Source organism: Microplitis mediator, chromosome 8 (assembly GCF_029852145.1).
Source record: "Microplitis mediator isolate UGA2020A chromosome 8, iyMicMedi2.1, whole genome shotgun sequence".
NCBI lineage: Eukaryota > Metazoa > Arthropoda > Insecta > Hymenoptera > Braconidae > Microplitis > Microplitis mediator.
In genome coordinates this window covers 23982982-24104877 of record NC_079976.1, presented here as the reverse complement: position 1 = coordinate 24104877, position 121896 = coordinate 23982982, and the positions used below count along the sequence as shown (strand labels likewise).

The 121896-nt window shown below is 31.6% G+C and overlaps 3 protein-coding genes across 5 annotated transcripts; all 3 read right to left on the bottom strand.

Moving 5' to 3' along the window:
* Nucleotides 1-11187: 11187 nt before the first annotated feature.
* Nucleotides 11188-12901, bottom strand: LOC130673957 (prion-like-(Q/N-rich) domain-bearing protein 25). The gene is made up of 6 exons (XM_057479168.1): nt 12812-12901; nt 12676-12685; nt 12355-12603; nt 12034-12282; nt 11556-11966; nt 11188-11444 (listed from the first exon to the last, which is right to left on the bottom strand). Exons 1-6 carry the CDS (start codon nt 12899-12901, stop codon nt 11188-11190), a joined length of 1266 nt encoding a protein of 421 aa, XP_057335151.1.
* An 8196-nt stretch (nt 12902-21097) lies between these two features.
* On the bottom strand, nt 21098-41267 carry LOC130673426 (juvenile hormone esterase-like). 3 transcript variants are annotated; one of them, XM_057478417.1, is made up of 10 exons: nt 40958-41267; nt 40054-40224; nt 31673-31926; nt 31316-31604; nt 31050-31235; nt 29869-30071; nt 29622-29778; nt 24370-24690; nt 21391-21535; nt 21098-21303 (listed from the first exon to the last, which is right to left on the bottom strand). In XM_057478417.1, exons 3-10 carry the CDS (start codon nt 31892-31894, stop codon nt 21144-21146), a joined length of 1683 nt encoding a protein of 560 aa, XP_057334400.1. In that variant the 5' UTR covers nt 31895-31926; nt 40054-40224; nt 40958-41267; the 3' UTR covers nt 21098-21143. The 3 variants fall into 3 exon arrangements, with proteins under 3 accessions (XP_057334400.1, XP_057334402.1, XP_057334401.1); XM_057478419.1 differs by having other exon boundaries at nt 31673-31923; XM_057478418.1 differs by having other exon boundaries at nt 40054-40178.
* A 13997-nt stretch (nt 41268-55264) lies between these two features.
* Nucleotides 55265-116358, bottom strand: LOC130673217 (diacylglycerol kinase 1). Its single transcript, XM_057478171.1, has 14 exons — nt 116067-116358; nt 94638-94769; nt 89652-89737; nt 85229-85363; nt 83260-83473; nt 83007-83168; nt 74171-74293; nt 74046-74095; nt 71408-71482; nt 67941-68178; nt 63873-64078; nt 57762-58842; nt 56672-56853; nt 55265-56591 (listed from the first exon to the last, which is right to left on the bottom strand). The coding sequence occupies exons 2-14, from the start codon at nt 94699-94701 to the stop codon at nt 56502-56504; spliced, it is 2706 nt and encodes a 901-aa protein (XP_057334154.1). The 5' UTR covers nt 94702-94769; nt 116067-116358; the 3' UTR covers nt 55265-56501.
* Nucleotides 116359-121896: the final 5538 nt, after the last annotated feature.

The following is a 121896-nucleotide window of genomic DNA, read 5'->3' as shown; positions in this document are numbered from 1 at the left end:
ATTTATAATAAAAGGCCTATTCGTGTCACTGCTTTTGCCACAGAAACTCACAAAGTAGGCATAAATTCATATCTTTACCACGTGTCAATTTTAATTAGTTAAAAATAAATTGAATTAACAATTTTATTTATAAAACAATTGATCCATCTTATCTTTAAAGGTATAAGTTATTAGTAATAATTTATTTAAGCTTCAAGAACTAATATATCATTTATTTATTATCAAATTAAAAATATCCGCAGTATTACCCACAACCGCAGTAATACCCACATTTACCCTAACGTGAGTGCTGACGGGTTAAATCTGAAGTTGTGATGGCAATAAGAATTAAATTGATAACTATGGAGATTGATAAAATTGATGGAATTCGTACTTTACAAATTATTTTGTGAATTTTAATATTTTTGTAAATTTATCAACTTCTTCAATAATCCAGGGATTGCACGCATGTATTTCTCGAAACTCTAACATAACCATCCTTACAAGTGCAACTACTATCTATGCATTCAGAATTTTCCGTGATGCATTGACCTTCTAACCAACAAAATCCATCTAAAAACGGTCTACAAGATTGGTTGATATATGCAATGTGATTCGGTTTGCAGACACATTTATTATTAATTGAGCAACCCATGTGTAATGCATCTCGACAATCTGAACGTTCAGAGCAATCAGTTAACAAAGATGCTAAAATAAATATAAGTAAACAGAAAAATAACATAATAAACAATGAGTAAATTTATTAATTTTTTTTCTCAGTAAATTTACGTACTTTTTACACACTGGCCATCAGATGCTGATGTATATTCAGACTTGCATCGACATCTATTATTGACACATCTCGAATGTTCAATGTAGCAATGATCATCGTTTGAACAAGATCCTCCGATAATTACCGTGCACGTAAATTGATTTAGTGAAATACTATTTCCAATGCATGTACATATTTTACCATTCGAACATTTTGCGTTTTTTATCAAATTACAGTCTCCATTTGATTCACATGACATTCCCAATGAAACTTTAATGACAAATAATGTATAAATTCGAGGACTCTATGAATTACTTGAATTTTTTCAGTACGTAGAATGAAAATTTACTTATCTCGGTTTCATAATTAAAAAGGGTAGAAAATGTATGCCTACCTGGTATACATTTATCATTAGATCGAGCTACATAGCTATATTTGCATAGACATATGTTCAGAATACAAAAAGTATTATCTGGAATACAATCTTCATTTTTTGAACAGTAACCACCTATAATTGGTTGGCAGATTTCGCTTAACTCTATGTAATTTGGTTTACAGATACACTTTTGGTTTTCTGAACAATATTTTCGCTCTAAGTCGTCACAATCGTTGTTTTGACGGCAAAAATTTGTAGTTGCATAGCATTGTTCGTTCACAGGACAGAAATCGTATTTTATTGGTTCACAAGTTGTTTCATTAATTGAAACATAGTTTTCTTTGCAAACACATCTTTTATCTATCGAACATTTTGCATGTATTATAGCATTGCAATCTAAGTCACAGTCACAGGCTTCTTTCAAACGATCTAGGGAAAAAAGTAAGTAAACTATGATGAACTTTGTTACAATGTGTTCAATTGTGTAATTATACTAACCAGGTATGCAATAATTATTGGACTGAGGTAAATGATTACGTTTACATTGACATTTATTGTCAATGCAAACAGCATTTAATGTTGCACATTCTCCGTCGTCCGAACATGGTTCATTTAACAAAGGTGCACACATTGTTTTATTTAATGCAATATAATTTGCAATACAAACACATTGTTTTTTTTTTGAGCATACTGAATGCAATATATTACTACAGTCGTCGTTATTCTCACAGAATTTTTGTAGATAACCTTGTTATGAAGAAAAATACATAACTTTATGTCACGGATTTTGAGCACTATATTTGTAAATTAATATACTTACTTGACAAACATTGGTTATTAGATTGGCGAACAAAGCCATCGGTGCATTGGCATATTCTACGAAAACAACGAGAGTACATGGGATGACACTCACTACTTTCCATACAATTCTCTCCTATCAGCGGTGCACAAGTTTTCACGTTTATCTCGAGGTAATTTGATTTACAAACACATCTGTGATCATCTGAACATTTTGCATATCTGATTTTTCTACAGTCATTATCGACTTTACATATGAGCCCTAGCAAGACTTATTAAAAAAAAAACAATAATATAACAATATTTTGGATTTGTGTTCGTCACGATGTATACATACGTGGTGAGCATTTATCATCAGAGACTCGAACATAGTTAGGTTTGCACAAACATTGATTATTAATACAGATTGAATTACTTGCGCCACAATCTTTATGATAACGACATAATGCACCTAATAACGGTGCACAAACTATTTTATTAATTTTTACATGACTACTGTGACAAACACATTTTTTTTTCTTTTCTGAGCATTTGGAATTCGATATCATTCTACAATTCGAATCTCTTTCACAGAATACATCTAAAAACTCTAAGAAGGGATTATAATTATTTAATTTATTTGAAATAGCTCCGAAGTATAGGCACTTTTTCCGTAAGTGTCCATCCGGTAAATAAATGAAGGTAATTTGAAAGCCGCTATTACCATTAATACATTTATTATTTGACCGTTCTATATAATCGTGATTGCATTGACATGCATGGTTGATACAAACAGAATTATCCGTTGCACATTGTTCATCATTCCAACAATATTCACCTAATAGCGGAGCACACGACGTATTATTCAAAGGAACGTGATTCGATCGACAAATACATTTTTTATTTTCCGAACACTTTGCATTGTATAAATTTCTACAGTCGTCATCGTATTGGCAATTCAATCCTAACAAAGCTGTAGTTAAATGAGAACAGTAATTTATTTTAAATACAATCTGATATGATAAATAAAGTTTTTCTTATGAAGTCATCGCTTATAATATACGTACTTGGTAAACATTGCTTATTGTATAAAGGTAAATAATAATCTCTACACTCGCATCGATTGATAATACATTGTGCGTTTGAAATTAGACATTCGTTATCCTTTAAACAAAACTCACCTATCACAGGCACACACAATGTTTCATTAAATTGCGTAAATTTTTTATCACAGACGCATTTTTTATCTTTTGAACAAATTCCATACTTCATTTTATGACAATCTTCATGAACAACGCATGGCGCTTCTAAATATGCTATTAAATATGAAATAGAACTACGTATACTTTTGTTTCACAATTGTCAATTAACTACATTATATATTATAAAATCGATTTACTTGGATAGCATTTAAATTCTTGGTAAACATAATTATGTTTACATCGACACTTGTTATCAATGCAAAGAGAATTAGCAATTGCACATAGTTCATGGTCCTGACATATTTGATTATACGTTGGTGCACATACTGTCCTATTGATCGGATAATAATTTGTAATACACTCGCATCTTTTTTTTTCATTACAGCTCGAATGATTAATGAATTCATTACAATCATAATCACGATCGCAAGGCATTCGCATATAAACTGAATCATTCAAAATTAGTAATAATTAATAAATATCAAATCTAAGATTTGAAATGCTTAACAAATAGTAAATTTACCTTCTTTACAACGTATATTAGATTGAGGAAGTAAGTTGAGTTTGCATTTGCATTTATTATCAACACAGATAGAACCCTCTACTATACATTCATTATTTTCCTCACAAAATCCATCTATAAGTGGTGCACATATGGTTAAATTTAATGCAACAGTATTAGCTGTACATTCACATTTATTATCATATGCTGTACACTTTGCAAATTTTACAACTTTGCATTTACTATCGTCAGAGCAAGGTTCTCCTAGTATCTCTAGAACGTAAAGAAAAGTCTATGATAATCTATAAAGAACTTAGTTGGATTTAATTACTCGATTAATTATGTAATGTGAGCTAACTGAATTTGCATTGATTATTAGACACAGGTAAAGTCTTTGCGTTGCACTGACATTCGTTATGAATGCAAATAGAATTATCAGGCGCACACTTTTCATTATTCACACAATATTCGCCCAATAATGGTGCACATATGGTTGAGTTTATTTCAATAGTATTGAACCTGCAAATGCACATACTATCTTTCGAACACTTCGAATGCAATATTCCATCACAATCCTCATTCCGTGCGCAAAATATCCCTAAATACGCTGTGATCAAAATAAAAATTACAATTAAAAACGCTGTTATCTATGCAAGCACGTTATATTTATTCATTTATAAAAGTACCTTGTTTTTTACATGTATACAAATTATTGAGTTTGTTCATTTCACACGTACTCCTTGACTTACAGCATGGTTGTTGGTAGGTAGGATCACACTAGTACGATATTTAGTTAAAATGAAATTTATAAAAAATTACGTTAGTATCACGGAAAAAAAATTCTTGTTATTTGCAGTATCTATTGGATCGTTACAGAGATAATGCTATATCAACGATTCGGATTGAGACCGACTGAGAAGTATTTTGTACTTTTAACCAAACGAACATGATCACAAAATCAACTTTGAATTCTTACGCTCACTATCTTAAAATGAACCCGTGAAATTCCAGTGATTGACCAGTTAATTTTTCATGATACCAGCATCGAATCTTGAAGTTTTAGTGTCTCTACAGCCCGTCAAAACAAGCTAATTTCAAGACGATACTGCAAACAACTGCTAGCGAATTCGTTGTTCAAAAAAACGCGAAACGAAATCCCATCCCCCCCAATTCCGACAACAACAGAAAGAGAAGGAAGAGGAAGAGGTTTTAACGCGGGTGGTCGTCGAGTCTTGCAGGTGAAACTGCGAAACGATATGGCAGGAACACTGTAGACAGGCGCCTTGTGGGAGGAGGAATGTATTGATGTCCTTTTCCTACAAGAGCCATACGCAGCAGCGAGAAACAAATGTCTTGATATACCTGGTTTTGGTAGCAATGGACGAATTGCTGCCACAACTAGGGAGAGGCCATTTGTTTAACTATTCTAAAATATAAAATGATACATGTTTTTCAACTAAGCACCGCACACTGCGTGGTATCGTCATACTTCTAGTGTCGTGACGAAATAGAAATTCACATCACGCAATTAGAAAAGGTAGCTCAGGCACTAAGGGGAAATAGGGTTTTATTTAGGATGGACGCGAAAGCTAGGTCTATTAGATGAGACCCGGAAACAAACGAGAAGGGAGAGAAATTGAAAGATTTTATAGATGATTATGGGTCGGAGATTTTAAAAATAAAAGGGGAGGGCCCAACTTATGAATCGACATCAGGGTAATCATACATAGATGTCACCTTAGCCACCCCAAAACTTGCACGGTACGTACGAGACTGGTTCATCAAACGCGAGTGGGTGCAGAGTACCGACCACTATGCGATTGATGTCAGCCTAGGAATTCCAAGAGATCGGGAGGGTCTTGACCGGGCGGATCCCAAGCGGTTCAACCTTGCGTTAGCCGACTGGAAGAAGTTCTGCGAGAAACTACCAGAACTCGCAAAAGTAAATTTTGAGGGCCTAGCGCTGGAAACGGTCGAGGACGTGGAAAAGTATACCGATGCACTTACTAAAACCACAATAGAGTCATGCGAATTTGCTGTCCCGCGGGAAAAGGTGCACATAAAATCATATCCGTGGTGAACCTGAGAACTAACCAAAGAAAAGAGAGTAGTCTACAAAGCTCGAAGGGAATATCAGAGAGAGGCGGATGAAGGGAAAAAGACAGAACTTAAAAAGACGTACTTAGAAATTTGTAAGGAATATTCAAAACACGTTCAATATTCAACTCACGATTTGTGAGGACTCTGTGCATCCCGGGTGTCAGTCCAAAGTTAGGTGTGTGTGAGAATGTGTTGATGTACGGACAAATGAATGTTAACAAAACTGGTTGTCTTCTCAGGGAGGCAGGGAAAAGAGACCACGTCCCCTCTCGACCAATTTTGGTGTGTCGACCAATACATAGAATTGGTACTATGGGGGCCCATTCCAAGCCCCACTTCGACCAGAGTCTCTTTATTTCTTAAGATGGGACGCGTGGTGGGCCCGAGTGAGGTTGGACTCGTAGTTGTCAAGTCTTTTTTGTTGACAATTTTATTTCCTACAAATTATTTTAGATAAATTTTTTTCGGATTCCGCATATTTTCTAGTTATTTCCATTTTAATGTCAAGATCTTAAAAAAATTGTGTTCTGATCGATTTTAAGCGTTTGACATTAAAATGGAAATAACTAGAAAACAATGCCGAGATTGAAAAAACTTTACTGAAAATAATTTGTAGAAAATAAAATTGTCTACAAAAAAGGCCTGATGTCATTTTATGACAAAATAAGATTATTTTTTGTTTTTTGACCCGCTGAAACCGAATATAATACAGCGTCTAGACTAGTAGGAGTTAGCCGCCAATTTTCCTAATTTGTCGGCTGATAGCGGGTCTTTCAGGCCGGCTTGACACAGCCTTGAGAAGGATATTGTATGTGCCGGGCTCAAATAGCGAGTAACTCGGTACTATTCTAACCTTGAAGTCAGTAGCGAGTTTGGCAGCTCTCGGACATTGCAAAAGTACACGAAGCTTTTCAAAATTATTAAGCTCGTGACTGAACACTGATAGTTTCAAGAAAAATTAAAAAGATGTCGAAATTTTCTATAACTCGAATTCGAGCTCTAATATAAAGAGTTATCTTGGGCTTATCTCTACAATAAGCCGTTGTCAAGGTAAACAATTTTAAACAAAAAAGAAATTTTTTTTCCCTTGTTATTTAAATGGGAAATCAAAAATCGCAATGAGCTATCTCTACACTGTAAAAAATTCGCGGAGTAAATGCGGATTAAATCCGGAGTGAATGCGGAGTGAATGAATTTTTAATAATTACTCCCCTTGGAGTGAAATTCACTCCGCAGGGGAGTTTTCGCGGAGTAGATAATTTTTTATTAATTTAATTCCTCCGGAGTGAAATTCACTCCGGAGCGGAGTTTTGTAAATATTATTAATTAAAAATAACTCCACTCAATAGAATCGAAGTAAAAACTCGCGTATTACATAATTGATCAGCTGATACGCACACACATTTAGACACACACGTGCACTCGCACACACACTCATTTGTACATACATGCACACATTTACACACACACGCATACACGCACACATTTGCACACACACACATTTGCACACATGCACACACGCACACATTTGCACACACACACATTTGCACACATCCGTACATGCACACATTTGCACACACACATTTGCACACACGCACACACACACATTTGCACACGTGTACACTTACACACATGCACACATTTGCACACACACACATTTGCACACATGCACACACGCACACATGCACACACACACACATTTGCACACACACACATTTGCACACATGCGCACATTTGCACACACGCACACACACACATTTGCACACACGCACACACACACACATTTGCACACATGTACACTTACACACATGTACACATTTGCATACACGCGGACACACACGCAGATATTTGCACACATCCGAACACACACAAGCACACACACACACACACACACACACACACACACACACACACACACACACACACACACACACAAATTGTTTAGCAGTTTAACATAAATTAGTATAAATTTATTTAAGTTTTAAAACTCCGGACCGGAGTGAATTGGGAGTGAAATAATATCCGCGTCACTCCGCAATCGGTCCGTTAAAAAAAACTCCCAATTCACTTCGCATGCGGAGTGATTTTTTTTAAAACTCCGGAACTCCGAGTGGCGGAGTGAATGCGGAGTGAATTCGGATTTAATTTCACTCCGAATTCACTCCGGATTTTTTACAGTGTAAAACTCGAATTTAAGAGATGATCTTTGACAAAATTTTTATTTTGTCATATACTATCGATTTCTGGTGGCGCAAAATAAAATCTTGTTTTTCGACCCATTCTAATATACACACATGCCAAGTATACTTACGTGATCATTGTCCTGCACACATTGATAATTGTAGTTATTTTTTTTTCCGAAAATTATATTTGCATGTAGCAAAATCAGAACTAAGAATCGAAACATTTCTAACTTGACTCCAATTTGCATTCTCGAAATTAAATTGTTTTTTATCGTGTTTAATTTCGGATACTTTATTTTTAATTGGATGTGTAAAGAATAGTTCCTTTATGCATTAAAAAAATAAGTATTCTACCTGACTGATTGAGAAATACTGTTATAAATATATTGTTATCTCTATAAAACAATAGTTTTATTCTTTTTTATTGTTTTTCAATTATTTGTCAAACTGTTATTTCAATCAATGAGTAATAGACTTGATATCACTTTGTTTATTTATATTTTTTTTTTTGCTGATCAAATTATGTCTTTTTTAATAGAAACTATTTGTATTTCTGAGGTCATGGATCAATTAAATTTTCTAATTATTCGGATATATTTTCGTATAAACAAAAATACTTTCCTACCGAAATTATATTATAAATCTCAAATGAAAATCTAAGATCTATACAGAGGATTTTGCGACGAAGTGGTCTGTTGATAAATATTGAAAAAATCAAAAAATATTCTTCATAATCTAAATTTTGTTAGTTTTACATTCCGGGGTATTACCCCAGATTAATTAAAAATATAAATGAATTTATCTTATTAATTTTAATGTTCAAGTTTGACATCACTAGGGTGTCTATTGACCCCTCGCGTGTCTTACGGGCCACGACGGTGTTCGCGGAAATCGCTTATCTGCTGTAGTCACTCTGTTGAAGAATTTTTCTTCATCAGAGTAACCAAAGTTCTATTATAAATTACCAAAATAAATTTAAAAATTTTTATTTAAATATAATTAACGCCAGAACGTAACAGTTAGTTTCAATAAATTTCTCATATATCAGTTTATTTGAAAAAAAAAAAAAAAAATTAATATCTGTAGATTTTGTAAGTATCCAATTTTATCTTACTTATGGTTACATACTGAACATTCTCCAGTTTAATTTAATTACTTAAAAATTATTTTTATTGTCTATAAACAATGATCGCTGATCTTGGTCACAGCACCACTGTTACGTTTTGGGAAATTATCCATAATTAATTAAAAATAAAAATCATTTATCATTATTAAATTTAGTCTAAGTTTGGCCTCATTGGAGTGTCTAAAGACCCCCGGTGAGCCCGGAATGAATTCTACTACACGGAAAGAAAATTATGGGAAGTTTTGCTATGCATTATGGGAATGGTTCCCATAATGGTATGGGAATAGTACCGATACTACTACAGGGATGGTTCCCATAATATATGGGAACCATCCCCATAAAAGTATGAAAATAGTTCCCATACCATTATGGGAATGGTTCCCATACCATTATGGGAATGGTTCCCATAATAGTATGGAAATGATTCCCATACCATTATGGGAATGGTTCCCATACCATTATGGGAATGGTTCCCATAATGATATGGGAATGGTTCCCATATTGGTATAGGAACTATTCCTATAATATTATGGGAACTATTCCCATAATGTTATGGGAACCATCCCTATAATATCATAAAATTTTTTTTTGCACAATAGTGTAGAAATTTCCCAAAATTTGAATTTTCTTGAATGTTTTGTGCTGACAGAAAATTCTTGTTAAAAACTTTAATGTTTTTTTGCTAAATACGATTTTTTTTTTCAATGTTTGAATTTTTGTTTTTATGTTTAATAATATTTCTGTGTATTGTAGAAGTGATTATCACACTTCTTTAAATAAATTTTTTCATGATAATATGGGAACCATTCCCATAACATTATAGGAATGGTTCCTATAATAGTATAGGAACTATTCCAATTTCATTATGGGAATCATTCCCATAATATTATGGGAATAGTTCCCATACTATTATAGGAACCATTCCCATAAATTATAGGAATGATTCCCATAATATTATAGAAAGTATTCCTATAAATTATGGGAACCATTCCTATAATTATAAGAACCATTCCTATAGTGTTATGGGTATCATTCCCATAATTATAGGAACTATTCCTATAATTATGGGAAACATTCCTATAATTATAGGAACCGCTCCCATAATTTATGGTCGTAATTCCTATGATGGTATAGGAAAAAATTTCACAAAATTATGGAAACCGCTGCCATAATTTTCTTTCCGTGTAGGATAATGATAATACAAAATTTTTTTAATTCAATTTATTTGCTTGCTAGGCTGATTGCTGGCTACCATTAATCGGCCGATAGTCGAGCGCCATTAATGGCCCGAGCTTATCATCCCGACTATAAGCCGTTCATCGGCAAATAAAAATTGCCATTGCTGAGCCATTAATTGACATTCTTGGCCCGATCTAGGGCCGATTTTCAAACGTTGTATAAGATATTCAAGTGCACAAAAAATCGATCATTTCGTGAGCGGCTTCGTTTTGCCCATCTATATCTTCTACACGGAAAGAAAATTATGGGAAGTTTTGCTATGCATTATGGGAATGGTTCCCATAATGGTATGGGAACAGTACCTATACTACTATAGGGATGGTTCCCAAATATTATGGGAACCATCCCCATAATAGTATGAGAATCATTCCCATACTATTATGGGAATGGTTCCCATATTGGTATAGGAACTATTCCTATAATATTATGGGAATTATGAATAACATTATCGATAGTTTTTTCTCCTAGTTGACAAACTATCTTTTGATAAGGACTGATATACGACTACGGAGATTGATAAAAGAAACAAAATAGTCTTTTTATGATCTATGCATTGTTTTTTCGATATTTAATAAATTTAACATCATCTTTAATAATTCGGGGATTACACACATAAACTATTGGATACTTTTACATAACCAGGCTTACATTCACAAATATTATCTATACAATCAGAATTTTTTGTGACGCATTGACCTTCTAGCCAACAAAATCCACCTAAAGGCAGCCCGCATGATTGGTCGGCTAATAAGATATGATATGGCTTGCAAACACATTTTTTATTTATTGAACAATCCATATGTAATGCGTCTCTACATTCTGAACGTTCAGAACAATCAGCTAGCGATGATGCTGAAAAATTAGGAGTGAACACAGAAATAACAACAAAAAACTATGGGTAAATTCACAAAATTTTTTTTTTTTCATCATCTTACTTACTTTCTGCACAATGTAAATCAGACGCACGTGAATATGGGGATATGCATTGACATATATTATTTACACATTCAGAATTTTCAATAGAACAATGATTGCCGCTTGAACAAGATCCTCCGATAATTACCGTGCACGTTGATTTATTTACTGGTAAATGATTTTCATTGCAAACACACGTTTTACCATTCGAACATATTGCGTTTATTATAAAATTACAATCTACATCCGATTCACATGGCATTCCCAATGAAACTTAAACGACAAATCATGTATATATTCAATAAGTATATCAATAACTTATGAAGAATTAAGAATATATTATGTGAGTTTTCGAATATAAAAAAGTAGAATATTGATACTTACTTGCCTTACATCGATTATTAGATATTGATACAAAGTTATTTTTACATCGACATGTGTAAAGATTACAAAAAGAATTATCTGGAATGCAATCTTCATTTCTATTACAATCACCACCTATAATTGGTTGACAGGAACCGTTCAATTCGATGTAATTTGGTTTACAGATACACGTTTGATTTTCTGAACAATATTTACGCACTAAATCGCCGCATTCATTATTTTTACGGCAAAAATCTCTTGTTGCATCGCTTTGTGCGATCGCGTGACAGACAAAGTCTTTCATTGGTTCACAAGTTGTTTCATTGATTGAAACATAATTCTCTTTGCAAGCACATTTTTTACCCATTGAACATTTTGCATGTTTTATAGCGTTACAATCTAAATCACAATTACAATCTCCTTTCAAGCGTTCTGGAAACAAATAAGTTAACGACAATAAACTTGTTGATAATATGTTCATTTATCTGATTATATTAACCTGGTACGCAATTTTTATCAGACTGAAGTAAATAATTATGTTTACATCGACATTTATTGTCAATGCATACAGCATTTGATGTTGCACATACTCCGTCGTTCAAACATGGTTCATTTAACAACGGTGCACAAATTGTCTCATTTAATGCAACGTAATTTGCATTACAAACACATTCGTGATTCTTCGAGCATACTGAATGCATTACACCACCACAGTCGTCATTACTCTCACACAATATTCCTAGATAACCTTGTGAAAGGGGAAAGTAAATTATTGTATATCGCGAATTCTGAGTGCTACGTTTGTAATTGATACACTTACTTGACAAACATTCGTTATTAGATTGACGTACAAAGCCGTCGGCGCATTGGCATATTTCATGGTCACAGGCACTGTGGATTGGATAACAATCTCTATTTTCCATACAACGTTCGCCTAGAAGTGGTGCACATGTTGTTCTGTTGCGCTCAAAATAATTTGATTTGCAAACGCATTTATTATTTTTAGAACATTTCGCATGTCGTATTTTCTCACAGTCATTATCTCCGCCGCACGCAACTCCTAACAAGACTTATTAAAGGAAAAAAAAAGATTAAATAATATGAAAATATTTTTTATTTATGCCTAGCGGATCGGAATTACGATAAATTACCTATTTCACCGCAAAATGCGATATTTTACCTAAATTACCGCAATTTGCAGTATTTAAACGTTACGTGCCGTAGTTTGAGGTAAAATACAGTATTTTATGATAATTTGCGGTAATTATTATGAATACCGTAAATGACGGTGTTTTACGGTGAAATACTGCGATAGTACCGCAAATTTTACGATGAATTGCCACAATTTTACTGCAAATTTGCCACATAATGCGGCGTTTCTCCTAATTTGCCGTATTCCGGATCTACTAGGGATGTTTTTCACGATATATACTTACGAGGTATGCATCGACCACGAAAGTCTTGATCATAGTAAAGTTGGCATGAACATTGGTTATCAATGCAGATTGAATTACTCAAGCCACATTTTTCATTGTAACGACAAAATTCACCGAGTAATGGGGCACAAGCTGTTCTATCAATCTTCACATAATTATGCTTACAATGACATTTTTTGTGCACCCTTGAGCATCTGCTATTTATAAATACTTTGCAATCGTTGTCTTCCTCACAATATTTAGTGAATAAACCTGGAAAATAATTATGATCATTTAATAATTCCGAAAGTGGACACTATTTCCGGAAATCTCGATTTGTTATTTAGTGATGGTCATTTGTGAGCGGTTATTACCATCAATACATTTATTATTTGACCGTTCTATAAAATCATGATTGCATCGACATGTATGGCCAATACAAACAGAATTATTAGTTATACATTGTTCATCATTCCGACAGTATTCACCCAGTAATGGAGCACACGTCGTACTATTTAAGGGAATGTGGTTCGATTGACAAATACATTGCTTAAACTCCGAACACATTGCATTGCATAAATTTCTACAATCGTCGTCATATTCACAATTCGATCCTAATATAGCTGCAATTGAATGAAAACAATCAATTACTTTGAATTCAATCTGATAGAATGAATGAATTTTTCTCTTATAAGTCACCGTTCTTAAAATCCATACCTGGTAAACATTGCGCATCATATAAAGATGAATAATAAGCTCTACATTCGCATCGATTATTAATACATTGTGAGTTTGAAATTTTACATTCGTCATTCTTTGAACAAAATCCACCTATAATCGGCACACACGATGTTTTATTAAACTGAGTGAATTTTTCATTACAAACGCATTTTTTATCTTTTGAACAAATTCCAAATTTTATTTTACGACAATCTTCATGAACAACGCATGGCTCTTCCAAATATGCTATTGAATATGAAATACAACAACGTATACTTTTTTTTTACGATTGTTAATTAATTTCATTATATGTTATAAAATCAATTTACTTGGATAGCATTTGAATTCTTGATAAACATAATTATGTTTACATTGACACTTGTTATCAATGCAAAGAGAATTATCATTTGCACATAGTTCATTGTCCTGACATATTTGATTATACGTTGGTGCACATACTGTCAGATTGATCGGATGATACTCGATCATACACTCGCATCTTTTCCTTTCACTACAGCGTGAATGATTAATGAATTCATTACAATCAGAATCACGATCGCAAGGCATTCGCATAAAAACTAAATTATTTAAAATTTGTAATAAATATTAAATCTGAAATGTGAAATGCTTAACAACTGGAAATTTACCTTCTTTACAACGTATATTAGATTGAGGAACTAAGTTAGGTTTGCATTTGCATTTATTATCAACACAGATAGAACCCTTTACTATACATTCATTATTTTTCTCACAAAATCCATCTATAACTGGTGCGCATATGGTTGAGTTTAATGCAACAGTATTAGCTATACAATCACATTTATTAGCTGTACACTTTGCAAATTTCACATCTTTGCATTTGCTATCGTCAGAGCAAGGTTCTCCTAGTATCTCTAGAACGTAAAGAAAAGTCTATGATAATCTATGAAGAACTTAGTTGGATTTAATTACTCGATTAATTATGTAATGTGAGCTCACTTAATTTGCATTGATTATTAGACACAGGTGAAGTATTTGCCTTGCATCGACATTCGTTATGAATGCAAATAGAATTATCAGGCGCACACTTTTCATTGTTCACACAATATTCACCCAATAGCGGTGCACATATGGTTGAGTTTATTACAATAGTATTGAACCTGCAAATGCACATATTATCTTTCGAACACTTCGAACGCAATATTCCATCACAATCCTCATTCCGTGCGCAAAATATCCCTAAATACACTGTGATCAAAATAAAAATGACAATTAAAAATGCTGTTATCAATGCAAACACGTTTTATTTATTCATCTATAAAAGTACCTTGTTTTTTACATGTATACAAATTATCGAGTTTGTTCATTTCACACGTACTCCTTAACTTACAGCATGGTTGTTGGTGGGTAGGATCACACTAGTACGATATTTAGTTAAAATGGAAAATTTATAACAAATTACGTTGGTAGTGAATACTCTAATTTCTGCCTACATATACCTGAGTCGAAAAATTTAATCTGATTTTCGTCTAATTGAACGATTTGAGCAGTTTCTGATCTTTTATAAAAATTTTAAACGTTTTTATAAAATAATTGCGTTAACGGCAGACAACTAGATTAATTCTTGAACTTTAAAAAATATTAGTTCTGAAAATTTGCAAGGATAAGACTAGATTGAATCATGGACTTGTAGTATTTTCATTTATGGGCAATATTTATAAAAAATATATTAAGTTACAGAATCGATTATATTTTGTTTATTATAAATTCAGTGTCTTTTGTTAAAACATGTAGGCAGTTAATGAAAGTTTGATAGGTTTATTTTTTAGATGTCTTGACTGAATATTTTTAGTATTGAATAAAAGTAACAAAACAACTCTTCAAATGTCAAGAAATTTTTCTTATTTACTGGATAAAATCAAAAATATTTGTGACATCTTTTTACGGAAGCGCATTAGCATGTTTCAAATATCAAGAAAATTAAAATAAATTTATATATCTAGATTATTATTATTATTCATATTCGTAAAATGTTATGTTTTTAATTTGAAAGCGATTGAAAACAGACTAAAAATTCTAGGAAATAAAGTCTGTCTTTGTTCTTACCCGATGAAAAAAGATTTTATACAATTGTATAGAATTATATATCAATTATATATGGACTATATATAATTGGTGTCACGCTTAAATAACCGCAGACAAAATAACCACGACAAAATAACCGTGACAAAATAACCGACGACATAACACACAAAAACCGTGATAAAAGGGCGGTTATTTTGTCGCTCGGTTATTTTGTCATTCGGTTATTTTATCGTCGGTTATTTTGTCGCGGTTATTTTGTCGCGGTTATTTTGTCTTTGGTTGAACTGTTACGCAACCATATAATTATATATAGACTATATATAATTGGATAGAAAAAATGGCCCGATCCAATTGTATACAATTTGTATAGAAAATTGTATACAATTCTATACAAATTGTCTACAATTCTATAAAATTATATACAATTCTATACAATTCTATATATTGCAATTATATAGAAATGTATAGAAATATATAGAATTGTATATAATTTGTATAAAATTGTATATAATTATATAGACTTGTATACAATTTGTGTAGAATCGTATACAATTTCTATACAGTTATATACAATTGGATCGGACCATTTTTTGTATATAATTTTATACAATTGTATAAAATCTTTTTTCATCGGGTATAGAAACAATTAAACACAGACCAATAATTATAATAAAAAAGTCTGTTTTTAGTCTAAACACGATTTAATACAGACTAAATATCATACGAAAATAAGTCTGATGTTTGCCTGGATAAGGAACAGTGAGGGCAAAAACAAAATAAATTCCTATATAAAACAAATACGATTTATAAACTTGAATTGAAGAGAAGTTATTTGAATTTATCATTTATTTCAAAACTGATCTAATTTTTTGACCCGGGTATTTGTATACAATTTATAATTTATATTTTATATGATTTAAATATATGCATTCCAAATTAACAATAACAATCAATATATCTTACCAAGTATACTTACGTTATCATTGTCCTGCGCACATTGATAATTATCATTATTTTCTTTTCCGAAAATTGGATACGCTATTATCAGAATAAAAGCTAAGACTTGAAATAGCTTTCGCTTTACCACAGTTTTAATTTTCATAATAATTATTGTATTTGTGATTGTAAAATTGTGAACTTGTTACATTTATAATCTAACAATGATTTTTTTAGTTTTTAAAAAACAAAAAATGTTCTAAATTTGTCGAAAGTAGTCTAACACAATAAGTCCGGCAAATCTGTAATAAAATATATTTTTATCTTATCGCTAAAACACTTTACAGATAATTGATTTCTACTTGGGTTTCTCATTTTGGAGCTCTAACTAAATAATAACCTTGATAACATTTGTACATGTTATTGTTTTTAACTTGATAATCAATTTATTTATTTTTCTAAAACTTTTTGTTCGAATTGAGGTCCTGCATAAATTTATTCTTTTGATTATTATAATACATTAACGTTAGACTTTATCCATAAAAAAAAACATCATTTTATGAAATGTTTTGAAATACTGCGTACTAAATACATTGAAAATACTACTAAAAAAATCTGAAAACCGTCTGACCCCGCAGGCCAGCCCCAAGACTCCCCGCTATTTTCGTGCTCAAGAGCTAGAAAATACTATTGAATACATTCTTGAGCTCTTTGAGCTCGAAAGTAGTGATGTCGTACTTTCTATTTCGAAAGTTCAACACGGAAAGAAAATTATGGCAGCGGTTCCCAAAATTTTGTGAAATTTTTTCCTATACCATCATTGGAATTACGACCATAAATTATGGGAGCGGTTCCTATAATTATAAGAATGTTTCCCATAATTATAGGAATAGTTCCTATAATTACGGGAATGATACCCATAACACTATAGAAATGATTCCTATAATTATAGGAAAACGTTCTATAATAGTATGGGAATCATTCCTATAATTTATGGGAATGGTTCCTATAATTGTATGGGAACTATTCCCATAATATTATGGGAATGATTCCCATAATGCAATTGGAATGGTTCGTATACCATTATGGGAATCATTCCCATAATGTTATGGGAATAGTTCCCATACTATTATAGGAACCATTCCTATAATATTATGGGAATGGTTCCGATAATGATATGGGAATGGTTCCCATACCATTATGAGAATAGTTCCCATAATATTATGGGAATAGTTCCCATACCATTATGGGAATGGTTCCGATAATGATATGGGAATGGTTCCCATACCATTATGAGAATAGTTCCCATAATATTATGGGAACCATTCTTATATCATTATGGGAACCATTCCCATAATGGTATGGGAATCATTCCCATACTATTATAGAAATGGTTCCCATATTGGTATAGGAACTATTCCTATAATATTATGGGAATGGTTCCCATATTATCATGAAAAAATCATTTTAAAGAAGTGTGGTAATCACTTTTACAATACACAGAAATATTATTAAACATAAAAACAAAAATTCAAACATTGAAAAAAAAAATCGTATTTGGCAAAAAAACATTAAAATTTTTGACAAGGATTTTTTGTCAGTACAAAACATTCAAGAAAATTCAAATTTCGGGAAATTTCTACACTATTGTGCAAAAAAAAAATTTTATGATATTATAGGGATGGTTCCCATAACATTATGGGAATATTTCCCATAATATTATAGGAATAGTTCCTATACCAATATGGGAACCATTTCTATAATAGTATGGGAATGGTTCCCATAATGATATAAGAATGGTTCCCATAATATTATGGGAACTATTCTCATAATGGTATGGGAACCATTCTCATACTATTATGGGAATGGTTCCCATAATATATGGGAACCATCCCTATAGTAGTATAGGTACTATTCCCATACCATTATGGGAACCATTCCCATAATGCATAGCAAAACTTCCCATAATTTTCTTTCCGTGAATAAATCGTTGTTTTTTTTAACTTTAAATCAGCCCAATTTCTTTGGGAGTAATGAACCGATTTAGACGTTCAAAAAGCCATTTGACTCAGTTTGTTGACTTCTAACATTGAAAATTTTTTGAAACACTTGATAAATAATATTATGAGTTATTCGGAAAAAATCAAGTAAATCGTTATTTTTAACTCGCCACTTAAAAGATCAACGACTTTCGAAAAATTCAGGCAAGCATTGGATTCATCCCGATTTTCGAAAATCGAAATTTTATCAGATGTCGACGTTTTGAGGACTAAGGAAGCTATTCTGACTATTTTCATAATAACGTCCGAGTGTCTGTATAAATTTATGTTTGTGTGTAGTTCTTGTGGCAATCCAAAGAGCAAACTAGTCCTCAACTTTCTTGAGAAATTTAGATCATTCGATCAACTAGACTGAGAAAATTAAAAAACACGAAAAAAAAAACTTTTTCTTTTAAATTATTTAAAATTTTTCATAAATAACTGGCGAAATCGAGGCAACAGTACGGTATTTTTACCTCTAATTTTGCGTTAAAGACCGGCAATTTACCGTAAAATTGTGGAAAGTCTGCAGTATTTTACCATAAAGTATTGCAATGTGAAACTGTAAAAATCAAAAGCATATTCGCTTACAGTAAATTGCCGTATTTTACCAAAATTTACCACAATATACCGTAATTTCTCTTAAATTACCACACTCTCTAAATATGAATTAGTGATTTTTCACTAATTTCAAGTGAATATTCACTAATTGTCAATGCAACAATTGTACCACGCAGAATTAGTGAATATTCACTAAATGAATATGTGAATATTGGAATTCACTGATTTGATAAGTGAATATCAGAATCCACTAAATTGAAAAGTGAATATGGGAAATCACTGATTTCATCGGTGTAAAAAAATATTATATTGCGAAAAAAAATATAAGACACTTGTAATTAGATCCGAAATGTGATTAATGTATTAGAATCATTACTTAGAGGAAGTATACATGATTTTGATTAATAAAAAAATCCCGGTGACTGCTGGGCTCGAACCTGCATCCTTCCGATTCAAAGTCTTTGATGCTATTCACTGCGCTGGCCTACGCATGTGATCGCGTGAGTGTAAATAGTATATTCGTTATGATACCAAACATCAACTGATGAAGAAATAAAAAATCCGTGATGTTACGATTGACGTACTCTTCATATAAATATATTATTGTTCTGTACTTCTATTTATTTTTATTTTGAAAATTTTTTATTAAAATTTTTAAAAATAGTACCATAATTATTAATTACATTTATATCTAGTAAGATGTTTAATTATTTGCTACACTGTAAAAAATCACCGAGGTAAGTCCAAACGGTGTAGGTGTTAAAATTTTCGGTGTTAAATTTACCCCCGAAAGCGGTGTAAAAATAACGCCGCCGCCGGTGTAAATATTCTGCACCGGTGTTAAATGAAATTTTCCGGTGTTAAAAGATTTCACTTTGGGAATGTGTGCATATATGTGTGCGTTTGTGTGTGTGCATGTATGTGCGCTCGTGTATGTAAGCTCATGTGTGTGAGCTCACGTGCGTGTGCGTGAGCGCACTCGTATGTAATTGCGTGAGCTCACGTGTATGTGAGCTGTGCGTGAGCTCGCGCGTGTACACGTGTGAGCTCATTCGTGTGAGCTCATGAACGCGAGCTCGCATGTGTGAGCTCATGTGTGTAAGCTCACGTGTGTGCGTATGCATGTGTGAGCTCACGTGTGTACGTGTGTGCGCCCTTGTGTGTGAGTGTGTGCGCTTGCATGTTTGAGTGTGTGTGCGTGCAAGCGTTCGTGCGCTCGTGAGTTTGTGTGTATGTGTGTGCGTGTGTCAAGATATTTTTTGCGTTTTGTAAGCTTCGTAAAGTTAATTCTCTGAGCGGACACAGTTTACCCCGCTTTAACACCGGTATTTTTAACACCGGTGAATTACTCCTCCTACACCGGTGTAATTTTATTTTAACACCGGCCGGAGTTAAAATGAGTCCATTTTTAACACCGCTCTTTTTACAGTGTAGTTAAAGTTACTAGTGAAATTGTGAAATTCATAAATTAAGAAGTGAATAACAGTTTGACTTGTAGAAATTATAAAAATATCGGTAGTTCAGTAGTAAAAATCACTAATTTGCTCGTGAAAATTATAGTACTAAATTTATTAGCGAGAATTCACCAATTTTTTATTTAAATACACTGATTATGAAGTGAATACTGTTCCACTAACGTAATTAACGAATTTTCCACTAATTCATGTTTAGAGAGCGCATTGCTGTAAATTGCCGTAAGTAACCGAAAATGCCGTATATTACCAAAAAATGCGATAAATTACGATAATTACCATAATTTACCGTCATTTGGATCCGACAGGGTTGCACGGTACGCCAATAAGAAACTACAGCAGGTTATTTTGACGATGTCTTTATTAAGCGATAAAGTATTTCATATATTCTTATAACATAAGTTAATTGTTATTTTGTGCAAACTTTTCTATCTGATGCAAGATGTTTGGTTGTTTAATGAGACGAAGGTTTTCAGATATTTCCAAACAGTTGTAATTATCAGAACTATCAACAGGCAGCCATTCAATAGGGATCAATTCTGATGCTCCACAATTTGGATTTCTGTAACAAAGTCAGTTTCATTAGATATTAAATGGTTTTATAAAGTCACTTTGTGATTGAAAATAAAAATTGTAATTAAATTAATACCCAGTCTTAGCAAAATTAGTCCATAATTCTAAGAATCTCCTTTGAATGATGCGCTCGATTGGATAACATGCCGGTCGTTTGATGCCGCGGTTGTCCAAAATTTTTGCATTAAAAAAATAATATAAATCTTCAGTGAGTGACGTACCTAATTATTAATTTATACAATCCCATTATTATTATCGATAAGTCCCGTGCAAAAAAAAATTTGCTTCATTATGAATTTCATTATGAATTTGATAATCAAATTCAGATTTTGAAACAAATATGACTTTGAAAATGAATTAGCTACAAAAATCCTCTAATTTTCTACTACAGCTGAATCTAACAGGTAACTAACAGCTTAAATCTAATAATTTAATGGGTAATTTTTAAAAACTTACCTTTCGATTTAAACAAGTGATAAGTAGGGAAGGGTGGGGCAGAGCGGCCCCACTGAAATTTTGACCAAAAAAAAAATTTTTTTTTTTTCGACTAATTACTATAAATCCGATGTGTTTGCGCATTTTTACCCCTACGCATGACATTTGGGGCAAAATGGACAAGCCCAAAATTTTGAAAAAGTGATTTTTTCATATTTTTATCGTCAAATTAAAAAAAAATTATTATAATTCCACATTTCTAGCCCTACGCATAACACCTGGGGCAAAATGGACCAGCCGAAACTTCCGAAAAAATTATTTTTTCATATTTTTCGGCCGTTTCTTTATGTAAAAGGCAAATTTGGTCACTAAAAATTTATAAAAATTAAATTTTTTTTTTAGTTGATAAATTTTTGAAATAAAGTAAAATTATAGAATTGATTTTTTTCTTATTAAATAACAATTAGTAATTGAGGTAATCGAGAGTAAACGATTTTTTACGCTTTAAAAAATGTTTTTCGAGTAATATAAAACCAAAAATAGTTGTCAAGAGAAAGAAATACATTCTTAATGATGAAAACAATTTAAAAAAAAAAAAAACGAAAAAAAAAATTTTTTTTATCACTTTTTGAAGGGGGGCCGCTCTGCCCCACAAAAAAAAAAAAGTTTTTCAGAATTTTGGCAAAATGTCCATAAATTTGTTCGAAATAGGACAAAAGTAAAGTGATCATATGGTTGAAAGCCACAAAAAATAATAATTGGCTTAGGGGGGCTGCTCTGCCCCACCCTCCCCTACATTATAAAAATGGTATATTCCTAGCTTTGAAGAAGATTCCAAATTTTTTAATCGAAAAAAATTAAGACAACGAAGAGGAGTAATTCATGATGAATTTGATAATAATTATTATCAATTCAGTACTAGAGTCATATTGAATTAATTATAAGATAAATGTTTTTTATTTCATAACTGTATTTTTTGTTCTTACACCTGAAATCTTAAAAAAAATTAAGAACTATTTTCTTTAACTTAAATGACATTTATTACTAATTTGATTAAATTTAACAGTATAAAATTAAAATTTACTCTAAAAAATCTATATTTATTGTTAACAGTTTGTTGTTTGTGCTATTACAAAAAAATTTTTGTTTATTGAATGAGTTGAAAAATAAATAAAGTAAAAAATATATTTTACACTGCATTATTAAATTGAATTTATTAAACAAATCTACATTTATAATATATTTTTCTAATTTTATAGCTATATTTGTTAGAAACTATAACTTGACAGTTATTGTTATATAAAATTTGTTCATTTGTTCATCAACTTTATAACATTTTTATAATCAACTTATTATGAATCAAAAGTATTAATTTAATATTCTTAAATTTAATCAAATTAGTAATAAATGTCATTTAAGCTAAATAAAATAGTTCTTAATTTTTTTTAAGATTTCAGGTGTAAGAACAAAAAATACAATTATGAAATAAAACACATTTATCTTATAATTAATTCAATATGAATCTAGTACTGAATTGATAATAATTATTATCGAATTCATCATGAATTACTCCTCTTCGTTGTCTTAATTTTTTCGATTAAAAAATTTGGAATCTTCTTCAACGCTACACGGAAAAAAAATTCTAGTTAAATTTACAATGCTAACATCGTAATTTGTCCTATTAATTATTGTATTGGTGGACTAGACTTTTCACATCGTAATTTTTACGATGTAGGGTTGGAAATTTCATTTAAGAAATAATACTTCAGACAAACAATACGAAGTCTTAAGCTCTTTAATATAAATTACGATGTAACATCGTAAAATTTGAAGAGAAATTTTAAATAAAAGATTAAAATAATAATCGTTCGGCAGTTGGATTCGAACCCGAGTCCTTTCGAGTGCGAAGTGTCCGACGCCTTGGACCACTCGGCCACTGAAGGGCCTACATTATATGTTGTTTTTAAGATCCATATAAACGACTTGCGGAGGACCCAGTTTCTATTTAAAAAGTACGATGTAACATCGTACTTTTTATAGCTTCCATCGTATTATAACAGAGGCAGCACTGTAATATTTATTTTGTTAAAAAATAAATAGAAATATTAAATGTACGAATGAATATAGTTTTTAAAGTGTAATTTTTATTTATTTTTTTTTACGATGTTAAATCGTAATTTTTGCAGTAATTTTTAATCCTAAAAGTCTTTGTTAAAATTACGATGTTAAATGGTAAAAAATATAACCCACATAATAAATTTTGAAATAAAACATTTAAAAATTGACATTAATAAAAGTCTAGTCCGAGATTACGATGTTAACATCGTAAATTTTGGTAGAATTTTTTTTCCGTGTAGGAATATACCATTTTTATAATGTACTTATCACTTGTTTAAAGCGAAAGGTAAGTTTTTAAAAATTACCCATTAAATTATTAGATTTAAGCTGTTGGTTACCTGTTAGATTCAGCCGTAGTAGAAAATTAGAGGATTTTTATAGCTAATTCATTTTCAAAGTCATATTTGTTTCAAAATCTGAATTTGATTATCAAATTCATAATGAAATTCATAATGAAGCAAATTTTTTTTTGCACGTACACTCTAAAAATTATAAGTTATACCTTCTAAATCTGTGTTGAATAACTTTTGCACTACTGCAGTTTCTTTGGAGTAGTGATCGAACTTATAGAAGTATGTCGGTATATCGGGTATTGAAGATTGAATATCTATTATATCATAGATATTAAACGTAAAAGATGTAGCACTTACTAATTCTACAAATTGTTGAGCATTTTCCCGACTAATTTCGTTATCTCCCATGAAAAATTCCTTAATATCAGCCACTGATATATTTCGCTCCTGTAAAAATTGTATTTCATTTGCTTCTAGTAGTAGTGTGTCTTCGTTAGCTTCTATATCGGCATAGTCTTCATCTTTCAATCCTGAAATATTCGTTATTGTGAAGGTATTGAAAAAAGTATGTGACGTTTATATTAAATTATGCATTGACATGTCGAAATCTAAGGCATACTTCCAACCTAAATGAGCATTGTAAACTTACAGTAGACTTTTCAGAACATAATCATCGTAAAAGCTTGAAATGGACCTTCTTCTCATACAGCAGTTTTTTCAAGGCTTGCACAAGCCTGCTCTCAAATCATTATTCAATTAAAGGGGGAAATCGGCGCCAAAAGCATTTTGAATCTACCTGACGCATGACTTGCTCAAGATCTGCTCAAGTTAAAACTGACGGGAGAAGGAATTGTATGTAGAGAGTATCGCGCGTCTTCAGCAAATCTCGAACAAGCCATGCACAAGCATCTGCTGCTTTGGGCAAGAAATGCATCAGAAACTTTTGGCTGCACCATATTGGAAATATCTTCAATATTTTTGCCTACCCGGGTCGAAAAGTTTGATCTGATTTTAGTCTAACTGGACTGTATTTGGACTACTTGGTCTGTTATTGAACTTCGATAAAAATTTTAATCTGTTTTTGATCTACTCGGACCGAAAAATTTAATCTGATTTTAGTCAAATTGGACTATTTGATCTGTTTTTGATCTTTTATGAAAATTTTAAGCTGTTTTCGACCTGCTGCTTTAAAAAACAATTGCGATACGAGCAGACTGAATTAGATTAATTCGTGAACTTAAAAAACTTTAGTTCTGAAAATTTACAAGGACAAAAATAGATTAAATCATGGACTTATAAAATTTTTATTTATGGGCAATATTTATGAAAAAATATTAAGTTGCAGAATTGATTATGTTTTATTTACGATTTATTTACTATCTTTTGTTTAAAAATGTCGGCAGTTAATGAAAATTTGACAGCTTAATTTTTTAGTTGTCTTCATTGAATATTTATATCATTGAATAAAAGTGATAAAACAACTCTTAAAATGTCAAGAATTTTCCCTTATTTACTGGATAAAATTGAAAATATTTTGGCATAAGAAAACATCAAAATTCTTGTGCTACGGAGAAAAATGTTGGCTCGAAATCTACCAATTGTTATTATGCTGTCGACCAAACTTGAAACAGAAAGTAAAGTATCTAAAAAATTGCTATGCTCTTATAAAAAACTATTATGCTGCATCAAAATTATTATAATGAATGAAAGTAATTGATATTGAAGCTTATCGATAAGTTTCTCGCGCGTAATAAGCAATGTGATACAGTATAATCATTTTTTGTAAGAGCACAATAATTTTTTGGATGCTTTACTTCCTGTTTCAAGTTTAGTCGACAGCATTGTAAAAATTGGTAGGTTTCGAGCCAACATTTTCTCTGTGTGACATCTTATTATGGAAGCGCATTAGCATGGTGACACGACCGATGATCCAAGGACAATTGATCCCCGACAATTGATCCCCGACAATTGATCCTCGCGACGATTGATCCGCCGATAATTGATATGTCGATAACTGATCGACGCGACAATTAATAGTAATGACAATTTATCCATACACAATTGATCGAGCGTAATTAATTCAACTATCGAACAGTTAGAGGGCATTACAACTAATTGTAACAACATGATAGATATATATATATATATATATATATATATATATATATATATATATTTATTTGTAAGCACATGTCTTCCATATCTGGTGAAGTAAATTAAACAGTTATATTGATTATTGAATTTTAAATATTGATTTAAATATTGAGAGAAATGGTCCTTAAGTTTATTAAATCTGAGCGTGGTGGTATAATCTTAGTCCACGAGGGCTATGCTTACTATAAAAAAAAAGTCAATGCAACAAATATTACTTGGCGTTGTAGAGAAAATCGAAATAGGTTATGTAGCGCTACAATTCATACAACTAGCGATAAAAGAACTGGTAAGTATTGATATTGCTAACAAGTTTTAAATTCAAATCATTCATTAGTTGCCAATTCAAATTATCATAAATATTTGTGAATAATTTAGGCCAAATTGTCGATGATGAAATACCAGTGCACAACCATCCCGCTGATATCATTAATATTGAAGTAAAAAAAGTAAAGGAAAAAATAAAAAAAAAAGCAAAAAAGGGTTGTGATAACAATAGCGTGTTGATTTCTAATGTTTTGAGTAACGTTCCATCGCCAGTTCGTGCTCAATTACCTAAAATCAAATCACTAACACGAGCAGTTCAAAGAGCAAAGAAGTCAGATGATCAAGTTGTAAATCCCAAGACATTAGAAGAATTAGTTATTCCTGATCTATATAAGATGACTAACAATAATGAACTATTTTTACTTCATGATAGTGGAAGTGCTGCTGATCGATTTCTAATATATGCGACTAGTAAAAATTTAGAATTATTATGTGAATGTAAATCATGGTTCTGTGATGGAACTTTTAATTCAGTTCCTCTCATTTTCAAACAATTATACACTATACACGGTATGTATGGTGACAAAGTATTACCATTGGTGTATATACTTGCTCCAAATAAATCTGAAAAAATATATTCGCGTGCGTTATCAGTCATCAAGAATCGTCAAAAAAATTTAAAGCCTCAGAGAGTTATGGTCGACTTCGAACGTGCGTTTATCAATGCATTTAAAAGTAAATTTCCTGAATGCATTATTACTGGATGTCATTTTCATTATTGCAAGTGTATTTGGAGCCACATCCAATCTTGCGGGCTTCAGCAGCAATACAATACAGATATAAAGTTTTGTATTAATCTTAAAATGCTCATGGCTCTAGCATTTGTTCCTGTTGATCACGTGATTGATGCATTTGAAGAAATTATAAAATCGCCATTTTATGAAGATAATAGCGATACATTAAATGAATTTATCCATTATTTCGAACGTACGTGGATTGGGGAAAGATCTCGTATCGGTTCTAAGCGCAAGAAACCATTGTTTGATATTTCTTTGTGGAACTGTTATCAAGCAGTTATTGAAGACCTTATGTGCACTAACAACAGCGTCGAGGGTTGGCATCACTCATTTAATAACAAAGTTCGAGTTATCCATGCTATTTTCAGTTGTTTTATTTCTATTATTAAAGCCGAACAGGTTATAACCGAAACCACAATAATCCAAATTGATTCAGGTGTAATCAATCCTGCTAAAAAACGTAAAAAATATATAGAAAAAGATGAACGTTTAAAAAATTTAGTTACAAAATATGATCCGTCGAAGAAATTGAAATATTTAAAAAATATTGCCTCATCACTGTCTATTTACATATAAATTAATTAAATATATTAATATTAATATATTTTAATTGATTAAATAATTAACAATAATATTATAAAGGCAAAATAGATATTATTCTCAGTTTGAAGTGTTTTCGTTCCATAATTTTTGTATTTTAATAAATGACATAATAATATGCAATTATATAACAAATGATTTATTTATATTTTTTTTCAGTTTTTATTTTTCTGTTAGTTTTTATTTTTTTTTTAAGTTACACGCACATAAAATTAGTGAAAAAAGGGCGTAATAATAAAATAAGCAATAAATTGTCGGCATATAAATTGTCGGTATATGTATTGTCGCGAGGATTAATTATCTGAGGATCAATCGTCGCGAGGATCAATTGTCGGGGATTAATTGTCGGGGATCAAATGTCTTTGGATCAACGGTCAGGTAACCCATTAGCATGTTTTAAATACCAAGAAAATTAAAATAAATTAATAAATCTAGATTATTATTATTATTATTATTATTTATATTTATAAAAAGTCCTGTTTTTGTCCTTAAAAACAATTGAACACAGACCAATAATTATAATAAAAAAGTCTGTTTTTAGTCTAAACACGATTTAAAACAGACTAAATATCATACGAAAATAAGTCTGATATTAGCCTGGATAAGGAATAGTACGGGCAAAAACAGATTAAATTCTTATATAAAATAAATACGATTTATAAACTTGAATTAAAGGAAAAATATTTGAATTTATCATTTATTTTAAAACAGATCTAATTTTTTGACCCGGGTACAATACCATGAGCAAATCATGCACAATTTTTAAGTTTGTTCCTTGCTACACAATCTTGCGCAAGGTACATACGTAGATGGAGACTCTAGTAAGTATGGGCTTGGCACAAGACTCATACACAAGAGCACTTGCTCAAGTATATATTACTTAGGTTAGACTTACAAAGGCTTGAATTGAACCAACTTAGACTTATGGAGGCATACATTAGACCTACATAGACATAGATCGTAAAACGAACGTAACTACACTTAACACAAGGAAGGATTTGGAAGGAATACTACAAAATTAACGCAAGTGATCCAGTCATCTCTGCAGTGGGCTAATGACACCCATACGTGAACTGAGCCCCATGGACAGCCTGGGGCTAACAAAGGGTCGATTTAAAAAATTCTGAAGCTAGTAAAAAAATGCTGCAAGTGATCCAGCGATTTCATCAGTAGATTAATGACACCTATGAGTGGAATAAGACCTAGAAGCATTCTGAGACGAACAAAGAGTCGATTTAACAAATTCTGAGTTCATTCGTATCACGATGTATGTTTTTGAAGGTCTAACTCATGCCTTTGTAAGTCTGAGTACGTTCAATTCAAGCCTTTGTAAGTCTAAGTTGGTTAATTTCAAGTTTTTACGATGATTATGTCCTAAAAAGTCTAATGTAGGTTTTCAATGCTCATTTGGGTTAAAAGTATGCCTTAGATTTCGACTCGGGAAAATTCTTTATTTCAAAAATCTCATAGAATTCAAGAGATTCTCATAAAGTCTTATAAAGGTTTTACGAGAATGAATGAGTTCTATGAGAAAGTGCTATAGTCAAGTATGGATCTTATACATTCAGAGCAATGAGAATCTATAGCTTTACTAAGCAGAGTAATGAATTGTTCATAGTGATACCGGAAAGTTGTTTAATTTGTACCTGCAAGAATAATAATAGCCTCGTTTCCATTGTAACCAATAATATGGGGTACCTTGATTCCAGACTTAGCGGCTTCTATGATCGAAATATTCAAGAAGGGATTTTCTGATTTTAAATCAACTGATGGTACAAACTCATTTGTATAAGAGAAGCTATTCTATAAAGTAGAAAAAATATATAATAGCTGTATGAGTTTTCTTTTATCATTAGATGAAAAATTTCTTCTGTTTTGTTATCTCGTGTTTACCTGACCATTGCTTAGTGACTGTATTGCCTGGATTACACTGTGAGGGTCGACGCTTCTAAAAAACTCAATAAGTTTTTTTGAAACAGTGGTTGTTTCGCCTAAATTCTTTGCAACTTGTTCAGCTGGTACTTTCATGGAATGTGATTGCCTTGCCCATGGATTCGTCGCCACCCCACTTTGTAGAATGGCTTTATCAAATAATCCTAATGAATCGCATTAATTAAGATCCCGGGAAAAAATGATCAGATCTGATCAGACATGAACAGGCATGAGTCTTCAGGCCTGATCAGACATGAAAAATGACCATGCCTGACCAGGCCTGATCAGGCATGTTCAGGTCTGCTCAGGTATGTTCATGTCTGTTTATGCCCATCCGGGTAAAAAAATTATATATAAAAAATGGCCCTATATAATTATATATAATTATGTATAACTATATTCAATTATACATGTATATAATTATTGCTATAAAAATAAAAAAAATAAAAAATTCGGGCATGTGCAGGATTTGAACCGTGGACCTTGCGCTCGAAAGTGTAACTCGCTACCCACTGACCTAAGAGATTTAGTTGAAAAGTAAGTTTCGTATGAACTTCAAGTAATAAAAATCTTATACGTGATAGATTCTTGGTCAACAAAATTTTAGATCTATGAGCAGACATGAACAGCCATGAACAGACATGAACATATATGACCAGGCATGAACAGGCATGGACAGGTATGATCAGGCCTGAGCGTATTTAACGCTTCAGACATGAACAGACATGACCAGGCATGGACAGGTATGATCAGGCCTGAGCGTATTTAACGCTTCAGACATGAACAGGCATGAACAGACATGACCAGACATGGACAGGTATGATCAGGCATGAGCGTATTTAACGCTTCAGACATGAACAGGCATGGACAGGTATGATCATGTCTAATTTCAGGCCTAATCATACATGAACAGACATGATCAGGCCTGAGTGTATTCAACGCTTCAGACATGAACAGACATGAATATGCATGGACAGGTATGATCAGGCCTGATCATCTCTAATTTCAGGCCTAATCATACATGAACAGGCATGATCAGGTCTAATTTCAGGCCTGATCATACATGAACAGGCATGGTCAGGTCTGATCATTTTTTCCCGGGTATGTTTTCAGTGTTAAAAGAAATTAAGTTTATTTACAACCTTGAGCTAGAGGAGATAGAGTCAAATAATGTACCGAAGAAGCTCCAGCACTTTCACCAAAAATTGTAACACGATTAGGATCACCACCAAATTTATCAATATTTTGCCGCACCCATTTTAAAGCCATTACTTGATCTTTTAATCCCTGGTTACCAGCCGCCTCTTCATCGTCCAAATTAAGAAAACCTATGATTCATTGATCATTTGTTTTAATTATTCTCCCATACGGTTAAAAGTAAACATACAAAGTAATATATCAAGCTTACCAAATATATTGAGACGATAATTTATCGTTACTAGAACAATATTTTTCTGCACAAGATAATCAGGTCCTGACCGGTCATCATTCCCGGAACCATAAGAAAAACCACCACCGTGTATCCAGAACATAACAGCTCGTAATTCACAAGGATTCAAATCATTTGTATAGACATTCAAATATAGACAATCATCACTTCCTACTATTTCGTGCGTGGAAGAGTTCGTTTGTGCACAGACATTACCGAAATTCTTAGCATCTCTTACACCAGACCAAACTTCGGCTGGTTCCGGTTCCTTAAATACATAATGTTTATTATTTATCCCACCACATAAACTTCTTAATAAATTAAAACATAAAAAACCTTGAATCTCAATTCCTTAACGGGCGGTCTAGCATACGGAATTCCACGAAAAGCGTAAAAATAAGTCCTTCCATTGATATTTTTTTCTTTAACTCCTAATAGTTTACCTTGTTGCACTCTTACGATAGGTCTATTTACATCATATTTATCATCTGACTTTACTGTATATATGATAAAACTGATCAATATTATGTAATACAATATCGTTAATTCTGGCTTCATTTTCTCGTTTACGAATGACTGTCTTCAATCTGCTAAATTAATTATTTTTGCTTCGATTTAAATTGATAATAAAGAGATTAGTTAAATAATGTTAACCACTTGCACAAACATATTGTGTAATTTGTAAACGAAGCGCGTTTTTGTTTTAAAAAGAAGTATCTTCACGTCCGAACGATCAGGTTGCTCATTTGTAAAATCTTTCGCATTTACCTTATCAACTTTGTTTATACAACTGAATACGGTGTACTTAAGCATCATTTCTTAAGAATATATAGGGGAGGGTGGGGCAGAGCGGCCCCCCTAAGCCAATTATTATTTTTTGTGGCTTTCAACCATAAGATCACTTTACTTTTGTCCTATTTCGAACAAATTTATGGACATTTTGCCAAAATTCTGAAAAATTTTTTTTTTTTTGTTTTGGGCAGAGCGGCCCCCCTTCAAAAAGTGATAAAAAAATTTTTTTTTTCGTTTTTTTTTTTTTAAATTGTTTTCATCATTAAGAATGTATTTCCTTCTCTTGACAACTATTTTTGGTTTTATATTACTCGAAAAAAATTTTTTAAAGCGTAAAAAATCGTTCATTCTCGATTACCTTAATTACTAATTGTTATTTAATAAAAAAAAAAATCAATTCTATAATTTTACTTTATTTCAAAAATTTATCAACTAAAAAAAAAAATTTAATTTTTATAAATTTTTAGTGACCAAATTTGCCTCTTACATAGAGAAGCGGCCGAAAAATATGAAAAAATAATTTTTTCGGAAGTTTCGGCTGGTCCATTTTGCCCCAGGTGTTATGCGTAGGGCTAGAAATGTGGAATTATAATAATTTTTTTTTAATTTGACGATAAAAATATGAAAAAATCACTTTTTCAAAATTTTGGGCTTGTCCATTTTGCCCCAAATGTCATACGTAGGGGTAAAAATGCGCAAACATATCGGATTTATAGTAATTAATCGAAAAAAAAAAAATTTTTTCTTTGGTCAAAATTTCAGGGGGGCCGCTCTGCCCCACCCTCCCCTATATATGTCGTAGACAGATCGTGAAATTAGACAGTTCGTGAACTGTCTAGTCATTTCATGAACTGCAGCCAGATCGTGTAATGGTCGATCAGTTACACGAAGTGTCTAAAATTCTTAGACAGTTCATGAAATGCAATTAGGCCTTAGACAGATCGTGTAATGTTCCAGAATTACATGAAATGTCTAATAGCTGTTTTGCCGATCGTGTAATATCTAGGAATAACGGATTCCTGAAAGGGAGACGACTAAAAAAATTAAGATATTAGTTGAAGCAGCCAATGTTATTTATAGATTAAATTTCATTTTTTATTTAGTTGCAAAACTTAAAATATAAAATCATTCGACTATTTTTATTTATTTACACATGGTAAACTCTGTTGAAAGCATCAACGTTTGTACTATACATCTATACATTCTTATTATATTATACATATTATTCTAATCTACTTACTTTATACTATATAATCTTTATAATGATTTCAAATAGTTTAGTATGAATAAATATCTCATAAGTGTTATATCGAATACTGCTCGTTTCTATTTACTACGTATTAACATTCATTTCCTTACTTCTAACAATGGTTATGGGCCCAGGAGGATGTTAAGGTGTTAGTAGTAAAAAGGCTTGTCAGAGTGTCAAAGTTTTATAAAGTTTTGTGTTAAAGGGTAGTTAAGAAAATTAAGAAATTATAAAAATGGCAGAAAGTAACTCTATTGTAAAATTAAATGATGATAATTACGCAACCTGGAAGTTCAAAATCAGTATGCTTTTGATGAAGGACGATTTATGGACAGTTATTGAAGATACTGCACCCACGGAGGCAAAGGAACTCGTTATTTGGAACAAAAAGGATACCAAAGCACGTGCTATCATCGGCCTGTCTGTCGAAGACAGTCAAGTTAATCTTATCAAAGATGCAAAAAGTGCATTGGAAGCATGGAATTCTTTAAAAGCATACCATGAGAAGGCCACACTAACGACGGTGGTTATGGTCTTAAAACAATTATGTCAAATAAAATTCACAGAAGAAAAGAATATGGAATGCCACCTGAGTGAGATGGAAAATTTGATGGAACGTCTGGTAGGACTGGGTCAAGAAATACCAGAAAAAATGAAATTTGCTTTGATGCTATGTAGTCTGCCTGAACAATATAGTGCATTAATAACAGCATTGGAAGTTCGTCCAATAGGAGACTTAACGTACAGCATAGTGAAAAACGCAATTATTGGGGAGTATAAAAGACGTGAATCCCAATTAAAAACTGGAGACAATAGCGAAGTCGCATTGAAGGTCAACAAACATAACAACGCAGACACTATTTGTTATTTCTGTCATCGCCCAGGGCATATTAAGCCTAATTGCCCGAGATACTTAAAATACAAAAGCAAGGTAAGCCGATTAAAAGCTCACGCAGTCCAGGAAGCTATCGATGAGTCAGATAATAGTGACTCAGATTCGACATTAGATTTTGCTTTTATTGCTCATAATTTGAAAAAACAAAATACCTGGTATTTTGATTCGGGAGCAAGTAAACATATGACTAACGATGTTAGTTTCTATACCACTCTAGACTCAAGTTATAGATCCTCTGTTCGCGTAGCAAATAAACAGGTTAGCAAGGTTTACGGAGTAGGCAGCGGAAAAATAAAATGCATAAACAGCCAAGGTGTAGAACAAGATCTATTATTAAAACACGTTTTGTTTGTACCCGATTTTGATAGTTGTTTGATCTCCATCAACATGCTGGATAAAAGCGGGTATAACGTTTCCATAAACGATGGAAAGATGAAAATTTATAATCAGGATTCCGAAATTGCAATTGGCGACGCGCACGAAGGGATGTATGAACTAAGGTCCATGCAAAATGCCATGACAGTTGCTAGTATACACAAAGAGAACTGCATTCATCAATGGCACAAACGATTGGCACACAGACATCCAGATGCCATCAAACGCCTGGAAAAAGAAGAGCTGGCCATAGGAATACACATTGAGGAATGCGGAATAAAATCCCACTGCGAGAGCTGTATCAAGGGGAAGATGTCCCGTACACCATTTTCAAAACACTCGAATTTCTCAACAAGTGGACCTAGGCAACTCGTACACACCGACATCTGTGGACCAATGCCTGTCAGGACACCAGGAGGGAAACGGTATATTTTAACTTTTGTTGATGATTACAGTAAACATTGCCAAGCTTTTCTAATCTCCAAGAAATCTGAAACTAGCAATTTCATTAAAAACTACGTAATTAATTGCAAAACACAGTTTGGACAAATACCGAAAACTCTTAGATCTGATAGAGGGGGTGAGTACATGTCACATGAAGTTAAAAAATTCCTCGAAGGCCATGGAATAGAACACCAATTGACGGCTCCGTATTCTCCTCAACAGAATGGAGTCGCAGAAAGAAAGAACAGGTATCTCATAGAGGCAACTCGAGCAATGTTAATCGAGGCGAATCTCCCAAAAACATACTGGGGAGAAACGGTGTTAACAGCATGTTACCTACAAAACCGCTTACCGGTAAAAGATAAAAATAAAACACCTTTTGAGCTCTGGCATGGAACAAAACCCAACTTAGGACACATAAAAGTTTTTGGATGTAAAGTTTATGCGCATGTACCTAGAGAAAAGAGAAATAAGCTCGAGGAAAAGGCTAAAGTCTACACCTTTATAGGATACTCGCAAGAATCGAAAGCATATAGACTCTTAGATAGACATTCGGGGCGGATACTAGTTAGCAGGGATGTACAGTTCGTGGAAAATGAAAAAGATGACAGTGAAGTAACTGATGGGGAAAACAAACATCAAAACATCACATTTGAAGACGAAACTGACACAATTTATACTCCATCCCTTAAACCTGAACCTGGAACAGTACCTCCAGTTGTACAACCACCATTGAATGATGGGAAGACATCGATGGGAAGGAGCCCTCAGGCATCATTACTAGATATGTCAAAAGATGATATCCCTCTAGCCGTCAGAATGGAAAATCTACTCACACTGAATCAAGAAAACGATGGATCAATGATGGAAATCTCCTATCAAGACACCCATCAATCACATAAAGTTAAAGAAAATCCATTAGAAGAACCGAAAACACCCCAGGAAGCGCTATCAAGTCCGTACTCAAAAGAATGGAAGCAAGCCATGTTAGAAGAGCTTCAATCTCTGAAAAATAACAATACCTGGACCCTAGAACGACCCCCAAAAGAAAAAACCCTAATAGGGTGTAAATGGGTTTATAAGATCAAGAAAAATCAAAACAATGAACCAGTAAGATTTAAAGCCAGACTAGTCGCCCAGGGTTTCAGTCAAAAATACGGCCAAGACTACGACCAAGTCTTTGCCCCAGTAGTGAGACACACTACCTTGAGAGCGTTCTTAGCGATAACCGGGAATAGACAATATCATGTCAGGCATTACGACGCAAAAACTGCTTATCTCAACGGGGAATTAAAAGAAGATATATACATGAAACAGCCTCCATTGTTTCAGGCACCAGGAAAAGAAGACTGGGCATGCAAACTCAGAAAAAGCTTGTATGGCCTAAAACAATCGGCGAAAAATTGGTACAATTATGCAAAACAGGCCTTACAAAAATTAGGTTTCGAACCATGTACAGTCGACCCCTGCTTATTCAAGAGAAAAGAGCTGGATGGATATACGTACTTAGTAATGCACATTGATGATTTCCTCGCCGCATCCAAAACGATAAGTATACTAAAAAAGCTATTCGAAGATCTAAATAAGCTTTTTCCAATTACCGACCTAGGTGAAATAAAATGCTACCTCGGGATCAACGTCAGACGTAATAAAGCCGGAGAGTATTCATTGAACCAGTCCAATTATATCCAGGAAATCTTGAAAGAAACAGGAATGGTAAATGCAAAAGGTTCAAGTATTCCAATGGACCCTGGATACCTCAAGGCAAGAGACAATACTCCAACAGTAACAGAAGCGACTTATCAAAAAATCATCGGATCACTATTGTATCTCAGTGTCAACACTAGACCTGACATTTCCGCCCCTGTTGCAATATTAAGCCAACACATCGTAGATACACGCAAGCAAGACTGGATTGAACTTAAAAGAATTCTCCGCTATTTGAAGGCCACCCAAAACTACGAATTACAACTAAGTAACAGATCTTCACCGATCAGAGAGCTCTACGGGTACGCAGATGCTAATTGGGCCGGATCAACGAAAGACAGAAAGTCGAATAGCGGATACATTTTTATATTCTTGGGCGGAACTATCAGCTGGAGCTGCAAAAAGCAAGAATGCGTTTCGGTTTCTTCGACAGAGGCGGAAATAGTAGCTCTGGCAGAAGCGTCGAGAGAAGCTGTTTGGTTAAGAAAAGTACTGGAATTCATGGGCGAAGAACAGCGGTCACCAACAGTAATTAATGAAGATAATCAAAGTTGTATCAATAGTCACCGATCAGACGGTTTCAATAACCGAACCAAACACATTGACACCCGACACTACTTTGCTAGAGATCTGGAAGATAAAGATATTATCAAATTGCAGTATTGTCCTACTGAATACAACCTGGCTGATATTTTGACCAAACCACTTGGACCAAACAAGCTAAAAACGATAGTTGAAAAAATTAATCTAAAGAACGCTGTATCAATGGAACCGAATCAACGTTGAGGGGAAGTGTTGAAAGCATCAACGTTTGTACTATACATCTATACATTCTTATTATATTATACATATTATTCTAATCTACTTACTTTATACTATATAATCTTTATAATGATTTCAAATAGTTTAGTATGAATAAATATCTCATAAGTGTTATATCGAATACTGCTCGTTTCTATTTACTACGTATTAACATTCATTTCCTTACTTCTAACAAACTCGAGTCACAGATTCATTTCACAGATTCTCTCAGAGAAAGAAGTTTTTCCAAGTCTATGTCATCACGTTTAAAGAACTGAGAGCCAGCTCAGAAGAAGAAGTAAATCAGGCGGGGGTTCAAAATGGGATCATAAAAAGGTGGATATTGCACGATCGGCAAAACAGCTATTAGACATTTCATGTAATTCTGGAACATTACACGATCTGTCTAAGGCCTAATTGCATTTCATGAACTGTCTAAAAATTTTAGACACTTCGTGTAACTGATCGACCATTACACGATCTCGCTGCAGTTCATGAAATGACTAGACAGTTCACGAACTATCTAATTTCACGATCCGTCTACGACATTATTTTTACACAGAAAAAAAAAAATTCTCGACTGAAGGTAAATATTCTTGATTCAAGATAATTTTTTTGGAGACCTAAATTTTCTGAGATAAAGTAGAAATCTTCTCCGACCAAGACGAATTTTTTTTAACCAAGACAAATTCTCTTGGCTCAAGAAAATCTTGACTTGGTTCTCGAAAAAATTTGTCTTCAAAAATATTTTCTTGACTCAAGATAACGTTTTTTTCTGTGTATAAAAACAAAAAAATTAATTCTATCAATTGAATAATCTTCGATTAATATTGGAATAGTATATTGTGTGACATGGGATGAAACAAGACGATTTCAGACTAGGCTGACATCTCCCGCAGTCTGAAATCGTGTTTTATCCTGAGTCACACACTATATTTTTCATGATTACCTGCATCGGAACTTCAAGATTCAGTGTCAGCAGCCAGTAAGAAACAAGTTAATTTTAAGCCGATGATAAGGAGAACTGTAAGAGAATGAAAAATCTGTGATTTTACAGTCACTTATTGAATAGTAAATGAGACAAAAATATTATTTTCACTCATTTTTTAGTAATTTCATTTTGTTAACTAAAACTGTCACTTAAAAAATGAAATGATAAAACTGAAGTGACAAGTAAACAAATGAGAGTAATAAGGCTGCAAATGAACATTAAATATAACTGACACCGGGGAAGAAACACGCATATTTCTGCCCGCTGTAAGAAGGTATTTTAGAACTACGAATTCGCTAGCAGTTGTTTGCAGTATCGGCTTGAAATTAGCTTGTTTCGACGGGCTGTAGAGACACTAAAACTTCGAGTTTCGATGTTGGTATCATGAAAAACTAATTATACAAACAAAAAAAAAAAAATGATAAAATTTAATCAGACAACTTTTGGTATAAATCTTAGAATAATTTTACAAACACTATTTATTTTTGAAAAAAACATTAAAATGCAAAAAAAATAGAACTTTAATCGATCTTATAAATACACGGAAAGAAAATTATGGAAACTGTTCCTATAATTTTGTGAAATTCTTTCCTGTACCATCATAGGAATTACGACCATAAATTATGGGAGCGGTTCCTATAATTATAGGAATGATTCCCATAATTATAGGAATAGTTCCAATAATTATAAAAATGATACCCATAACGTTATAGGAATAGTTCCTATAACTACAGGAATGGTTCCTATAATTTATAAAAATACTTTCTATAATATTATGGGAATCATTCCCATAATATATAGGAACTACTCCTATAAGTTATAGGATCCATTCCCATAAATTATAGGAACCATTCCCATAACATTATAGGAATGGTTGCTATAATAGTATGGGAACTATTCCTATAATATTATAGGAATGGTTCCCATAATGCTATTGGAATAGTTCCTATACCATTATAGGAACCATTCCCATAATATTATGAGAATGGATCCCATATTGGTATAGGATCTATTCCCATAACACTATGGGAATGGTTCCCATAATGGTATGGGAACTATTCCCATATTATTATGGAAACCATTCCCATAACATTATAGGAATGGTTGCTATAATAGTATGGGTACAATTCCTATACCATTATAGGAACTACTCTCATAATGCAGAGCAAAACTTCCCATAATTTTCTTTCCGTGTAGAAGCATTCTACTTGGACAGATCAATCGATGACTTTTAATGATTAAAACATCTAAGCGACCGCTGAGCTCGATCCTGGATCCTTTTGTTTCTATGTCCTTGCTGCTATTCACTGTGTAGATTTATGTACGTGATCGCACAAGAATAAACCATATATTTATTAAGATACCAAAGAATAACTGATGAAACTGATTTTATTCAGTCAATTAGAATTAATTATTTTCCATTTGGAAAAACAATCCTTTAACTTCTAAATATTTCAACTTACGATTGTTTAAAGCTCCATAAATTTTTGCTGTTGGATTTGCGAAGAAAACACTCAAGATTTCTTAGAGAATCAACTTTTTTTGCGAGATTTATATACTTTGATTTTAGAAAAAACTTTTTTCAATACTTTTATATTTCAAAAACAACAACAAAAAATTTTTGACAGGTTACACTGTAAAAAATTCGCGGAGTGAATGCGGATTAAATCTGAAGTGAATGCGGAGTGAATGCGGAGTGAATGAATTTTTAATTATTCACTCCGGAGCGGAGTTTTGGAAATATTATTAATAAAATATAACTCCACTCAATAAAATCGAAGTAAAAATTCGCGTATTACAATATTGATCAGCTGATATGCACACACATACGCACATACATATTTAGGCACACACGCGCACTCGCACACACACGCACGCACACATTTGCACACAAGCACACAATCGAACACGCACATGCACACGCACACATTTGTACACACACGCACACATTTGCACACACGCACACATTTTCACACACGCACAAATTTGCACATACGCACACATTTGCACACACGCACAAATTTGCACACACGCACGAATTTCCACAAATGCACACATTTGCACACATGCACAGACGCACACAAACACCTGCACACACCCAAACACACACTCGCACACACACACACATTGTTTATCAGTTTAATATAAATTAGTATAAATTTATTTAAGTATTAAAACTCCGGACCGGAGTGAATTGGGAGTGAAATAAAATCCGCGTCACTCCAAGATCACTCCGCTAAAAAAAAACTCCCAATTCACTCCGCATGCGGAGTGATTTTTTTCAAAACTCCGGAACTCCGAGTGGCGAAGTGAATGCGGAGTGAATTTCACTCCGAATTCACTCCGGATTTTTTACAGTGTATTTACATGGAAAAATGAATATTTGTTGAGCTTTCAGCAGGATTGAGATTTTGAGCTGATGTTTCGCGAGAATGTTTTTTATACGTAGAACAAACTTTTTACACTATTGAAGAAAACTTCCTACAAAAAAAAAAAATGAAACGCTCTTTTTGAAGCACCCTTATATGTTATATATTTATCTAGTGGCTAGATTCCTATAAAAATAAATTAATTAAACCAACTATTAATATAGAACAGTATTTTTCTTAACAAAGAACGTAACACAGTAGAGTTGAGTAAATGAAATAATATCGAGTAATGCGTAGCTAGAGGACGTTTATTCTGTCCCGTGGGTAAACTTTGAATAATCAGCATATATTTTGAAATAATATAAGAATAGAAAGGGAAAGAGAACAAAATTCGATAATGATCATTTCAGCTACGAAAATTGACGAATAAATTATCGATCACTCTCTGTGGCAATGTCGAATATGTATATAGCAATGGGAACCCGTTCGTTGATATGCTGGTGTTTGTGAGACCATTTCTGACTAATAAGGCCAGGCTTCATAAGTTTTTGACACCAAACCGGTTTTCTATGGCCGGGCCTCCCGAAATTTTTACTACAGTATATAGACACTTGTGAGGCCAGTTCTTATGCAGTTACTTTTTATGTTTAGAGTATTTATTAGTATATAGTTGATAGTATGTGACATCATGACTAACATATAGGGGAGAGTGGGGCAGAGCGGCCCCCCTAAGCCAATTATTATTTTTTGTGGCTTTCAACCATAAGATCACTTTACTTTTGTCCTATTTCGAACAAATTTATGGACATTTTGCCAAAATTCTGAAAAAAATTTTTTTTTTTGTGGGGCAGAGCGGCCCCCCTTCAAAAAGTGATAAAAAAATTTTTTTTTTCGTTTTTTTTTTTTTTAAATTGTTTTCATCATTAAGAATGTATTTCTTTCTTTTGACAACTATTTTTGGTTTTATATTATTCGAAAAAAATTTTTTAAAGCGTAAAAAATCGTTTACTCTCGATTACCTTAATTACTAATTGTTATTTAATAAAAAAAAAAAACAATTCTATAGTTTTACTTTATTTCAAAAATTTATCAACTAAAAAAAAAAATTCAATTTTTATAAATTTTTAGTGACCAAATTTGCCTCTTACATAGAGAAACGGCCGAAAAATATGAAAAAATAATTTTTTCGGAAGTTTCGGCTGGTCCATTTTGCCCCAGGTGTTATGCGTAGGGCTAGAAATGTGGAATTATAATCATTTTTTTTTAATTTGACGATAAAAATATGAAAAAATCACTTTTTCAAAATTTTGGGCTTGTCCATTTTGCCCCAAATGTCATGCGTAGGGGTAAAAATGCGCAAACATATCGGATTTATAGTAATTAGTCGAAAAAAAAAAAATTTTTTTTTTGGTCAAAATTTCAGGGGGGCCGCTCTGCCCCACCCTCCCCTAATAAAATTTCTAAAAATTTGGCATTAATCACTTGCAATTCAGTCCCAATTTTAAAACTACTTATCATGAGGATTGATAACTACGCCAATAGCTAGTACGGTATATTAGCACTTATGGGGACGGGCCGTCAAGGTAACACTGCGTGTCAAAAAAAAATTGTTTTTTATTAAGATTCTTAAGTAGTTATAGAGACCATTGTCTAATAGAAGCTAAGCGTGTGAAGGAGAATGAAGTTGGCTCACTAAATACCATTTTAAAAAGTTTACAAAGATATCAAACGTGCTTGCTCAGACCTGATCATGTTTGAATATTTACGTCATAAGCATGTTTGGTCAAAAATGATTATCCCATATAGGAAGAAACAATAGGCCCAAGCTTGGCCGAGACTTGGCGCAAGACTTATTAACTCTGGGGAAAGCTTGAAATCCAAGCTTGGCCCAAGTCTGTCTAAGCATCGAAATGATAACACCCAGCCAAGCTTGAGTGACAGTGTTGTGCCAAGACTGCATCTAAGTATTGGCCCAATATCGAGAGCCAGTGTTGTGCCAAGACTGTTGCTAAATAAGCACCTATGCTTATTAAAAATAAATTAAAAAAAAAAAAAATATTAGTAGACATGTGCGGGATGGTAAGATATGGAAATAAATTTGTACACAGAGAAATCAGGTGGATCGATAAAACTAATTTTTTTTTGCATTTGCTGGGTCTCGAACCTGGTCCTTCATGGCTGCTAGGCAAGCGTCTTATCCACTAGGCTGTTACGCTATTCACAGAAGCCAGGGGTTTTTAGGTACTATTTGTTATTTAGACTGGTAAACTAAGGCTTGTCACTTGCATAATGGCTGAACCTTGTCCCAAGACTGGCAAACCAAGGCTTGTCACTTGAGCATTGGCTGAATCTTGTCCCAAGACTGGCAAACCAAGGCTTGTCACTTGAGTACTGGCTGAACCTTGTCCCAAGACTGGCAAACCAAGGCTTGTCACTTGAGTATTGGCTGAACCTTGTCCCAAGACTGGCAAACCAAAACTTGTCACTTGAGTGTTGGCTGAATCTTGGCCCAAGACTGGCAAACCAAGACTCGTCACTTGAACGTTGGTCGGATCTCGGACCAACCTTGGGAGGCCGAGCCTCGGTAGCCCAGTATTGTGCCAAGACTGGCCCCGTTGTCAATATTTTTTTTCCTACAAGGGATGCTTACTCATGGATGATCATTCTCGTTCATAGCTGGCAAATGTTCATGCATGATCATAAGATTAACGCATGATCAGGTCTGATTTTTAACTTCTCGCTAAGAAAATTGCAAATTTTCAACAAAAGGGAAGTTATTGGTTTCGGTCCAATTTTCGAAAATCGAGTTTTCATCAGATGTCGACGTTTTGAGGTCCTAGGAAGCTATTCTGACTATTCCCGGATGGGCGTCCGTGTGTATGTATGTATGTGTGTGTGTGTGTGTGTGTGTGTGTGTGTGTGTGTGTGTGTGTGTGTGTGTGTGTGTGTGTGTGTGTGTGTGTGTGTGTGTGTGTGTGAACTTTTTTTCGTCCGACGATATCTTTGGAACGAATGAACCGATTTGAACGTACTTGGTGGCAATCGAAAGAGCTCACCAAAACTTAGAATTGATTATATTTTGGGGTAGATCGGTCATGTAGTTTACAAGTTTTACGAAGAATAAAAATTAAAAATTTTTTTTATTTTTTGTTTTTTGCGTATAACTTATAAACCACCTGTACGATTCACCTCAAAATGTAATCAATTTTAAGTCTTGTTGAGCCCTTTAGATTGCCACCACGAACGTTCAAATCGGTTCATTCGTTCCAAAGATATCGTCGGACAAAAATTATAATTTGTCAGTGAAGGTATGTTTTACCAGCCTAACAAATTTTTGAGCTCGAAAATTTACAAGTAATAATGTTTACGAGCTCCCTGAGCTCGAAAACAGCGGGAAGTTTTGGGGCAAGCTCGCAGGGTCAGGCGGTTTTCAGGTTTTTTTTTCCGGATTTCTAAATTGTTAAGACTTATAGAGTTTTAATCCAAAAATAACTGAAAAATAAAATTGCAAAGCTTATGCTATATTGTGAATAGGTAATATTTAACAAGAAATAATGACTAATTTTTTTCTGAAATTAAATTTTTATTTTTCTTTGATTAATTTACACTAAAGATATTAATTAAAATATACATAATTGTTTAATTACTTAAAAATGGCAGTTGTGCTTACAAATGCATATAAACTCAAAAATATGTGGCAGTTAATTTAGCTAAATATTAGATCCATGATAGTTAATTATGAAAAGACACCTAGTGATTTTCCTGGTTTATAAATTTTTAACAAACTACCAAATTTGAAAAAGCAATCTGACTAATGTCCTAATAAAATTTTAAGAAAAAATTGTTTCTAAATCATTTGTTGGCTACTTGACAATGAAATAACATTCAAAAGTTTATAGACATACTGAAAGTTATTAAAAACAAAATAACGAAATTAATTGATTGATATTGTCATCCCAAAAAGAGAGATTGGACTTCGGGTGTCATCAGTTTTTACTCCCACTTCTGGATGTTTTATGTACTAAATGTTTTCCCACTTTTCTGTACGCATGCGCAGGTTGTAAGTGTTCGGTAGTGAGCGATTTCCGAGATCCATTCTCTTACTGGGACCACAATATACTTTTATAACCTACAATTCTATTTATATCTGACTTTTTAATTATATGTACAGATTTTAAATAAAGAAGCACAATGAAATATTTTACACCAGTTAAAAATAAACTTCGTTTCTCTACGAGTATTAACTTGTGATATCGATCGTGATGATATAATAACCTCTAATGTAAATTAGAAAAATTAGAGATAAGAAGTTTGAATATAATTTTTACTTTTAAAAAATATATTATATCTCACACAGAAATTAACTACTGAAAACTGTTTATATAAGTAATTATTAATTATTCCATGCATTGAACAATGACCACTAATAATGATTAAAGTTAACGAATTCATGATTCAAAGGCTATCTTATCAAACGAATCCCTATCGGAATCAAGCATAGGTTCCTATGCGGGTTCCCTCATGGCGTTTTTGGATGGATTCCCGTATGATTTTCTATACGAATAATAATCTGTTCTTTTATGTACACGGAAAGAATTTTCGTATGAATATTGCCATGTTATTTATTCTAAAAATTACTTTAAATCGAGTAATCTTGGGCCATTACGACTTTTTACTTTCGAATTGCGAAATTTTACTCTGTCAGTTAGTAAAAATCAATCAGATTAATTTTTACTCACAATTACGAGTAAAAATTACTCCTAGCGGCTGTCTAAATAAATTCTCTCTGATTCAATTTTTACTCGTAGGTTATGATAAAAAGTTGATGATTCAATTTATAAAATTTATATTGAATTACAATAAAAATTACAATTAATAGGCTGAAATTTTCATAAAAAATCTAAAAATCATCTAATTGCTTTAGAATATGACTTAAAATAAATATTTTGAAAAATAATAAAAAAAAATTACTCTTATTGTGTTGAAAAAGAAAAGATACAATTTTTTTTTTAATTTTAAAATAAATATTAAGTTATAGAGAGATACAGAGATCGTCTTTTTTCAAGCCTACGTTTGTGTGCGTAACATGTAAGTTGTCGCGAGCAAAATAAAAGACATTCAATTGAAGCCGATATTAACCGAAGATTAACGGAGACTACTGAAATATTACTCTGCAGTTTAGAGTAAAAATTACTTCTATAGATAAGAAAATTTATTTGAGTTATAAGCAGTTTTTCATCAAAAAGTTAATGTGTTTAAAAGAATGGTATATTGGGGAGTAAAGATTAATCGCATAGAGTAAAAATGAATAGATTAAGATGAGATATTCACAATAATCGATTAAATATACGACTTTTAAAAAATTAATCAGTAGTAGAGTAAAACATGGTCTAGTCACGTTAATATTTAAACAAAAAATATTAAATTTAAAACAAAAAATACCAATTTTCTGCACCGGCCCATGATTACTCGAAATTACAGAGTAATTTTTATCAAAAAATTCTTTCCGTATATATACGCGTATCAATAGACGGTAGACATAGAAATCCAGATACCCTGGATTCTATAGGAATTACTTATATAGAAACCCAGATTCCTATATGAATTTCCCACAAAGAAGTTCATATATGCAAGTTCCTATATGGGAATCCTGGTACCCACATGGTTTTCTATGTGGACTTCCCATATAGTAATCCAGATACTTATAAGTTCCTACATAGATTTTTATATAAATCCATACACTCCTATATTAATTCCTATGGATGTTTACATGAATATATACTTTCCTATAGAAATTTTATGAGTTCCCATGCAATCCCATATGGATTTTTTTGATAGAGTAGTGTCTAAAACAGAAGTATAATTAATAAAAGTAATAGCTCTACATAATTGAAATTAGTAGCTGATTACCGAGACTTACTAATAGTAACTAATTTTTTTCTAGGAAGGAAGAGTGGGAAAAAATGGACCCTTGAGGGCGAAATAACTTTACAATTATATTACATATAAGCCCTTTTTTCTTAAGGGGCCTATTTTGCCCCACTCTCCCCTATAGTTGGCATCATCCATCAAAAAGTTAATAAATCCAAGAGTTAATTATATTAACTAATGATAAAGTTATAAAGTATCAGATTATTAGTAATCAGTAGTTGCTTTCTGTGAAGATACGGCATGAACATTTATTTATTATTTTTCTTATTTTTTAAGTACTTTTTTTTCAGTTAATTATTATAAAAATTAGTGTTGCCAGAATAAGAGATTCCTTTTTACGTTAATAGAATATAATAAAAATGAAAAAAAGAATAGTTATTGAGTGACAATAGTACATTGTGTGACAAGGGATAAAACGAAACGATTTCAGACCAGGATGAAGTTGGCGCCCGAGCCGTAAGTGGGGATGAAATAACTCCCCGTAAAAAAATGATCAGACCTGATCAGACATGACCAGGCATGAACAGGCATGGACAGGTATGAAAAGGCATGATCAGACCTGACTGTATTTAACGCTTCAGACATGAACAGGCATGAACAGACATGACCAGGCATGGACAGGTATGATCAGGCATGAGCGTATTTAACGCTTCAGACATGACCAGGCATGAACAGGCATGGACAGGTATGAACAGGCATGATCAGACCTGACTGTATTTAACGCTTCAGACATGAACAGGCATGAACAGACATGACCAGGCATGGACAGGTATGATCAGGCATGAGCGTATTTAACGCTTCAGACATGACCAGGCATGAACAGGCATGATCAGACCTGACTGTATTTAACGCTTCAGACATGAACAGTCATGAACAGGCATGGTCAGGCCTGATCATGTCTAATTTCAGGCCTAATCATACATGAACAGGCATGATCAGGTCTAATTTCAGGCCTGATCATACATGAACAGGCATGATCAGGTCTGATCATTTTTTCCCGGGTCGCGGTCTGTAATCGCGTGTCATCCAGTGTCACACATAATATTTTTCATGATTTTCAGCATTGGAACTTACAGTTTTAGTGTCATCAGCCAGTCAGAAACCAGTTAATTTAAGACTAAAGGTACGATCAACTATTAGCGTAAGCTTAAATTATGATTTGCAATTTATATTGAATTAGAAACTACAAAAACTATTTATTATGTACACTTATTTTTATAAGACTTAATCACAAAGTCAGAACTGTCCTTTATGCGAGTAAAATTAATCGTCTGAAATGACTATTAAACAAAAGACAAGTAACGGAATTGAAATTGCGAATGCCTTCTGTCAGCGGGCAGAAACGCGTTACGCCTTGCTAATATTTGTTCGCGGCATTGGACTAAAATCGGCTTGTTTCGACTGATGGCTGTAGAAACACTGAAACTCGAAGTTTCGATGTAGGTATCATAAAAAGGATAAGACAATACGAATGCTGGCCAGACTGTGGTATGTCTGAGCCGAAGAAGAAGGATGAGATTATTAATGCTTGCATTCATAATGTGTTCATCCTGTGCCACGCATTATACTTTTCATAGCATCTGCTTGAAACTAAGTTTCAATCCTTGAGACTAGTCGGAACGAATTAAATCCAAATTAATGGCGGTAAAAGATGTTGGCGTATGTTTGGAACACGAATTACGATCAAAATACATTTTATTTACTTATCAATAACAGCTGTCAATTATTTTGATTTTAGAAATATTATTGAAAAGTTTGTAATTTGTAACCCAAACAACCCGGGAAAAAATGATCAGACCTGATCAGACATGAACAGGCACGAGTCTTCAGGCCTGATCAGACATGAAAAATGACCATGCCTGACCAGGCCTGATCAGACATGAAAAATGACCATGCCTGACCAGGCCTGATCAGGCATGTTCGGGTCTGATCAGGTATGTTCATGTCTGTTCATGCCCATCCGGGTAAAAAAATTATATATAAAAAATGGCCCTATATAATTATATATAATTATGTATAACTATATTCAATTATACATGTATATAATTATTGCTATAAAAATAAAAAAAATAAAAAATCCGGGCGTGTGCAGGATTTGAACCGTGGACCTTGCGCTCGAAAGTGTAACTCGCTACCCACTGACCTAAGAGATTTAGTTGAAATGTAAGTTTCGTATGAACTTCAAGTAATAGAAATCTTATACGTGATAGATTCTTGGTCAACAAAATTTTAGATCTATGAGCAGACATGAACAGCCATGAACAGGCATGAACAGACATGACCAGGCATGGACAAGTATGATCAGGCATGAGCGTATTTAACGCTTCAGACATGACCAGGCATGAACAGGCATGGACAGGTATGACCAGGCCTGATCATGTCTAATTTCAGGCCTAATCATACATGAACAGGCATGATCAGGTCTAATTTCAGGCCTGATCATACATGAACAGGCATGGTCAGGTCTGATCATTGTTTCCCGGGAATATAAAAAGCCCATTGAAAATGGAAACAAATTGAATTTTTATAAATCCTAATAAATATTATTTATTTTATTACAAAATAATTTTTAATTAAATATAATTGTTATTAAAACTCTTTTAGTTCACTTTGTTTTTAAATAAACGTTTATAATAAAATAAAATTAATCTAACCTATTGTGTTTATATTTATGTAGTACACCGGCGTATCACTGGTTTAACCAGTGAGTTTCACTGGTTCAACTAGTGAGCCAAGCGATCATCTTAGTCCACTGGTTGAATCAGTGAATTTCACTGGCGAATCAGTGAAATTTCACTGGTTCATTTTAAGAGAGTAGGGTAGTATTAAAAAAAATGATGTCAGATTAATAATAGTGAGTAAAATAATATAACAGTACTGAAAAACAATTAATATGCATAAGATACTTTATCGAATTTAAATTTTATATAAAATAACATGTTAGCTGAATATCATTAACGATATTGCGGTAGTTGATATTTTCACAAATTGCGCAATGCTAATTAGAATAATAAATATGCACTTTAGTTTCTATTCATTTTTCTTCTTCCAAAAAAATGCTATCGTCAAGCGAGTTTGATAAACCTATATAAGGGCTTAAACTGGGTAAAATGTCGTAACTTATCAAATGCCCTTACAAAATGTGGAATCAGTTTTTTAAAACTTTCGTATGTAGAACAGGTATTTGTCACACATCACTGCACTTATGCATTTACAAATTATTGTTCGAAGAAATCGTTGACTTTTTCTACATACAATTGTGTAAGAACACGTGTCTTAAGTGGCAGCTAACTTTTCATTTATTTATAATCACATTTTGTCTCAAGTCCCATACGATATCGTGTACTTATCCAAAAGGAAACAATATTCAATATGTTGATTCCATGCACGGAGAGAACAATATCGCCAGATTAAGTATACGTATCGCTATTCTGGCTATACGCTGTATAGTAGGGTGTCCGTTATTTACCAAATTCGATTTTTTTACTTGGGTATGATATAAATCATATATTTGTGATCCAAAAATAATAAAAAAAAATAAAAAAGTTTATTCTAATGCCGTTTAACCCTGCCTAAGTAATGATACATTCTCATTTCAGTACAATGAGAAAAATGTAATTACTTGCTTAAAAATGAGTGCACAGTAATGACTAATACAAATTTTTGTAGGAAATTTCCCGCTCTTCAAAAAAGGTCTCTTATGTTTTTTTCGTGAATCCAACTGTTTAAGAGATATTGGAGGTCAAAGTTAGATTTGTTTAAAAAAATTTGCGTTTTCGTTTGAAATTTTATAACTCTCTAAAACCTAGACATAAAATTAAGCGCTGTAAACTTTCTTGTAGGAAATTTATTGCTCTTCAAAAAAGGTATCCAACACTTTTTCCCTAAATCCAACCATTTAAGTGATATCGAAGCTCGAAGTTGATAGATTTAAAAATGAATGTTTTTCGATTAGAATTCTATAACTCTCCAGCAAACGAATATTTACGTAGGCTATTTACAGGTTTTCGTCGGAAATTTACGGCTCTATAAAAAAGGTCTCTATAAGTTTTTTCACGCGGATGTTTTGTCTACGGTTATCTAGTCGTTGCACCCAAATAAATGTATTCAAAAAAGAAAAATAATGATGGAGATGTGATGCAGGATTTATTATATACATTGATTTATTTAAATTGAGGATCTTTAGGATTTAAAATGATCACGTTTACAATTCCACTGCTATGAATAAATTAAAACACTTCTCCTTGTAACATACAGGAGGAAAAAGTGATCAATAAAATCGTTTCTTGACTCAAGAAATAGCTTTTTTTCAAAATAGGTTCTCTTAATTTTTTTCGTATAACCTATAATTGAATATAATACAATTGTTTCTCAAATTAATTACATTTGGCTCTAACTAAAAATGACTATATTAAAATTTATTGGCTATATATTTTCCAAATTAATTCGTCAACTAATTTCTATTTATTCTCCTCTATGAATCACTGTTGTATACATGCGTTAAAATTCTTTTTTAAATATGTTACTATTAACTTTATTACAATATATAATATTGGGATTCCACATCCCCAATTATATCTTTTATTATAATTTCACAGATATAGTGAATGGTCCGAATTTCATTAGAATTTTATTTAATCTAAAAATGAATTGGTTTTTCTTATACAGAAAATGCACACTCACGTCTGGCAACACCTAATAAGCGTAATATTTTGAATTATCTAATAGCTGATGAATGTCATTTTGTAAATTAAGGATAAGCGTCGAATCACTTTAATACGGGAGCCATATATTGCATTCCAGTTTTTGGCACTAAAATATACATTAAACATAGTATATTACACATCAAGAGAGAAAAGTAGGAAATTTCAACCCACGTGCGTGATTGCCTGCCTGTCGAAGGCGAAGGCAAACACACGGATCAGGCCTTCCTACCTTCTTCCGTGGTGTGTATACGATTTTTCACCAGAACTGTACCTGAAAGATCAAATTTCTGCCTCTGTTTGTGAGAAGAATGGCGCGTGCGCCTTCAGTCCAGGTAGGCACATACGCCAATCATACATGCGGATTGGAATGTCCTACTTTTCTTCCAAGGTATGTAATGTACAATCATGTAACGTACGGAAAACAAAAATGGGACGCATTTTTAGGTTAGGATTTAGTGGTATATAATGATACCCTCGCAGATTTGAATCACGGTGGAAACACCGTGGAAGTGTAAATATCGTGGATCCACCATGGTTACACGGTGGGTTTGTTCCATTTCACCACCGGGTATACACAGTGTATCCACTGTGATTCCACGGTGGCTTTATCACCGTGTATCCACTGTGATTCCACGGTGGCTTGACCACTGTGTATACACGGTGTTTCTACTGTGATTACGCGGTGTATCCACCGTGATTCCACGGTGGCTTTGTCCCATTTCACCACCGTGGTTCCACGGTGTATCCACCGCGTAATCACAGTGGAAACACCGTGTATACACGGTGATAAAGCCACCGTGGAATCACAGTGTATACACGGTGATAAAGCCACCGTGGAATCACAGTGTATACACGGTGATAAAGCCACCGTGGAATCACAGTGGATACACGGTGATAAAGCCACCGTGGAATCACAGTGGATACACTGTGTATACCCGGTGGTGAAATGGAACAAACCCACCGTGTTGGATCCACGATGTTTACACTTCCACGGTGTTTCCACCATGATTCAAATTTGCGAGGGTACAGGTGCACGTGGAAGATTTGAATTGCCCGCCACCAAGCTTTTTTTTAATTGGTCGATAAAATTGTTAATAATAGGGAGAGAAAGGTCTGGATAAAGAATCTTGATCAAGTGTCTTGGTCGAGAATTGTTCAATTATCTTCAAGTATCTTGTCAAAAAATCTTGCCCAATTCCACTGGTAGTAGGGCATACGTCAGAAAGGCCAGGAGATGCAGTTTTGAGTATAAAGACTATGAATCGGAACAGAAGTTTCTCTATTTTTCATGTTTTTCACAGTTAGTTGGGGGTATTCAAAAATTAAGAGATTGTTGGACTGAGTCCTTACCCTTCTTACTTTGAGTCGGTAATACAGTTGGAACAAGACTTTGGGGTTCTCTGATCAAAAATATTTATTTTTCAGTTGAGAGAAAATATACTTGAATCAAAAATATCAACTGTCAGAAAAAAACATTCTTGGTTCAAGTTCAATTTTTGCACGCCTCGGAAGCGAAGCAGAGAGGTTGTGCTTTATAACCAACCTGTCAAGGTCACACGATTTCCACTCATTAAAGTGCATATATTTTTTTTCTATTACTCTTACACATTATGAAAAACACATCAATATAAAGCTGAAACACTAATAGATAATCCTGATACTTTTTTTAATTTGTCTAATATGTATTAATATAAAAAAAAGTTCATTAAAAAAAATTTATCGTGGACGTCCATTAGTCTGTGGTTCAAAAAAACGGCGTGGTACGGATATCTCGAGAACGACTTGACGAAACTACTTAATTTTTTTTTCAAAATTTTCAGAAATAAGAAAAGAAGGTTCCTTTCGAAAATCACTACTGTAGGCCTTCTCGTTTTTTTAAAAATAAATCATTACGGTTAAAACCGGCAATCTTACATGTAAACAAACACACACTGCCGCCATTTTTCATTAGGAATGTTCTCCTTATTTATTTTTTTTTTACTTTTATTACCGTATATTTACCATGGAAATTTCTATGGGAAAAGAGCGGGATATTCAATTTTATTCGAAATTTAACTTTAAAAAAAAAACATAACATGAGCGTTCGAGGCGTGCACTTTTGGATTTTCCAAATTTTTTTTTTGTTCTATATACAAACTAGAATGTGTAATAACTGGCTCCCGAACTATGAAATGATTTTTTCCTTAATAAAGTCAAATTAACAAGTTGACAATTGTGATTACATAGAAGTTATTGGACTTTTCTTATTTTTTTTTTTGGCTAAGAGAATAATGAAAATCTGAAAATTATAATGTAAGACTCGTTTGTTTAACATTCGGCCAAATAAGAAATGGTCCCTGTGAATTGATTATTTCAAGAGTGCTCTGAAATAAATCGGTTAAAAATACATCAACCATAATAGATACTATTAAAAACGAATAAAAAATATTAAATATAGTTTATATGAATTTAATCGTATATTTTCATTTGCATCATTTGTTATTTTATATTTATTATTCAACTAACCACACGATAATCATATTCTTGATTTATTCACGGACGGATATTATTACATATTGTTACATATCATTTATTCTGGTGTTTAAACATTTTTTTATATTTTTGGCTTTTTTTCTTCCTATTTTTATAGTAATACCTACAGACTTATATATTAAGCAAGGTACTCTTTGTCTACTTAATTATGTACATCGTAAATTAATTTGTCATATATATCTTTGGTTATATGATTAAAAAAACCGCTGTCCTTTTTTGCGTTTTAGATAAAAATAACGAATCATTTCGGAGCACCCATTAATAATTTAAAACTAATATCTTTAAATATAACAAAAGTATCAATATAAAAATAGAGGATCGTAACCAACCTATAAGTTTATCAGTAGTCTCGAAACTTCATTTCCAAGTCGTATAATAAACAATTTGACTTCTATACCCAATGAAAAAAGATTTTATACAATTATATATAGACCATATATAATTATATATAGACTATATATAATTATATACAGACTATATATAAATTGGATAGAAAAAATAGCCCGATCCAATTATATACAATTTTTATAGAAATTGTAATCAATTCTATGTAATTATATACAATTCTATATATTGCAATTATATAGAATTGTATATAATTTGTTAAAAATTGTATATAATTATATAGACTTGTATACATTTTGTATAGAATCATATACAATTTTTATACAGTTGCATACAATTGGATCGGGCCATTTTTTGTATATAATTTTATACAGTTGTATAAAATCTTGTTTCATCGGGTACTGTTTTCTTAACAAAAATATACTGATACTTCCTGATGAAAAAAGATTTTATTCAACTGTATAAAATTATATACAAAAAATGACCCGATCCAATTGTATACAACTGTATACAAATTGTATACAATTCTATATATTGCAATTATATAGAATTGTATATAATTTGTATAAAATTGTATATAATTATATAGACATGTATACATTTTGTATAGAATTGTATACGATTCTATACAAAATGTATACAAGTCTATATAATTATATACAATTTTTTACAAATTGTATATAATTCTATATAATTGCAATATGTAGAATTGTATATAATTGTATACAATTTGTATATAATTGTATACAATTTGTATAGAATTGTATACAATTGGATCGGGCCATTTTTTCTGTCCAATTAGATATAGTCTATATATAATTATATATAGTCTATATCTAATTATATATAGTCTATATATAATTATATATAGTCTATATATAATCATATATAGTCTATATACAATTATATGTAGTCTATATATAATTATATGTAGTCTATATATAATTATATGTAGTCTATATATAATTATATGTAGTCTATATATAATTATATGTAGTCTATATATAATTATATATAGTCTATATATAATTGTATAAAATCTTTTTTCATCGGATTACCCTAGCGGATCCGAATTACGGTAAATTACCGTATTTTACCGCAAATTTGCAGCATTTTTCGGTAATTAGATTACGGCAATTTACTGTAATGTGACATTTGTACCGTAACACAGCGAAATACTTCGACTTTACGGTAAATGCTTTAATTTTGCAGTAAATCTACACTTTTACGGTAAATTGCCACAATTGTGCCGCAGGATTGCTGCAAATTTACAGTGAATTCACAGTGCCTTTACCGTAAAATACTGTATTGCACCGTAATTCTTTCTTATACCGTAAATTACGGTAATTTACTGTAATTTGAATCCGCCAGAGAATTCACTAAGAATTAATGAGTTTATTACTGATCCTTGCTAACTTAAGAAAATATATAATATTTTGATCCTCTAATATCAAATCATAAACAGAAGTTTACTATGAGCAAAAAAATACGTTTTCTGATATGCTTATAAAAAAATTGCTCTTTCTGTTTTTAAAAAATATCAACTAAATAAAATACAACAGAAGTATATGAAATTTTTGAATATTCCTGATTGGAAGCTTCAATTGAATCTGATGGATAAATTCTAATCGGATTCAATCGGAAATTTCCACCAACTGACTTTCAATTAGATTCAATCGGAAAAACTATCACTGTCCGATTAAATCTGATAGAATCTGATTAAAATATTACTTTTGGATTCAATCGGAACATAATCGAGAAGAAAAATTATTAATTTTTGGTTGGATCCAATTAAAATATTTCAATCGAATCTAATCGGATTTAATTCGAAAATAATATAAATTTTTTTCGAATGAATTCAATTGAAATTCAATCAGATAATTGGAACTTTTCCGAACAATTTTGATTTGATGGAATTCGATTGAATCTGACAGAAATCCGACTGATATTCAATCGGAGTTTTTAATCAGCAATTGTATCATATACAAAGACTTAAAACAATACGATGGTAGTAAATATGTAAGTTCTTTATCTTTTAAAAAAACGAAGAAATCCTCGGCGTTTGACTGACGGTGGTGCCATTAGCATGGGTACTTGGTTTTTATGAGTAATATGAATCTATATAAACAATAGAAACTTATTTAGTAGTAAACTCTTAAACAATTGTGAATAATTAATAACCAATGAACTGTAATTACCGCACAAGGTCCTTGCATCCATGGTTCTCCGTCTATTTGCATGGGAAAGCGTTTATTAGTCTTAATAATGACGCTACTGCATTGTGCTAATCTTCTACCCGATGCTCTCAGTCCAGTTTTTACTTGACCCATGTGCAAACAATTTTCCAAGCCGATTACTTCTATCAGATTATCTCCTATGTCTATGAACATTGATGAGGTAATTATTTGTTTATTTTTTTCTTATTTACACTTACACTGTAAAAAATTCGCGGAGTGAATGCGGATTAAATCCGGAGTGAATGCGGAGTGAATGAATTTTTAATTATTCACTCCCCTCGTAGTGAAATTTACTCCGCAGGGGAGTTTTCGCGGAGTAGATAATTCTTTATTAATTTAATCCCTCCGGAGTGAAATTCACTCCGGAGCGGAGTTTTGAAAATATTATTGATAAAATATAACTCCACTCAATAAAATCGAAGTAAAAATTCGCGTATTACATTATTGATCAGCTGATATGCACACACGCACACATTTGCATACACGCACACATTTGCACACACGCACAACAACACCTGCACACACTCAAGCACACACTTGCACACACACACACTTGCACACACACACACACTTGCACACTTGCACACACACACACACACACACACACACACACACACACACACACACACACACACACACACACACACACACACACACACACACACACACACACACACATGCACACATTTACACACACGCACACAAACACATGCACGCAAACACACACTTGCACACACACACACTTGCACACACACACTTGCACACACACACACTTGCACACACACACTTGCACACACACACTTGCACACACACACACTTGCACACACACACACTTGCACACACACACTTGCACACACACACATTTGCACACACGCACGAATGTACACACACTTGCACCCACACACACTTGCACACACACACTCGAGTGGCGAACTCCGAGTGGCGGAGTGAATGCGGGGTGATTTCGAATTTAATTTCACTCCGAATTCACTCCGGATTCACTCCAGATTTTTTACAGTGTAGAGAAAGAAAATTAAATTCAAGTTATTACCTTGAATAGCTACCGTTAAATCAACAGAATTAAAGCTGCTAGTACTAAGTTCTTTATCTGGTCGTTTCTTCCGTTTTTTTAAGTGATGACGAGCATGATGTTCCCCCCACAAGTTAGAACCTCCGTGAGTAAAAGGAATATTTAGTAATGCAATTCCTTGCAGAGATGGACCATGAGCCAAATCCAATGGCGATCCATCACAAATGATTTCTAAATCTTCATGTAAATTTTTACAACTTGCTGCGAATTGTTCAGTTGTTGCGTATTCAAAATACCAAAGTTTGTTTTTCATTCGACTATTAAACTTTTCTGGATTTTTTTCTCGTTCAAGATGAAATTTCACACAAATAGCAGCGTCAACACCAACAGAAAAATAATTGTTTATAATGTTATAAGGAATACTGTCTTGATTAGGTTTTTTTTCTTCTTTTTGGTCGGTTACTTCGATTTGCCATCGATCCATCATAACTGGAGTTGATTTTTCGATTTTTTTCAAAATTTTATGCAATGCTTCACCTTCATAGCCTCCACCCCAACGCAAACAACGCGCTAAATCATTGCCAGTCCCTAATGGCACCACACCAACGGCCGGTTGATGTTCAAATTGAATTCGGTCCATTGTTTCTAAAATCCAACCCACAGTTCCATCTCCGCCGCAGCAAATCACTTTGAAATTTTCAACATCCTTAAACATTTGAAGACCTTGCATTGGTCCTCCAATAGCCAGGTTATGGACTTGACGTGGATTTAGAATATACTGAAATTTTCGTAGCATTCTTTCTCCCTGTCGGCCTCCAGATTTAGGATTTATAAAGACCAGGAGAGGAATTGAGCCTAGAGGTGGAGTGATTTGGAAAGACATCGCTGGTTGCTGATTCGAATTACTACTAGTGCTTAGAAATGCTCCAGAACCAATGGAAGATGTATCCTGACCATGCTTGCTACCGCGTTTACTGTCTCGGGATAATGACCTTTGTCTATCCAATACAACTGGACATATTGCTGTAGGGGGTAGAATATGAATTGCGTACTCGCCGAGATTACATTCTGCTTTCACTTGCGACCCACATTTATTATGTATCTATAAAAACATATACGATTTTGTAAATAAAAATTCTACCTCGATAGAATTATATTCCCGTTTGTTAAATATCATTCAATTTTTATATTAATTTATAAAAATACATTCCATAATGATCCAGGGATAAAATAACTCGGATTTAAGTGAAGTGTTTACAAATAAGTTTTGAGGGATTTACACAAGATGGCGTAACTAATATCAAACTGCAATAATCAGTACACGAAAAGAAAATTATGGCAGCGGTTCCCATAATTTTGTGAAATTTTTTCCTATACCATCATAGGAATTACGACCATAAATTATGGGCGCGGTTCCTATAATTATAGGAATGTTTCCCATAATTATAGGAATAGTTCCTATAATTATGGGAATGATACCCATAACACTATAGGAATGGTTCCTATAATTTATAGGAACCATTCCCATAAATTAGAGGAACCATTCCCATAATATTATGGGAATGGTTCCTATAATAGTATGGGAACTATTCCCATAATATTATGGGAATGATTCCCATAATGCAATTGGAATGGTTCGTATACCATTATGGGAATCATTCCCATAATATTATGGGAATAGTTCCCATACTATTATAGGAACCATTCCTATAATATTATGGGAATGGTTCCCATATTATCATGAAAAAATTAATTTAAAGAAGTGTGGTAATCACTTTTACAATACACAGAAATATTATTAAGCATAAAAACAAAAATTCAAACATTGAAAAAAAAAATCGCGTTTGGCAAAAAAACATTAAAATTTTTAACAAGAATTTTTTGTCAGCACAAAACATTCAAGAAAATTCAAATTTTGGGAAATTTCTACACTATTGTGCAAAAAAAAAATTTTATGATATTATAGGGATGGTTCCCATAACATTATGGGAATAGTTCCCATAATATTATAGGAATAGTTCCTATACCAATATGGGAACCATTCCAAAATAGTATGGGAATGATTCCCATACCATTATGAAAATGGTTCCAATAACGATATGGGAATGGTTCCCATAATATTATGGGAACTATTTCCATAATGGTATGGGAACTATTCTCATACTGTTATGGGGATGGTTCCCATAATATATGGGAACCATCCCTATAGTAGTATAGGTACTATTCCCATAGGGAATGTTTCCCATAATGCGTAGCAAAACTTCCCATAATTTTCTTTCCGTGTATGTGTCATTTCGCTCAAGTGTAACGACTCTCAATCTTTGTGCTCTAACTATGTCAACTTTCATGCCAACAAAGCAATATTTGCGGGAAGCGCTGCTTTTTTTCTTCAACTTGAAGAAAAGTGCAGCTGAAAGACATCGTGCTATGTGAAGCATATGGGGAACATGCTCTATCAATAAAAACGTCTGAGTATTGGTTCCAGCGTTTCAAAAGTGTCACCATAAAATCGCTACTTTGGCACCAGTGCAGAGAACGCGAAGGGAATTCAGTAAAATTTGTAGATGCTGTTGCAGGCATTATTGGACCGATTCATGCCAAACTCAAGCAGAGCTCGCTGAAACCTTGGGAGTGACTCAACAAGCGATTTCAAACCGTCTCAAGGTCATGGGTATGGTGTGAAAACAAGGATATTGGGTCCCACATGAACTGAAGCCAATAGACGTCGAGTGCCGTTTTTTTGAATCGAAATTGTGTCAATTCTTGGACCGCCTTAAAGGATGAGGCATTTTTTAAACGTGTTATCAAAATGCTGCCGTGTACGAATTCATCTGAATAAAACTTCAAAATTTCAAACAAAAAACCTCAAAACTTATTTGTACATTCAATAATATTTATTTCCCAAATTCTCACTATCGATTTGAGTGGTACTTTTCCATTGAGATCATCACAGATTATTTTTACTTAATCATACACGGAAAAAAATATATAGAAATGGTTACGGTACTACACAAAAATGATCGTAAAGTATGTAAAAATTAATATTAGCACATTACTAGTTCTCGTTATACTAGGAATGGGTCATTTTTACATACGACTGAGTACGATCCAACATAGCAACCATTACTATGTTACACATTATGTCGAAAACATGACTGGTTATCGTGTTCACATTCACCATTCGCTTTCCAGATAATACAGGTTCCTTTCAGCAGTCGATGTGTTACTATGTAAAATAGGTATAGATCCTGTGTGGGGATGCGAAAGACTCCCCGGACGAATGCGTTCCATTGTCGTTCAGCCTAGTGACCATTCCTGTGCTGGGCAGGAACTGTTGCGTTCAGTCACATGTCTGACTACTGTTTAGCGGACACTAATGTTGTACACAGCACTAAGATATGTGACTGAAAGCAACAGTTCCTGTCCAGCACAGGAATGGTCACTATGCTGAACGACAATGGAACGCATTTGTCCCGGGAGTCTTTCGCATCCCCACACAGGATCTATACCTATTTTATATAGTAACACATCAACTGCTGAAAGGAACCTGTATTATCTGGAAAGCGAATGGTGACTAGAGATGCGGAATGACCGTCATTTTTATTTTCGGTCAGGAAACGGTCATAGGGACCGTCTTGAGACCGTCACATAATTTTAAAAAATTCTGTGATGCTAGACCGACCGTTACGTTTCAAACGGTCACAAATTCCGACATCTGCATCTATATAGACGTTTTTGACAGAATTTTTTAATAAAGCATTTTTGGAGAATTGATGCAAAATTTACGGTCACACCCGGGTCGAAAAATTTGATCTGATTTTAGTCTAACTGGACTGTATTTGGACTACTTGGTCTGTTATTAAACTTCGATAAAAATTTTAATCTGTTTTTGATCTACCTGGACTGAAAAATTTGACCTGATTTTAGTCTGATTGGACTATTTGATCTGATTTTGATCTTATATGAAAATTTTAAGCTGTTTTCGACCTGCTACTTTAAAAAACAAACGCGTTACGAGCAGACTAAATTAGATTAATTCGTGAACTTTAAAAAATTTTAGTTCTGAAAATTTACAAGGACAAAACTAGATTAAATCATGGACTTATAAAATTTTTATTTATGGGCAATATTTATGAAAAAACATTAAGTTGCAGAATTGATTATATTTTATTTACTATTTATTTACTATCTTTTGTTTAAAAATGTCAGCAGTTAATGAAAATTTGACAGCTTAATTTTTTAGTTGTCTTCATTGAATGTTTATATTATTGAATAAAAGTGATAAAACAACTCTTAAAATGTCAAGAATTTTCTCTTATTTACTGGATAAAATTGAAAATATTTTGGCACAAGAAAACATCAGAATTCTTGTACTACGGAAAAAAATGTTGGCTCGAAATCTACCAATTTTTATTATGCTGTCGACCAAACTTGAAACAGAAAGTAAAGTATCCAAAAAATTACTATGCTCTTATAAAAAATTATTATGCTGCATCAAAATTCTTATAATGTATGGAAGTAATTGATATTGAAGCTCATCGATAAGTTTCTCGCGCGTAATAAGTAATGTGATACATTATAATCATTTTTTGTAAGAGCACGATAATTTTTTGGATGCTTTACTCCCTGTTTCAAGTTTAGTCGACAGCATTGTAAAAATTGGTAGGTTTCGAGCCAACATTTTCTCTTTGTGACATCTAATTATGGAAGCGCATTAGCATATTTTAAATACCAAGAAAATTGAAATAAATTAATAAATCTAGATTATTATAATTATTATTTATATTTATAAAAAGTGCTGTTTTTGTCCTTAAAAACAATTGAACACAGATCAAATATTATAGAAAATAAAGTCTGTTTTTAGTCTAAACGCGATTTAAAACAGACTAAATATCATACGAAAATAAGTCTGATATTAGCCTGGATAAGGAATAGTACGGGCAAAAACAGATTAAATTCTTATATAAAATAAATACGATTTATAAACTTGAATTAAAGGAAAAATATTTGAATTTATCATTTATTTTAAAACAGATCTAATTTTTTGACCCGGGCATTAAAAACCGTCATGAATTTGGTCATTTGCATCTATATAGGCATTTGTGACGAAAATTTTCAATTATAATTTATTCTCAAATGAAAATTATAAAAGAAATGGATCATTGTATTACCGAAATTTACCGAGATATTTCAGTTTTAGCTTCTACAGGTAATCATTTTAAAGTCGAATAAAAATAATTTTTTCATGTACCATTTTAAAATTGTCTTTTTAAATAACTTTCAACCATTCAATGATGCAATAAATATGAAATGACATAAATCATTTTATTATTATCACAAAAGTTTCTCCCCTGGTTAAAAAAGTGAATTAAAAAGGATTAAAAAGAATTAATTTTTCAACATTTTTAATCCTTTTTAATACTGCCAATCCTCTCTTTAATGGCCACGTTACATGGCTTAATCCTTTTTAATTCTCTTTTTTAACCATGGTTTATTTAATAGTTATTATTACATCTTTATCTTCTAGATTTCATATAGTTTCATGTTTAAGGTTAATAACGATATCTTTTTTTTAAATGAATAATATTTTGTATCTTTTAGAGAATATTCGTATTAATTTCAATTATTTAAACCATTGCATAAAATATATTCCGATTTATAGCTTTTAAGCATTAAATATTAGTATTTATATGCTAAGATAAGTTGTTAGAAATTCACTAGATGGCAGCATTGTCGCTTGGTCCGTCATTTAACAAACGGTCGTGTGACGGTCCTGTGACCGTCCGGTGACCAAAAAAAATGTCAATGACGGGACCCCTCGCGTCTCTAATGGTGACTGTGAAGACGATAACCAGTCATGTTTTCGACATAATGTGTAACATAGTAATGGTTGCTATGTTGGATCGTACTCAGTCGTATGTAAAAACGACCTATTCTAATGATAACGAGAACTAGTAATGTGCTAAGGTTAATTTTTACATACTTTACGATCATTCTTGTGTAGCACAGTAACCATTCCTATATATTTTTTTCTGTGTAATGGAAACTACACTTCTAGACTTTAACTTTAATTGTCTTATCAATTATGGTGAGCTCATATATTATATAATATTCGTTTTTATTTTGACTCACAGTAATTTGGCACCATCGACAATGCAGTCCAGTTATTCCGTTGTAACTTTTTATTGTCTTTCTACATTTGGAACATTTCCCATGACAATTTCCTTCAACCCAGTGATGAACCATACTTTGTGATGTTTTTTTACTTTTAACATAAGTTGCAATACAAGATGCTGGAGCTCGTTGAACACATCTTTCGTGGACTGTATACTTACAAACTGTAAACAAAATAGAATCAAAGTTTTATCCCATTCGTTACGTATATCTACTGAATCTTCGATTACCACACTTATTTTTGCCAATTCGAATAGTACACTGGCTCGAACCTATGTACCCTACGTCTAAGGCGTCAAAGACTCTCTCGAACCTGCGCCTTAGACCGCTCGGTGACACCATTTCGATAATTGTGATTTACATAGTTTATTAAACTCTTTCTAGTAATTTTTAATAACTTATTTTCTGAACGGCACAAAAAATCTAGTGTATATTTATGTGTAGTTGACTTTACTATACAAAAGGAATATTGAAGTGTTACGAACCATAAATTATCTATACAAGACATTATCTCACGAAGAGTTAAAAGTGAACAGAAATTATAATTCAAGTTACGTATTACTGAAGTAGCTAGATAGGATGACAAAAATATTAATTCTTAAATGATTTAAATAAAATGTTTCCACCCTAGTAGAAATAATCGAGTTTTCACTCGATATAAACCAGTAACTGGCCATTAATATCGAGTAAAAACTCGAAATCGCGCCACCTACAACTAAGTCATAAACATTGGTCACACCGACACTGTACCTTTACTAGTGTGTGTGTCTATTTATTTTTTTCTGTTAACCTGTACGCGTCGTTGTTTTAAAAAATATTAAAAAACAGTGTGAATTAATTAAAATTTGTGTATGTCAACGTGGAAATATTTTACAAAATATATTACAAAATGGATGCGGTAAAAAAAGTTGACACAATAAATGAATTGCGACTGTGGGCGATAAAATCAAATATTGCAGATTGTTATTTAGACGAGCTGTTAAAAATTTTGCAAGCTGGAGTTCTTCCTGAGCTACCAATAACGGCAAAAACATTTTTAAATAAATGTAGTGTATCTTTTGAAATTAAAAAAATGCCAGTTCTATTAATCTAATGATGTTATTTATTTCATAATATAAATAAATATAAATTAAACGTTTATGTCATATCGTTTATTTAACACTATTTTTATTTTATTTGACAATTTTTTATAACCCTTGATAACCTCAATATTCAAAATTGATAGTTTCACTGAAGCCGCCATGTTTTGCTCGATCTCTAGTAAAACTGGCCAGTTACTTGACAGAAACTCGATATTACACTGGCCAGTTACTGGTTTAAGTCTAGTTAAACTGGCTAGTTACTGGCTAAAAACTCGATATCATTTCTACTAGGGCAAGAGAACTGTTTCAATACCAGTATACCCAACGGTACGTAATGTTATGTAGTGATAACGAAATTTTCTAAATTTCCATTATTTTAAGATCACAACTATAAAAAAAAATTTGGAAAATCCAAAAGTGCACGCCTCGAAAGCTCATGTTATGTTTTTTTTTAAAAGTTAAATTTCGAATAAAATTGAATATCCCGCTCTTTTCCCATAGAAATTTCCATGGTAAATATTAGGGTGCTTCGTTTGAGATGACTATTTTTTTTTTCCAAGTCCCATGTCAAAATATCATTGTACACATTGAAAAAAAAATTCTCACCAAAGATGAGCTCTTAATTTTAATTTTAAGTACTCGCTAAATGAATTTAAAATTTTCCCATTTGATTAACACGTAAATTTTAATTTTATTTTTTCAATTATCTATAGCTTAACGACATTTCAAGATATTTGATCGACCACAGGTGGAAATCACAGAGGAATCGTTCCTCTTTGAAAGTGCTTGTAGCTAATTTATGTTTTGTAATCGACCTCACCGGTAAAAAATCTTAAAGCCAATTTTTTCTCAAATTTCATGGTTTCTTTTATTTTACTTACAAACCATTAACTTTACGACAAAATTGTACAGGACTTATTTTGTAGAGAATTTTATTTCCTACAAAAGAAGTTATGTAAGCCATTACTGTAGAGCTAGTAGTTTTCGAGATAAATCCAATTAAACATCTCAAAATTTTTAAAATCGCTGTTTTATCCAAAATTTTAGTACTTTTTGGTAAAATCATTGCTGAAAACACAAATAATGTATAAGAACAAAATATAAAAATACTTATTACACATTCATATGTAAATATAAAAAGTATGAAACAATTATCTTTGTACTGAAAGAGAAAGTAATTAAAAAAGCTTCCGATGGTCAAACAGAGGCGATTGGATTAAGTGAAGAAAAGACGGAGGAAATGTAGTAGGAGACAGTTTCGTTTTACATGACATATTTTTGATGATATACTAACCAGGATATGTTATATATTTCTTCGACCATAATTTTATCAAAAAGTACTAAAATTTTGGATAAAACAGCGACTTTTAAAATTTTGAGATGTTTAATTGAATTTATCTCGAAAACTACTAGCTCTACAGTAATGACTTAAATAATTTCTTTTGTAGGAAATAAAATTCTCTACAAAAAAAGTCCTGTACAATTTTGTCGTAAAGTTAATGGTTTGTAAGTAAAATGAAAGAAACCATGAAATTTGAGAAAAAATTGGTTTTGAGATTTTTTACCGGTGAGTTCGGTTACAAAACATAAATTAGCTACAAGCACTTTCAAAGAGGAACGATTCCTCTGTGATTTCCACCTATGGTCGATCAAATATCTTGAAATGCCGTTAAGCTATAGATAATTGAAAAAATAAAATTAAAATTTACGTGTTAATCAAATGGGAAAATTTTAAATTCATTTAGCGAGTACTTAAAATTAAAATTAAGAGCTCATCTTTGATGAGAATTTTTTTTTTTCAGTGTGTACAATGATGTTTTGACATGGGACTTGGAAAAAAAAAATAGTCATCTCAAACGAAGCATCCTAGTAAATATACGGTAATAAAAGTAAAAAAAAAAAATAAATAAGGAGAACATTCCTAATGAAAAATGGTGGCAGTGTGTGTTTGTTTACATGTAAGATTGCCGGTTTTAACCGTAATGATTTATTTTTAAAAAAACGAGAAGGCCTACAGTAGTGATTTTCGAAAGGAACCTTCTTTGCTTATTTCTGAAAATTTTGAAAAAAAAATTAAGTAGTTTCGTCAAGTCGTTCTCGAGATATCCGTACCACGCCGTTTTTTTGAACCACAGACTAATGGACGTCCATGATAAATTTTTTTTAATGAACTTTTTTTTATATTAATACATATTAGACAAATTAAAAAAAGTATCAGGATTATTTCTTAGTGTTTCAGCTTTATATTGATGTGTTTTTCATAATGTGTAAGAGTAATAGAAAAAAAATATATGCACTTTAATGAGTGGAAATCGTGTGACCTTGACAGGTTGGTTATAAAGCACAACCTCTCCGCTTCGCTTCCGAGGCGTGCAAAAGCTTTACGACGAAATTGATCAATTCCCGAGTCAAAATTTAAAACGTATCTCAAGAGTCTCAGGTGTTTAAAACGTAAATTAAGCGTCTCAGGCGTTAAGAGAGTGTTTAAAACTTTTCAATAATTTTTTAATTCCGATTAAAATTAAAAAGGTCATGTACTGGGTATTAGGTAAAAATTTTTTTTTCCATTTTCCGTCAAGTTATGACCTCTATGATATTTCGAGCCAATATGTGATATATGGGGCATAATGGACCACTCGAAAAAAAATTAGGAAAACGGTTGACCCTAATAGGCCATCCCTGCAACTTCCTGCTTATTCCATACTTAGGCGCTCAAAATTGCACTTAGTACGTTTTTAAGCTGAAACGTTTTAATCACGCTTACAACGTCTAAGACGCTTGACATACGTTTTAAACGCCTGAGACGCTTGAGATAGGTTTTAAATTTCGACTCGGGTTATGAATAACTATTAGTTTTTATCGATATATCTGTTTGAAATTTATTTCTATACGAATTAGCGCAAGTGTGCCATCTGAGAATCAAAATAACGTTCTTTTTACTTACAAACACAACATAATCCTTTTTTGCCGAGTCCCACCAGCATGTTAAGACATAAATTACAGTAAGCTGGCTTACTAAAGTGCTTTAGTCTCCATAGATGATTCCCATCTTCTTTCACATGAGAATCTAAACCTAAAAGTACTAAAAGTGGAATAGTTGTAAGTCCACCTCTTTTCCACTCTTCTAAAGAAACTGTTCCATCTGCGTCATAATCGATTTCAATCATCATATCTTGGAGAATCTATAACATAACAGAAATCGAATTCTTATTTAATTAGTATATAACAGGGGGAACAGGGGTACTGCTACCTTGGTCGTCCTTTTTCAGGGCGCCACTGGAAGTTATAACGGTCTTCCAGAAGCGGATCTTAATGCATCAGGGTCGTAAAATTTATTTGTAAGAGAAGAGGTAACAGCTACCGATTATTTCGGTTCTACTGACGAATTTCAGTGGACAAAAAAAAATTACTGAAGGATGCGTGTACGAGTTTGCGGGCACGCGCGTGTGTGTGTGGGCGTGTTTATGCGAGTATGTGTTGGTTATTTTTTATTAATTAAAATAAATAAGAAATGAGTGGTGAGAGAAGTCAAGAACTAGTATCATATAGATCCCCACCTGATTTAGGGCTTACTTTTCTGACATAATAATTCGCAAAAATCAGACAAATGTTGAATAAAGTATAGTGCATATCACGTGGGTTAAGTCTTTATCCGTTAATCACAATTTTCTTAGCACTCGTCTCCGGTGCACACTAAGCACTCGCTGGCGCTCATGTGCACCTACGACTCGTGTTAAGGTAGTACTACCGGTTTTAGAATTGACGTTCAGAATTTAATGAAACTTGGCATATTGGTACTTTATAATATCATAATTAAGCAGTTAAATTTTTGGAGGCCTACAGAGCACTGAAAAAAAGATATTAATATTTATAAATTTTTGCGTTTAATATTGATCCTTATGGGAAATCACAGACTTTATTTTATTTCACAAAACTGGACGTTGAGATTTCTATAATTTTGGTATCAATAGAAAGAGAAAAATTGATTGAATATTATGTGCAAATAAAACCATAAACTCAGAGCCTGTGATAAGAACAATTAATAAATGATTGAGAAAAAAGTACTAGTCGACTTAAATGTGGCAACGCCGCAGAAAAGGTTAGGACGCGCGCGAAATTCAAACATGCACCAATGCAACTGATAATTAGTGTAAAAATAAACAAATGTATGCGCAATAGATTTCCGCGCATAAACTCATATGTTGAGTGAAACAGAATGTATTTCTGTCTCTTTAGTTTTTATGCGGCGTTGCCAAATGAAAATACTACTCTAGCCAAATTACACATAGCACTAATTTGACACCTGTGGTAACGGTAGTACTACCTTAAAAACATTGCCCTTCTCAGATAAAGACTCACATAACCTACTCGCTATGCAATGTCCCTGATTAAACAACTGAATTCGACCGAATTAAAAATTTTAATTCTGTTAGACCTGTCGAATTCTGCTAAACAGAATTTAACTGAATTGAAAATTTGAATTTGAATTAAACAGAATAAAAACGATTTAAAAATTTCAAATTCGTTTTAATTCAGTTTAATTCGGATTCAGAACCAGAAATTGGAGAATTATTTTCGAATAAATCAGAATTTAACCGAATAGAATTATTTAAATTCGTTTTAATTTGGACGAATTCTGGTTTTTCTGCCGAATTAGACAGAATTTATCTGAATTAAAAATTTAATTCTGTTTAATTCGACCGAATTCAGTTGTTTAATCAGGGGTACTATTAAATACCAGTCTTGTCTAAATTTTCTTGTATTCACAGACTTGCTAGTTAATTTACGAATATTAAGAATTAATTTTCTTATGATTAATTTTATGAAATAGTTTTAAAAATAGTTTGATTTATTATCAAAAAATTATTCAGCATGTTATGACGATGGGTATAACTATAAATATGATAATAAATTTGAGTCAATAGATAAAATTATACTAACTATCGATAGAATCAAAAGATGAGTAAGTAGTATTGTAAAATATGGACCCTATGCAGATAAAAGAATGTGGTAATGTAATGTCCAAATTATCTAATAGTTGAATGGAGCTGAAGAGCAACAATGGATAGCCGAAGAAATAGTATTGAGAATAAACAATACATGAGTATGTGAGCGGTTGAATAAATAACATCAAATCTGATTTTTCATATTTTTGTATCTAAAGTTGGCACAACTAATGTCGTAGAATAATTTCAAACAAAAAATAGAATAATTATAAGAAGAACAAAAAAATACCAAGTTCGTAATTACAAAATGCGAACAATGATTGACTCCGCGGGTCAGCCTGAAACTTTCTTACAGTTCTCGAGCTTGAGCACATGATAATATCTCAGTTTTGATAAAGCTTTTTGATTGATGCAAGGCACGTTAATATTTCTTAAACGGTTGAAGTTATCGAAAAAATTACAGAGACCATTTTTGTAGAGCGGTAAATTTCCGACGAAAAACTGTTAAAAACCTACGTAAATATTCGTTTGCTGGAGAGTTATAGAATTTTAATCGAAAAACATTCATTTTTAAATCTATCAACTTTGAGCTTCGATATCACTCAAATGGTTGGATTTAGGGAAAAAGTGTAAAATACCTTTTTTGAAGAGCAATAAATTTCCTACAAGAAAGTTTACAGCGCTTAATTTTATGTCTAGGTGTTAGAGAGTTATAAAATTTCAAACAAAAACGCAAATTTTTTTAAACAAATGTAACTTTGACCTTCAATATCTCTTAAACAGTTGGATTCACGAAAAAAACATAAGAGACCTTTTTTGAAGAGCGGGAAATTTCCTACGAAACTATGTATTAGTCATTACTGTACACTCATTTTTAAGCAAGTAATTACATTTTTTTCATTGTACTGAAATGAGAATGTATCATTACTGATGCAGGGTTAAACGGCATTAGAATAAACTTTTTTATTTTTTTTTATTATTTTTGGATCACAAATATATGATTTATATCATACCCAAGTAAAAAAATCTAATTTTGTAAATAACGGACACCCCAATGTGTATGTGTGTGTGTCTGTGTGTGTGTATATTTATATCTGTATTATTCATGTACATAGAGATGCGCATGCGTTGTAGTTTACTTTTCAAAGGAGAAGAGGCATTTGATAAGTCGGAATTTTCAGGAAATTTCCGCTTCTCCATAGACCAACTGTCCAAATTGATTGAATTCAACTGTTATTCTAGTAGTGGAAATGTAAAAATGAATATGAAAAGATTAACCGTCAACTGAAGAAAAATTGTTCGAAATAAACGAAAAACTGACAAAATCGTTTTTTAAATTTACTTTTCATGAGTTAATAACTCGAGATGTAATTTTTTGTAGGACCATAAAATATCTATATAAAGTAAATAGTGCTCTCTTTTTTTTCTAGTTTGATATATTTTCGTTTTCATTATTTCAACTTACTGGTTTTAATTCTGATACGTCCCATCCAAGATATTCTGCAACGTTCATCATTTGATTGACAATGCAATCCATTTCCTGATAAAAAAAATATAAGTTAAATACAATATGATAATATTTTGTGTGACTTTTAGAGAAATCGGCAACTCATTAGAAAATCGTGAAATTTTAACATGAGCATGACTATAGTTCATGCACTGAAAGAAAATTTATATTGATTCAAGAAATATTTTCTTGAGCCAAGAATTTATTTCTGAAGAAAACCAATTGTCTTGCTTCAAGAAATTCTTGTCTTGATTTAGATTTTCTTGGCTCTATAGATTTTGTATCTTCGATGGATAACTCTCGTGTCTTGACCCGAAACTATATTATCTTCAATCGATACTATCGAATTCTTCAAGCAAGACCACTTGTCTTCAACTAAAAATGTCGTATTATTATTTTAAGAACTTTAAATTTTTGGTTCAAGTAATAATTCCTTGATAGAAGATGTTTTTAAAGTAATGAAAAAAAAAGTTTTTTTTCAAGCTGAGTAAATTGATATCTTGATTTAAAAACCGCGCCATTCTCGAAACGAGTCGGTAATGTCTTAAACCTAGATTTTGCCTATCTTAATCCAAGAGCAAGAAATTCTTGAACGAAATATGTCAGAATTTTGTTTCAAAACAAAAAAGGCTTCATCGAAAAATCAAATTCTCAAACAAAGAATTTTTTTTCTCTATCCGAGAATTTCAATTTTTTGGTTCAAGGACTTATTTCTTGAATTAAAACAATTAAAAATTTTAAAACAAGAACCACATTTTGAAGAAAAAATTTCTCTTGAATCAAGATAGTTTTTCTATCAGTGTGATAAAGTTTTTCTTAACAGGGGTGATCAAATATTGTTGGCTGAGTTTTTTTCGCAAACAAAATCTCTAAATACAAAATACAGACTGTACATCAATGCACTCTACTGTCTAATCTAGTGAAGTGCGCTTCAATTATTTGATAATATTCGTTTGTTTAAAAGAAAAACTCGGCCAAAGTTTCCATTTACTGCACAAGTGGAACAAAGATAGTACCGTTCGTGGACTTGAGTGTAACAGAAAGATAAGTGCGAACCCCTGTTAATTAGATGTATCCTGAATTCAAAAGGTAAATGTTAAAAGTCACGATTGTCAGAGCCACCATTTCTTCAAGACATTTAATGAATTCTTTGAATTATCCACTAAGAAAGTTCAATTCAAAGGGAATTAAAACTCAATCACGGAAGATACATATTTTTTAAAATTTTTTTGTAGAATTAAAGACAATTTTTGTGAACAGAGTGAAGCATTGTGTTATAATTCCTGATTAGAAACTCTGATTAAATCTGAGTTACAATTCTAATCGGATCCAATCGGAAATTCCCGATTGAGCTTCTGTCAAATTCAATCGAGAAAATGATCGATAAAAAATTTTATTATTTTCTAATTAAATCCGATTCAATTTGGTTGAAAAATTTCAATTGGATTTAATCGAAGTACTCTCTTAAAATGAACCAGTGAAATTCCACTGATTCAACCAGTGAAGTTCACTGGTTTAACCAGTGACTAAAAGCTCACTGGTTGAAACAGTGAATTTCACTGGTTGAATCAGTGAACGTCGCGCTCACTGGTTTCAACCAGTGAACTAAAAATATGTAAGCGCGCGGGTACAGTAGCATTCTGTACATGAGTATATTTAAGTGTTTTATTATGTCAATAAATAAGTAATATTTATTGATTATCTTCATGTAATGTTTTAACTAACTTTTATATAACAATAATAATTATATGACACAATTTTTACAGAGTTTAAAAATAAATAACTTTGGAGTAATTTAAATAGCTTGGAGCTAACCTCAAAAATGAATGACATAATTTAAAAATTGAACAATATAAAAAGCCCATTGAAAATGGAAACAAATTAAATATTTATAAATCCTAATAAATATTATTTATTTTACTACTAAATAATTTTTAATTAAATATAATTGTTATTAAGACGCTTTTTGTTTGACTTCACTTTGTTTATAAATAAACGTTTATAATAAAATAAAATTAATTTAACCTATTGTGTTTATATTTATGTAGTACACCGGCGTATCACTGGTTGAACCAGTGGATTTCACTGGAGAATCAGTGGATTTCACTGGAAAATCAGTGAAATTTCACTGGTTCATTTTAAGAGAGTATAATAGACTTTTTTTTCGATTGGATTCGATTGAAATTCAATCAGATACTTGCAACACTCTCGATTAATTCTGATGGAATATTTGAATCCGATTGAATTTCAATGAGATTCAATCGGATTTAATCGGAATTTTTAATCATAAATGCTTGTAAATAACAAATTAAGTTTTTTTTTCAACTTGATTTAGAATTCGTACTGGCGTTTTTGTCAACTTGGATGTTGCCGCGTCCTCGGTCGTAGTTAAATAAGTAGTTGTTACATTGTCTTTGTTTTGTTGAAGTAGAATAAAATCATAAATTAGTGAAGCACTTACCGTAATCTACTAAAAAAAGTGAATAATTCGGACTAAAAAAATTGGCCACTTTCAGCACTTTGTACAGTGTTCGAAAATTGAACTTTCTAAGCAGTTAGTACAAAAAAAATATATTTTTTTAACACTAAAACTTACATTAGTATCGAGAACACCATTTCCATCAGTATCATACAGTCTAAACATAACTATTAGTAAAAAAAGAAAAAAAAGCCATTAAACAATATTCAAAATATTTTCTAATTATCATATTTATTTCTTACATTCGAGTTTATCCTCTGGTCTACCAGCTTCAAGTAATGAAAGATAGCATACGATATCTTTCAAACTCACTTTAACCGTGTGAACATCAATAGTACTTTGTTTCCGCACGAGATGTTTTATTTCTATAATTTAAAGAAGACATTAAATTTCACATAAATTCTTTCACTTCGATAAAAAAAAATTAAATTCAAGTAATGATTTTTCTTGTTTCCGTGAACACTCAAAGTAAGTAGTTTTCTTCTAAAATTGAATTAATAGTTATTACACGGAAAGAAAATTATGGGAAGTTTTACTATGCATTATGGGAATGGTTCCCATAATGGTATGGGAATAGTACCTATACTACTATAGGAATGGTTCCCATATATTATGGGAACCATCCCCATAATAGTATGAGAATATTCCCCATACCATTATGGGAATGGTTCCCATAATGATATGGGAATGGTTCCCATAATGATATAGGAATGGTTCCCATAATGGTATGGGGATAGAACCTATACTACTATAGGGATGGTTCCCATATATTATGGGAACCATCCCCATAATAGTATGAGAATATTCCCCATACTGTTATGGGAATGGTTCCCATAATGATATGGGAATGGTTCCCATACCATTATGGGAATGGTTCCCATAATGGTATGGAAATCATTCCCATACTATTATGGAAATGGTTCCCATATTGGTATAGGAACTATTCCTATAATATTATGGGAACTATTCCCATAATGTTATGGGAACCATCCCTATAATATCATAAAATTTTTTTTTGCACAATAGTGTAGAAATTTCCCAAAATTTGAATTTTCTTGAATGTTTTGTGCTGACAAAAAATTCTTGTTAAAAATTTTAATGTTTTTTTGCCAAATATGATTTTTTTTTTTCAATGTTTGAATTTTTGTTTTTATGTTTAATAATACTTCTGTGTATTGCAAAAGTGATTACCACACTTCTTTAAATTAATTTTTTCATGATAATATGGGAACCATTCCCATAATATTATAGGGATGGTTCCTATAATAGTATGGGAACTATTCCCATAATATTATGGGAATGATTCCCATAATGGTATACGAACCATTCCAATTGCATTATGGGAATCATTCCCATAATATTATGGGAATAGTTTCCATACTATTATAGGAACTATTCCCATAATATTATGGGAATGATTCCTATAATATTATAGAAAGTATTCCTATAAATTATAGGAACTATTCCTATAATTATGGGAAACATTCCTATAATTATAGGAACCGCTCCCATAATTTATGGTCGTAATTCCTATGATGGTATAGGAAAAAATTTCACAAAATTATGGGAACTGCTGCCATAATTTTCTTTCCGTGTATTTTTAAAAAACTATTGCTTCACTTTAGTAAAAAATTTATAAAAGCATCAATGACTTTTAAGCAGGCGAACATTTCTTCAATTAAGTTAAAATGTTAGTTCATGATCATTAACGTTTAAACTGTCTAAGGGAGGTAAATGATGTGAAAAAAACTAGGTGAAAATTCTGCTGGGCTCTGGGCGTGAACTGCCGTCCTTTTGATTACTGGGTCCGAACGGTAGCTACCGGACGAGCCTACTAATGTTGAACTGATACATTTATATGATCTACTTATTAAACCATAGATATAGCTGAACTTGGGTAATCCTACCTGGCCCAAGTCTGGGTTACCATTGGACGGCCAAGGCAGGGGAACCCAGTCTTGGCCCAAGCTCGGGTAATCATTGTAACGGCCAGGACTGAGTACCCAATCTTGAGCCAAGCATGCGCCAATATAGGTGTGCCAAAGCTAGGTTCCCCAGTGCTGGGCCAAGTAGGGCCCCGTCATTCAACTCTGGCAGCTCCTGCATGGGAAACTATTAAATATTTGAATTTTATCGACTCTTAGGTAAAATTATTTACTTCTAAAAAAAATGTTCGTGAAGAGATAAAACTGATCTGAACAACAGTAGATAAAAAGGCGGTATGTCTAATAATATTTTTTTAACAAAATGAAATTTTTTTTAGTATTAAGCAAGTATAAAAATACTTGAATAAATTAAGTATCGGGGTGTGTGAATCGTGTTCAAATAAAATATAATTCAATCAAATTATTCGATTCTAAATTAAAATTGAATCATTCGAAGCTTTTCTAATTATTCGACGATTTTTGAATTACTTGTAACTTTACAAATTACTCGATTCGAATAGAGAAAATTCTGATCAGCTTTCGAATTTTCAATTTATTTTTCATGAAGAGCTTGTTTTTAAAGTTACCAAAAATAATTTTTTCTATTATTGGAATAAATGTTACAATTTAGAATGGTTTAAAAGAAAATTTACGGATTATTTTAAAACTTACGAATGACTACAAATAATTCAAAAGTTCGAATCATTTGATTTGAAGTTTGAATCGAATAGTTTGATTCAATTCGATAAGAATAATTCGTAGGTTCTTACTTACTTACCCGTGTGAAAAAAATTCGTTCCAAAAAGATTCCAAAAAAGTTCCGCATGTTGAACTTATAAACATGAGACAGATTAGAACTTTAAATAGAACTGTTTTGGAACGTTAGTAACTTTAATGGTAAAAAAAAAGTTTTTATGAGCGAATTTAGAGTCAAAAAAGGACGTTCTTGGAAATTTTTTGGAATTTTATGTGGACATTGCAAAAAAGTTCCATAATCAACACTTTTGACTTTTTTATGGACTAAAAAAGGCGATTCAAAAACTTTCCAAAATCCATTCTTTTGCATCTTTTGTACACGGAGAAAAAAATATAGTAAATTTTACTAAAAAATATGAGAATAATTACTAAATTTGGATAGTAATCTTGAAACGCTTATGATTTATATGAAAAATTCATAAACAGATTAGCATATTTTACAAGTCGTTTAGTAAATTTTACTATCCCATTTAGTAAATTTTACTATATTAGAATGGAAAAAAATAAATTAAATTTTTAATAGTTTTTCAACTTTTTATTATTATTGATTATTATTATTATTATTTCTATCATCTGTATTGGTGTTGGTTTGGATTTTTGTTTTTTAAAAAATCACTTGATTCAACCGAGATTCGAACCCTGATCTCCCGCGCGCGAGTCCTTTCCAATGTCTGACGGCCCGATGTGTCCTTTGAACAGAAGTTTCAGAACTTGTAATACATCTTTGTATATGCTATCCCCACCAACTTTTAATTTTATCTATACATAGTAGAATTTACTATACAGATAGTAAAAAAATATAATCGTGTTAGCAAAAAATACATTGCGTATAGTAATTTTTAATATTTTGTATAGTAACAAATCCTATATTGTGTTAGAAAATTTACTTTCTTAAATTTGTATTTATTAATAGCACTTGATAGTAAAATTTACCATACAAATAGTAAGAAATATAATCGTCTTAGCAAAATATACATTACGTATAGTAATTTTTAATATCTTATTATGTAATTATTACTAACTAGTAAATTTTACTAAACGTTTAGTAATAATTACAATACAGAATGTATTTTTTCATATCGGTTAGTAAATTTTACTATAGTATTGTAATTTTTACTATACTTTTTTCTCCGTGTAGAATAAAGACTTTCTAGAAACATGCCAAAATAGTTCAAAAATCACTACTTTTGAATTTTTTATAGAACTAAAAAAAACGTCCATAAAAAATTCAAAAAAAGTTTTACGAACGTCCTTTTTTGACTCTAAATTTGCTCATAAAAATTTTTTTTTACCATCAAAATTACTACCCTTCCAAAAAAGTTCTATTCGAAATTCTAATCTGTTTCATGGCTAGAAGTTCCACATGCGGAACTTTTTTGGAATTTTTTTTAAACAAATTTTTTTTACACGGGTAAATCAAGCGTTTTTTCTTGAAAATGTACACTTTTATTTCAGTGTATACAGAGTGAGAAGAAAAATAATTAAAATATTTTGATGATCTCATGAAACTTTACTAGTACTCAAGAACTTCCCTAGTAGCAATGGAATTGGGCAAGATTCTTTGGCAAGATACTTGGAGAAGCACTTTGTAAAGAATTGTACAATTCTCGACCAAGACACTTGATCAAGAATCTTTATCCAGACTGGCTGCAGACTTGGGCCAGTCTGTGACCAGAATTTGACCAGATTCTTGACCCAGAGTTTTGACATAGACTTGCGCGAGAAACGCAAAAGACGACGAGCGCGCACCTATTTCCCTCCTTTCCACTTGAATGTAAAAAGTATAGTATTGCAGTGGTTCTCATTTATAGTTGAGTCAACAAGTTTAAAAATGTTATTTTTTTAAATTACGCATTGAGTTTGTAGTAATGCCTAGAAAAATTGATTTTCAGAATTTTCTAGCACTTAAAAAATTTCGGAAGTTTTTGAATAGATTAAGATGAATAATTAAAATTATAAAAAATGGGAATAGAATTCCGAAAGTTGTGACAAATAGAAAATTGCTTCTTCTTTAATAATCGTTTTTTAATTTTACGCTTCCTCTATTAATTTTTGAGTTATTGCTAATAATCAGAGTCTCTCGTTTTTTCTATTTGATTTTGACTTATAAAAATTGCTATTTTTATTTGTAAAAAAAAATGTCTTGTTAAATTTAATGACGAATTCAATAAGCTGTCGCTCGCATTTTTAAAAAAACTAGATTCATTTTCTACAGAGAACTCATTTCTCGACTACAGAATTATAAATGAAACTAATGTAGAATGAGAACCTCTATATAGGATAGTCCCAAAGTTTAGCAATAGACAGCTCCAGATTTCTGGTCAAATTCTTGACAAATTCTGACTACAGTCTGGCTCAAGTCTTGACCAATAATCTTGGTCAAGAATCTGGACCAATTCTTGTACAATTCTTGATCGAAAATCTTTTTAAAGTATCTTGATCCAGGCTGGTACAAGGCTTTGACAAAATTGCTACTAGGGTTATTGCTTCCCGTATGAAAAAGCAATATATGAGCTTCAGTATAATTTAAATTATATGATAAATTATATGGAATTATAAGAAACCATAAATGGAGCCATATACAAAATTTTGCCGAAATATTATATGATTTTATAATTTGCAACATATATATTGGTAATATATTTTTTTTACATGCTAACTTATAAACATTGCTTATAATATTTTATTATACTATACTTTAAGTTATATGATAAGATATACGATTTAATTATATGACTGACATATAATATTTATACATGTAAATTTATAATTATATAAATATATGTTCACATATATTTGTATAAATGTATGTAAATATATATTTATATAGATATATGTTTATATATATTGGCACAAATATAAAACTAGAGATTTCAAGCTATAAAATGCTTTTTTTTAAATCTCGATACGATTATTTTTCATGAAGTTACGGTCTTGCAAAAATCACTAAAAAATTTCTAAAATTTTTTTGTTCCTTTAATTTTTGGTATGAGTGTATTTTTTAAAGTATTTATGTATAATAATATCGAAATTATTATAATATTGAAATTATAAGTTTATATATAAAACGAGAATATAATTTGAGATGTAATATCATATGTATACAATTACATATATTATAAATTATATGGATGATAATAATATTGAAATTATAAATTAATTTATAAGATGAAACATATATTTTACGTTATAAATTAATATATCAAGCGGACATATAATTTTTGATACAATATCACATGTATATAATTACATATATTATAAATGATATGGATTATTATAATATTAAACGTATAAATTATTATATATGATAAATCATATATTAATCAATATTAATAATTTTGCCGCCATATATGTTCAGTTATTTACTATATATTTTTTTATATATTATCGACAGTATATGGTTTTTTCATACGGGTTTCAATACAAACACCAAAAACCGTGAAATATCGATAAATAAAATAAAATTTTTATAAGTATTCATACCGGAGGAAATAAAATTCACTGAAGTCAATAATCAATTGCAGTATTCATAATTTAATAAACATTAATGTTTTACGGTTGAATTAAAATTATAAATATAAAATATTGATATTAAAATTAACGATAAACGACTCGAACGTTCATGCAGATTTAAAACAAGTTCCGGTAAGAAAATATAGAAAGAACTTTAGCGAATTGATACGATACTAAACACACTTGTTGCATTGCAATCGGTAGCTGAGAGTACTGAGTTAGCGTTTGTATAAAATTTTATACTCATTCATACTTTATATTAAATATAATTTTAGTATCAATGACGTCACGCATGCAGATTAATCTATTTATAAATGTGGGGATGACGAGTGCTTCAGTCCAGAAAGTTGTGTATGCTGTGCTTTAGTTTGGATATAAATCTAAGAATATACAAGAAATTACAAGGATATAGATTTTGAAGTTTTGTGTAGTTTTGTTAATAGATTTAAAGATTAATTAAAAATCAGAAAAAGACTGACAGGCGACCTCGTGTATTCAAAATAAATGTTAAAAATAGAAATAAACACAGACGTTTATCATCAAACGGTAAATATTAAAGGTCAGCTTGATGTGATGATGTGAAAATTTTGACTCTTTACTCAAAACTTCCTCTTCATATCTATTCCTATATACACTGAGAGAATGAAAAGTATATTTTTAAGAAGAAATGTTTGATTTAAGTATTTCAGTTACTTAAGTAGTGCCAAGAAATTATTCTCTTCAATCGAGTAAAATAATTTCTTTATTAGTGTATTTTATTTACCCGGGTCAAAAAATTAGATCTGTTTTAAAATAAATGATAAATTCAAATATTTTTCCTTTAATTCAAGTTTATAAATCGTATTTATTTTATATAAGAATTTAATCTGTTTTTGCCCGAACTATTCCTTATCCAGGCTAATATCAGACTTATTTTCGTATGATATTTAGTCTGTTTTAAATCGCGTTTAGACTACAAACAGACTTTTTTATTATAATTATTGGTCTGTGTTCAATTGTTTTTAAGGACAAATACAGGACTTTTTATTAATATAAATAACAATAATAATAATCTAGATTTGATAATTTATTTTAATTTTCTTGGTATTTAAAACATGCTAATGCGCTTCGATAATAAGATGTCACAGAGAGAAAATGTTGGCTCGAAACCTACCAATTTTTACAATGCTGTCGACTAAACTTGAAACAGGGAGTAAAGCATCCAAAAAATTATCGTGTTCTTACAAAAAATGATTATACTGTATCACATTACTTATTACGCGTGAGAAACTTCTCGATGACTTCAATATCAATTACTTCCATACATTATAATAATTTTGATGCAGCATAATAATTTTTATAAGAGCAAAGTAGTTTTTTGGATACTTTACTTTCTGTTTTAAGTTTGGTCGACAGCATAATAAAAATTGGTAGATTTCGAGCCAACATTTTTCTCCGTAGCACAAGAATTTTGATGTTTTCTTATGCCAAAATATTTTCAATTTTATCCAGTAAATAAGAGAAAATTCTAGACATTTTAAGAGTTGTTTTATCACTTTTATTCAATGATATAAATATTCAATGAAGACAACTAAAAAATTAAGCTGTCAAATTTTCATTAACTGCCGACATTTTTAAACAAAAGATAGTAAATAAATAGTAAATAAAACATAATCAATTCTGCTACTTAATATTTTTTCATAAATATTGCCCATAAATAAAAATTTTATAAGTCCATGATTTAATCTAGTTTTGTTCTTGTAAATTTTCAGAACTAAAATTTTTTAAAGTTCACGAATTAATCTAATTTAGTCTGCTCGTAACGCGTTTGTTTTTTAAAGTAGCAGGTTGAAAAAAACTTAAAATTTTCATAAAAGATCAAAATCAGATCAAATAGTCCAATCAGACTAAAATCAGGTCAAATTTTTCAGTCCGGGTAGATCAATAACAGATTAAAATTTTTATCGAAGTTCAATAACAGACCAAGTAGTCCAAATACAGTCCAGTTAAACTAAAATCAGATCAAATTTTTCGACCCGGGTATTTTCTTAATACTGAGAAAAAATTTGTTTTGATCAAAAAAATATTATTAAACATGCCTTTTTATTAAATGTTATACAGAATACACGAAGAAAACGAGTCTCGAAAATATATTAATATTTCATATATTTTAGTAAGAAATTCTAATGCAAATCATAAAGAATTCTTTCATATTCTTTAGTAATCAAGCAGCAAATTTTATAAAGAAAACACTAAATTATTACTGAACTTTAGAGATACAATTTATAATATTATTCAAGGATTTTTACACTGTAAAAATATGAAAATGAACGGAAAACACCCGTGAAATACTCTACTGTCTACGGGTCATTCCATCTCAATTCAACGACATTGCGACCGTGACCCTTTTGATTTTTTTGATTTTTTAATATGTTTTCATACATGTAGAAAAAAGTCTTGAGCTAAATTTTTAGCTCTTTATCTCCACTCCTTCCTGAGTTATAATTTTTGCTTAAAAAGGATATAACTTTGAATATAGTTATGATAATCTTAGGTGTTAGGGGGTCATTTTGTTGGATTTTCAACTCTCTTACCGAAAAAAAATTCAAAATTAGAATAGTTTTCAAATTTAGAATAGTCACCGCTTTTTCTACGGTTTTTTAACAATTTTTGTTTACCAGGGTAAGTAATTGATGCTTTTAGAAATTTATTACTAAAGTGAAACAATAGTTTTCTTAAAATAATAACTATTATGTTAATTTTAGAAAAAAATTACTCAATTCGAGTATTTGTTCATGAAAAATACTTTTACCGTTCAAAATTTTACTTAAATATTTTTAATAATTTTATCGAATTTAGACAGCGTAAAAAAAAAGTTGAATAAACTTAAATGAAAGTATTTTACCTTCTAGCTTCCCATTATTAACGAGCAAAGAATTATTCGATTTTCGCGATGAATTGCGTGACATTTGACTGTGACTGGGGCTGCTATCAGTGCTTTTTTTTTCCAAAACATCGTGACAACTGTATGACGTATGAGCAATTGTCAACATTGGATGAACACTACCTGTGATAGGAAAAGAAATAAAGGATTTTGACTTCACCAACTGTTTAGGAAACAAAAATCCATAATATTTTTTCAATTTTCGCTCCATTACCTGTTCTAGCTCGAGCAGATGCTTCACTGTCGGTTCTGTGATGACCCAAAGCTTGAAACTTTTCCGTTAATCCATGGAACTTTTCAGCAAGAGATGAACCCCCATGACTTTCAGAAGATACTGCAGGAAGTCCTGTACTATTCACATTACTGCTGGATGTTGTATGTGATGTTATGGCGGCACATGCTGTAGTCGATGACATAACTGCCATTTCCTACAAAACGATACACGAACGATAGTTTTTGAACAAGTATTTTATAATTCATTCCGTATGCAGAGTGATTGTTTAAACTCAGGAACTCAGAGAGACGAAGTGAATTCGGATTGAAATAAAATCCGAATCACTCTAAATTCACTCCCAATTTTTTACAGCGTATACTAAAGAATTCAGTCGAACTCTATTAACTCGGACAGTTACTCTCTAAATCTGAAACAGTGACTATTCACTATTTTGCGGTGGTTTTCACTGTTTCAGATTTAGAGAGTCGACTACGGAGACGTGGAAATTTCTTTGAATTTCCAAGTTAACGGATGTCCTTTCTTCCTTGAAAAGAAAACTACAACGCATGCGCTCTTACATCTGCATGTATGATGTATATACACGGAAAGAAATTTTCGTTACAAATTACGTTAAATTCACTGTAATCGTGGGATATAATGCAGCGCTTTCATTTATTACCATTTTCAAATTATAAATTACGGAAATAGTATATTACTACCCTAGGCCAGAAAGTTGGATTTCCTGGCGCATGGAATATAGATGCCGAGGCGAAGCCGAGGCATCTATATTCCTTGCGTCAGAGCATCCAACTTTTTGGCCGTGGGTTGTATACTATTTTTCTTGATCTCCAACCGAAAGTACGGAAATACGGACAAAGATGGGGGGAGGGGGCGGCCCGCCCGACTTTTGTAAAGCCGAGGTTTTGCTGGTCGGGGCGGGCTAAAAAAATAGAATCTGAAAAATATTTGACCCTGCAGGCTATCCTGGAGCTCAGATAGTGTCCCCCAATTTTTAAAAATTTTCAATTGTCATAACCGTATCAAAATTATATTAATTAATTAAAAAAAAATTAAAACCTTAAGTAAAAAAGGGAATACATAGTCGTAATTTCGCTAAGATATAGATTTAAAAAAATATTATTTACAGTTGATTTCAATTGGAAGCTGAACGAAATTTGTAAAATAAATTTCAGTATAATCTTCATGTCAATTTTATAATTCCAATTTTCAAATATTATAGGCTAAAATTTATTCAACAAATTTCGTTTAACTCCTGATTGATATCAATTGCAAGTAATTTTTTTAAAATTATATACCTCGGTGAAATTACAACTACGTTCTCCTTTTTTCAATTGAAGTTTTAATTTTTTTTAATTAATTAATAAAATTTTCATACGGTTATAATCGTTGAAAGCCATTAACTCTTAAAAATTATAATTATTATCACGATTTAAAATGATCAGTGTTGGTTATGTTGTTGGTTATGTTGAGCTGTCAGTACGCCGGCACTGTATACTATACACTTTATAGTGTATAACTCATAGTGTGAGTATACTGACACAAGCGCGCTTATGAATATAGTTACAGGACTGAGCCAGAAAATAAACGTAGTCCACCAGAGCGCGCTGTAATTCGTGTAAGCCACAAAAATCGTTCTTTCTGGAGCAAGAAGCAGCCAGCAAGTCCGTACTTTCGGGTCGGGGATCAAGAAAAATTTATTTATTTTGAGGTTAGACTTTATAAAATTTACCGAAAACCGAGTAAAATGTCTACTTTCATTCCAGAAATGGGATAAAACACGATCTCAGACGTCGAGTGATATCAGCCCTCGCTATATATCAGCTCGGGCAGTCTACTTTGTCCTCGTCTGAAATCGTCTTGTTTCATCCCTTGCCATGCAATATACAATTGTATTGAGAACGAGTTACTCGCAAAATTATAAATCAAGTTATAATGATGTGATTATTACCTTAAAAGCTTTGCTGTCAACATTTCTTGTATTTTTTTTGATAAATGATAAGAAAAGGTGGCGGGAAAGGTCATCGGGTGCGGCAACTTCAAGGTATGTATCCAAAAATTTTCGAAACCCTTCATAATCGATGTCCTGAAAGTAGATAGAAATTCCTGTTATATTTGTAAATTTGAAAATTGATAACAGAATGTAAGTGAACAATACTCAGAAGACATAATTAGCCTAGTATTTTGAAAATTTTGATTTATACATTGCTGAAAATTTTAATGAACCTATCAGGATTAAGATCTGAAACTTCAGTAATAATCGGAATAGTTTGTAAATTATTCAGAATAAATGATAAATTAAACAGATAAAGCTCTCTACCATTAATTATACTAAGATTCCTAATTAAGAATAAACCAAAAATATAAAGGAAAGAAAAAAATTTTGGCGTTTATACATATTCCTATACGGAGAAAAAAATTTAGTAAATTTTACTAAAAAATATGAGAATAATTATTAAATTTGGATAGTAATCTTGAAACGCTTATGATTTATATGAAAAATTCATAAACAGATTAGCATATTTTAAGTCGTTTAGTAAATTTTACTATATTAGAATGGAAAAAAAAAAAATTAAATTTTTAATAGTTTTTCAACTTTTTATTATTATTGATTATTATTATTATTATTTCTATCATCTGTATTGGTGTTGGTTTGGATTTTTGTTTTTTAAAAAATCACTTGATTCAACTGAGATTCGAACCCTGATCTCCCGCGCGCGAGTCCTTTCCAATGTCTGACGGCCCGATGTGTCCTTTGAACAAAAGTTCCAGAACTTGTAATACATGTTTGTATATGCTATCCCCACCAACTTTTAATTTTATCTATACATAGTAGAATTTACTATACAGATAGTAAAAAAATATAATCGTGTTAGCAAAAAATACATTGCGTATAGTAATTTTTAATATTTTGTATAGTAACAAATCCTATATTGTATTAGAAAATTTACTTTCTTAAATTTGTATTTATTAATAGTACTTGATAGTAAAATTTACCATACAAATAGTAAGAAATATAATCGTCTTAGCAAAATATACATTACGTATAGTAATTTTTAATATCTTATTATGTAATTATTACTAACTAGTAAATTTTACTAAACGTTTAGTAATAATTACAATACAGAATGTATTTTTTCATATCTGTTAGTAAATTTTACTATAGTATTGTAATTTTTACTATACTTTTTTGTCCATGTATTAACTTATAAATCTTTATAGTAAAAAAAAAAAAAAACCCTCAAGAAAGTACTCATTACTCTGTAAAGAATCAATATTTATGAAACAGAAGTATAATAATTTTTCATAATGAATTTGGTTTGCATTAATTGAATAACTTTTACTCAAAATTTTCTCCAAACAAACTTTACTTACTGTAATTTTTACACTGCGTACTTTATTTTTGAGTGATTATTTATTTTTAACATTCACATTTTTATTAATTTAAATGATAGAATGATAGATTTGTCTTTTGATCTTCATTCCTAATTCCTGTTCTTCTAAAACTTCCATATTTCTAGCAAACTTATATCTACATTTAATAAATAGTTTTAAAGCCAATAAGGAGAAATGAACCATCAAGATTTTTCAACATGATTTTAGATCGGATTTCTTCACTGATAGAAAATTTATATTGACTCAAGAAATATTTTCTTGAGCCAAGAATTTATTTCTGAAGAAAACCAATTGTCTTGCTTCAAGAAATTCTTGTCTTGATTTAGATTTTCTTGGCTCTATAGATTTTGTATCTTGACCCGAAACTATATTATCTTCAATCGATACTATTGAATTCTTCAAGCAAGACCACTTGTCTTCAACTAAAAATGTCGTATTATTATTTTAAGAACTTTAAATTTTTGGTTCAAGTAATAATTCCTTGATAGAAGATGTTTTTAAAGTAATGAAAAAAAAATTTTTTTTTAAAATAAATTTCTACTTTAACATATCTGAAGTAAATGAATGTAGTCCTGAAAAATCACTTTAAAACTTTTTATTTTTAAAATAAAAAAAAAAGTTTTTTTTCAAGCTGAGTAAATTGATATCTTGATTTAAAAATCGCGCCATTTTCGAAACGAGTCGGTAATGTCTTAAACCTACATTTTGCCTATCTTAATCCAAGAGCAAGAAATTCTTGAGCGAAATATGTCAGAATTTTGTTTCAAAACAAAAAAGGCTTCATCGAAAAATCAAATTCTCAAACAAAGAATTTTTTTTCTCTATCCGAGAATTTCAATTTTTTGGTTCAAGGACTTATTTCTTGAATTAAAACAATTGAAAATTTCGAAACAAGAACCACATTTTGAAGAAAAAATTTTTCTTGAATCAAGATAGTTTTTCTATCAGTGTTATCTTGAAACAATAAAGTTGAAGTTTAAAATTTCAGATTTAGTAATACTTGTATCAATTCAAGGATACCCAAACAAACTAATAAAAAAATAAGTTTAATTGATACGTATATTTTCAAACAGACAAGTAGGAAATTTGGAAAATTGACTATTTACAACGGTCATAATTAAACAACTATTGCTTAAAAACGATGAAGTTACATATAAAGAGAAATCTCAAGTCAACAATTTGGTTTCCAAGAATAGCTTCAAGGGGTGGCTTTAATTAACTCGCTTATAATTACAACACGCCTTTTTCTGATAGAGGATGAAAATATAAAGTAGTTAGTTCTATGTTCTAAGCGAACAGTCCCTGATATCTTTAATGAAATAGTAAATTTTCTTGCATATAAATGAGTGCCACAAGAAACAAAGTCACAGATGTAATAACAAAAAAGAATTTAACAAAACGACTTTTTTAAAAAATCAGACGTAAATTACTATTATAAGATAGGGGAGAGGTGCTGCAATTGGAACAAAAAATTTTTTATTTTTTCCTTATTACCCCGAGTCGAAATATTGAACTTACATTTAACTTACGTTAACTTATAGAACTTACATTGAACTTATATAAGCTTAATTTAAACTCACATCTAACTTAAATAACTTATTGGGCTTTATAACTTTAATCGACTTAAATAAAAATATTGACTTAATTATAACTTACCTGGAATAAAATTAACCCAAAGTGAACTTGAATGTACTCCCAAGTCGAAATTTTGAATCGTAAGTTGAAAGTATTGGACGTTAAAATCGGCACCTAGATATTCAATGTTAAAAAAGATGGACAAAATCAATTCCCTTCGGCTTTCCTGTGGGGGATTTTAGTAGGTTCAACGATAAAAATACTCCCGTTTTGACATTATTTGACTTACAGGCGTTAACTTTGGCACAAATATTCCCAACAATCTCATAAATTGACTACCATCGAAGTTTTCGGAAAAAATACCAATCACTTTGGGTTAATTTCATTCCAGGTATACCTTATAAGTTATAATTAAGTCATTTGATTTAAGTCGATTCAAGTTATAATCAAGCCCAATAAGTTATTTAAGTAAGATGTAAGTTCATTAAGCTTATGTAAGTTCAATGTAAGTTCTATAAGTTAACGTAAGTTAAATGTAAGTTCAATATTTCGACTCGGGACTTTTCTGTTTTTTTATAATTTTTAATTTTAGAACCGTCAAAAAGTAACTCTATAGTGTCTTTTATAACACCGATTTAGTTAAGTAATTAAAAATTAATATCAACTCATAATATAAAATGTTATTAATACATTTGAATCAATTGCATTATAAATAATCCAATATTCATGTTAAACGTCTGTAACAATAAGTAAATACATTATTTACTACACGTCCATATAAGCTCAGGTCAAACACATCGCGCATCCAGTTTGCGCTGGTCCGCTGACCACTCTGAATGTTCCTGTTCCTATTGTTACATTTTCAGGTGTTACGACTGATAACCTTCACTTACTTAATCATGAAAGGAGAATAGCTATAGAATAATGGAAAGATTATGACATACTAGGACCTATGCTATTTCAGAACTCTAGACCTAGTAGATTTTTGACATTTCATTTTTTTTTTTATTTTCGTTCCGCGAAAAATGTTCCGATCTTCAGGTACATTTCAATGCAAGTAATTACAGGAAATAGAGCGCGTAACATGGGATGAAGGCATTTTCAAATTTGTGCAGTCATAACCTCAACCTCGTTAGAAATGATTTGGTTTTCTTACGTTGCTGTACAATATACTGTCGTTCATTTGAATAAATTAGTGTTGGGCTTTAATTTAATCATTTACTTGTACTATTTTTAATTACAAGATATCCATGAGACAACAAGCCATACAAAAAATTCCTGAGACTACCAATAGTTTATTTTGTTCTAACGAATACGATATGAAAAGCATTACGAAAAAATTTACTTAATACTTAAAAAAAAATTGATAAGTTTGATAAGAAATAATATTTTTATTACCGTACCCCATCGGGATGATATTTAGGTCCGCTACCCAGAGTTGTTGTACCACAAAATTCAGTAAGGACATCTTCAAGTTTTCGTGTGGAATCTGAAAATTCAAAATAATATAACTTATTTTAAAAGTGTCATGAAAATTGAATCTAAAAAGTAAATAGGGAATCCCTAAGTAGTCTACTTGCCCTACTACTAAACTTTGTGGCGAAAAATTGCCATAGTCAAATAAAAAATTGAATAAAATAGAGAAAAATCTCGTGAATCTCCCGGTACTTTTACCCGGCAAAAATTCGTGTAACTTTTTTTGTTATTAATAAAAATGTTTTGCAAGTAAAGCCTCAGTCGACTTTAATGGAATACTGGAGAAAGATTTTTCTCATGCAGTTAATGATATGTACAAAATAAAATAATTCAATATTTTCTGAATCGTTTGGTTACAAACTTTATACGAAAATGTTAATTATTAATGATGAAAATAATTATTTAATTTAATCAACAGAAAAAAATACTAGCCTAACAGCTGCTGTTTTTACCGACGTGGTCTGCGCATATCCATAGTGGGGAGAAGTTGCGCGCGTCGCCATGTCTTATTTAAAATTCCAAGCGCGTGAATTATTTTATGTCAGGCAATTATTTATTTTAATACTATAAATTCAATTAATAAATGAGAAATTTTTATAACAATTGATAAAATTATTAATATATACTGTGCTTGGAATTTTAAATAAATCATGGCGACGCGCGCAACTTCTCCCCACTATGGATATGCGCAGACCACGTCGGTAAAAACAGCAGCTGTTAGGCTAGTATTTTTTTCTGTTGATTAAATTAAATAATTATTTTCATCATTAATAATTAACATTTTCGTATAAAGTTTGTAACCAAACGATTCAGAAAATATTGAATTATTTTATTTTGTACATTTCATTAACTGCATGAGAAAAATCTTTCTCCAGTATTCCGTTAAAGTCGACTGAGGCTTTACTTGCAAAACGTTTCTGTTAATAACAAAAAAAGTTACACGAATTTTTGTCGGGTAAAAGAACCGGGAGATTCACGAGATTTTTCTCTATTTTATTCAATTTTTTATTCGACTATGGCAATTTTTCGCCACAAAGTTTAGTAGTAGGGCAAGTAGACTAAAGTATTATCTGTTATATTCACAATACTTATAGCATAATAAATCACTTTTCTTTAACTTCTCACTATAAAAATCATAAATTTCGGAACAATTCGAGAAGTTATTATTTTCACACCGACTTATGAAGTGTTTCGAAATTTTTTTTTTTTTTTTTTTTATAGACTATTATAAAAAATTTGATTTTATATTTTCCTGGTCCGTTAAGTGAGCAACCAAAATGATGCTTAATTTAAAAAAGGAAAGAGTGGAGAGGGGGTACAGTGATATAACAATGAAAGGGAGACAGCGACGATTTCCATCTCAAGTTGCTGATCAACGCATTGATCACAAAAATCTTGGTACACGGAGAGAAATTAATTATTGTATCTACTATACAAAAATTTTAATTTTAACCATCTAAAATGGTAATAACATTTTTCAGTGGTTATGATAATTAGTTTTACTATTGAAAATGCACAGTAAAAAATATTGTGTATTTGTGTCGAAAACGGTTTGTGTTAAAAATTGTAGTGTGTTAAATAAACTAACACAAAGTTTGTGTCACTTTATTTTGTAACATAAAAAATGTGTTATACACTCTTTATTAACACATTTTGTGTGTTACTGTGGATTATTTGCGCCCTATTGTGGCGATATTTCAACATAATCTTTGTGTTAAAAAGGGGTTACACAAAGTTTGTGTCGAAATTTCAACACAAATTTCGTGTCAACCGTTTTTAACACACAAACTGTGTTGATTTTACACAGTATTTTTTACTGTGTGATAACAGTTACAATTGATGATGGTAACGGTTACTATCGAAGATGCTAATTGTAATTATTAAAAATTATAATTGTTACAATAGAAGATGGTAACTGGTACCATTCAAAGTTGTAAAAATTCTTAACTAAGAATGCGTATGTGCTCGTGTGAGTGTGTGCATAAGTGCGCTCGCGCGTGTGTGTACATGCGTACGTGCGTGGGTATATGTGTGCGCGTGTGTGTACGTGTGGTCGCGTGGGTATGTGCGGACCCGTGTGCATGTGTGTGTCCGCATGTTCGCGGGCGAGTGTGCGCATTTGTGCGTGCGTGTGTGCATGTGTGCGGGTAAGTGTGCGCATGTGTGCAAGTGTGCGGGTGAGTGTGCGACCCCGTATTTATGTACATGTGTGTGTGTGTGTGTGCGTGTGTGTGTGTGCGTGTGTGTGTGTGTGTGTGTGTGTGTGTGTGTGTGTGTGTGTGTGTGTGTGTGTGCGTGTGTGTGTGTGTGTGTGTGTGTGTGTGTGTGTGTGTGTGTGAAATTAATCACTTTCCCAGTTAATCAAATTACACATAGACAAGCGTCAGACTATAACGTTTATATTTTAATTTTTTATTAGCTTAGATGGTCATCATTATTTTGGCTGATAGTAACCATTACCATCAGGTTATTAAGAATTACGATTTTTTATAATAGTAGTAATTATTTAAGATAATAACAGTCATAATTTCTGGTTATCATAAATAATTGTAAACTTTACCATATAGATGGTAGACACTACCATTCAGATTGTTTATTTAATAATTTAAATGATATCATCAATCATATAATTCAGTATAAAAATTGTACTATAACTTGATGGTAACTTTTACCATAAAATTTTCTCCGTGTAGATACTACATGGATTTGCCTAAGGTGATGTACTAAAGGCAATTTTGTAATGATCGTATACTATTTTTATAAAAGTATCTTGCGGAAGACTCCCAGATATCGACTTACGCTTGTCTTCAGCGAGTCTCGCACTGGAAATTGCTTGCAGACACTAATACATATCTTGCGCCAGATCTGTTCAAGAAGTGTCATGCAGTCGAATTCCATTAACTCGGACAGTTAGTCTACTGAGGAGCGAAAATTCCGACTTATAGAATGCCCCTTCTTCTTTAAAGAGTAAACTATAACGCAGGAGCTCTTACATCTACACGAATGATGCAGTTATAAACATACACAGACACATACGAACGTAATGGATCGAGCGTAATTCGTAGTGGGGGTCAAGATTGAGGGAAAGTTCCGAGAATGGAATTCCACTGTATTACACTATCTCTATATCTCACTTCTGTCTCTGTCACTTTACCCCACAATCCTGTATCCTATGCGAGTGGAAGGGATAAAGTGACAGATTCAGAAGTGAGATACCTAGTGCAAAATGACACTTCTTCAGCAGATCTGGCGCAAGATTATGGAAGTTATTTCTGGTGCAAGATTAGCTCAAGTCATTGAACCAATGCACCTTGAGCAAGATATCTTCAATATTCTCGCACAATGCGTGAAGCGCAGCATGATACAAAGTTTTTTTTTTTTCTTGTACAAGACTTGCGATCTAATACTTTGTACCACTGTCTGCAACAAGAGTATAAGTTATATAATGATATAGACAACTAGTGTAGTGGTGACCAGGCTTGGGCCAGATTGCTATCAGATTGTCATACACTGTAAAAAGAGCGGTGTTAAAAATGGACTCATTTTAACTCCGCCCGGTGTTAAAATAAAATTACACCGGTGTAGGAGGAGTAATTCATTGGGGTTAAAAATACCGGTGTTAAATCGGGGTAGCCGGTGTAAAAGCGGAGTAAAATCGGTGTAAAAGCGTGGTAACCGGTGTAAAAACGGAGTAATATCGGTGTAAAAACAGGGTAAACTGCGTCCGCTTGGAGTATGAACTTTAAAGTTCATAAAACACAAAAAATGTCAGTTCTTTATGAAAATTAATAAAAAATATCATTTATTAACAAGTATAGTGATCGAGTAAGTAAAAATATTCACAAAGTAAAATATTTTAACACCGGTAAAGAATATTTACACCGGCGGCGGCGTTATTTTAACACCGGTCTAGAATATTTACACCGGTGGCGGCGTTATTTTTACACCGGTACAGAATATTTACACCGGTGGTGGCGTTATTTTTACACCGGTACAGAATATTTACACCGGTGGCGGCGTTATTTTTACACCGGTACAGAATATTTACACCGGTGGTGGCGTTATTTTTACACCGGTACAGAATATTTACACCGGTGGTGGCGTTATTTTTACACCGGTACAGAATATTTACACCGGTGGTGGCGTTATTTTCACACCGCTTTCGGGGGTAAATTTAACACCGATAATTTTAACACCTACACCGCTTGGACTTACCCCGGTGATTTTTTACAGTGTATGCACTATTAGAAGTATTTATTTGAGGCAAATAAATATTTATTAATAGTTAATAAATGGTTTATTAAATGAGATTTATTTGGGCCAAATAAGCCATTTCTTAATAGTTAATAAATGGCTTATTTGAATAGAAAGAAATGACACATGAAGTTAATTAAGTAAGGTTATGACAAATAATTTATAGGACTGTTTAATTTTATTTTTTTAAAGAAAATAATACACATAATTAATGTTAATTGAACATAAAAATTATTATACAAAAAATATAAAAAAAAATGAAATATTATAATAAATTTTTACTAACAATCACACTTATTCCATTCAAGGTTATAACTTTAACTTCATGTGTCATTTCTTTCTATTCAAATAAGCTATTTATTAACTATTAAGAAATGGCTTATTTGGCTCAAATAAATCTCATTTAATAAATCATTTATTAACTATTAATAAATCTTATTTGGCTCAAATAAATACTTCTAACAGTGTGGGTATGTTTGGAAGTTTTAGTTATTCACGGAAAAAAAGGCGTTGCAGCGCCTATTTTTTTTTCGTGTTGTTTTCGTCAAGCAAGCATTCGAAGTGTATGTACAGTATTCAATGGACTAATAATTTTCGAGGGAAAAATAAAAAGTGTTACCCAAAAATGTCACATTCAATGACATACATCTCAAACTTACAAGCTGCTAAATCTTGAAGCTGCTGAAATTCTGCTGGTGATAATTTGTCCCACTGAAGGGACATCCTTACATTGAATAAGTATGAGATTTAGTGGAATGAACGCTGTTATTGAATCAAATCAAAATAATGACCTGTAACAAAAAAATATATTTTTATAGAATCCCATTGTTAAGATCAAGAAGTTTAAGATTTTTTAATGATTGAAAAATGTGATAAAATATAACTTTTCTGCATAAGCAAAGGTTGATTATGCAGCAATTACTTGTATAATTCAAAATTTTCTCTACTTTTTGCTCTGAATAACATATAGAAAAATGCTATACCCTAATAACGACCGAAAACGCTTTACTGGGATTCAAATTTGATCCTTTACGCATGAAAGACTGACGCTTTACTTACTGCACTACGCGAACTATAGTGCCTATGTAAAGTTCAGATATAATATAAAAAATTGACGGATAATTCCAATTTAAAATAGCAAAATACAATTAGAAATCTATTAATAAAGATATATTATGTGGTTTTTTTTTGCCCCATAACTTATCGTATGTAAATAACTGATTTTGAACTCAGAATTATTAAAAAAATGTATACGCCCTTAAAGCCATTCATGATATGTAAGATAGTAGTAAAATATATTATGCATAAGATTTTACTATATATTTTTATATTATCTTACACACTATCGATAGCAATGTATGGCTTGATTAGATCATTATGGGTATATAAGCTGTTTGAATTATTATATGTATGATAATATATAACTGTGTATGCCCCTATAAGATTAGATATGCTTATACACTGCTATCGATCCCATACGAAAATATTTATAACCAAAAATGTAGTCAAATATGCATCCATGATTATAATTTGGATATATCCTAGATTATAAGACATTTAGCCGCGGGATTATAACCGTGAGATATAATTTAGAATTATAATCGAGATTACATTTTATTATAATTTTGGTTATAATTTGTGGATATATGGGCAAATGTAACCTTAAAAATATATTTTGGATTATAATGTATTATAAAGTTGCTTATAATTTGCGGTTATAATCTTATGGATATATTCCGACAATATATTTCAAATTATAACAATTATAACCGATTACATTTTGGGTTATAAATTTTTTTGTATGGGATGCCCTCATATGACCATATATAGTCGTCCCGGAAAAAGCTTGGGATTTGTTCCCACCATTGTTCTTTCCCCTTCTACTATAATATTCTGAAAAAGATATTCTGCGCATGCGCAAATCCAAATATTGTGGTAGTAGCGGAATAATTGCGGTAGGGCAACATCCCAAATTTTCTATGGGACAACTATATGCTCTGATCAGGTCATATGATCATGTATTCGATGTAAGTGGTTTGCAAGACTATACCCTAACCAAGATATACATGAGCATAGAAAATATGTAAAATGTATGAGAATAGATAGTGCATTTTTAGATATTATATATGAACACATGACTATAAATGTCCACATATAGTAGGGGAGGGTGGGGCAGAGCGGCCCCCCTAAGCCAATTATTATTTTTTGTGGCTTTCAACTATAAGATCACTTTACTTTTGTCCTATTTCGAACAAATTTATGGACATTTTGCCAAAATTCTGAAAAATTTTTTTTTTTTTGTGGGGCAGAGCGGCCCCCTTCAAAAAGTGATAAAAAAATTTTTTTTTTTCGTTTTTTTTTTTTTTAAAATTGTTTTCATCATTAAGAATGTATTTCTTTCTCTTGACAACTATTTTTGGTTTTATATTACTCGAAAAAAATTTTTTAAAGCGTAAAAAATCGTTCACTCTCGATTACCTTAATTACTAATTGTTATTTAATAAAAAAAAAAAATCAATTCTATAATTTTACTTTATTTCAAAAATTTATCAACTAAAAAAAAAAATTTAATTTTTATAAATTTTTAGTGACCAAATTTGCCTCTTACACAAAGAAACGGCCGAAAAATATGAAAAAATAATTTTTTCGGAAGTTTCGGCTGGTCCATTTTGCCCCAGGTGTTATGCGTAGGGCTAGAAATGTGGAATTATAATAATTTTTTTTTAATTTGACGATAAAAATATGAAAAAATCACTTTTTCAAAATTTTGGGCTTGTCCATTTTGCCCCAAATGTCATGCGTAGGGGTAAAAATGCGCAAATATATCGGATTTATAGTAATTAGTCGAGAAAAAAAAAATTTTTTTTTTGGTCAAAATTTCAGGGGGGCCGCTCTGCCCCACCCTCCCCTGTATGTATAGGTAGGTATGGAATTATTTAAACGGATATATGCCCATATAAGACTATACATGCTCTATTTATGGGCACATATGATTCGTTATTTTCAGGATTGCATGTCAGCTCCTCCCCCCATTCTGATCCTTCATTTCAGGATGTCGTGAACAGAGAAGGAAATAATGACAAGAAAGCTACAAAAAAACTATACTCGCGAACGATAATCTATTTTGACGAGTCAATCAACGAACTGAGATACCAGAGGTCACCCGAGTCGAAATTTAAGTCGTAGATTCAACGTTTTGAACGTTGAAATCGTAGATTCAACGTTTTGAACGTTCAAATCGTAAATTCAACGTATTGGACGTTGAAATCGTAGTTTGAACGTATTGATTTAGAAATTTCGTTCAAACTCTTTCCAATAAATATTTACAAGTTGGGCCAATGATTTTAATTTTAATTTTTTTGAACGAAATTTCTATTTGATTTTATTGATATATTTTTTTTTCTTGAAAAATACATAAAAAAATGAACAATTAAAAAAAAAAAAGTTGATTATCACAATTTTTACAAATTTTCAAAAAAATTTATAAATTTTAAAAAAAATTTTGATATTCAACTAGAAATTGTGCACCAAAAATGAAATTGCCTACTGAAAAAATCCAGAAATGAGCTCCAAATCTTCAAAATATTTTTGAAATGCAAATGAAAATCAATCTGATAGTTTTCAAAGATCTCAAAATATCAAGATTGAATAAGAATTTGACTCTCAAAAATCAATCTCAATTTAATAACTTCCTTAATTCCAATCATCTGTGATTTTATTAGTTGATTGAATAAGCAAGTATCTAAAAATTAACTCAATCAAATCTTTAGGAAAAGCTTTTAGCTAAATTTAGGCCATAGGTTATTTTTTACGCATTGGTATATGTCATTTTTTCGTAACTTTTAATTTTTACTATGGATCATATATTTTTTTTAAACAGTTGAATCTATATTTTTTACGTTCAATACGTTCAAATTACGATTTCAACGTCCAAAACGTTGAATCTACGACTTAAATTTCGACTCGGGCAACCGATACTTCAACGATGTCAATTCGTCGAACTATTAAAATTCCCAATACTTATTTACATGACTAAATTAATGAGAATGTGACACTACTAAAATACCAATTTCGAAAAAGTATTTGTAGTTAGTACCTTAATTACAATTTTTAAACATGTACTCGAATGCTGTTGGAAATTAGGTTGTACAAAACACTTCTTATGAGATTACCTTAAGAAATATAAATTTTTCAAACGTTTTATACACGAAATGAAACCCCCAACGATCAATCATTCATTCTAGTTCATTCAATAATTGATTAAGTAAAATGTACAAGAAGAGTATTCTGTAAAATACATCAGTATCAACATCATTTAGTCACAATACGGATACAATTTATAATAGCCCGTATTACATTGCTAGAGGGACTAAAAATAACTGATACTTTTATTGATGATGTAGTACGATTACTGCCAATCTTGAGATAGAACGAACCACAATATGTTTTTTATGGCCTTATTGATTATTTTCTCGACTCTGAGAGAAGCTAATGTATATTTTTAAGAAAAAATGATTGATTCAAGTATTTTAGTTGCTTAAATAGTGCCAACCACGGCGGATCCGAATTACGATAAATTACGGTAATTACCGTAATTTACAGTAAAATATGCACTGAAAAAAAATTTGTTTGAGCCAAAGATACCGTATATTTGGATATGGCCAAACAAATCGCGTGCCAAATGCCAAAAGGGCGTATTACAGCAGTTAGATGGGGTTCCATGCCAAAAGGGCGTATAAAAAATTTTTTTTGCCATTCTTTTTAGAATCGCTCGAAACGTAAAGGTCTGCAGAAAACAAATTTTACTAACGCCAAAAGGGCGTATCTAAAGATATACACCCTTTTGGCTTTGGAAATTTTTTTTTTATTTTTAGGCTTAGAACATGTTTACAAAACGATTGGCACCAAAAACAAAAGAATTATACGCCCTTTTGGTTCTTCAAAACCAAAAGGGCGTATAACTTTTATACGCCCTTTTGGCATTAGGCACGCGAAATTCTTAATTTTAAAAGTGAAATTTTTTCCCGAACTCAATTTTTTTCAAATTTTGAAATTTTACTATACTGACAAAAGAAAATTGGTACATGAAACTTGTTCCTTATTTTATCTATTCCACAAGAAAAATCCTGTTGCTGTAACATGAAAATCCCGTTGCTACAACAGGATTTTGTCCTGTTGCTCCCAGAAGAATGCTTTCTGTTACAGGGCCTATTTTCTCCGTGTACGGTAAAAATGCCGCAAATTGTCGTCTTCTACTGTAATTTACAGTAAATCGCCATATACTACTGTAAAATGCCGTATATTACCATACATTACCATATATTTTACGGTCATCTACGGCAAAATGCGGTAAATTACTGAATTCGTAACCACCAGGAAAAGAAAGTAATTATTTTTGTCGAAAAAATACACCGGCACACAAAAAAAAATAAGCTCTCTGTACTTTTGACGAGACCGTTTTATTCCCATGTATTTTGACCCGCTGAATCCGAATCCGAGGTCCGTTTAATCCGTACACCCTCAGATTTTTAGAAAACTTTAAAAAACCTCAAAAATACACAAAAATCGACTGTTTTTCAAACTTATAAATTTTTTTAACCCTAACTAAGCATGATTTTTATGTACTTCGGTCCTCCACATACTAACCTGAAGTTTATTTAAAACATTAGTCATTTAAAGTCTGAGTAAATTCCAAAAAATCCCAAAAAATTGCAAAAAAGCAAAAAAATTCTTAGTATTGTGATGAAAAAAATTTTATAGGGCTAAATAAATAATTATTTTCATGTATGTTTATCTGTCACATATAATTCTCGAACATCCATGGCTCAGACATTTCTAAAATTTTAAATAAATGGCAAAAATTCCCAAAAAATCGAAAAAAATAAAATTTGGTATAACAAAAATCAATTTTTAAATCGACATAAATAAAAGAAATCATATTGTTCGATCTGTGATATATATATAAAAAATATTTTGGCCTAAAACATAAAAAAATTTTAATATGCTTCAAAAAATTTTTTTCATCACAACACTAAGAATTTTTTTGCTTTTTTGCAATTTTTTGGGGTTTTTTGGAATTTACTCAGACTTTAAATGGCTAATGTTTTAAATAAACTTCAGGTTAGTATGTGGAGGACCGATGTACATAAAAATCATGCTTAGTTAGGGTTAAAAAAATTTATAAATTTAAAAAACGGTCGATTTTTGTGTATTTTTGAGGTTTTTTAAAGTTTTCCAAAAATTTGAGGGTGTACGGGTTAAACAGACCTCGGATTCGGATTCAGCGGGTCAAAATACATGGGAATAAATCGGTCCCGTCAAAAGTACAGAGAACTTATTTTTTTTTGTGTGCCGGTGATATTATCAGATATGCCGCCTTTTTATCTAATATTGTTCAGATTAGTTTTGTTTCTTGACAAAAATTTTTTTTATGAATAAATATATAAATTTACCCTATCTAAGATTCTAACTCAGACCGATCACGTGAGACTTATGATGCTCAGCCATGTCGGCTCATTAGAAATAACATTTTTAATAAACTATTAAGTTATTCATCGATGTTTGTCATCTTGAATATTAATTTACGCAACTAAATAATAAAATTTAAATATTTGATAGTTTCTAAAGTAGCTTCATTTTTATTTAACTAAACAATTGGTTTATTGAAGTTTTTAATTGTAGTAAATTTGAGAACCTATCAATTAAATTGAAGAAATGTTTGCTAGCCTTAAGTAATTTATGCTTCTAGATATTTATTACTAAAGTAAAGCATTAGTTTTCTTGTAATAAGAACTAATAATTTTATTTTACGGAAAAATAATTTATTTTCAGTAAACTATAAAAATATATTTACACTGTAAAAAATCCGGAGTGAATTGGGAGTGAAATAAAATCCGAATTCACTCCGGATTCACTCCGCCACTCGGAGTTCCGGAGTATTAAAAAAAATCACTCCGCATGCGGAGTAAATTGGGAGTTTTTTTAGCGGAGTGATCTCGGAGTGACGCGGATTTTATTTCACTCCCAATTCACTCCGGTCCGGAGTTTTAATACTTAAATAAATTTATATTAATTTATATGAAACTGCTAAACAATGTGTGTGTGTGTGTGTGCGTGTGTGCAAATGTGTGCGTGTGTGCAAATGTATGCGTGTATGCAAATGTGTGCGTGTGTGCAAATTTGTGCGTTTGTGAAAATTTGTGTGTGTGTGCAAATGTGTTCGTGTGTACAAATGTGTGCGTGTGTGCAAATTTGTGCGTTTGTGAAAATGTGTGCGTGTGTGCAAATTTGTGCGTGTCTGCAAATGTGTTCGTGTGTACAAATGTGTGCGTGTGTGCAAATTTGTGCGTTTGTGAAAATGTGTGCGTGTGTGCAAATTTGTGCGTGTGTGCAAATGTGTTCGTGTGTACAAATGTGTGCGTGTGTGCAAATTTGTGCGTGTGTGCAAATGTGTTCGGGTGTACAAATGTGTGCGTGTGTGCAAATTTGTGCGTGTGTGCAAATGTGTTCGGGTGTACAAATGTGTGCGTGTGTGCAAATTTGTGTGTGTGTGCAAATGTGTTCGTGTGTACAAATGTGTGCGTGTGTGCAAATTTGTGCGTTTGTGAAAATGTGTGCGTGTGTGCAAATTTGTGCGTGTCTGCAAATGTGTTCGTGTGTACAAATGTGTGCGTGTGTGCAAATTTGTGCGTGTGTGCAAATGTGTTCGGGTGTACAAATGTGTGCGTGTGTGCAAATTTGTGCGTGTGTGCAAATGTGTTCGGGTGTACAAATGTGTGCGTGTGTGCAAATTTGTGCGTGTGTGCAAATGTGTTCGTGTGTACAAATGTGTGCGTGTGTGCAAATTTGTGCGTGTGTGCAAATGTGTTCGGGTGTACAAATGTGTGCGTGTGTGCAAATTTGTGCGTGTGTGCAAATGTGTTCGTGTGTACAAATGTGTGCGTGTGTGCAAATTTGTGCGTTTGTGAAAATGTGTGCGTGTGTGCAAATTTATGCGTGTGTGCAAATGTGTTCGTGTGTACAAATGTGTACGTGTGTTCGAATGTGTGCGAGTGCGCGTGTGTGCCTAAATATGTATGTGTGTATGTGTGTGCATATCAGCTGATCAATAATGTAATACGCGAATTTTTACTTCGATTTTATTGAGTGGAGTTATTTTTTATTAATAATATTTACAAAACTCCGCTCCGGGGTGAATTTCACTCCGAAGGGATTAAATTAATAAAAAATTATCCACTCCGCGAAAACTCCCCTGCGGAGTGAATTTCACTCCGAGGGGAGTGAATAATTAAAAATTCATTCACTCCGCATTCACTCCGCATTCACTCCGGATTTAATCCGCATTCACTCCGCGAATTTTTTACACGTATGGAAACATGAAAAATAATTACTTGAATTTAATTTTTTTTTTCTTAGTAGAAGAGTATATAAAATAATTCTCATTAGGTTAAGACTGATCGATGTCCATTTTTTAAACTTTAAAAAAATCTAGGGAACGATCTACAAGCTGGCATGTAAATGCCGTAGTTTGAAAATATTCTACATGTTTCTTCATCGGCCATTCTTAGAGATGTAGAAAAATTACAGAGTTGATACTCTGTATCAAGTACAGCTGCAAAATAAAAAAAAAAATGATGCTGCTTACAATCTTAAGCTTTTTAAAAATATCAATTTTAAAGTCTCAGATAAAAGAGAATAAAAAAATGTGTTAAATATATAGAGCAGAAGACAAACTACCTCATAGTAAATGAAGCATGATGCCCTCAAAGGAATTGAAGCGAAGCCGGTATTGTAAATCCGATAACCTCTCGAGTGAGGAGTGCATAAAAGAGCGCTACTAACGTATCGATTGCCTCAAGTGCAGTTTATCTCGAAAAATTTAATAGCTATTAATAAAAAGACAGAAAACTATTATCGTCTATAATATATTATGTATATTTTGAAGCAGATAATAAATAAATTTTACTATAACTCGATAATTAAACCATCTGTAAATAATTTTCATCCGAAATATAATACAAGGCATGAATTTTAAGTGATTATGAAGAAATTAATTATTATCTACTTTGTAAAAATTTCTGCTTTTCCGAATCTATAAATGATGTAGTCGAAATTCAAATCAAAATAAAAATATTTTACATTCATGAGTAAAAAAGACCTATCATGGCAATGAAAAAAAGGCCCGAGCGTGTTACCTTATGACTGCTGGTTGCTATGGAAACTTGAGCACAGTTAGTCACCCTTGAAAAGGAGGGTGGAAATCGAGAAAAAGGGATACAATTTACATTGATAAACTTATGTATAGAAAGCTCACTAAGCGCAAAGTAAAAATTCAAAACAAGAAAAATTTATTTAGGATAACAAATAACACACACAGTAAAAAAAATCTGTCTATCGGTTGACCCTGCGGGCCAGCCCCGAAACATCCCGCTGTTTTCGAGCTCAAAGAGCTAGAAAACATTGTTGTAGATACATTTCCGAGCTCTTCGAGCTCGAAAATACTTTTGTATACCATTGTTTTCAAAAAAACCGTTTTTCAGCATTTCTTTCTTCCATGATATCTCACGAACTAATTAACCTATTTTGATGGTTGAGGCGACAATTGAGGTATTCTATTGAGTTCTAGAGCTGATAAGATTTTGGAATTTTTTAGTTCAGTTGTTTCAAAGATATTCGCAAAAAACCGTTTTTTACCATTTCTTTCTCCCGCGATAACTCTCGAGCGAATTATCCGATTGAGGTGGCTAAGGCGGCAATCGACGCGTTTTATTGAGTTCTAGAGCTAATTAGATTTTGAAGTTGATCGTATAAGTCGTTTCTGAGAAATAAATGAAAAACTAAAAAAAAAAATTTTTTTTTCGTAATTCGCCAATATTATCGAATCTACTTGATCAAATGATCTGAAATTTTCAGAAAAGTTGATGGCCAACAAGTTCTTTCGATTGCTGCCTTAACCATCCAAATCGGTTCATTAGTTAAAAAGTTATAGACCGGTCACACACACACACACACACACACACATACATACACGGAAAGAAAATTCTACCAAAATTTACGATGTTAACATCGTAATCTCGGACTAGACTTTTATTAATGTCAATTTTTAAATGTTTTATTTCAAAATTTATTATGTGGGTTATATTTTTTACTATTAAAAATCGTAATTTTAACAAAGACTTTTAGGATTAAAAATTACTGCAAAAATTACAATTTAACATCGTAAAAAAAAATAAATAAAAATTACACTTTAAAAACTATATTTATTCGTACATTTAATATTTCTATTTACTTTTTAACAAAATAAATATCACAGTGCTGCCTCTGTTATAATACGATGGAAGCTATAAAAAGTACGATGTTACATCGTACTTTTTAAATAGTAACTGGGTCCTCCGCAAGTCGTTTATATGGATCTTAAAAACAACATATAGTGTAGGCCCTTCAGTGGCCGAGTGGTCCAAGGCGTCGGACACTTCGCACTCGAAAGGACTCGGGTTCGAATCCAACTGCCGAACAATTATTATTTTAATCTTTTATTTAAAATTTCTCTTCAAATTTTACGATGTAACATCGTAATTTATATTAAAGAGCTTAAGACTTCGTATTGTTTGTCTGAAGTATTATTTCTTAAATGAAATTTCCAACCCTACATCGTAAAAATTACGATGTGAAAAGTCTAGTCCACCAATACAATAATTAATAGGACAAATTACGATGTTAGCATTGTAAATTTAATTAGAATTTTTTTTCCGTGTACATACAAACACTCGGACATCATTCTGAAAATAGTCAGAATAGCTTCCTAGGACCTCAAAACGTCGACATCTGATGAAATTTCGATTTTCGCAAATCGGGGTGAAAACAATAACTTCCCAAATTTTTCGAAAATCGTCAATTTTCTTAGCGGGAAGTTAAAAATTCCATCTGACAGCCAGAATGGAAGCTTGATATTTCTCTAACGACGATCTAAAAATTTTGAATTCTCAATAGAGCAATAAAATTCGAGCTCAAGGAACTCGAAAACAACGGGAAGTATTGGGGCTGGCCCGCAGGGTCAACCGACAGACAGATTTTTCTATTATTAATGCGATATGAGTACTATTTTAGTGCTCGCTGTTTTGTTCCCCGAGTAGATTTTTCCTGATTCAACTGTTGCCGTGACATTTTTGTGGGTTAAACGATAATTTGGATGCGAGTAGAAGTTAATTTGCTTACTTGTCGCACTCAAATTTACTTGTTGCACGCAGATAATCGAATAACGCACACAACAGCTATTTGGCGAACAAAAGAACGTGCGCTAAGATAGCACTCATATTGCATGAATGATGAAAGCAAACTTTTTTCGCCCCTTGGGAAGAAACAAATAATGTTTTTGTCCGCCGACTGAAAGCATTCGCAATTTAAACTCTGATACTTGTCATTTGTTTAATAGTAGTTTTAGACAATTAATTTTATTTACGTAAATTACAGTTCTGACTTTGTGATTAAATTTTATAAAAATTTGTGTGAATAATAAATAGTATTTTTCTTTCCTCCGGACGGAAAGCGTCAACTTTCGTGCTGCTGTGCGAAACGAAGTTGCCGCTTTCCGCCTCCATCGAGGAGAAAAATAATACCTTGGGCAGTAAATAAGAAAGCCTCAGATCACGTAATTGTTGGCCGAGGCTTCGCCAAGACATTTTTTACTTTACTGCTCTAGGTATGTAATATTCTATATCTTTTCTGCTTAATTTTGAATTGGAAATGGCAATTTACGCTTACGCGAACATCAAAACATCTGTGAAGGGAAATCTTGGTGTGGAGAATAATGCGTACACAGTAAAAAACGAATCGTCAAAGTGTAAAAAAAACGTATGTTAAAATACTGTGTTTAATTTTTAACACGTGTGTCAATTTAATCTTGTTTGAGCTGTAGCAATTGATTTATTTTTTAAGACACAAAAATGTTATTTTATTCAAAAGAAACACTTTTTATATATTACTGTCAAATCAACACACTAAATATGTTGAAAATAATCTCGACCATCACAAAAGAATTCTTGGAAAATTTTTACTTTTAACATATGCGTATGTAACTTTTTTAACACTCACAACATGTTAAAATAACACATAAATAAGTGTAAAACGTTCGTTTTACACACGATATGTATTGATTTTTACGGATCCTTTTTTACTGTGTACACGGAAAAAAAATTCTAGTTAAATTTACAATGCTACCATCGTAATTTGTCCTATTAATTATTGTATTGGTGGACTAGACTTTTCACATCGTAATATTTACGATGTAGGGTTGGAAATTTCATTTAAGAAATAATACTTCAGACAAACAATACGAAGTCTTAAGCTCTTTAATATAAATTACGATGTAACATCGTAAAATTTGAAGAGAAATTTTAAATAAAAGATTAAAATAATAATCGTTCGGCAGTTGGATTCGAACCCGAGTCCTTTCGAGTGCGAAGTGTCCGACGCCTTGGACCACTCGGCCACTGAAGGGCCTACACTATATGTAGTTTTTAAGATCCATATAAACGACTTGCGGAGGACCCAGTTATTATTTAAAAAGTACGATGTAACATCGTACTTTTTATAGCTTCCATCATATTATAACAGAGGCAGCACTGTAATATTTATTTTGTTAAAAAGTAAATAGAAATATTAAATGTACGAATAAATATAGTTTTTAAAGTGTAATTTTTATTCATTTTTTTTTTACGATGTTAAATTGTAATTTTTGCAGTAATTTTTAATCCTAAAAGTCTTTGTTAAAATTACGATGTTAAATAGTAAAAAATATAACCCACATAATAAATTTTAAAATAAAACATTTAAAAATTGACATTGATAAAAGTCTAGTCCGAGATTACGATGTTAACATCGTAAATTTTGGTAGAATTTTTTTTCCGTGTAGGCTTCGGCTTGGGCCAAATTCCTACAAAAACATCATTTATGTCAATTTTTGACATTACAACTGATAAAAAACCAGGTAATTTTCCTATGTTACATAGTAACATTTTTTTGTTTACATAGGAATTTTTACTATGGAACATTATATATTTTTTCCTATATTTCCATAGGGAATTCTCATTGTTGACATAGAAAAAATTCCTACCTCTACATAGTAATAGTTATTATGCCAGCATATAAAAAAAAAAAACTTTTTCTCCATGTAGGCGAGGGCTGACATCACCCGCAGTTTGAAATCGTCTTGTTTCATCCCTCGCCACATAATATACTATTATTTACTTTGTGTTTCAGGATACTTTTCAAACTTTCGTAAAGGTTTCAAGTTACATAATTAATTTCTGTGTTATCCTTAAAATCCATTATTAATCTTTGGTGGTTTTTAACTCCGACATTTATCGAAAATGTCAGCAAAAATTGAATTTTGATTAAATTCTATTTTAAAACTTCAAAATAAGTAAATAATGGGAAATCTACCTCCATTTCGGATGCCGAATAGCTTTTTTTCATTTCGTCAAGGTTGTAGTATATAAACATGTATACGAGAAATGTTATTCTATTAATAATAATGATAACTCTGCTTAGGAAATCTCATAAAGTCCAATAGAATCCCATAAATTCTCAGAGAGGTTTTATGAGAATGAATGAGTCTTATGAAAAAGTGCTATGGGCAAGTATAGGCTATAAATAAACAGCCATGAAAATCTATTGGTATTTAACCAGGGAATGGCAGAAACGAAAAAAATTTTTTGAGACGAATGTGATGAGATTTTCAAACCACTGTGATCAGAAAATTTTTCTACAAATAGGGGAGGGTGGGCAGAGCGCCCCCCCTGAAATTTTGATCAAAAAAAAAATTTTTTTTTTTTCGACTAATTACTATAAATCCGATATGTTTGCGCATTTTTACCCCTACGCATGACATTTGGGGCAAAACGGCCAAGCCCAAAAATTTGAAAAAGTGATTTTTTCATATTTTTATCGTCAAATTAAAAAAAAATTATTATAATTTCACATTTCTAGCCCTACGCATAACACCTGGGGCAAAATGGACCAGCCGAAACTTCCGAAAAAATTATTTTTTCATATTTTTCGGCCGTTTCTTTGTGTAAGAGGCAAATTTGGTCACTAAAAATTTATAAAAATTAAATTTTTTTTTTAGTTGATAAGTTTTTGCAATAAAGTAAAACTATAGAACTGATTTTTTTTTATTAAATAACATTCAGTAATTAAGGTAATCGAGAGTGAACGATTTTTTACGCTTTAAAAAATTTTTTTCGAGTAAGATAAAACCAAAAATAGTTGTCAAGAGAAAGAAATACATTCTTAATGATGAAAACAATTTAAAGAAAAAAAAACGAAAAAAAAAATTTTTTATCACTTTTTGGAGGGGGGTCACTCTGCCCCACAAAAAAAAAAGTTTTTTTCAGAATTTTGGCAAAATGTCCGTAAATTTGTTCGAAATAGGACAAAAGCAAAGTGATCTTATGGTTGAAAGCCACAAAAAATAATAATTGGCTTAGGGGGGCCGCTCTGCCCCACCCTCCCCTACTGAAAAATTGGAAAACGTCTTGAATTTTTTATTGACGATGTAGGGTAGAAATACCATTTGTGGCCACTGCTCCATTTTCGGACATTTAATACTTTATTTTCCATAATGAAAACGTTTAAAAAGAACTTTTCATCGCAATAGTGTGATAAAAATATCTTCAAACACATTTAAAAAAATTATTTATGTTGTTGCGTATTTAACAAATTATTTTATTCAAAATTTCTAAGTGGCCAAAACTAGCCCTAAAGTGGCCAAAAATAGTACTTCTACCCTATTCTAAACAAATGACCTGATAAAAATTATTGCACGCCTCGGAAGCGAAGCGGAGAGGTTGTGCTTTATAACCAACCTGTCAAGGTCACACGATTTCCACTCATTAAAGTGCTTTTATTTTTTTTCTATTACTCTTACACATTATGAAAAACACATCAATATAAAGCTGAAACACTAAGAAATAATCCTGATACTTTTTTTAATTTGTCTAATATGTATTAATATAAAAAAAAGTTTATTAAAAAAAATTTATCGTGGACGTCCATTAGTCTGTGGTTCAAAAAAACGGCGTGGTACGGATATCTCGAGAACGACTTGACGAAACTACTTAATTTTTTTTTCAAAATTTTCAGAAATAAGCAAAGAAGGTTCCTTTCGAAAATCACTACTGTAGGCCATCTCGTTTTTTTAAAAATAAATCATAACGGTTAAAACCGGCAATCTTACATGTAAACAAACACACACTGCCGCCATTTTTCATTAGGAACATTCTCCTTATTTATTTTTTTTTTTACTTTTATTACCGCATATTTACCATGGAAATTTCTATGGGAAAAGAGCGGGATATTCAATTTTATTCGAAATTTAACTTTTAAAAAAAAACATAACATGAGCGTTCGAGGCGTGCACTTTTGGATTTTCCAAATTTTTTTTTAAAATCCGAAATTTGTTTATTAGACCAATTAGATCAGTATGCTGTGAATCCATGGATTTTATGCATAAAAAAACTCGAAAAAAACAATTTTTCAAATGTTTTACAAACGATATTTCTGAAATGAATTAAATGATTGGGATGAGAATCTGAAGACAATCAACGAAATTAGTCAAGTTTCCAGCAGATTCAATTTCGAAATTAATCAAAATTGAGGAAATAGCTTTTAGATTATACATCAACAAAAAAAAAATTATTTTATATTTGTTTATCGATAAATTTAAAATCGACTGGACCGATAAATGTCAAGCTCACTGTAAATCTGATAAATGATAACCCTCCTTTGCTTACCACAAAGCGCGCTGAAATCGATCCATTCGTTCGAGAGATATGACATAGTGACACACACACACATATTATAAACGCGCACAAATAAAAAAAAATCTCTTAATTTTCTGGCAGCTACTCTCTAAAACTAAATTAGTGAAAAACCACTAATTACTTGTGAATATTCACTAATCTAAATTGTCCAAAGTATACGACTATGAATTAGTGACTATTCACTTTTTGAATTAGTAAAAAAAAACAACATATAGAATTAGTGAAAATTTCACTGATTGAATTAGTCAAAAATGTACTAATTCACTTGTTGACGAGGATTTATTTGGAAAAATATTGTATCGTTGCTAATAATATTGTATCAAAATATTATTATTAGTATGATTATTATTTGCAATTGATTATAAAATTTTTTTAGCAACTTGATTGACTAAATTAACAATTAAAATTACTTTCATACGGTAAATATTTATATCATAATTATAACTCATAACCTGAATCTATTGTCAATGATGGTTTTGATTCAGGTTCGGTAAAAAAAGTTGGAGTAAAAATATAAAGCTATTAAAAAATAACAAGATGTATTATTTAGCAACTAAATTAGGTTTTATTTAATTAACTTACTTTAATTAATACTGTTCAGTTGTATTTAAAAATTATCGTAATTAATTTTGCCCTGAATTTGATAATTCAACGATAGAATAAAAAGTCCTTAAGCGAGGCGCCACTAGTCATCATTGTAGAATCCGGGGAATCACTAATGAATTAGTGAATCTAATTCAAAATCACTAATTTTGTCGTGAATTTTAAGATCACTATTTCAATTAGTGAAATTTTCACTTATTTAGTTTTAGAGAGTACGGGTAACGCTTTGGTTTGATTCAAAGCTCATGTAACACTCTATTTGGATAATTCATATTAATTCCTGTCTAAAAATATTGAATTTATCGAGCTTAATTCTGAGCGAAACGTTCAAAAACGATCCTTGTTCATTATTTTCAATTTTTCGAATTCTCGGGAGATTAGACGAAAACTGAATTTTTTCGAGCTCGAAAATACGAAAGAACTCCAAGGTCTTACTGAGCTCAAAGAACTCAAACATATGTTGGCAATAACGTTTTTGAGCTCCTTGAGGGAAGTTTCGGGGCTGGCCCGCAGGGTCAACCGGTTTCCAGATTTTTTTTAAGTATCCACACGGGAATTCAGTGGCTGATAGAGAAAGAAGTTTTCGATACTCGTGCGAGGAATAATGACTAATCTATAGTTGGTCGGGAATCATATACTTTCCCTCGCCAAACATCGCACAAAAATCAGACTTCCGCAGTTGGTAATACAAAAATGCCTTTTTCATGTAAAATAGAATGTTGAAATATTTTTATTAAAAATAAAAATACTTAACATTGTACATAAGTACTTAAAATTGTTTATTCAAAAATTGGAATACTACATCCAATAATAATTAGTATGTAATACCCGCATGGAAAAACTATATAGGGGAGGGTAGGGCAGAGCGGCCCCCCTGAAATTTTGATCAAAAAAAAAATTTTTTTTTTTTCGACTAATTACTATAAATCCGATATGTTTGCGCATTTTTACCCCTACGCGTGACATTTGGGGCAAAATGGACAAGCCCAAAATTTTGAAAAAGTGATTTTTCCATATTTTTATCGTCAAATTAAAAAAAAATTATTATAATTCCACATTTCTAGCCCTACGCATAACACCTGGGCCAAAATGGACCAGCCGAAACTTCCGAAAAAATTATTTTTTCATATTTTTCGGCCGTTTCTTTATGTAAGAGGCAAATTTGGTCACTAAAAATTTATAAAAATTAAATTTTTTTTTTTAGTTGATAAATTTTTGAAATAAAGTAAAATTATAGAATTGATTTTTTTTTTTATTAAATAACAATTAGTAATTAAGGTAATCGAGAGTGAACGATTTTTTACGCTTTAGAAAATTTTTTTCGAGTAATATAAAACCAAAAATAGTTGTCAAAAGAAAGAAATACATTCTTAATGATGAAAACAATTAAAAAAAAAAAAAAACGAAAAAAAAAAATTTTTTTTATCACTTTTTGAAGGGGGGCCGCTCTGCCCCACAAAAAAAAAAAATTTTTCAGAATTTTGGCAAAATGTCCATAAATGTGTTCGAAATAGGACAAAAGTAAAGTGATCTTATGGTTGAAAGCCACAAAAAATAATAATTGGCTTAGGGGGGCCGCTCTGCCCCACCCTCCCCTATTGTTAAAAATATTTAAAAATATATATGGTGAATATGTGATAAATATATGGCGGCAAAAATATATATATTTATGAATATATGTTTTTTACATATATTGTATGATATATTTTTAATAATATATTTCTTTTTATATAATGTTTTATATTTCTCTATACATATTCTCATATAATGCTTAATATATTTTTGTCATATACGGATGGTATATATGTAATTTATGAAGTATAATATAATAAAATTTATATATATTTTGACTCATATAATTAGTGATATATTATCTTTATATAATTGATCATACATGGAAGAAATTGTATATTTAAATCTATGGCTTGCAGTATATTGAAGTTATATTTTTTCAATATATTAGAAAAAATATATAATTCTCGATATATTGAAAATTAGTCTTTATATATCTATATTTTTTGACAAGCTGCCCAATAGCATAGAAATGAAAATTACTAACTAAAATGCATGGTTTTTATTATGTGACATACCATAGTACGAAAAATATATGGAATACCATATATTTTGCAATATACTGGAAAACATATAAAAAATATACATCATACTGTATATTAATAAATCTACGACTTTCAATACAATATATCAATATATAATAAAATATACCAAGAAATATATCCTATGCATACATAAAAAAAGTTATATTGATGAATATATAACTAATATATAGCAGTAATATATTTTTTTTCAATATATTATCATATATTAATACGGCAAAAATCTAGATATTATCTTATATATTGTGCAATATATCACATTATAATATTCATATATTTTAAAGTATATTTCCCTAACGAACCTAAATTACGGTAAATTACGGTAATCCACCGTAAAATGCCGATTTACCGTAAATTACGGTGGTTTTACCGTAATTTACGGAAATACGGTGATCCACCGTAAATTACGGTAATTCGGTAATCCACCCGAATTTTTTACGGTAGATTTATCGTATTCGACGGTGAAATTTACGGTATACCCGTCGTAATTTACGGTAATCCACCGTAAAATGCCGATTTACCGTAAATTACGGTGGATTTACCGTAATTTACGGTGGTTTTACCGTAATTTACGGTGGGTTTACCGTAAAATACCGAAATACGGTAATTCACCGTAAATTACGGTAATTCGGTAATCCACCCGAATTTTTTACGGTAGATTTATCGTATTCGACGGTAAAATTTACGGTATACCCACCGTAATTTACGGTAATCCACCGTAAAGTACCGATTTACCGTAAATTACGGTGGATTTACCGTAATTTACGGTGGGTTTACCGTAATTTACGGTGGGTTTACCGTAAAATACGGAAATACGGTAATCCACCGTAAATTACGGTAATTCGGTAATCCACCCGAATTTTTTACGGTAGATTTATCGTATTCGACGGTAAAATTTACGGTATACCCGCCGTAATTTACGGTAATCCACCGTAAAGTACCGATTTACCGTAAATTACGGTGGATTTACCGTAATTTACGGTGGTTTTACCGTAATTTATGGTGGGTTTACCGTAAAATACGGAAATACGGTAATCCACCGTAAATTACGGTAATTCGGTAATCCACCCGAATTTTTTACGGTAGATTTATCGTATTCGACTGTGAAATTTACGGTATACCCGCCGTAATTTACGGTAATCTACCGTAAAGTACCGATTTACCGTAAATTACGGTGGATTTACCGTAATTTACGGTGGGTTTACCGTAATTTACGGTGGGTTTACCGTAAAATACGGAAATACGGTAATCCACCGTAAATTACGGTAATTCGGTAATCCACCCGAATTTTTTACGGTAGATTTATCGTATTCGACGGTAAAATTTACGGTATACCCGCCGTAATTTACGGTAATCCACCGTAAAGTACCGATTTACCGTAAATTACGGTGGATTTACCGTAATTTACGGTGGGTTTACCGTAAAATACGGAAATACGGTAATCCACCGTAAATTACGGTAATTCGGTAATCCACCCGAATTTTTTACGGTAGATTTATCGTATTCGACTGTGAAATTTACGGTATACCCGCCGTAATTTACGGTAATCTACCGTAAAGTACCGATTTACCGTAAATTACGGTGGATTTACCGTAATTTACGGTGGGTTTACCGTAATTTACGGTGGGTTTACCGTAAAATACGGAAATACGGTAATCCACCGTAAATTACGGTAATTCGGTAATCCACCCGAATTTTTTACGGTAGATTTATCGTATTCGACGGTAAAATTTACGGTATACCCGCCGTAATTTACGGTAATCCACCGTAAAGTACCGATTTGCCGTAAATTACGGTGGATTTACCGTAATTTACGGTGGTTTTACCGTCATTTATGGTGGGTTTACCGTAAAATACGGAAATACGGTAATCCACCGTAAATTACGGTAATTCGGTAATCCACCCGAATTTTTTACGGTAGATTTATCGTATTCGACTGTGAAATTTACGGTATACCCGCCATAATTTACGGTAATCTACCGTAAAGTACCGATTTACCGTAAATTACGGTGGGTTTACCGTAATTTACGGTAAATCTACTCGAATTTTACAGTATTCTACGGTAGATTTACGGTAAAATTACCGTAAATTTACGTAAATCAGGTCTGCTAGGGTTTTTCACATATAAATTTTTTTCATGCGGGTAGAGTAAAATCTAAGGAATATTTTTTAAATGCACTTTCAATAATTATTTTTTATTACAAAAAACACCTAGTATATGCAAGTCATTAGATTTAATTCAATATTAATTTAACACTTTAGTCAATTTTTCCACCCACTATTCGTTTATACTTGAATGGAAAAATCTAATTATTTTAATTCTATAATAATGATAACAAATTTAGTCATCAGTGAATTATTTTATTCCGAAACACCTCTGAGATAAAAATCACTCACCTTGAAAGAAATTAAATATTATATCCTGTTTATTATTATCACAAATCGAAACTGAATAATTAACATTTTTTAATTTTTTTAAAATTAATAACTTAAAAAAAAAAAAAAAACCATGTAAAATTGCACCTTATATTATTTTCCTACATCGATAAAAGGCTCGTCGGAATTTTAAAAAATAAATTTCAATCAATTATGAAAAAAAACTATTAAATTGTCGATATCAAACTATTCCGTATTCTCATGATATCTTACACGTAAATTTTATTTTTCCAGCTATAACGTGACGTCATAAGACTTTTAGCCAATGAGGTTAAGAATAAAGTGTCAACAATACACACCAAATTAATGGCCAATTTTACATGTAATACGAACTTTATGTAGCCGGATGTGGTGGCTTATATATAAGTAGTATCATTATTTTTTTTTCTACAAAAATTTTATGTCTTGTATGACATTCATTGATACAAAGGGAAATAATATTGAGAAATATTTCGAAGCAATAGAATGATAGTTCGCATAATTATTCAAACTGTTACTCAGGTATTCTCTTATATAAATTATGACATGATCCTTTTTTTGCAACAAATCAATTACGAAGAAAAAAAATTAAAAATATGCACATGTAGAAAATTAAAAAATTTATAGGTGCAATTTTTAAAAATATTTGTGTGTTCGTAATTCAACGTTTCTAAAAAATTCCAAAAAATTATTGGACGTCAGCTAACTTCAGTATCGAGTTGTGGTCTGTAAGCTAATCAAAATTTTTAAATGTTTATAAAAAAATAAAAATGCGTAACTCGAAAAATGTAGACCGTGATATTTTTTTTTTTTTTAAAAATCCCGAAAATTATTTGTGTTGTAAAATTGAGTATACTTCCGTCCACATTTATATATTTTTCTAGTAAATATAAAAAAAATTGATATTTTATCCTCTGGAAAAATACAATAGTTTATCGCGCTGTCTTATGGCATCTTGGCGCTAATTATTACCGTATCTTAATTTATTTTTTTTCTCCGTTAAAAATGAATCATTGATATGGAAAAAAAAATTTAATTAAAAAAAAATAAATTATTGATGAGAAAAATAATTTTTAATTAAATGACCTCATGAGAATTCCTGCATTATTCAAAGAATAAAAAAAATAGATCTCACCATCTCGGCGCCATCCCTAATTTTTTTTTTCCTGACAGCTCCACTGGACGTGAAAGACTCAGAAGAAAATATATTCACAAACTAATAAATCGTCTGTATTTACACAAAACTATTTTAGTTCATATGGTACGTCAATAATATTTGCAAGTTTATTTTGATAAGCATTGACAGTATCACTTTTATTATTAGAAAAAAAAAATAAAAAAAAAAAAACGTGTGTTCATCAAATGTTACTGAAAAAATATGTGAAAAAATTGATAATAAACAACAACACAACACGCCTAGAGCGCGAGACTAACTACTTCACGCGTCATATACCTATCGCATGTTTTTCTGCGCAACTTTATACGCATCCATATTCTAAGATGTAAACCAATCAAAGTGTGAGCTTTTTTCCCTTCTATATCAGCAACTCAAACCAGTAGAAAAGGTACATATTCGGTCGGATAATTTTATTTCGTACTTGTCATAATTTTTATTGAACACTTGCATAATTATTCGATTATATTATTAATTAGGCAGGGGGGCAAAATGGGGAATTTAAGGAAATACTGAATTTTCGGGGACGAAAATACTTTAGATCTTTTTTTTTTATATTTAAAGTGAATAGAAAAAATTTTTAGCTGCCGTTAAAAAAAAAAGTTTCATTTTTTGGGGGCGAAATTGGGTACCCCTTAGAAAGGTGAAAAAAAATTTCTGGATATTAAATAAATTTGATTAAATTAAATTTTTTTATAAGTACACGGAAAGAAAATTTTGGCAGCGGTTTCCATAATTTTGTGAAATTTTTTCCTATACTATCATAGAAATAACGACCATAAATTATGGGAGCGGTTCCTATAATTATAGGAATGTTTCCCATAATTATAGGAATAGTTCCTATAATTATGGGAATGATACCCATAACACTATAGGAATGATTCCTATAATTATAGGAATGGTTCCTATAATTTATAGGAATACTTCCTATAATATTATAGGAACTATTTCCATAATATTATGGGAATGGTTCCTATAATAGTATGGGAACGATTCCCATAATAATATGGGAATGATTCCCATATTATTATGGGAATGGTTCGTATACCATTATGGGAATCATTCCCATAATATTATGGGAATAGTTCCCATACTATTATAGGTACCATTCCTATAATATTATGGGAATGGTTCCCATATTATCATAAAAAAATGAATTTAAAGAAGTGTGGTAATCACTTCTACAATACACAGAAATATTTTTAAACATAAAAACAAAAATTCAAACATTGAAAAAAAAAATCGTATTTGGCAAAAAAACATTAAAATTTTTAACAAGAATATTTTGTCAGCACAAAACATTCAAGAAAATTCAAATTTTGGGAAATTTCTACACTATTGTGCAAAAAAAAAATTTTATGATATTATAGGGATGGTTCCCATAACATTATGGGAATAGTTCCCATAATATTATAGGAATAGTTCCTATACCAATATGGGAACCATTCCCATAATAGTATAGGAATGATTCCCATAATGGTATGGGAACCATTCCCATATCATTATGGGAACCATTCCCATAATGGTATGGGAACTATTCTCATACTATTATGGGAATGGTTTCCATAATATATGGGAACCATCCCTAAAGTAGTATAGGTACTATTCCCATACCATTATGGGAACCATTCCCATAATGCATAGCAAAACTTCCCATAATTTTCTTTTCGTGTATTTGCATGAAGAAAATTTACATTTCACATAATTATTGGATGCAAAGAAAGGAAAAATAAATTTTTTTTAAGTTTTTATCATGAAACAAAAGTCATTACCTTTTTTTGACTGATACTAGATTTTTTAAAAAGTTTAACTACCGACTTTAAATTGTTAATTTTTTTTTTGGTTAATCACTATTTATTATTAACTTCAAAGAAAGATTTTAGTTCCTTTTAAATAAAAAAAAAATATTTTTAAAAAAGCAATTACATATTGTTTAAAATTATAAAGATTGTAAATATATTCAAGCTGATTATTGAAATACATCTGAAGTAATTTTGACACTGGGAGTTCTTTTATTCTAAATTGATTAAAAAAAAAATCAAATTGATTTCATACTATTTTTTTACAAAAAATAATTTTCCGAAAGCAGTAAAAAAAAATTCAAAATGATGCTCGATTATATTTACAAAAGTGATTTAAAAGTGAAAATAAAAAAAAAAAAAAAATTTCAAAAAACAAACTTTTCCTATAAAATTTTGGGGGTGCCCCATTTTGCTCTTTCCAACCCCACACTGTAAAAAATTCGCGGAGTGGAAGCGGATTAAATCCGGAGTGAATGCGGAGTGAATGAATTTTTAATAATTCACTCCCCTCGAAGTGAAATTCGCTCCGCAGGGGAGTTTTCGCGGATTAGATAAATTTTTATTAATTTAATCCCTCCCGAGTAAAATTCACTCCGGAGCGGAGTTTTGTAAATATTATTAATAAAAAATAACTCCACTCAATAAAATCGAAGTAAAAACTCGCGTATTACATAATTGATCAGCTGATACGCACACACATATTTAGACACACACGCGCACTCGCACACATTTGCACACACACACAATTGTACACACACGCACACATTTGCACACACGCACACACACGCGCACATTTGCACACATGCACACATTTGCACACACACACATTGTTGTTATAACAACAATTTATTAAATTATAAAATTTTTAGCAGGTAAAAGATAGGAAATGGTGATACTTGGTGACCTATATATTTAAATCTATTGCTGGATATTTAACGACCGTAAAAGTACATTTTTTTCCGATGATGTCTACATTTCAATACGAATTACCTCACTAAGAGAAATATTTATTTCACCCAATATAACATTCTTATAGAAATCTTGTTTAAACCTGATCACCAGTATACTAGTTGTCTACCTCCTTACATAACTATAAGGATCTCAATGCAGACACTGGTACAAAGTTTTAAAGAAAACTTCAAATGATACAGCGAATTGCTGCATATTTAACCTTTGCTTAAGCAGGAAATTATATTTTATTATATTTTTCAATCATTAAAAAATCTTCAACTTTTCAATTTTTAAAATATGATTCTATAAAAATATATTTTTTTTGTTACAGGCCATTAGTTTGATTAAATTAAATGACAGCATTCATTCCACTAAGTCCAATACTTATTCAATATAAGGATGTCCCTTCAGTGGGACAAATTATCACCAGCAGAATTTCAGCAGCTTCAAGATTTAGCAGCTTGTAAGTTTGAGATGTATGTCTTGAATGTGAAATTTTTGGGTAACACTTTTTATTTTTCCCTCGAAAACTATTAGTTCATTGAATACCAAAACGCAAACTTCGAATGCTTACTTGACGAAAACATTAACTAAAATTTCCAAACAAACCTATATGAAAATCGGTGCCTCTACCAGTTACCCTCAGACAAAATAACCTAGAACAAAATAACTTCGTAACAAAATAACCTGAAAAAAAATAACTTTGTTATAAAATAACCTGAAAAAATTCACATAAATCTATATAACGATAAAATTCGTACTTGAAGGTTATTGTTGTTCAGATTATTTTATAACAAAGTTATTTTTTTTCAGGTTATTTTGTTACGAGCTTATTTTGTTCTAGGTTATTCTGTCGAGGTTATTTTGTCCGAGGGCGATTTGTTACGAAACCTGAAAATCTTATAGCAATCTGGCCCAAGCCTGGTCACCAGTACACTAGTTGTCTACCCTCGCGGTTTTGCGAATGCCGTAAAAATGCCGTAAATTTTCGGCATTTATACACATGCCGTAAATTTACCGTAATAATTAGGTAATAATATGGTTATATTGGCCAGTTTTTTTCCTGTACTTATACTGTAGAGTTACCAGATTACTATAGTAAAATTACTATAAAAATGCCGAACTTTTACGAAAAAAATGCTGTAAAAAAACTATAAAAATGCCGAACTTTGACCGAAAAAATGCTATATAAATACCGCAATAATGCGATAATTTTACAATAATAAAATCGTATTTTTTTGGTACTTATACCGTAGATATCCTGCGATTTTGCCAGATTTATCCTGATATAATGAAAAATTGTAAAAAATTTGGTTTTATTTTATATTTGCTTCTGCGGTTAAAATCATCGAAAATGTGCAAAGTGTAAAATTTTATATTTTATTCTATTAGTTCACACATTTCTTATTGAAACAAAAGAATGTAAGTGAAAATAAGAATCCGGGGAAATTGAGGTCTTCAATTTTCTTAAGTTTGCTTGTATATATATAAATACAATTAGTACCAACTTTCGAATAAGCGATTTGGCATAGTGGTTAACAGATCAGGCTTTAAATCATTAGGACTCGGGATCGAGCCCACGAGTTGGCGGGTTTTTTTTTTTTTTTTTTCATGACAGTTATTGTACATATAACTTTATAATGTTATATATAATTATATATAATTAAATAAAATTTTATATAATTATATATAATTTTTGTTCCGGGTAGAACGGTTTGATGCTGCAAAAATGCCGAAAATATACGATAAATATGCTGTATAATTACGGTTTTAATGCTGTTAAAATACCGTATTTTTTCTGTTTTATTACCGTAAATATTCTGAATTTTTTTCGTAAATTTTTGGTAGTAATGCGGCAAAAAAACTGGCCAAAATAACTTGAATAATACCATATTCATGCAGTATTTATACCGTATAGTTCCGGTATTATTTCGGTGTTTCCAAAACCGCGAGGGTATATCTTTATATAACAATAGATCTTGCTGCAAATACTGGTACAGAGTTTTAAATTGCTTAAATGCTTTTAAATTGCTCTTGTACAAGACAAAAAAATTTTGTGTAATTTTGTACTTCACAAACTATGCACGAATATTGAAGATATCTTGCTCAGAGTGCATTGGTACAGTGACTTGAGCTAATCATGCACCAGAAATTACTTGCATATACTAACGCATATCTTGGGCCAGATCTGCGCAAGAAGTCTCATGTTACACTATCTATCTCACTTCTGTGTCGGTCACTTTTTCCCTGCCATCGCCATATGATACAGGATCCTGGGGCAAAGTGACAGAGATAGAAGTGAGATAAAAGATTCTTTTACAGTTCTGGCGCAAGAGATGCGTTAGTAAATACAAGTAATTTCTTGTGCAAGATTCGCTCAAGATACGCGTAAGTAATTTTGTTAACACACTTTGAGCAAGACAACTTCAATGATCTCTTGTACAATATCATGCACAAGTCCTACAACATTCTTATTGTCTTAGAATCTTGCATTAATATCTTGTGAGAGATTGAGAGGTATGGTTGGTGTTGACTACTATTCGATGATCCATATATGTTTGATATAGTGCTATCTGTAACTAATAGTGACTAGACAACTATAAGATACTAATGAGGCGAAATTTATTTTTTAAGCAGCTCCATCTATAACTGATAATTACTGGGCATCCATTAGATACTGGTGAGATACATTTATATTTTTATGTGGAACCATCTGTAGCTAATAGCGGCTGGACAACCATGAGATGCTGATGAGTTACAGTTAGATTTTTATATAGCTCTATCTATAACTATTAGCGACGAGATAACTATGAGATATTGATTAGGTAAATTTTATTTTTTGTACAGCTCTATCTGTAACTAATTTTTGTTGGACAACCATGAGATACTAGTGAGTTACAAATATATTTTTATGTAGTGCCCTCTATACTTATTTGAGGTTAGGTTGATATATTGTTTTAATATAGCTTATGTTTATTAACCCAGATAGCAAAATGACGTCTTGATGTGTTTTGAATGAATTCCTATTTATGATTTGG

Bases quoted from the DNA above. Each gene is read 5' to 3' on its own strand.
- LOC130673426 (XM_057478417.1), bottom strand. From the start codon at position 31,894: ATGAAGCCAGAATTAACGATATTGTATTACATAATATTGATCAGTTTT. The intron at 30,072-31,049 runs GTTGTAAATAAA...GCGATTCATTAG, and splicing joins TCTATCTCCTCTAGCTCAAG to GATTATTTGATAAAGCCATT. The intron at 29,779-29,868 runs GTAAACACGAGA...TCTACTTTATAG, and splicing joins AGTCACTAAGCAATGGTCAG to AATAGCTTCTCTTATACAAA.
- LOC130673217 (XM_057478171.1), bottom strand. From the start codon at position 94,701: ATGTCCCTTCAGTGGGACAAATTATCACCAGCAGAATTTCAGCAGCTT. The intron at 71,483-74,045 runs GTAAGTTTTAGT...TTTTTTTATCAG, and splicing joins ATGGTGTTCTCGATACTAAT to GAAATGGATTGCATTGTCAA. The intron at 64,079-67,940 runs GTAAGTAAAAAG...TTTTGTTTACAG, and splicing joins AAAAGGATTATGTTGTGTTT to TTTGTAAGTATACAGTCCAC.
- LOC130673957 (XM_057479168.1), bottom strand. From the start codon at position 12,901: ATGTGGCAAATTTGCAGTAAAATTGTGGCAATTCATCGTAAAATTTGC. The intron at 12,283-12,354 runs GTAAGTGTATCA...CCCTTTCACAAG, and splicing joins TAATAACGAATGTTTGTCAA to GTTATCTAGGAATATTGTGT. The intron at 11,967-12,033 runs GTTAATATAATC...ATTTGTTTCCAG, and splicing joins TGATAAAAATTGCGTACCAG to AACGCTTGAAAGGAGATTGT.